This window comes from Symsagittifera roscoffensis, chromosome 10, assembly GCF_963678635.1.
Source record: "Symsagittifera roscoffensis chromosome 10, txSymRosc1.1, whole genome shotgun sequence".
Classification (NCBI taxonomy): Eukaryota; Metazoa; Xenacoelomorpha; order Acoela; family Convolutidae; genus Symsagittifera; species Symsagittifera roscoffensis.
This window is the reverse complement of record NC_087071.1, coordinates 17,642,117-17,786,295: the sequence shown is the minus strand read 5'-3', so window position 1 is coordinate 17,786,295 and position 144,179 is coordinate 17,642,117. Positions and strand designations below refer to the sequence as shown.

Genomic DNA, 144,179 nt, shown 5'->3' with positions numbered 1-144,179 from the left:
GCCATATGGTAATTTGAAACCAATGTTTTTGTGGAAAATTGTAATTTACTTTTGTACATTGCTGTTTAAAGAATAGTTTATTGTAAAAACCCTTACAATGCACAGATATGCGAAACTTTTGAAACTTAAGTTTTTCACTTATCGCTTTAATTAGATTGATTTTGGTTGCAAAAACATTATCTAAAGCATCTAGATTTGAAGCGGCAATTTAGTCTCGCCGAGGTTGCTTAGACAACAAATTGTGATATTTAGCATTTGAAAAAGGAGCAGTTTTGTTCTCCAAAACCGCAAGCTTCATCCTCACTTAAATTTTCTTTTCATATTTTCATCATGGAGCTTAGTGCTTTTTATCGTTTTTGTGTCATCATCCCGGATGGCACAACCGAATCTTCCGGAACACGTTCGAATTGACATTGAGCGTCTTAGTGTGAAAAAAAAACACAAAAAGAAAGGCTAGTGTATTCTATAATTGAATTGTTAAAAATTTCGATTACCCGTAAATTTTCTCAAAAATACGATTGATCTATTTGAACTATTTTAAAGAGAACCACAACATCCGGATACAACACACACAGTGACAGTTGAGTGATAGAAGATCATTGGTATATTGGAAACGAGAAGAACCCTCCGGACGCGACACGTGTGCACGACAAGACACTTGATCAATAAATTAATTGGAACCGGTGGGTGAGCGGGGCAGTCGGGACAAAACCGAACCCTCCTGAAAAAGAAAAATTAATGACCGTATTCATTGTGGGGGTTGATGCCTGATGACTGTTTATGAACAATTGACATTTGAACTGCTGCAATGCACTGAATGATTAATTTTAATTGCTGAAAAACTGCACACTTCAGAGCAGAAGTAGCTAAGTGCAAGGAAAGTTTTAATCCATCTCTAATGATATGTTACTGTAGTACTGTCAATGAAAATGTCTATAATTACCGAAACCGCCCTGTTTTTGGAAGGAATCACGTTGACTGTGGATCCCCGCCCAGCTTTGTGGTTACTTTCACGTGTAATCCAAAGTAAATCAGGATTGGATTATGGCCTATAGGCTTTAGCACAAAAGTTGACTCTTAAACTCTAAGAAAATCAACTGGCTAGGTGACAATAGTGAAGAACGCGTCGGGTTAGGATATCTGAGGTCGATCAGTTGTCAATAGGACGTTTTTCTACTTTCCGTCCCTGTGTATTTTCTGGGCCAATGTTACGTATTCTCTATTCGAGATAATTCAGAAGTGGGCTTGAAACTTGAGTATGGAGTTTTGAAAGCAAAACAGAATTCTTTTTAAAAATTTTTGGTTATCATAGAACTCAATATTGCGGTTTGTTTGCATTCACTTCTTCTCGGTTGCTCTGAAAGACATGAGAGACGTTTAAGCAAATCAGCCCTTTTGTAACCTCTTGTGCCTTGTAGAAGAAGTTAATTATATTGTCCGACAGATCTTCAGCCAGGGGAAAAAGCGATTCTTTTGGTACTCTCTTGAGTTGAAATAATTGTAGTAATAGTAGTAGTTAAAGTAGTAAAAGCCATGATTTCACATTTAAGCAAGTATAAAACATACTATATTGGAATGTATAGATTTCGAAATAAAAAAACAATACAGAACAAAAAAAATGCAAATTAAAGCCGGCAAATTGCTCAAAAAACTTTCAAGGTAGAAGAAAATACCTGATTGGCTTGGGTCAAATGAAATTCGGTTGGTGAAACATGAATTTTTCGAAGTCTATCAAGAAATTGGATAGGGTGGATTCAATGCTTAGGAAATTTAGTTTCATAAGTTCATTTGCAGCACGGACCAGTCTAATGGAAATGTTGTAATCTGAATTTAATCGCTTAGTGTGAATGAAAACTGATCTCTACTAACGAGTAGAGTTTGTGGGTTTAATCAGTTCCAGTTCCCCGGTGATGACGACTTTTTATGCGCAATTTGCCATAACAAAACGAGATCAATTTGATTAATTTCTAAGCTGATGGGTCGTTCTTGAGCATCTTGGAACCTGATCTAAACTACATTTTATGATTGAATAAATTAGATATTTTACCACTGTAAAGTATTTAATATTAACCAATCATGATCCATCTAACTAACAACCCACTTATTTGTAAGTGCTGAAATTACTTGTAATTTCAGCACCAGAGAGATTTGAATTTAACTTAGAAATTAGTTGACTCTCCAAGAGAACTTCAGCAGCCGCAATAAACCAGTATACCCTAGATCTATTGAGCCTAGCAGAGACTAGTTAAACAACCTGAGACTAGATAGTATAAGAGTAAGATTAGGATCGGTATTAGACTAAGAAGTTGCACGAATCTATCCGGCCGAAAATAAGATAGCGTGACGAGCAGACGGTGTACCCTATCCGAAATTACTCTATGAGTTAACCACCTCGGTCCTAACTCATCTGGTGCGACCATAAGTCTCGAACAAGACCTTAATAGCTTAGAATTAACCAAAAATAGATTAGAATTTAGACAAAACATTTTTAAAATGTTATACGACAATAATTTAATCGAAATGTCTCTACGACTCAATAGATCAGAGCCAATATTCCGAACGATAACAGAACTACCCGGAATTGCAAGAAGACCTCGAACCAGAGACGACATACGACAAAGTAGAAACTTACCAAATAGTTATATGATAGTACGGCAAAAGCCAACACAAACTTTTGTATTTAGAATTTTATTAGCAATGAATTTAGATTTTCATTCGCAAACATAAAATTTTGAAGTCAATCTTCATAATCACTTCAGGCGCTAAAACAAAATTATTAATATACAATAACGATTGATAAAAAGATCTCAGATCGTTTTCCTAAAATTTTGCAGTATTATATAAAACATGTTTGGAAAAAATTTATTGAAAATCAAAACAAAAATTAGTAGCATGACAATAAACTGTTAGTAATCATAAATCATCCAATTGTCCCAGCTTCATCACCTAAAACATAACAGCAATCATAAACTCACTAATATCATTAAAACACTAAATCTTTTCCTTAAACAAATTTAAACCATTTTAAACTTAAATTCACTTAATTTTCAAATCAGATCATCAAGGCTTATCCTTGGATCTAAATTCATTTTCTATTTAATTAAAATTTAAAACTTGATCATCAAGGCCTCTCCTTGGATCAAAAAGAACAATTTTGTTCTCCCCCACCCACTTAGCTAGTGTCTAACGACCTCAAACGTCGATTCACTATCCAACCCTTTCAAAAAACCCAAGACTAATAGAAATTTTTGAACAAAACTAACCATTCAAATTAGGATAAACAGTGAAGAACTTCGGTTATTCATCCTTCACTTGAACCCTCCTCTTATCAAGACCCAGGATAAATCTTAGACTTAGTAAGTTTAAAATAGTATCTAACGAACTACTCGCGTTCTAATTATACCTGAACCTTGTGGATCGATTTACTATTCTCCAACCCTTGAACACAATCACTACCCCTAAGTAAGATTAAGTAAGTTAACACCTTAGCTTATAATAGCCACGAGAAAGTACAAAATCATTCTTCGGAATCGATATACTTTTCTCTCCAACCCTGAAAAAGTAGACCCAGGTTAAGCTAACCAAAAAATCGCAAGGACTAACAGGTTAAGAAAATAGACATCATCTAACAACTTTTTGCATCCGTCATCCTAAACCTTATGTCATTTAAAAATCTAGGAAAACAAACAAACAATCGTTTTACACAACTGTGAAATAGATAACAAGAAATACGACCTTGAAATCACACCTCATACACAAACAGTTGGATATATTAGAACAAAACGACAAACACTAAAAACAAAAATAATAAACAAACAAAGACAAATCACACGAAAAAGATTTTCAAAAAATAGAAACGCATTTTCAGAATCAGAAGCCAGCAATTTAGATGAACTTTATAAATTAAAAGAATCTATTGATAAAAATTGCCCCATTCACGATCAATTATATTTTTCCGACTCAGAAACAACTTCAAATTCATCAAAAAGAGGAAAAAAAAGAATAAAAAAGCAATATAAACACAAACCAGTACACTTATATAATTGGAATCAACCAATTAGACACATCGATAATTACCTATTAACAGTCATTAAACGAAAAAATGAGCCAAACACACACTCCAAGTGAAGATAGTCCAGATGATGACGATATCTTCCCCTTCCTCGTAGATGCAACCAATGATAGAGGACAGCATATATTTTGCAAGAACTTACTCCGAAATTTGTTTGAACCCAGAATCAGCCCATGTAAAACAGAGTTCCCAGATGTAAAAATCAAAAGACAAATTATTGATCACTATCTGAAAGATATATGTAATTTGACACAACACTGCGGAATCTACACCATAGAATTCACCTCACCAAACCCGAATCACCGCAAATATGTAATTCAAACAGACGACCTTGATTTAGAATTTTCAAAAGTATTCTCAGAATACATAAAAAGCATACAATATCATAACTCACAAAGAGCAAACTCCATATTTACTAATGAAGTTTTTGCAATAATATATAGTTATATCTCAATATTAGAAAACGAAATCCCAATCCCAAACGTCTCACCAACAGAGACATCTAAACATATAAGGGTACGACATGAAATCACACTATTTTCAACTTTCCTACATATAATTAAAGAAAATTTTACTAAAGATGAAGTTTCACAACATACAAAACATGACTTACAAAAAATTTTGGCATGGTTTATAATAGATTATTTCACACATAATATAGATTTAATTTCACAAGCAAGAAAAAATTTTAGACCTCAAAATTCAAACGATGATACCGCCATCACAGAACAGTCACACTACATTTGGGACCCCGAATGGTCTCATTATGCATTCATAAATTTCCCACAATCAATTTCAAGTCAAGCAATAAGTACAATATCTTATACAAGAGATTATGTAAGAGTAGTACCATTAACCATTGACGCAACACCATTAAACTACAATACATTTTTACCTGATACTCGAAATAACAGTTTAAACTCGACCGTCATACACAATGAAAACCTTAATGGAACTAGGAATCTCACTCAACAAGATATTCAGACACCATCACACTTCATAAATGAAGAAATCGTCCAAACAACAACAACTACACAACAAAGTATTTCGTCGATACGTCCAAATTTAACAACACCAAGAAATACAAACACTTCACTAACACAGGTAACCTTACAATCAACCGTTAAACCTTCGGTTGCTCCAAAATATTCACAAATGGATTACCAAACATATAGACCCATGACAATACCGTCAAAAACACGCAGAACGTTCACAAGAAACACTTTTGCGGATCACAATTATAATTACACACATTCATCAAAAACAAACTATCCTCCACGAAAAAATAATAATAACCAAATCAGATCTCGATATTGGGATAATCCAATGGCAACAACCAATTCAGTAAATTTTCAAAGTAATTCACATCCTCCACAGGATCGTAGTGAAAATTACCCATTCTTTCAACAGAATAAAAATAAAAAACAAGCACCTCATCAAACGGATTACCTATCCTCTGATGATGATTATTTACAACCAGATATATTTGCACCATATACCCAAGAATATCGCGGACAAGGAGTACAAAAACCACATACATATCAAAGAATTTTTTCTCCACATCCAACAGATACACAAAATCAACAACCAATACAAATGCAAAACCCAATTAATACACAGTCTTTTCAACCAATTCAGCCACAAAACCCAATGATTACACACTCATATCAACCAACACAAATGCAAAATGAAATACCACTACCATATTATCTTCAACAACACGAAATAACAAAAAATCAACTTTCAAATTTTTCACAAATGCCAAATGCAGCAGAATCATTACAAATGACAATGAATCCATACCTTATGGGTGGATCATCAATAACATCAAACAAACCATTAATGGTATTCACAGGAACAGACCATGAATATTCTGTAGAAGATTATTTAAATGCAGTAACAGCAAATTTAATTTTAAATATATGACCTGAACCAATTAATACGCCACTACATCAAAACTGGATACATCGACGCACAGCGTTGATACAGACAACCTTAGACGGCGCAGCCCAAAAATGGTTTTCAGTATTGCCTATAGAAATAAAATCAAATTGGAAGAGATTTACACAAGAATTTTCAAAAATGTTTGACTCCGAAAGAAACAAACAAGAGTTTTATGTAATGAAATTCGCAGATTACCAAATGAAACCATCAAACAATTAGCAGTACGTATCGAAACACTAGTTCGAAAAGCATATTCATTAAATACACACGACTATAAAAACACAAAAATGACAGAAATCTTAATGATGACCTTAACACCTCAATTAAGGAAAATAGCAATAAAAAAGAGAGCATCACATCCCTCCTCAATTCGAGAGCCCGGTTTAGATTTTCGAAAACTAGTAGACAAGCTAGAGCAAGCGGAAATCACAATGAAACTTGAAGAAACAGAAAATCAGAAATTACAATATGTTAACCGAATCGAAACAAATACCACAAATATCAACAATATACAGGAATCAGATACAGACCTTGTTGAAAAAATCACTGAAATACTCAATATTTATGAAAAACACCCAAACTTTAAAGGCAAACCATCTTTCAAAAAATGGTGTAATTATTTCCGACGATACGGACATAGTATTTCTGAATGTAGACAAAAACAACAAGATAATCAAAACAAACCTCAAAAATATAAAGAACCAAATAAATCATTCTATCAGTACATGAAAAAAGATCAAAATCTACCGAACAAAAACGTATACAGCATCAACAGTTCAGGAAAACCACTTCCGAACAATACCAATTACACGAGAAATCAATCACCATATAACTCAAGTTATAGAGGAAGATCACCAGAACGAAGAAATACACAAAATTCGTCACAAAATCATTACAATAGACCAAATAGTCGAAATAACTATTCCAGATCAAATTCAAATACAACACAATTTGTTTCTAGATCTAATTCCCAACCAAGGAATAGATACTATCCAAACAATCAGTCACGAAACTCATCATATAATAGGAATAGAAACTACTCCAATAATCGAAATAGAAGTTATTCAAACAACCGAAATCAGAATTACCCGAACAATCGATCAAGGAATAACTCATATAACAGATCAAACTATCACAGATCAAACAATAATTATCAAAATAGATCACAAAACAATTCACAAAATCGACATTCAAGTTATAATAATAGTTTTGGAAACTATTCCCAATCACCACACAGAAATAATAACCATTATAACAATTCCAACAATCGCCACAGAAGTAGTACACCTAAACATCAAAGACATATTAATCAAGTACAATCAAATCCGGAAACAACATCAGACCCCCCAGGTATTGATGACACAGTAAATGACGAACTACAACTAAATCAAATAAACTGTGGATCATCAGATTCAGAAAGTGAAACAGAAAACAATACCTCCATCAATATGATAACAGTCGAAAATGACTACGAACCTATTATATATGAACAACCTTTTTCATCACATATATATGAAAACCAATTAGAACTCCTTCACAATTATTATATTGAACCCATCCATTCCACACAAACAACACAAGAAACTAGCGAAATCAACACTACAAATAAATCCAATGAAAATGACAAAACAAAATGCTTGAATACAAATTACATCTATCAAAATATACAAAAAAAAACAACCCAAAGAAAAAATTTGGACAATACCATTTCTTTTAGAAAGTCCAAGAAACAAAGAATTTCAACCACCAGATCTTGAAATTGATTTTTTAATTGATTCAGGAGCAGAATCAAATATAATAAACATTCCCACATGGAATGAGATAAAAACATTACACCCAAAACTAACCTCTCTTGAAACCTCCAGTAAACTAGCAACAGCAAAAGGATCAACATTGGTAAACTATGGAAAAATTCAATTATTTCTTCTCCCCACAAGAACAATAGAGCAGAATAAAATTTTAAATAAACCATTTAAGCAAATATTTCATATCACTGATATTAAACACAATATCATTGGAATACCATTTATCTCTAAATATATACCAACAATCAACATCTTGAATAGTAAAATACTAATCAAAGATAAATACACAAAAACAAAAGACACATCACTAACATTTTTTCAAAGATTAAATAAACAACCACCATTCTTTTCAAAATTTTATCCAATATATAACCAACAAAGAAAACACCTGAAACCACTATCAGGAAACATATATAATTTTTCAATAAAACAAGTTCACCAATATGATAAAAAACAAAATAAACAACAACTCTATATGTCAGATTTTGAATTCAAACCTATCCATAAGTTTTTCAAAATCACAATCTCATCCATAAAATATTTGAAAAACTCGAATTCAGATATTATATCTCTACATTTATACAACAATACACCCTATCAAGTAACATTACCTTTAGGACTTTTAGGCTATTGCGAAAACAACGCTACGATATCACCAATACACGAAAAAGAATATCGCGTAAATAATATACTCCAATTATTAGATATTTGTCAATCCACAATTCTTAATGAAGAATTATCCATAAATAATATAATAAGTAATGAAAAAAGAAATACAGATTATTTCACATAAACCCCATATTTCAAACCAAGATTCAACATAAATAACTATACAGAGAATCAACAGAAATTTTTAACAATGTTTAACTTCCAACATTCACAAATAACACAAAACGAATTTGATAAATTAGCGAAACAGCTAATAAAATATTCATCAGTCTATGCAACATCCAAATTTGATGTTGGCAAAATCAGCTCATCACTACATCTCCCATTAAAACCTGACGCAGTTTTCAAAAAACAAAGAGCAAGTAAAGTACCAATTCACTTACACGATAAAGTAAACAGATTACTCGATATTTTTGAACAATACAAAATTATATCACCGGTAAACAAAGAAGAACAACCAAAAGGTAACACATTTATCAAATCAACCCTGTTATCATCCTAGCAAAAGGAGAATCATTAAAAATAGTTCTAGACGTTAGATACCTTAATTCACTAATAGACGAATCAAAATGCAATTGGCCTATTGAACCAATACAAGTTATTTTAACAAAAAAAAACGGAAAATACTTTACAACCGCAGATATGAATAGTGCATATAATCAAATGCCACTAGATGAACAATCGCGACGCTTAACACAATTTGTTATTGGAAATCAGCAATATGAATTCAACCGCCTATTCTATGGAATATCCATAGGACCAGCAGCATTTTCAGCTTTTATGAGCAAAATTTTTAGACCACTAATACTCAAGAAAAACGCAATCACTTATTTAGACGATGTTTTTATGCAATCACAGACAAAAGAAGAAATGTTCAATGTTTTAGAACACTATCACAAAATACTTCAGAACGAAAAAGAACGAAAATCTGAAGGCCGCCCCCGATAAATCACACTTCTTTTTAACACGAGTTAAATTCTTAGGACATAATATAGAAAGAAAAAAAATCACTCCATTAAAATCACGCATTGATGCTATTCAGAAGCTCCAACCACCAACAAACAAAAAGAAAATCCAAGAATTCCTTGGAATGTTAAACTTTTTAAGCAAATATGTCTATAAAATGCAATTATACCTAAGAATATCGCGTAAATAATATACTCCAATTATTAGATATTTGTCAATTTACAATTCTTAATGAAGAATTATCCACTAATATTATAATAAGTAATGAAAAAAGAAATACAGATTATTTCACAAAAACCCCATATTTCAAACCAAGATTCAACATAAATAACTATACAGAGAATCAACAGAAATTTTTAACAATATTTAACTTCCAACATTCACAAATAACACAAAACGAATTTGATAAATTAGCCAAACAGCTAATAAAATATTCATCAGTCTATGCAACATCCAAATTTGATGTTGGCAAAATCAGCTCATCACTACATCTCCCATTAAAACCTGACGCAGTTTTCAAAAAACAAAGAGCAAGTAAAGTACCAATTCACTTACACGATAAAGTAAACAGATTACTCGATATTTTAGAACAATACAAAATTATATCACCGGTAAACAAAGAAGAACAACCAAAAGGTAACACATTTATCAACCCTGTTATCATCCTAGCAAAAGGAGAATCATTAAAAATAGTTCTAGACGCTAGATACCTTAATTCACCAATAGACGAATCGAATCAAAATGCAATTGGCCTACTGAACCAATTCAAGTTATTTTAACAAAAATAAACGGAAAATACATTACAACCGCAGATATGAATAGTGCATATAATCAAATGCCACTAAATGAACAATCGCGACGCTTAACACAATTTGTTATTGGAAATCAGCAATATGAATTCAACCGCCTATTCTATGGAATATCCATAGGACCAGCAGCATTTTCAGCTTTTATGAGCAAAATTTTTAGACCACTAATACTCAAGAAAAACGCAATCACTTATTTAGACGATGTTTTTATGCAATCACAGACAAAAGAAGAAATGTTCAATGTTTTAGAACACTATCACAAAATACTTCAGAACGAAAATCTGAAGGCCGCCCCCGATAAATCACACTTCTTTTTAACACGAGTTAAATTCTTAGGACATAATATAGAAAGAAAAACAATCACTCCATTAAAATCACGCATTGATGCTATTCAGAAGCTCCAACCACCAACAAACAAAAAGAAAATCCAAGAATTCCTTGGAATGTTAAACTTTTTAAGCAAATATGTCTATAAAATGCAATTATACCTAAGACCTTTCTATAATATACTTAGACAACAAAATAATTTTGAATGGAACACAGAAAATCAAGCACGATTTGAAGAAATTAAAAAACTCTTAACTGAACAAATTTCGAATACAATTCCAGATCCAAATCAACCATTCTATGCAATGTGCGATGCTTCGAATTTTGGCATCGGCGCAGCATTATTACAATTACACAATGGTACAAACAAAATGAACCTTATATCTCGATTATTCACTCAAGCAGAGCTACGACTCTCAACTCTAATGAGAGAATGTACAGCCATAATATATACACTAACAGAATATGAATTTCTGATACTTGGATCAAAACATCCAACAGTTCTATTTACAGATCACAAACCAATCATTTTTCTCTTTACACAAAAATCCAATCCAAATCATCGAGTTTATAGATTTCAATTAATTCTAATGAAATTCCCAAACTTACATATAGTTTGGACAGCAGGAAAAAATCTTGCATTACCAGACACTTTAAGTCGAAATACACCACCTGAATTACTTACACGTAAAACTACAGTTGAAATACCCAAAAATATAAAATTCTACCTTGCAGAAAATGAAACATCACCCCGACTAGAATGCAAATATGCAGTAAAAACTGACGTTGAACAATCACAGATAAATAATCTACAACACTTTCCACTTTATTTAGATTGTCAAAATAACCACTACGAAGTTGATCTACTTGGAACATCAACTTTTAAACCAATTCCATATTCACAATGGATAAAAAATAACACGCAACAAAAAAGAGTAAAACAATACCCACATAAAATAGACCTTTTTCCATTAATTGAAAAAGAAATTCTAACTGATAAAATAAATTTATCAGGACCACAAACAAACGATTCAAAATAAACAATAAATCAAGTTTTTGACCTCCATGACCCACTTGATACAATTACAGATAAAATTACAATTAATACTTTGAAACAATATCAAAATCTTGACCCAGTAATTAGACAACTAAAATCATGGCACAAATATAAAACTAAACCCGTCAAGGCAGATAGAACTATTTTAGGAAATAAAACACTCCTCCGATACTTTCGAATATTTAATAATACAAAAATTAATGAAAACACAGACCTTCTAGAATACCAATTAAATGAATCTACAGTTCCCTGTCTCCCTCTAAGTATGATTCTTATAGCTTTTAATATTTCACATACACAAAACATTAAAGGACACTCTGGATCAGAGAAAACATATTCAAATTTCATACAAAACTTTTATTTTCCAAATGCACCAATTTGGATAAAAGTACTATGCAATGATTGTATAGTATGTCAGCTAAATAAACCTTATCCAAATCAAAAACAAATAGCTCAAAAACAAGATTTTAAAGGACAAAGTTTGTACTTTAACCACCGTATTTCATTTGATACAAAAGGACCAATTTCACCCTCATCCGAAGGAAACTCCTACATTATGGTAATTGTTGACGCATTTACACATTATGTAGCACTTAACCCAGTACCAAATTGTAACGCTTATTATGCTTACACAACACTTTATGAACACTGGATAGCTAAATTCGGACTACCAGAAATTTTAGTTACAGACAACGGTACGGAATTCATAAATAATGAAATCATCACACTATGTCATTTATATAACATCAAACACAAACCACGTACATCTCACGCACCTTGGACAAACGGCTTAGTCGAAGGTATGAACCGTTCACTACAAGAATATCTTAGATGTATCATCAATGGAAATGATACAAGATGCACCGAATGGTCAGCAGATGTAAAACTATTTCCCTTAGCATATAATTCACAAATCACGACAACTCAAGGAATGTCACCATATGAAATGGTTTTTAATCAAAAGCCACGCAAACCGATTATGTTTACAGCAAACTCTCATAAAAATGAACAAAGTTATTGTCAACCGAATAAAGACTCAATTTGTTATAACCTACCTCTACACACACACGATGAAGATCATTTTCATCACCCACAAATTCTTAAATTAGCCTCCGGTACACACACCGAATGGATTTTAAACAGAGATAAAAAAACACAATGAAATTTACCAAAAAGTAACAAAAAAGTTGTTACAAAGGCAAAACATTAATGAACAAATAAATTCACGCTTTACACCAGCCTCCGATTTAAAAATTGGAACATTTGTTTTAATACCCAATTTTAACACTCAAAAAGGAATTTCTAAAAAATTACAACCCCTTCGTAAAGGACCATACCAAATAATTGCCAAACCCACTGATGTCACATATAAAATCACCGACTCAGACCAAAAAGAAATTGTTCAACATCGAAACAACCTATTACCTTATTACCCAAAAGAATACGCACTACGCGAACTAACTCAATTATATTCTTTCACAGGTTTAAAAGTTATTCAAAATAACCCACATATGGAAAATAAAACAAAGGAACAACATGACATTCACCTCGAAAACCAAAATAAAAAATCAACTACAACGAAAAACAATACAAAAAAGCTAGATCAAAATACACCTCAAAAAGAAATAAAAAATAGAAAAATGACAGAAAAAATAATACCCCAAGAACAAATCGACAAATCAGAACATAGAGAGTCATCACGACTTAGAAATCAACCACGAAAAAACTATAAAACATTCATCCCACAATCTAAAATATTAAAGAAAGTCGAATTTCAAAAACAGCTTTAATTTTATATTTAATAATCTTTGCACCTCTGAAATATTTTGAACTTTCATTTTTCAAAATAACATGCTGACAAACACGCAGCGATTCTAGTTCATAATTAGCCAATAGGATTCATCCAATCCGTCACCTTCTCTAACTCTAACACAGATCAACTAGACGAACGATATCAAACTCCAGGCATATCTCTAACTATAACTTTGCGACCTCCAGGTCAAAAATAAGCAAACCACTCCAACTTGACAACTAAAATAAATATACCCATAATATCATAACCCTCCCTTATCTAATAACCCAAAGATAAACAATATTTCCCCAACTCAGACCTCAAATATCCCCAAAACAAATATGTTAAATTAGCCTAAAGTAACAGAACGACCATTTTAATTAGCCTAAAGTATAAAAATCTCAAAAATACCCCTGATCATTTGACAAATAAAAATAAAGACAAAGAAGACCTCCCGATCACCATAAAATTTGCCCCCAACAATTTTTCACAAAACTCAACCCACTTGTCAAAAAACCAATAAATAATTCGACCACACTTGAAAATTGCCTCAAACAACAAAAAATATTCGATCGAGAAGCCATTTCTTAAATGCTTTTCTCTCGACCAGTCAACATCATTCTTAACATTCTCATAAACTTTTTAACGATATTTAAACTTTTAATCATATTTCTTTTTGATACCTTTGAATCTTTTGTAATAATCTTAATCATTTTTTGCAATATTTTTTAAGTTTTCTACTCCATATTTGAACTATACCTCCAGCTTTCAAAAGCTATTGACTATATCCACAGGTACGATTCACAAAACTTATCTAAATGATACGAACCATTTTTAGTAGAACAGATATTTTTATACTATTTGTAATTTTTATAACATTTCTATCATCCCTCATCTTGACAATATGCAAATGTATAAAGAAAGCAATCATCACATTCGCCCTAGCAACAATCCTCCTAATTCTTTTTCTAGAAGAATACTATAATAAACATAAATTTTTTCACTAAAAAAATAGATCAAAACCTATCAAAAATTGCTAACCAACAGTCACACAGTCAGTCTTCACCGACATCATCCCAAGATAACCCAACACCACTTTCAACTACCCAAAACCCCCAAACATCTACACGAATTTCCTTTCAAGATAACCCATATACCTTTGAAGAACGACACGCTCGCTTATCAGAACCACTAGAACCAGTTCAACGACAAGCACCTCTAAGTGAACCAACATATAACTTATACCCAACATTACCACAAGAATTAAGTAGAATACGAAATCCTAGTCAAAACCAAAACACAGTCGAAATAAATAGACAAATTATACATCCTCGACGAAACAGAAATTTTCAAACTCCCCGAGTTCATTTTGATATATCCCAATCCCCATCACAAAGTACTCCAGAAAACCCCATCGGTATATTACCAGAAACCCCTACGCTTCTTTCACAACGTAGCACCTCAAGCCTACCATCAGATTACTTAGGTTCAACACCAACATTTGAACAAATACGTGAAAATCCCTTTAACCCTACAAACCAAACATCACGACTACCTTATTGGACAACACATTCATTCACACAAGGTGAACCAAATTTAATCAATGATCCAATAGATATTTCTACGGATACAACAACATCCTCATCACTACCAGAAACATTATCACTACCATCAACACCATCAATCAGCCAGATTTCACCAACACCTTTTAATTTCAATTTCCCAAATAACCTCGACGCTAGATACCGAGAACAATCATCAACAAATATTCCTTTAAGACTAGACTGGAATACATTTACAGCACCTCCACCATTATTTGGACAACACCCAGAAAGTAACTGACTCCACAACTGGGCACTAAATAGATTACAGTATAGACAAGACATCCACGAAGACATTCGTGCTCATAACATCCAAATACTCCAACAGAATAGTCTACAATTAAAATTTGAAATCACGGTTAAATTAAACAACATTACTCAACATCCCTATCCATTAAATCCACCAAATATAACAGCTCAATCCCTACCACCACCATTTATAACAACTGAAGTAATATACAAATACGACAGATATACCAAAAAGACAATTGGTTACATCACATTTTATAACCCATACTCAGGATTGTCATACACATGTATATTCTAAAAATATTAAATTTTCTCCAACTCTTTTTTCTAGTAACCTCCAATCAAAACATAAACCCTTCCCCCGCACAGGACCCCAAGATTTATTAGTAACACATTACGATTGTGAAGAAAACGAACAAAAAACACTACACAAATATGCAATAAATCAAGTATCACAATGCGAAACAGAACCACAAGCAATAGAAACAACAAATGTAATAGCGACACTCTATTCAAAAGCCCGAGCAACAACAGTTATAGGATACAAATTCACAGCAACATTTTCTGAAAAGAAAGTACATTGTTCACAAGTCTCAAATGGAAATAAAAACCGACTTGACCACGAATCATTCTACCAGAGTAATATAGAACGACTTTTACATCTCAATCCCGAAGATTGTAAAAACGAGTTACTCCGACTCAATATCACAAAAAATAAAAACACAGATAGAAAGTTAGTATATTTCCAAGTTTTTTCAGATTCTGTACATCAAGCAGAACTTGAAAGATATCAAGGACATGTAAAATTAGATGAAAAATACCCATACAACGGCGCACACGGAAGATTAACTTATGACATACACGATAAACACTGGATACCACATATTGGTATAAATAACCCATCAAACTGCAAAGCAGACACAAAAAATAAAGGATACCAAGAAATAATGTTTTTCGATTGGAAAATACAACTCGAAAAAATACAACTCACACGCGATTTATCAGTCAACACAATGATCTATCAAGGAATTAGATTACCTTGTAAAAATGATCAAGGCTATTGTGACCCTACAACACGAACACAAGCAACAATTGTTTGGTTCCCCGAAGACACATGTACAACATTTCAAGTAGCAAAAATACACGCTCGTATGATAAAATTTCACCAAAAATATTTTATACAATCAATTCCATACGAACAAGTAAACCCATCACGAAAACAAAGTTCTAATTTTAGGAACATACACAATATAGAAAATAAATTGACACGTTTTCAAATATACCAAGAAACAGAACTTGCATGTAAATACAGAAACCCACTTCACAAAACACAATACTCCGAAATATTAGTTGAATACGAACAAGGATTCGGCATGACCACTGGAAAAGTAAAAATCGACCCATACGCCACAAGTCATCCTATAAACGAAGGAACATCATATATACCAGTTAATTTTCAAAAAAGTAAAGGTCAACCTGGTGGACATCTAAAACCCCATGACACTAGAAGCACACGTTTACAAGAACTATCACTAATGAATAGTACATATTTCGGTAATATCCGCTATGATATTCACCTAGATATGAAATTAGACTACACAATTAGCCGCATTTTTCAAGAAATGTCACTCTCCGAATTAGAAACACTTCACCAACTATGCGAATTAGAAAGAACACAAATCCTACAATCACTTGCACTAGCAGTATTAAAAATACCCTACGCAGGATATTTACTATCAGGAAATAGATCAAATTTTTTAGACTATGAAGGAAACATTTTATGGTTTTATACCTGTACAAAAAAAGTATCACCACTATATGTTTTTGAAGATAAACGATGCTATAAAAGAATCCCTATCTTTTATAAGAATAAAGTACATTTCATTGACACACTTTCAAGACGAACCTATTTCTGGGATACCGCAGTCCCATGTGGATCAGAAAACAGCCACAATGTAGTACAAGTGAACCCTGATGAAGATAAATATTACCTTCTTACCCCATATCCCACATTAATGCAATCACTCAAAAAATTTTTACCTGAAAGCATTAGAGCTATTGTTCGAAACCCAAATATTGACTTACAATCAATTGGATTATATTCAAAATCCGATATACAACATCACATTAGAACACAACAATTCCAAGAATTATTAACACAAATGGACACTATACAAAGACAATCAATTGACCAAAACTTACGCAAACTTGCCGAAACCGCAGGATTTGCAGATATTTATACACAAGATTATAGCGGATATTTTAAAGACATTAAAGACTATATATATCTCAACGGTGAAAAATACCGACCACAAGATATCTCACCTATAAATATTTTTAGCTTTGTTACACTCAAAAATGAAATTCTTGATTTTCTAGGATGGCCCTATTACATCTTAGAAAAATTAACTATTTTATACGCAATGTTTAACTTTATAGGATTTCTTTTTTCACTCTTAAAAGGAATCTACAACACATGTGCTATACACACACAAGTAAATAGACAAGCAAGTGTAGCACGCATACTATTTGCAGGATTTTTTGGAATTTTTTCATCATCAATAAACAAAATTCTTTTAAACGCACAAATAAAAGAATACAACACAAAAATAGCAACAAGACAGAACACATATGACGAAGAACATAACAATGTAGACATTACGCCTACAGCACCACAGTTACCACCCCTACCACATAACCATCCATTATCACTAGTCCCACGAAATTTTCGAAATTTAGCAATAACACATAATACAAATTTCAGACCAACCATATCACAAAGCCCCATTCAACATATAGTAACACACAATTCACTAGATGAAAATACTTATGAACAAATTATAGAACAACCACATACCACCGCTTTTCAGTCTCAAAATAATAATTTTTTTAGCCCACGATGAGCCGACAACTTGGATCCCTACACCGCTCCAATTCCCACCCAACCAACCTCAACACTCCAATTACAATAATTCCACTTTTTGCTTTCCCGCCACCCGATTTCCCAACCAATAATATAACATCAGCATGAATTCAGACACTAATTCACATATCTCAGTTTTATACTCCATCTCACAACTTAATAACCCAGATATTGAAACCCCTGATGAATTTGCAGACTCTGAACCATCTCCATCCAATAATTTTCAAACCAATCCCTCAGTTTTTTCGAAATCCCCTTTTCAACCAATCCCACCAAATAACCCACTCCCATCCATTTCTACACCCTCCTATGATTCACAAGTTACCCCAACCTACTCTTCACTTCATTCAGACCGATCATCCAATTCTCCAGACACCCCCCAAATCTCCCAAGAACTAGATAATTTTATCACCGTACAACAACAACCCTTCCACCTTGACACCTCAACCATAAACCAGATTTCATCAACCATAGAATCATCAAACCCACCTACCCCTACACCCTCTTCAGCTTATACCGCATCATTAGCACCATCATCCACATCCACCGAATCATCAATTAGCACTAATAGAGCTTACCGCACCTTCAAAAGAAAATTCCCAAACCATCCATTTCCAACAAAACCAGGAACAGCCCGTGAATATATTAATCACCCAAATCACACTAACACGAGAGAATTTTTAGCAATCACCTTACCTTCATTTCCACAGTATACCTTGAACACCCCTAACGACACTAACAACACACGCAGTTTTGTAGATGAACACGTTTTCATGCCTACACTTCAATGGACATCATATTATCATTTTACTAACCCCCTTTGCCTACCTTTATCTAATACTCACATCGATATAGAAAGAAATCAAAATATGCTATATCGACTCACCACACCACTAACACATAGACAATTTACTTACATAGGATATAAAAAGTCACTAAAAACATACACTGCACCCCGAGCTAACGAATATACGCTAGAATATTACGATCACAACATCATCCGAGCTAACCAAGACCAATTTTTAGATGATGATCGCTTCGCTAACCCACAAATCACAGAAAAATTTTTCATCAAAACACCATATGTTTTTACACTCAATATATTTGATCGCAAATTCGACCACATCATTTCTGAAGCACTAACCGACACACAAGCTTACGAAAGTTTTAAAGAAAGATTTCAATTATTTTCAATAACCTTTCATTTCCTTGCACCACATGAACGAGATTTGCACTGCTCACACGACATTATGTTACGCACTAAACAAACCCACACATATACATATTACCGCTTCATACAAAATCACTTTGACCTACACACTCCATCAAGACAACCACACCACCGTTTTCAATTTATTAACTCTAAATACACATCACCATTTTTTCTTAACTTCACATATTGCATCAAAGATACTAACCTTCACGGTATTCTTCGCAATTATGATCCCATAACCCAATTGTATATTTTTTGTCCCATCACAAAGACCTTCAATGCAGAAGAATCCAGACCCTTCCTTATCCCACATGAATTTGTTCAACCTATAGAAATCCCCATATTAGAATTCATCCACAACACTAAATATAACCACAAATTAAATAATCTCATCCAAAACACACCTTATGAGTTTGCAGTTGGCACTGAAGAACTAAAAACCATTAAAGCACTTCAATTGCTTTGGCCACTGCTTCAAACTAAAAACATCATTCGCATACTAGCAAAATTACTAACAAATTCCGACATGATACACGACATCTTCCCCCACGGTTTTTTCCCCGACGACTAACAGGTAAGTATAATTTAAACATATTCTTAACTAATAAATTTAAAATAAAAAACTAAAAATTCTTTATCCATGTTTTATTTAGATTTTTAGTCTTCATCCCACGATCATCTGCAAAATACACAAAAGAAAAATAAAAAATAGAAAACTTCTTCAAATTGTTCAAAACTCTATTAATATTTTGCACCAGCTAAATTAAATAAAATTCATACCAATGTAGTAAATTAATTTATAAATTGTTTCCCCACAAGCAGTAAATCTAATAATGATGAAAATTTGTAACTTAATTTTGCCCAAAACTAGCAGTAAAATTGAAATTCTATGTAGTAAATTGATAAAACGAAAATGCAGTACTAACCTTTTGATATTTCATTCACTCGTACAAAAATTCTATCCAAACTCGCACAGCTCGCCCACGAAGACACATGTACAACATTTCAAGTAGCAAAAATACACGCTCGTATGATAAAATTTCACCAAAAATATTTTATACAATCAATTCCATACGAACAAGTAAACCCATCACGAAAACAAAGTTCTAATTTTAGGAACATACACAATATAGAAAATAAATTGACACGTTTTCAAATATACCAAGAAACAGAACTTGCATGTAAATACAGAAACCCACTTCACAAAACACAATACTCCGAAATATTAGTTGAATACGAACAAGGATTCGACATGACCACTGGAAAAGTAAAAATCGACCCATACGCCACAAGTCATCCTATAAACGAAGGAACATCATATATACCAGTTAATTTTCAAAAAAGTAAAGGTCAACCTGGTGGACATCTAAAACCCCATGACACTAGAAGCACACGTTTACAAGAACTATCACTAATGAATAGTACATATTTCGGTAATATCCGCTATGATATTCACCTAGATATGAAATTAGACTACACAATTAGCCGCATTTTTCAAGAAATGTCACTCTCCGAATTAGAAACACTTCACCAACTATGCGAATTAGAAAGAACACAAATCCTACAATCACTTGCACTAGCAGTATTAAAAATACCCTACGCAGGATATTTACTATCAGGAAATAGATCAAATTTTTTAGACTATGAAGGAAACATTTTATGGTTTTATACCTGTACAAAAAAAGTATCACCACTATATGTTTTTGAAGATAAACGATGCTATAAAAGAATCCCTATCTTTTATAAGAATAAAGTACATTTCATTGACACACTTTCAAGACGAACCTATTTCTGGGATACCGCAGTCCCATGTGGATCAGAAAACAGCCACAATGTAGTACAAGTGAACCCTGATGAAGATAAATATTACCTTCTTACCCCATATCCCACATTAATGCAATCACTCAAAAAATTTTTACCTGAAAGCATTAGAGCTATTGTTCGAAACCCAAATATTGACTTACAATCAATTGGATTATATTCAAAATCCGATATACAACATCACATTAGAACACAACAATTCCAAGAATTATTAACACAAATGGACACTATACAAAGACAATCAATTGACCAAAACTTACGCAAACTTGCCGAAACCGCAGGATTTGCAGATATTTATACACAAGATTATAGCGGATATTTTAAAGACATTAAAGACTATATATATCTCAACGGTGAAAAATACCGACCACAAGATATCTCACCTATAAATATTTTTAGCTTTGTTACACTCAAAAATGAAATTCTTGATTTTCTAGGATGGCCCTATTACATCTTAGAAAAATTAACTATTTTATACGCAATGTTTAACTTTATAGGATTTCTTTTTTCACTCTTAAAAGGAATCTACAACACATGTGCTATACACACACAAGTAAATAGACAAGCAAGTGTAGCACGCATACTATTTGCAGGATTTTTTGGAATTTTTTCATCATCAATAAACAAAATTCTTTTAAACGCACAAATAAAAGAATACAACACAAAAATAGCAACAAGACAGAACACATATGACGAAGAACATAACAATGTAGACATTACGCCTACAGCACCACAGTTACCACCCCTACCACATAACCATCCATTATCACTAGTCCCACGAAATTTTCGAAATTTAGCAATAACACATAATACAAATTTCAGACCAACCATATCACAAAGCCCCATTCAACATATAGTAACACACAATTCACTAGATGAAAATACTTATGAACAAATTATAGAACAACCACATACCACCGCTTTTCAGTCTCAAAATAATAATTTTTTTAGCCCACGATGAGCCGACAACTTGGATCCCTACACCGCTCCAATTCCCACCCAACCAACCTCAACACTCCAATTACAATAATTCCACTTTTTGCTTTCCCGCCACCCGATTTCCCAACCAATAATATAACATCAGCATGAATTCAGACACTAATTCACATATCTCAGTTTTATACTCCATCTCACAACTTAATAACCCAGATATTGAAACCCCTGATGAATTTGCAGACTCTGAACCATCTCCATCCAATAATTTTCAAACCAATCCCTCAGTTTTTTCGAAATCCCCTTTTCAACCAATCCCACCAAATAACCCACTCCCATCCATTTCTACACCCTCCTATGATTCACAAGTTACCCCAACCTACTCTTCACTTCATTCAGACCGATCATCCAATTCTCCAGACACCCCCCAAATCTCCCAAGAACTAGATAATTTTATCACCGTACAACAACAACCCTTCCACCTTGACACCTCAACCATAAACCAGATTTCATCAACCATAGAATCATCAAACCCACCTACCCCTACACCCTCTTCAGCTTATACCGCATCATTAGCACCATCATCCACATCCACCGAATCATCAATTAGCACTAATAGAGCTTACCGCACCTTCAAAAGAAAATTCCCAAACCATCCATTTCCAACAAAACCAGGAACAGCCCGTGAATATATTAATCACCCAAATCACACTAACACGAGAGAATTTTTAGCAATCACCTTACCTTCATTTCCACAGTATACCTTGAACACCCCTAACGACACTAACAACACACGCAGTTTTGTAGATGAACACGTTTTCATGCCTACACTTCAATGGACATCATATTATCATTTTACTAACCCCCTTTGCCTACCTTTATCTAATACTCACATCGATATAGAAAGAAATCAAAATATGCTATATCGACTCACCACACCACTAACACATAGACAATTTACTTACATAGGATATAAAAAGTCACTAAAAACATACACTGCACCCCGAGCTAACGAATATACGCTAGAATATTACGATCACAACATCATCCGAGCTAACCAAGACCAATTTTTAGATGATGATCGCTTCGCTAACCCACAAATCACAGAAAAATTTTTCATCAAAACACCATATGTTTTTACACTCAATATATTTGATCGCAAATTCGACCACATCATTTCTGAAGCACTAACCGACACACAAGCTTACGAAAGTTTTAAAGAAAGATTTCAATTATTTTCAATAACCTTTCATTTCCTTGCACCACATGAACGAGATTTGCACTGCTCACACGACATTATGTTACGCACTAAACAAACCCACACATATACATATTACCGCTTCATACAAAATCACTTTGACCTACACACTCCATCAAGACAACCACACCACCGTTTTCAAATTATTAACTCTAAATACACATCACCATTTTTTCTTAACTTCACATATTGCATCAAAGATACTAACCTTCACGGTATTCTTCGCAATTATGATCCCATAACCCAATTGTATATTTTTTGTCCCATCACAAAGACCTTCAATGCAGAAGAATCCAGACCCTTCCTTATCCCACATGAATTTGTTCAACCTATAGAAATCCCCATATTAGAATTCATCCACAACACTAAATATAACCACAAATTAAATAATCTCATCCAAAACACACCTTATGAGTTTGCAGTTGGCACTGAAGAACTAAAAACCATTAAAGCACTTCAATTGCTTTGGCCACTGCTTCAAACTAAAAACATCATTCGCATACTAGCAAAATTACTAACAAATTCCGACATGATACACGACATCTTCCCCCACGGTTTTTTCCCCGACGACTAACAGGTAAGTATAATTTAAACATATTCTTAACTAATAAATTTAAAATAAAAAACTAAAAATTCTTTATCCATGTTTTATTTAGATTTTTAGTCTTCATCCCACGATCATCTGCAAAATACACAAAAGAAAAATAAAAAATAGAAAACTTCTTCAAATTGTTCAAAACTCTATTAATATTTTGCACCAGCTAAATTAAATAAAATTCATACCAATGTAGTAAATTAATTTATAAATTGTTTCCCCACAAGCAGTAAATCTAATAATGATGAAAATTTGTAACTTAATTTTGCCCAAAACTAGCAGTAAAATTGAAATTCTATGTAGTAAATTGATAAAACGAAAATGCAGTACTAACCTTTTGATATTTCATTCACTCGTACAAAAATTCTATCCAAACTCGCACAGCTCGCCCACGAAGAATTGTTTAAAATATTGAATTTCAGTTTCAAGTTTTCACACTCAACAACTCTAACACACGATAACAAGTTTCAAACTTTCCTTTAACCCGGTTGGAAAAGAATTATATACTAAACAAAACTAACTAATGCAGCTTACTAAACACCACAGATCATAGAATAACAGCATGACTAAGAAAAGGAAACCAACGGTACCCAAACCGGATTAACCCAGTTTAAAACTGGATATTTTATTCTTTTGAAGACTATTATAAAGTCTAAGAAAGAAATAATAAAACACAAAAAAGTCGAAAGACAAACCCATACCAAAAACAATTTGATTTTTGAAAAAAGGACACAACCAACGAAACATAAGAAAAACCACAATAAACCCAACATAAAACGTTATCACATAACAGGACCTCTCAAAGAGACCGCACGAAATCATACTCCCACTCCTGGCCTAACCCACCAGAGAGGACGTCCTGAGCATGCTCTATAGCCGGCCTAACCCACCGCGCTACATCCACGCTTTGTGACCACACTCCTATTTTTAATAAGAGGTACTCAAGGGTGAGTAACTCTTCAAAATAACCAAACTAAAACAAAAAGCTTTTGTGAAAACAACTAACCAAAATCATAATTAAAACACCAAACTAATAAAAAATTTATAAAATGTAAATTATACCTTGCAGTATATAGATCAGCATACAACACCAAAGACGAACATCCAAAGACAAAATGACCCCACTATACTCGAAACAGAATGGCCAACCACAATCAATATGCCGCCCACAATCACAACTCAAAGGATTTAGAGTACGACTTGACTTCGCAGAAAAGGACTTCATTGAACTAGACCAATGACCACCTCGATGTTCAGGTATACGTACATATCCGAGTAACCAGGCATCCCCTCCACGCACAATCTCCACGCCATTCCCAGACAAGGTCAAACACAAAAGAAGTTCTCTACATGAAACGGAAAAACCTGTCATAGCCAACCATTCTGAAATCAGATTTGAGTTTGTTGCAAAAACCCAGTCGTTGTCATGAGAAGACACAACGATTGAACCTGGAACTTCTCTAACAAGAGAACCCAGAAGAAATATGATGTTCGCCAAATACCAACGTCCATCATCCATCCTTTGAATTGCAGAAAGACTATTCTAAAAAACTCTGTAAAACCCGGATGGGTGTAACCTGATCTAAACTACATTTTATGATTGGATAAATTAGATATTTTACCACTGTAAAGTATTTAATATTAACCAATCATGATCCATCTAACTAACAACCCACTTATTTGTAAGTGCTGAAATTACTTGTAATTTCAGCACCAGAGAGATTTGAATTTAACTTAGAAATTAGTTGACTCTCCAAGAGAACTTCAGCAGCCGCAATAAACCAGTATACCCTAGATCCATTGAGCCTAGCAGAGACTAGTTAAACAACCTGAGACTAGATAGTATAAGAGTAAGATTAGGATCGGTATTAGACTAAGAAGTTGCACGAATCTATCCGGCCGAAAATAAGATAGCGTGACGAGCAGACGGTGTACCCTATCCGAAATTACTCTATGAGTTAACCACCTCGGTCCTAACTCAATCTGGAGGCGTTTGTCAGTTAAGTTAGCCACCCATTTGAGAACAAGTTTTTCGAACCTTTCAAGTCTGCGTAGACTGTAGACCAAAATTGTTTGAAGGTTTGAAGGTTTTGTTGCTTTTGGCAAGTTAATGTCGATATGTGAATCAATCATAAGTCTCTAAGGTTCTCAAAAAAAACTGAAGAAACAATATAAAAATGCATTGGGGATAGCCGAAACTCAAATTTCATTTTTACACAGGCGACAGAGAATGGAAAGTCGTGAATGAAAAGATCATCAGTAAAGTTTTTAATATCAAACACAATTAAAACTCTGCCATTTTCGTTATAACGTCGGTCACATCTTGATACAAATTTGCAGGAACATTCTTGAGACACTTCTGATTAAAGATATTATTGGACAAACAAATCTTGGTACGAAAAGCAAAAGAGATAATGTTGATAGTTACTGACTGAATGAGAGTATGTCTTTTGTTGTGGCTGCGATTGATTGGAATTCCAGAAGTAACCTATTTACGTTTGCCTGTCAATGAGCGGATTCAATGTTGACGGCTGGAACTTCATAGAACAGCTGCAGTTGCTGGATACAATTTTTTTACTTCTTCTTCCCTTCCGAAGACGTAATCGGAGTAATTGGACTTTTGGGATGACTGATTTAACATGAAAGCCTAAAATCTTACTTCAACACATAAAAGACATTGAAACCATTAGTATTAAGAGAACAAAATAATTTTGTTATTGTTTCGTCTTGACATAGCGTAAGGGTAAAAAAGGGATTTTGATTGCTCTTTAGGGAAATGAACTAACCCAAAACAAGCTGATAGTGGTTTACAGAATCTGAAGAGTTTTTGGGGAAAAGTCAAAGCTAAAACTTGAACTTATTTGAGAATTTTCTTTTTCTCAGAACTGACATCAATAAAATACGATAATGACACCAAGACAAATTACTTGTCAGGCGGTAGCATATCGTTGTATACTTTTGTCGTCAAGATTATATGACAAGCATATCGAAACGAAGCTGAGATGTTCCATAATCTTGCTCAGCTATTTTTAGCGAGATACAAGAGGAAAACGGAAACCTCAGGACGATAAGAAAAAGACGTTAAATATCCCAAAACTAGTTAGCAATTACTCTAAAACAACCGAATCTAACCCTAAATGTTTCTTACTTCAAACCGATCTTCTGTACAATTACTGGAACTACTTGAAGGTGTATGATATAAGAAAGTATATAAGAATTTTGATTTGTTAATTCAAACGTTTTCGCACATTTTGTGCATCATCGGGATTAAAATTTATAACAAAATTCTCAGTACAATCAAAAATCTGGAAAAAGTCACAAACGTCTCAGAAAGCACTAAAAAGTTTTTACCAATCAAATCTAAACAACTGTAATTACCTAGTAAATTACCTACTCATTGATAATGTTTTCCTGTAAATTTGTCTGAGATTTCTTAGGAATTTGTTCTTCAATTGTGATAATATATCGTTTTGGAACTACTTTCGATTTTGATATGATAATTTTACAAAAATTAAAAAACATAGATTACACTTCTAGCGTTAGTTCTCGGCTCCAAAAATCATCGCGCTTGTTGATTTTTGGTTTTTCTTTTCAAAATGCAAAAATTCCAGAAAGAATAGCTTATGAATGTTGTTTTAATGGATTATATTCTCTGACTTCAGCTCAGCAATAATGCCTACCTCATTACTGCATTTTAGCAAATGCTGTACTACTCGGAGTCCTGTTCGCGGTGTTCATCATTACTCGTGGCTAAATGTCGCACTGTCTGGCCAACATACACGGATTTATATCCACTACATGTAAAGTTATACACCATTCTGGATCTCACTTTACGTGCAAAGGAGATTTTGAGTGCTGGCAAGCATGTTTATAAGTTCCTTGTTGTAACAGGCATTTGTGCCCCATATATTTGCCGCATTTCTGCAGCTAACAGCTGCGATGGATTGCCTCGATAAGGCATTGTGAAAACGGGGATTGAGTCTTTCAGGCATTTATCACTTCTCTGTTTTAATGCCGTAACCTCTAACTTTTCTTACAATCAATGATCTTGTCAAGTGTTGCAAACAATACCCTGTCCGATCAATTTTCCAGATATTGATTATCAATCCATTATTTCCGATTTTTCTCCAGTGCCCTGTCAAAGTTTACCCATGTTGAGGATCTTCTAAAAATCCCGATGGCCCGTTCATTCAAAAAGGTTTCTCTTGTACTGCAAAGGTGCACAGCTTCTAATATTAAGAATGGTACCGGTATCTGTGGGTTCTTAGGACCACCTCCATGTGACCTGTTTTCGTGAGTCCAAAAGGAAACTTAAATCTAAAAAGGCCAAAATACCGTAAGTATCAAGTTCTTCTATAGTAAACTGCAAGTTTGTATGCAACTTATTGGCAGCCTCGAGGACTACTCCAAGATCGCACCTCTTAAATCTAACCATAACATCCCCCAATCTTAGAAAAACTTTCACATCATTCCCATTCCGATCTGTTTCCTGCTGTTTTTGCAAGTCCTGCAATACCAGACTCTTTCAGCGATGTTTGCATTTTCGGATCCCAATTTGTTATCACACTTTTCTTGGGACAAGTCAAGCAGGCTTTGGAATCTACCCAGATTTTGGTACTTCTTCCTGTAATTCCGATTCGTAATTTTGGAGCCACACTTTGGCTACTGTTACTGATAGGGAGGCGTCCATTGGTAAACCGTTTTTTTTACATACCACAACTTAATACTTTTACAGTGTACCTTACTCATTGCCAAATTTAGTAGCTTTTTATAGTTTTTTGAGATAGTTACGAAGGATTGGTTGCTCACACAGCTTTATCATGGCTATTTCAACAGCTTCCCTTAAGGAAACATTAGTAAACAAACTTTTTCCAAAAAGGGTAAACTATAGTCTCATGAGAGTCCAATTGAGTTTTCTCTAAAATCTACTTGGCCATTTGAGTGTTCGTTTTTATGTTAGCCCCCTCAATTTTATGAAAAAGTTTTTCCAATAATTTATTCAGATGGTCAAGTGGGCTACTATGTAAAGAAAGGACAGGACGAAGTGGTGTGCCTTGTTTGTGCACTTTTGCTACACAATACAGCCTAGCCGGATGCGTCCCCGTTGATCATTAACTAGTGTACAGCGCCTTGCTGATCTCGTCTTTTTTTCATGGCAACTACATGTTTTTTTTAAATTGCAAAAATGTGCGAGTATATCTTTGTTTATCTTTTTTTTCCAACTATATCGACAACAAAGTCAGTCAGACTCTTCCTCTCACTATAATTCTGTTATTTCTTCTCATATATCTCCTTTTCTTATACAAAAACCCATACACTTATCAAACAAAAGTGCCAGAAGACCGTTGTTCTATACTTTCTGGCTTTTTACTCCTTTCAGAGTCTTCGCATATGTCTTTGCTGCTGCTTCAATTTTGCATAAATTCATTCCGGGTAATCTATTTATCTTCAGCTTAGACAAAAAACTTTCAATATCAGCAAGGAAAGCATTTCATTAAGCTTGTCTCGTATGTGTCCGTATGTTTTGGTCCAAAATGTAAGACTTGACGCACACATGCCGCAAAATTCCTTTTAAATGGAAATTTGACAGAACTGTCACCTTATGTCATTTATATCCTTATTTACTACTTTCCTTGCATTAGCTAGGTTACTTGATGCCTCAATACTATCGGTTTTCACCTGGCTTAACTCAGATTTCAGAAGCCCTAATTGAAAGCTGTGCACCACTTGATTTGAAATAACAGCGTTGTCAGGCACGCGATACCGTAGAAAATCTGGTCTATTGTCGTTATCGAGATTTTTTCTCAGAAAGTTAGTTCTCAGGAAACTGCTATAAAATATAGTAAAAAGTTAAAATTCACTTAACACAAGCATCCACGTGAATTTTCGTTTTCCGGGCCAATCTAAAAAGTGTTGGTGGCAGCAAAACTGCGTTCATCTAATTTTTGCAGGCCACGAGCACTGAAACTCATGTGGCACTCAGCAAAGAAAAACTAACCCCAATCTTTTCTTACCACTGACTGGTCGCTCGCCTTCTCCTGAAGTTCCACTGCCAACGCCTCCGTCCGCCGCACCTTTGACAGGCGACGTTCCCGCGGTGGCTTCATGGTCTGTGTCCGTTTTTTCGAGCATGTTTCTGTCATGTGGTCTCGATGGGACAGCACCACCCGTAGTGATCTCAATTCAATTTCGCTGAGGACCGCAGGATTCTGTCACTTGCTTCTAGAGATAAAGTTACCGGTTAACTTTAAGACGATTATCTCTGTCTTCTGCAGATCCGCAAAGACATCAGCAGTGCTCGTTCTGCTTCAGTAGGCAATTTTTTTTGTTGCCGCTTCGACTGTAGATCAAGCGGGCAGGGCGTTTAGTTGTTGGTACGATGGGATGATAATCGATTGCACAGCACATCGTGCCAGAGTATGATCTGCATACTGGCTATTGATTGCTGTTTCAACCAAAGTCCCAAATTCTTCCCCTTGTTCAAGGTATGGCATTGAAAGAAAGTCCTTTGACTGCGTAGATCTTTTGTTCTGTCTCTCTCCGTTCTTCTCGCTCAAGTTCTTTCAGCCTTCAAAAAGGGAGCTAGCAAATACAACAACCGCCATTTTACTTCAAATATAAAAGAAATTTTGACCGGAAAGATTTATTATATGATGATTTCTGTTAAAACAGCTTAAAAACTTTTAAAAAAATTCTCTAAAATGGTACCAATAAACCGAAATAATAACTGGTTTACTTCAAAAAATAAAATAGTTTGCTGAGAAATTTTCGCTAAATTGTGTTAGATATTAACAAACAAATCAATAGAAAATTAACAAGATAGTTCAATTGTTTTCATATATTTTGTTCATCATCAGGATCAAAATTTTTTTCAAAACTTACAGTACGATCAAAGATCGGGAAAAATGATGATCATGTCCCAAAATTAGTCAACTAATGTTACATAATTAGACAACTAATTTTACATAATAAATTACATTATCATTTTTAACAAATTTGTTTAAAAAAATTACTATGAATTTTGTATGCAATTTTGATCTTGATGGTGCACAAATGGGCGAAAACGTTTGAAAAAACTTTTTTAGTTTTCTATAACAGTCAAAATTGACGTCGCTAAGTAAAGATAACAGAGAGAATTGCCCTGGATATTAAAAAAATGACATATCTGAGATTCGTTCCTTTTGGAATGCTTGGTATCCGAATACTCAAACATCGCTGAAAATTTCTGGTTTTGAAGGACTTGCCAAAAACAGCAGAAAACAGATCGAGGAGATAATGGTTTGAAAAATCTTCTAAGATATGTGGATGTTAAAATTAGAACTGTGAGGGGCAGTCGTAGTGTAGTCCTGAGGCGGTCCAGGCAACATTTATAAGCTACTCACACTATGAGACTCGCATTTCGGAGAGAAATCCGAAAACCAACACGCGCGATGAATTAAGGAGCCGGGAATCAAGCTGAAAGTGTAGTTGAAGAAAAACGTGGTTGAAATTCAAAACACTGACATGTCAGAACTAAAAAAAAGTCCCAAAACGAAACGTTATAACAATCAAAGAACAAAAAATCTAAGAAATCTACAGTAAAATGTTATTAATGATTACGTAATTTAATGTAATAACAGTTGAATGAGTTTGATTGATCAAAAATTTTAAAGCAATTTTGCGACATGGGTGCCTTTTCCGAACTCTGATTTCTCTGTGAACATTGAAAAAACTATAATCATGATGAAGCTCAAAATGTGCGAAAACGTTTGAATTGACGTTTTATTACTCTTATTTGTTTTTAAATTCTTTTAAAACTTTTTTTATTAGAGAAATAAATTAAATGAAGTTTGATTTGGCCCACTTCCTTCTTAGCAGTTGCAGGGACACTTGCTGTGAGACCCGCGTTTCATTACAGTGGGAATTTTTTAGATCAACAAATAAAAATCAATATAACTAAAGTTTTAAAACACACTATAAAAATTAAAAAGAATGAACAATCTCAACCGATCTCAGCCGGTCGAGCAGTGCTTCGCCAGACTCTTCAAGCCAGTTCCATTTTCTTCTTCTCACCAGAAAGCCACTTGAAAAGCACTGTAAAACATTTTTAAGTTAAATAAAAGCTAAAATTGATCTTGCTAAATGAGAATAACAACCGTGTTTGCCCTAGATGTCAGAAAAAAGTGACATATTGAATGCAATGCATCTCTGAATTGGTTCCACTTAGAGTCTGGAATTGGTTCCACCTGGGATGTTTGGAATCCGAATATGCAAACATCGCTGAAACAATCTGGTTTTGCAGGACTTGCCAAAAACAGCAGGAAACAGATCAGAAGAGAATGGTATCAAAGATTTTCTAAGACATGGGGATGACATAGTTATAACTGTGAGGGGCGGTCCTGGAGTTGTCCTCGAAGCTGCTAGTAAGTTACATCCCAAGTTGCAGTTTACCACAAAAGAACTTGGTTGTTACAGCTGTTTGGCCTTTTTGGATTTAAATGTAAATGTGGTCTCTTAAAAACAGGTCACATATGAGTGGTTCCAAAAACTCGCAGACACCGACATTATACTTTGTTTCACCAGAACTTTGAGACAAAGAAAAACTTAGATGTTACTGCGTCAAAAACAAAGAATTGATAAATGGTTCAAAGACTCAACCCCCTTTTCGACAATTGAGTGTCGAGGTAATCCGTCGCAACTGTTAGCAGCAGAATTGCGCAATTATCCGGGGCACAAAAATTTTTCGCAACAAGAAATTCAAAATACATGCTTGCCATCCCCCAAAAACTTCCTTCAAACGTGAAATGAGATCGAAAGTGGTGTATAACCTTACATTTAGAGGATGCAACGCCACCCATGTCGGCCAGACATTGCGAAATTTAATCACGATGGCTGATGAACACCACAAAGGGGACTCCCTAGTAGGACAGCATTTGCTGGACTGCAATAAGGAGGTAGACGGTACCACTGAGCTGAAGATGGAGTTAATAGAACAAACAGGCATCACTCATAAGCTTCTCACACCAAAAATTTTGCATGTTTGCAGGGAAAGGCCGAAAACCTACACGCGCGATGAAATAAGGAGCCGAGAATTAAGCTAAAATTGTAGTACAAGTATAACATGGCTAAAACTCAAAAAACAACCTGTCAGAATCAAAAATTTTCCTAAAACGAAATATTATGACAATTAAAGAGCAAAAATCTAAAAAATTTAGAAGAATTTATTTTTAATGATTCTTTATTATAAAAAGTACTGACAGTTGCATAATAATTCGTGATTAAAAAATTTTAGAGCGTGTTTAAGATATGTATGCCACTTTTTCCAGATCTTAGAAATTTGCGAAGACATTTGAAATAATATTTTAATATTGTTGTATATTTTGTAATTCCTCTAAGTTTGTTGATTAGAGAAGTAAATAAATCTTGAAAATCGTTTTTGCTCATTTCCTTCTTAGCAGTCGCACGGACACTCACTGTGATACCCGCGTTTTACTACAGTTTTACTACAGTGATACAAATTAATTAGAACAATAAAATCACACTATAACAATCAAAAAGAAGAAACAATCTCACCCGAGCTCATCAGGTCCAGTGGGGCACCACCAGGCTCTTCAAGCCAGTTTCATTTTCTCACCAGAAAACCATTTGACAGGCACTGTAAATTAATTTATTTAACAAAAACAGCCAAAGTTGAAGTTGCTAAATGAGAATAACAGTAAAGTTTGTCTGGATGTCAGATAAAGGCGACATATCGAAATCATGGGGTAGAATGCAAAGACTCCTGAATGGTTTTACATAGGGTCTGGGTTTGGTTGCACTTAGGGGGTTTGGAATCCGAGTGAGCAAACATCGCTGAAACAGTCTGGTTTTGCAGGACTTGCCAAAAACAGCAGGACACAGATCGGAAAGAGAATTGTTTGAAAGATTTTTTAAGATGTGTGGATGACATAAACAGAACTTTGAGGGGCTGTCCTGAGGTAGTCCTGGGGCGGTCCAGGAATCACTCAGAAGCTACTCACACTATAACACTAGCACATTTGGAGAGAAATGCCAAAAAACAACAAGCGCGATAAATTAAGGAGCCGGGAACCAACGCTAAAAGTGTAGTCCAAGAGTAACATGTATGAAAAGTCAAAAACTGACATGTCAGAATCAAAATTAGCCCTAAAACGAAATATTATAACAAGTAAAGAGCCAAAATCTAAAACAAATTGCAAGAATATATTATTAATGACTTCATAATTCATTATGTAATTACAGTTGTAAGAATTTGAAGGGTCAGAGCATCTTTGAGTCCTGTATGTCACTCTTTCCAGATCTTTGATCTTGCTGTAAGTATTGAAAAAACTTTAATCCTGTTGCTGCACAAATTATGTGAAAACGTTTGATTTAACATTTTGAAACTCTTATCAAATGTAAAATTCCTTTAAAATTTGTTACTTAGAGAGTAATTTGAATCTAGAAATTTGATTTTGCTCATTTCCTTGTTAACAGTCGCACGGACACTCATTGTAATATCCGAGTTGAGCTACAGTTTTACTTAAGTAAGATAATTCAATTAAAACCCTAAAAGCACACAACTAAAATCAAAAAGAAGGAGCACTCTCAGCCGAACTCAGCAGGTCCAGCGGTGCACAACCAGACTCTTCAAGCCAGTTCTAGTTTCTCCTTCCCTCCAGAAAGCCATCTTGACACACACTGCAATTTTTAGCGCTCACATCAACTTGTTCAAATCGAGGCTGGGAAAACACTGGGAAAACGAGTTGTATGATACATCCGTTCTCGAATGACGAATTGGACTTCCACAGAAGGAGCTGATCGACAGAGGCTGAGGGGCCTAAAGATAAAAAATTACCTGTGTACCGGTCTCTCAAACTATTTAAAAAGCGCTCGAAAAACAGGCACAAATAAAAAACATAACACATGATAGAAAGAGAGAAAGACACTTCAAATGAGTTACAGACATCCACTTGACAAGCACTGTAAAACATTTTTAAGTTTAATAAAAGCCAAAATTGAACTTGCTAAATGAGAATTACAACCTTGTTTGCCCTAGATGTCGGAAAAAAGTGACATATCGAATGCAATGTATCTCTGAATTGGTTCCACTTAGAGTCTGGGATTGGTTCCACCTGGGATGTTTGGAATCCGAATATGCAAACATCGCTGAAACAATCTGGTTTTGCAGGACTTGCCAAAAACAGCAGGAAACAGATCAGAAGAGAATGGTATCAAAGATTTTCTAAGATATGTGGATGACATAGTTACAACTGTGAGGGGCGGTCCTGGAGTTGTCCTCGAAGCTGCTAGTAAGTTACATCCCAAATTGCAGTTTACCACAAAAGATCTTGGTTGTTACAGTTGTTTGGCCTTTTTGGATTTAAATGTAAATGTGGTCTCTTAAAAACAGGTCACATATGAGTGGTTCCAAAAACTCGCAGACACCGACATTATTCTTTGTTTCACCAGAACTTTGAGATACAGAAAAATTTAGATGTTAGTGAGTCAAAAACAAAGAATCGATAAATGGTTTAAAGACTCAACCCCCTTTTCGACAATTGAGTGTCGAGGTAATCCGTCGCAACTGTTAGCAGCAGAATTGCGCAATTATCCGGGGCACAAAAATTTTTCACAACAAGAAATTCAAAATACATGCTTGCCATCCCTCAAAAACTTCCTTCAAACGTGAAATGAGATCGAAAGTGGTGTATAACCTTACATGTAGAGGATCCAACGCCACCCATGTCAGCCAGACAGTGCGAAATTTAATCACGATGGTTGTTAAACACCACAAAGGGGACTCCCTAGTAGGACAGCATTTGCTAGACTGCAATAAGAAGGTAGTCGGTACCACTGAGCTGAAGATGGAGTTAATAGAACAAACAGGCATCACTCATAAGCTTCTCACACCAAAGGTTTTGCATGTTTGCAGGGAAAGGCCGAAAACCTACACGCGCGATGAAATAAGGAGCCGAGAATTAAACTAAAATTGTAGTTCAAGTATAACATGGCTAAAACTCAAAAAAACAACCTGTCAGAATCAAAAGTTTTCCTAAAACGAAATATTATGACAATTAAAGAGCAAAAATCTAAAAAAATTTAGAAGAATTTATTTTTAAGGATTATTTAATATGAAATGTACTGACAGTTGCATAATAATTCATGATTAAAAAATTTTAGAGCGTATTTGAGATATGTATGCCACTTTTTCCAGATCTTTGAAATTTGCAAGGACGTTTGAAATAACATTTTAAATTTGTTGTAGATTTTGTAATTCCTCTAAAATTTGTTAATTAGAGAAGTAAATAAATCTTGAAATTCGTTTTTGCTCATTTCCTTCTTAGCAGTCACACGGACACTCACTGTGATACCCGCGTTTTACTACAGTTTTACTACAGTGATACAAATTAATTAGAACAATAAAATCACACTATAACAATCAAAAAGAAGAAACAATCTCACCCGAGCTCATCAAGTCCAGTGGAGCACCACCAAGCTCTTCAAGCAATTTTTATCTTCTCACCAGAAAACCATTTGACAGGCACTGTAAATTAATTTTTTAAACAAAAACAGCCAAAGTTATCAAAAATAGCCCTAAAACGAAATATTATAACAAGTAAAGAGCAAAAATCTTAAAAAAATTGCAAGAATAAATTATTAATGAATACATAATTCATTATGTAATTACAGTTGTAAAAATTTGAATGGTCAGAGCATTTTTGAGACCTGTATGTCACTTTTTCCTGATCTTTGATCTTGCTGTAAGTATTGAAAAAACTTTAATCCTGTTGCTGCACAAAGTATGTGAAAACGTTTGATTTAACATTTTGAAACTCTTATCAAATTTAAAATTCCTTCAAAATTTGTTAATTAGAGAAGTAATTTAAATCTAGAAATTTGATTTTGCTCATTTCCTTGTTAACAGTCGCACGGACACTCACTGTAATATCCGAGTTGTGCTACAGTTTTACTTAAGTTAGATAATTCAATTAAAACCCTAAAAGCACACAATTAAAATCAAAAAGAAGGAGCAAACTCAGCCGAACTCAGCAGGTCCAGCGGTGCACAACCAGAATCTTCAAGCCAGTTCTAGTTTCTCCTTCCCTCCAGAAAGCCATTTGACACACACTGCAATTTTCAGCGCTCACATCAATTTGTTCAAATCGAGGCTGGAAAAACACTGGGAAAACGAGTTGTATGATACATCCGTTCTCGAATGACGAATTGGACTTCCACAGAAGGAGCTGATCGACAGAGGCTGAGGGGCCTATAGATAAGAAATTACCTGTGTACCGCTCTCTCAAACTATTTAAAAAGCGCTCGAAAAACAGGCACAAATAAAAAACATAACACATGATAGAAAGAGAGAAAGACACTTTAAATAAGTTACAGACAAAGCATAATGCTTAATATACAAAATAGTGTAAATTATAAAAATATACTCTGTGAAACGTAAAAGATTAATGATGCAGCGTTCAATTTGTGTAAACAATTGTGTTAAGGAGTTTAATCCTGTTGCTGCACAAAGTATGTGAAAACGTTTGATTTAACATTTTGAAACTCTTATCAAATTTAAAATTCCTTCAAAATTTGTTAATTAGAGAAGTAATTTAAATCTAGAAATTTGATTTTGCTCATTTCCTTGTTAACAGTCGCACGGACACTCACTGTAATATCCGAGTTGTGCTACAGTTTTACTTAAGTTAGATAATTCAATTAAAACCCTAAAAGCACACAATTAAAATCAAAAAGAAGGAGCAAACTCAGCCGAACTCAGCAGGTCCAGCGGTGCACAATCAGAATCTTCAAGCCAGTTCTAGTTTCTCCTTCCCTCCAGAAAGCCATTTGACACACACTGCAATTTTCAGCGCTCACATCAATTTGTTCAAATCGAGGCTGGAAAAACACTGGGAAAACGAGTTGTATGATACATCCGTTCTCGAATGACGAATTGGACTTCCACAGAAGGAGCTGATCGACAGAGGCTGAGGGGCCTATAGATAAGAAATTACCTGTGTACCGCTCTCTCAAACTATTTAAAAAGCGCTCGAAAAACAGGCACAAATAAAAAACATAACACATGATAGAAAGAGAGAAAGACACTTTAAATAAGTTACAGACAAAGCATAATGCTTAATATACAAAATAGTGTAAATTATAAAAATATACTCTGTGAAACGTAAAAGATTAATGATGCAGCGTTCAATTTGTGTAAACAATTGTGTTAAGGAGTTATCAAATAAACCAAAAATCACGCCGAATTTGAGCATTGTTTATTTCGACATTTGTTTTTAAATGAATCTAAAAAATTTTTTTTCAGTCAACATTTGGAAACATGTTGAATTAAAATAATATCCCGAATATGTGACGGTAGTGAGTTCCATTTTGCAGAAGTCATATAGATTTGAAGCAAATTGAATAGGGCTTTTAATTTACTCAAAAAGAATTCGTGGGAGATTGAATCGTACAATAGCATGAACTATTTTAATATCTGCAATTTCTTTCCTCAATGATTCAATAAAAGAGAGAACTGCATTAATTGCCGAGAGACTTTTTCTGAAACCAAATTGAGGAGGATTAAATAATTTGTTTGAATTCAGATGCGCAATTTTTTTCATGTAAAAGTGTCTCATAGATTTTTGAAAAGGCTGTTGTTTTTGATACAGGTCTATAAAATTAAGGATCCTGAATTTCATCTTTTTTAAATATGTGATTCACATTAGCACTTTTCATAGCATCAGGAAAAACCAAATTTGAGATAGATTGGTTCAAGAAAAGATTCAACTAAGGCTTAATGATTGATTTTCCTTCTTTTATGGCCTATGTGGAAACCTTTACCGCCCCTAATGGCTTATTTCCCTGCGGTTCTTTTATTATCGAAATTTTCTTTTTGAGATATTGAACGAAAGTAAAACTCTGGTATGCAGTTTGTAGATCGAAAATACATTTGCTAATCGTTTTTTGACTCTGGTTGTTTTTCATATAGCAATGTAGGTTTCCATCACGAATAACCACATTTGACTCCTTTTTATCATTATCTTTTCCTTATCTAGAAACTTCCGAAGATTTTGAGTGGATAAGGTGATGAACAAACTTCTGTCTGTAACCTCGGTTACTATGATACTTTCGTTCTTCTGGTTATAAGTTGCATAAGCGCCCTTTTTCTAACAACACTAGTGTCTTCAAGAAACAAATTGTATATGTCTCTTTCTTTCAGTTTTTAATTAGATTACATAATGGCTTGTTTTATCCTTCTTGCGACAAACCCTAATACTATTGGAGAATATGTATCATTCCTTCTTTTTGGTAGTCTATGGCATGCAGAAATCTCACTATTCTTCACATCCACACCCAGTTCGTTCCCACAGAGCTCAACTAACTTATGCTTCAGTTGTTCATTGGTCTCCTCTTCTTTGTATTCCAGTCCGTTGATCTTCAAAATTTCTCGGTTTTTTGTGATATCTGATTTTCTCTGACTTCACACTAGGAGCAATCTTGTCATTTTTTCGCAATCGTTTATTTCCAATTTCAGCTGTTCAACCTCATGACAAGCGCAGAAATCAAACAGGAAGTCTCTGTTAAAGAATTCCTTTGTGATTCGAGTTGGAACTTAAATCGGAATCCAAGCTGGGTATACTTTCCCGTTGTTGATTTTCCCAGTGCTGTTCTTTTTAGCCTAACTGTTGTGATAAACTCATTAAATAGATTTGTTATGTTTGATGTTTGTGCCTGTTTGTGGAGCGCCCTCTGGGGAATTTAAGAGACAGGTCTGTCAAGTGGCTTTCTGTGGGGAGTTAAGAAACTGGAACTGGCTTGAAGGGTCTGATGGTGCACCGCTGGACCTACTGAGCTCGGGTGAGATTGTTCCTTGTTTTTGATTTTTATAAATCGATTTTAAATATTAAATTAAATTTTTTGTCTTTTTTTTCTATGATTTGCTGAATTAAAAAATTCCCACTAACCGCTTATCAAGGGTTAGTTAAGTCCCCTAAAGTCCAGTCAAAACCCTTTTTTTACCTTTATGCTGCGCCAAGATGAAGAAAAACAACAAAGACATTACAAGCAAAGGTTGCTGAAAATCTTCAGAACTGATATATTGGATTAGATGTGATTATTGTTCTAGTTGGTATCATATCAGTTGTGTAAATATTTCTCTTAGCGACTCTGTGAAAAGCCAATGGTTTCAGTGTTTTTTATGCGTTGATGTAAAAAATGTTAATAAAGCAACAATAGGTAATGAATTAGTGCTAGACAATTATGTTAATACAGCCATCTCAAATGTCCGAGTACTCGAGAGAGTACTAAAAGACTCGTGTGTTCCCTTGGCGGAAAGTCTGTCGGACAAAATAAATTAGATCGTCTACGATGTAGAAGACGTTACAAAATGGCTAATTTTTTAACATCGTTCTTGTTTTTTTGGAGCAACCGAAAAGAAGTGGACGCAAATAGACCACAAGCATGAGCTCTTTATTAAATAAAAAAATTCGAGCAAATGACGTGTCACTTCCAAAACCCCATCCCCGAGTTTCAAGCTCGCCTCTGAGTGACCTCGAGCTGAGAAGAAAGATAATAAGTAGCAAGCTCGATGAAGGAAATGTAAAGGGAGGAATAAGGCTTGCTGCTTCGGATGACTAAATTGCTCCTTTTTCAACTGATAACTATCAAAAAATGTTGTCTAAGCACCCTCAGCGAGCCAAATTTGCAGCTCCAAATCCAGAAAATGTGGATAGTTTTTTTTTGGTAACCGATTTCGACCTATACAAAGCGATAATGTCCTTTCCGAACAGATCAGCAGCAGGTCCTGATAAAATAGTTCCTCAAATTTTTAAGATCTTGTTAGTAAGTCGAATGGCAGTGCAGCACTTAATTTTCTGAAATCGCTTACTAAGCTGATAAACCTCATTGATATGTCCTTCTAAGATATGTGGATGACATAGTTATAACTGTGAGGGGCTGTCCTGGAGTTGTCCTCGAAGCTGCTAGTAAGTTACATCCCAAATTGCAGTTTACCACAAAAGAACTTGGTTGTTACAGTTGTTTGGCCTTTTTGGATTTAAATGTAAATGTGGTCTCTTAAAAACAGGTCACATATGAGTGGTTCCAAAAACTCGCAGACACCGACATTATTCTTTGTTTCACCGGAACTTTGAGATAAAGAAAAATTTAGATGTTACTGCGTCAAAAACAAAGAATTGATAAATGGTTTAAAGACTCAACCCCCTTTTTGACAATTAAGTGTCGAGGTAATCCGTCGCAACTGTTAGCAGCAGAGATGCGCAATTATCCGGGAACAAAAATTTTTCAAAATACATGCTTGCCATCCCTCAAAATCTTCCTTCAAACGTGAAATGAGATCGAAAGTGGTGTAAAACCTTACATGTAGAGGATGCAACGCCACCCATGTCGGCCAGACAGTGCAAAATTTAGCCACGATGGTTGATAAACACCACAAAGAGGACTCCCTAGTAGGACAGCATTTGCTAGACTGCAATAAGGAGGTAGACGGTACCACTGAGCTGAAGATGGAGTTAATAGAACAAACAGGCATCACTCATAAGCTTCTCACACCAAAATTTTTGCATGTTTGCAGGGAAAGGCCGAAAACCTACACGCGCGATGAAATAAGGAGCCGAGAATTAAGCTAAAATTGTAGTACAAGTATAACATGGCTAAAACTCAAAAACTAACCTGTCAGAATCAAAAATATTCCTTAAACGAAATATTATGACAATTAAAGAGCAAAAATCTAAAAAATTAGAAGAATTTATTTTTAATGATTATTTGAATTAAAATGTACTGACAGTTGCATAATAATTCATGATTAAAAAATTTAAGAGCGTATTTGAGATATGTATGCCACTTTTTCCAGATCTTTGAAATTTGCAAAGACGTTTGAAATAACATTTTAATTTTGTTGTAGATTTTGTAATTCCTCTAAAATTTGTTAATTAGAGAAGTAAATAAATCTTGAAATTCGTTTTTGCTCATTTCCTTCTTAGCAGTCGCACGGACACTCACTGTGATACCCGCGTTTTACTACAGTTTTACTACAGTGATACAAATTAATTAGAACAAAAAAATCACACTATAAAATTCAAAAAGAAGAAACTATCTCACCCGAGCTCAGCAGGTCCAGTGGGACACCACCAGGCTCTTCAAGCCAGTTTCATCTTCTCACCAGAAAATCATTTGACAGGCACTGTAAATTAATTTTTTAAACAAAAACAGCCAAAGTTGACGTTGCTAAATGAGAATAACAGTAAAGTTTGCCTGGATGTCAGATAAAGGCGACATATCGAAATCATGGGGTAGAATGCAAAGACCCCTGAATGGTTTTACCTAGAGGGTCTTGGTTTGGTTGCACTTAGAGGTTTTGGAATCCGAGTGAGCAAACATCGCTGAAACAGTCTGGTTTTGCAGGACTTGCCAAAAACAGCAGGACACAGATCGGAAAGAGAATGGTTTGAAAGATTTTCTAAGATGTGTGGATGACATAAAAAGAACTTTGAGGGGCTGTCCTGGGGTAGTCCTGGGGTGGTCCAGACATCACTCAGAAGCTACTCACAACATTAGAATTGCACATTTGGAGAGAAATGCCAAAAATCAACAAGCGCGATAAATTAAGGAGCCGGGAACCAACGCTTAAAATGTAGTCCAAGAGTAACATGTATGAAAAGTCAAAAAACTGACAAGTCAGAATCAAAAATAGCCCTAAACGAAACATTCTAATAAGTAAAGAGCAAAAATCTAAGAAAATTGCAAGAATATATTATTAATGACTACATATTTCCTTATGTAATTACAGTTGTAAAAATTTGAATGGTCAGAGCATTTTTGAGACCTGTATGTCACTTTTTCCAGATCTTTGATCTTGCTGTAAGTATTGAAGAAATTTAATCATGTTGCTGCACAAAGTATGTGAAAACGTTTGATTTAACATTTTGAAACTCTTATCAAATTTAAAATTCCTTTAAAATTTGTTAATTAGAGAAGTAATTTAAATCTAGAAATTTGATTTTGCTCATTTCTTTGTTAACAGTCGCACGGAAACTCACTGTAATATCCGAGTTGTGCTACAATTTTACTTAAGTAAGATAAATCAATTAAAACCCTAAAAGCACACAATTAAAATCAAAAAGAAGGAGCAATCTCAGCCGAACTTAGCAGGTCCAGCGGTGCACAACCAGACTCTTCGAGCCAGTTCTAGTTTCTCCTTCCCCCCAGAAAGCCATTTGACACACACTGCAATTTTCAGCGCTCACATCAACTTCTTCAAATCGAGGCTGGAAAAACGAGTTGTATGATACATCGGTTCTCGAATGACGAATTGGACTTCCACAGAAGGAGCTGATCGACAGAGGCTGAGGGGCCTAAAGATAAGAAATTACCTGTGTACCGGTCTCTCAAACTCTTTGAAAAGCGCTCGAAAAACAGGCACAAATTAAAAACATAACACATGATAGAAAGAGAGAAAGACACTTTAAATAAGGTACAGACAAAGCATAATGCTTACTATACAAATTAGTGTAATTTATAAAAATATACTCTGTGAAACGTAAAAAATTAATGGTGCAGCGTTCACTTTGTGTAAACTATTGTGTTAAGGAGTTATCAAATAAACCAAAAATCACGCCGAATTTGAGCATTGTTTATTTCGACATTTGTTTTTAAATGAATCTAAAAAAATTTTTTTCAGTCAACATTTGGAAACATGTTGAATTAAAATAATATCCCGAATATGTGACGGTAGTGAGTTCCATTTTGCAGAAGTCATATAGATTTGAAGCAAAATGAATAGGGCTTTTAATTTACTCAAAACAAATTCGTGGGAGATTGAATTGTACAATAGCATGAACTATTTTAATATCTGCAATTTCTTTCCTCAATGATTCATTAAAAGAGAGAAATGCATTAATTGCCGAGAGATCTTTTCTGAAACCAAATTGAGGGGGATTAAATAATTTGTTGGTATTCAGATGAGCAATTTTTTCTCATAGATTTTTGAAAAGGCTGTTGTTTTTGATACAGGTCTATAAATTTAAGGATCCTGAATTTCATCTTTCTGAAATACGTGAGTCACATTAGCACTTTTCATAGCATCAGGAAAAACCAAACTTGAGATAGATTGGTTCAAGAAAAACTTCAAATAAGGCTTAATGATTGTTTTCCTTCTTTTATGGCCTATGTGGAAACCTTGACGGCCGCTAATGGCTTATTTCCCTTCGGCTCTTTTATTATCGAAACCTTCTTTTTGAGATACTGAACGAAAGTAAAACTCTGGTATGCAGTTTGTAGATCGAAAAAATATTTGATAATCATTTTTTGACTCTGGTTGTTTTTCATATAGCAATGTAGGTTTCCATCACGAATAACCACGTTTGACTCCTTTTTATCATTATTTTTTCCTTATCTAGAAAATTCCGAGGATTTTAAGTGTATAATGCGATAAAGAAACTTCTGTCTGTAACCTCGGTTACTATGACACTTTCGATCTTCTGGTTATAAGTTGCATAAGCGCCCTTTTTCTAACAACACTAGTGTCTTCAAGAAACAAATTGTATATGTCTCTTTCTTTCAGTTTTTAATTAGATTACATAATGGCTTGTTTTATCCTTCTTGCGACAAACCCTAATACTATTGGAGAATATGTATCATTCCTTCTTTTTGGTAGTCTATGGCATGAAGAAATGTCACTATTCTTCACATCCACACCCAGTTCGTTCCCACAGAGCTCAACTAACTTATGCTTCAGCTGTTCATTGACCTCCTCTTCTTTGTATTCCAGTCCGTTGATTTTAAAATTTTCTAGTTTTTTTTTGTAATATCTGATTTTCTCTGACTTCACACTAGGAGCAATCTTGTCATTTTTTCGTAAATCGTTTTTTTTCCAATATCAGCTGTTCAACCTCATGACAAGCGCAGAAATCAAACAGGAAGTCTCTGTTAAAGAATTCCTTTGTGATTCGAGTTGGAACTTAAATCGGAATCCAGGCTGGGCATACTTTCTCGTTGTTGATTTTCCCAGTGCTGTTCTTTTTAGCCTAATTGTTGTGATAAACTTATTAAATAGATTTGTTATCTTTGATGTTTGTGCTTGTTTGTGGAGCGCCCTCTGGGGAATTTAAGAGACAGGTCTGTCAAGTGGCTTTCTGTGGGGAGTTGAGAAACTGGAACTGGCTTGAAGGGTCTGGTGGTGCACCGCTGGACCTACTGAGCTCGGGTGAGATTGTTCCTTGTTTTTGATTTTTATTAATCGATTTTAAATTTTAAATTAATTTAATTGTCTTTTTTTTCTATGATTTGCTGAATTATAAAATTCCCACTAACCGCTTATCATGGGTTAGTTAAGCCCCCTAAAGTCCAGTCAAAACCCTTTTTTTACCTTTACGCTGCGCCAAGATGAAGAAAAACAACAAAGACTGTACAAGCAAAGGTTGCTGAAAACCTTCAGAACTGATAAATTGGATTAGATGTGATTATTGTTCTAGTTGGTATCATATCAGTTGTGCAAATATTTCTCTTAGCGACTCTGTGAAAAGCCAATGGTTTCAGTGTTCTTTATGCGTTGATGTAAAATCTGTTAATAAAGCAACAATAGGTAATGAATTAGTGCTAGACAATTATGTTAATACAGCCATCTCAAATGTCCGAGTACTCGAGAGAGTACCAAAAGACTCGCGGGTTCCCTTGGCGGAAAGTCTGTCGGACAAAATAGATGACATCGTCTACGATGTAGAAGAGGTTACAAAATGGCTAATTGGAACAACCGAAAAGAAGTGGACGCAAACAGACCACAAGCCTAAGCTCTTTGATAAATAAAAAAAAATCGAGCAAATGACATGTCACTTCCAAAACCCCATCCCCAAGTTCCAAGCCCGCCTCTGAGTGACCTCGAGCAGAGAAGAAAGATAGTAAGTAGTAAGCTCGATGAAGGAAATGTAAAGGGAGGAATAAGGCTTGCTGCTTCGGATGACAAAATTGCTCCTTTTTCAACTGATAACTATCAAAAATTTTTGTCTAAGCACCCTCAGCGAGCCAAATTTGCAGCTCCAAATCCAGAAAATGTGGATAGTTTTTTCGTAACCGATTACGACCTATACAAAGCAATAATGTCCTTTCCGAACAAATCAGCAGCAGGTCCTGATAAAATTGTTCCTCAAATTTTTTAAGATCTTGTTAGTAAGTCGAATGGCAGTGCAGCACTTAATTTTATGAAATCGCTTACTAAGCTGATAAACCTCATTGGAGATAGCAAAATACCCGAAGCCCTAAGACCTTTCTTTCTTGGCGCAAAGCTTATCGCCCTCATGAAGATAGACGGAGGGTTGAGACCGATTGCCATTGGCAACACGCTGAGACGTATCGCGTCTAAATGCGCTGGAAGCAAGGCCCTCTCCGAGAGATAAAATTTTTCGGAAACGAACAGGTAAGATACGGTACCAAACGAGGAGCAGAAATCGCTGCACACTCGTTCCGGAACCTAATTGAACGCGACGATAATCCAAAATGCTCTGTTCTTTTAAAACTAGATTTTAAGAATGTCTTTAACTCTCTAAATAGAGAAACAATGCTGAATCATGTTTATTCAAATCGCACCGAATTGTATAATTACACCCATTGCGCGTATAGTAAAATTAGTTACCTTTTTTACGGAAGCTCTGTCATAAGTTCAGAAGACGGAACTCAGCAAGGTGATCCTGAAGCCCTTCCCCTTTTTGCGGAAACCATTCAGACAATAGTCAAACAGTTGGAGTCGAAAATTAACATCTGGTATTAAGATGATAGAAATTTAGCCGACGACTATAAGGTAGTACTCCGGGACCTTAAAAATCTTCTGAAATTGGAACAAATTTACGGCCTGAGCTTGAGCACTGAGAAATGCGAAGTTTTTTTTGGCCCGACTACGAGTACACAGTAAAATTCAATTTTAACACAATTTCGAAAAAAAATAAGCCCAAAATAAATCCTAAAAACAAAAGAAGAACTCCTCATTTTAGGATCTCCAATCGACCAACTTTGCCGAAAAGAATTGCTCGACGAAAAAATTAAGGAGCTTGAAAAAGTCTCGGATGTCATTGACAAACTGGACGCCCATTATGGTTTTTACCTCCGGAAAAATTGTTTAGCATGCCAAAACTCCTATTTTTTTTGCTTACGAGCCCTTGTTTTTTACAAAATGATTTTTTGGAGCAATACGACAAATTACTAAGAATTTCGTTATGCAAAGTCATTAATGTGAAAAAGGATGATAACCAGTTTTTACAAGCAGTTCTCCCGGCAGCCAAAGGTGGCTTGGGCGTTTCTTCCGCTCGTCTACTCGCTTTACTCGCTTTCTTAGCCTCAGCAGTATGAGCTAAAGATGCCTTGAGCGAAATCTTTGGTTTGGAGCATGTGGATGGAACCTATGATGATGATGCGCTTACACGATGGTTTGAACTTGGAAAATTTGAAATGGCTCGGGAAAATAAAATCCAAAACAATTGGACGGAGCCAATTTTTGACAGCGAAATTGCAGAGTTGATTTTACGAATCGAACCAACGGACGTAAAAATATTCAAGATGTAACATTTGTAATATTCGCCTGGAAGTAAATGTTGACGGAGAAAAAAGCTAGGTTCTAAAACGACTGGCTAGCGTATAAACACAGCTTTACATGCTTTTCACCGTCTCTCCCAAAGCCAGTTCTTATGTTGGTTTTCCTAACATCGGGTCGACAAATTGTTACTGCTTTCCGGCATCGACCAGAACGCTGAAATGAACTTAATTATATGCAAAAATATTGAACTCATGGCTGGGTCTCCCCAGACCACGAGGTCACACCTAAAAACAGGGCTACTACTATTTTTTTTGTATTACTATTGTTTTTAATCATTAGATAAAAATCATCATCTCCATCGAAAAGGAGATCTTTCCCTCACTCCTAGCTTCTCATTCTCTGAAAATGAATCTGGATGTTAATTAAATTCAACTCAGGGCATCACCAGGAAGCTAGAAGTTTATATAAAACAGTTCGAGTTCTGAGCCCGAGACCCCTCCGGATTCTGGAATCCGGGGAATTAGCACTCCTATTTCTTTCCGGAAGGCTAGACACGCAGTCCCAACACATTTCCTTTTTCTCGGCTTCTACGTTGTAACGATTGTAGCAGAACAATCGTTACAACTCGGAATCGTTACAATTTCAATCTGTTGTCGTTTTTTTTGTCGTTGTTTCCGCTGCGACTGTTGCAGTGTGTGCGAAATAATGAAAGGTTACGTGTCGTTCATGTCCAAATCGAAATTTTAAAAATTAGCATGTCAGTTAAAACTACCCTTCCCGATTTGTCCAATCGTTCAAACAAAGTCGCCAATTCATTAAAACCATCAATCTTCCCGGTCAGATGTTCTTTTTTCTAATCGATAAAAACTGCATTTTCGTACATTCTGGCCGAATGTCACAATTTGGCTCCCAATGGTTGTGCCAGTCGGTCATATTTGGAAGTTTGACCTTAAGCAATACGAACAACTTGATTTTGTGGTGAAATGGAATATTTGAAAAATTTGAATTGAGCATGTCATGCTCAACTTTCTCGCGACAACTTAAAATCTCAGAAATATAAAATCAGAACATTCTAACTTTAATCGCGGGAAAGTGGTCAAAAAAGCAGCGGAAAGTTGCTAATCGCAATTTCCAGATATATTATCACACTAGAGTAGAGCTCTCTTATCCTGATTATCATTTTTCTCGTTTAAGTTTTTACGTTTCCGGTACCAAGTTTATCGGTTTTGAACGAACAGGTGATCACAAGATACCTGCGAACAAGTTGGGTTTCAACTTGCATTAGAATAAAAAAGGGAGAAAAATACAGGGGATTAGTAATTGAAACTTTTTGGCCAGTAAGGTTGAGTTTTGAGGAAATTTTTATACTAGAGCTCAAGTGGTGGTATCAGGGATAGTGGTTCAAGAGTCCCAACGACGAAGTCTTGGGACAGTACGGAAAAGTCTTGGGACAGTACGAAAAAGTCTTGGAACAGTACGTAAAGGTCTTGCCACAGTACGGAGAAGCCTTGAGACAGTTAGAAAAGGTCTTGGGACAGTGCGAAGTGTCCCAACACTAGAGCGAAAAGGGTCTTGGACAGTGCGAGTTAGCCCAACACTTGAGTGATAGGTCTTGAGACAGAGTGAAATATCCCAACACTTAAGTAAGAGCAGAAATGATCGGTCAGAACGATTAAATCACAAAAAATCCGCTCTATTAAGATCACGAATTGAAGATTTTTCTTACGAGAATTAGGAATACTTTTTAGAATTTTTATCCTTAGAAAAGATTTTGTAAATATAAATATTATAAATAGAGAAAATTGTAAATAAAAATCATGAGGCAAAGTAGGGTACCGATAGCAGAAAGAAGAGTTCTAGAGTCGAAAACAAGTCATAACTCGTCGCAGAGGAAAGAAACGCCCTCGGACCAAAAAGTAATGAGCGGGAACTTTTCAGTGAGCATGGTCAACACAAGAAGCGCAAAGGAGAGCAAGACGAAAGTAAGCGGCGTGGAGGGACGAAAGGTACCTGCTATAGAAATTGATCTTGAGACACCAGATCAGAGTGTTGATGAGGTGGCAAGGAAAACAACGGAGTCAACACCGATGCCGAATGCCGAAGAACAAGAAAAAAAGACGATAGAGTTCTCGCCAATTGACACTGTCGAGGACACAACAAGCAACACGCCGGAAACAATAAAAGATGATTCTCACACAAAAAGAACGTCCTTCACAGAGAGGATCGCAATGATGGTCGGAATGAAACCAAGAGATAAAGAGGAGGTAGAACCAACGTCCGAGAAAAGCAAAACGTTTGGAACACTTTCCACGATAACAACAGAAGCCATTCAAAACGATGAGCAAATCAAACATGGGGCAACAGCTAACCATGGGCCAACAGCTAATCGCGAAAAAACAAACTCTCTCGAGCTGGGCGATTTGATGGCGAAGTTGGATCAAATCGACAAAAAACTGAAATGCAATGAAGAAGATCGAAAAGTTCTAAAAAGGAAATAAGATACAACAAGAACGAGAACCTAGACAATTACTTCAACCTGGCGAGGGCGACAGAAGAAAAGCTACAGCAGATGTCAGACAAGGTAGAGGCTACCGATGAAGAGCGCAAGAAAAATATCAAAAAGGACATGCAAGAAATGATGCAACGATATGACACGGTGAACAACAAGTTATAGAGTCTGGAGACGAGAATAGACACAATGAGCACAGACCAGGCTGAAAGTTCATGTGCCATACAGTCTAAAATAGATGCTCTCTTGAGAAACTCTAAAGCACAAGACAAGCTGGCTACAGACAGAACGCAAGGCAACAGAGTCGATTTCGTAGAACCACAACGGAACAAGCGGGAGTCCACGCCGTTACCCAGGGGTGCAGCGAGCATAGGACCAGGGGGCCAAGACAATTGTGAAGAGTGGAACCTCAAATACGACAAATTGTTCAGGGGATTCCACAACGAGGAACAATGTAGGACCCGATGCCATGACGTGGGCAAACACCTTGGAAATGATGAATAGGACACTGGAAGCGGTCGCTACAAGGAACACTGACTCGAGTGAAAGAGGAGGTGGCAAATCCAGGAAAACCTTCAAGAAACCAAAGGGATTTAAAGACGACTGAGATGCATGCATCGACACATGGGTAGAAGTCATGAGAGTACATTTGGAACAAGACAACTTGAATGACGACAGCCGGGCCTGCACGGCTATACTGAGCAACTTAGAGGGCACAGCGTTAAAATGTGTAGTTGCAAAGAAGGAAGAGGAACGTGGTAATGCGGACAAGATCTTCGAGATATTGTTGAACCGATTCCGATCAGGAATGAAGGGCAACCAAGCTATGATGAGATTTGAAAAGAGAAGACAGAGGGACGATGAATCAATCGATCGGTTCCTGGATGATCTTGAGAGCTTGAGAAGAAGGAGTGATCCTGAAGAATCAACAAATAGAAAGAACTTGAGCATCGCCTCGAAGTTTATCGATGGGGTAAAAGTGACGAATTGAGAACAATGTTAGCAACATACTATACACTGTCGAAAGATAATGCACAGACTCCGGAAGAAATGAGACAAAAGTCAAGGAAGTAAATGTTGATGAAACCTAAGAAGTACTCGAACTCGGACAATAGGAACATACAAGGGGGGAGTCAGCCACAGAGGTCGTCATGGTACAAGCCTAGAGATGATATGGACAAACGTAGGTCATGCGCAAATTGCGGATCAGCGGATCATCACGTGACGGATTGCACGACGTACAAGCAATGCATGAAGAGTCTGGGATATGCGCCGGATGAGGAAGATATGAGCCAGACGGAGGAAAATGAGTTCTATAGTGGCTTGATCATCAAAATAGGTGCGAGGTGCTTCTTCTGCAATCAATAAGGCCACTTTAGGATGAATTGTCTGTTGTTTTGGGAAGCAGTGAAGAACCAAAGTCACTCCAAACACAAGCTAGCGCTCGCGGCAGTACAGAACACGAGGAACAGGCAAGCCGATTTTGACACAAAAACCTCGGAGGCACCGAGTGCGGAACTACCGACAAAAACGGTGAAGGCTGTAACACAAGTCAAAAAAGCCATAAAAGTGGAGGCCATGAATTCTCTGGAATTAAACTATGAGAGAGCAGCTGCGGATGCTATCAACAAAGTGAAATAAGACCTAGCGACGAAAGAGATCGAGAAACGACTGAAAAAGGAGATCGATAGGCAGAAGTTGAATGAGACATTATGTAGGTCGGTGCCAGTACCAGACGCCGAAGGGGGTGCGACAAGGAGTGGAAACTGCAACACTCTAAAAATGGTGACGGGAAAACCAGTCGGAATAACAAAAATTGGAGCCAGAATAATGTCGATAATCACTGTGGGCGGCCACGAAGTAACGAGAAACCTGAGTGAGCCAAGCTATCAGACGATAATGCACATTGATGTGTACGCAGATTACTTAAGTGCAATAAGTCCGCAGAAAACTTCTAGAGCCTTGAGGGCATTACTCACAAGAGGTGGTAGCAAGTCGGTCCGCATCGAAAATAGGTACACGGAAGCCTATGGCCCGCATGAGGTGATGTTACACATTGATGGGATAAACATCTACACGAAAACTATGATAACCTGTGACGAAGACCTAGCCGGACAGATCTACGTGGGCAGAGTAGAACTGAAAGTGAGATCGATTGGACACTGCGCCATGTTGGAGGAGGATGCAATGCATATCGGATCGGAAGCAGACGTATCGGCACACGTGCTTGACATAAGCGGCAAGAAGACTCAGTTGAGCGGGTTACTAGACACGAGAGCGGTTTTGAGCGTTATACCAATCGAAACTTGGGAGCAAATGGGCTTCGACAAAGACGATTTGATAGACTCGAGAATACGCCTGTCAGCTGCAAACAAAGGGGCGCTGCGGGTACTAGGCAGGACACCAATAAGAGACCTAAACTTGGGGGAACGCAACCTGCGGATGAGCTTTCTTGTGGTGGAAAACCTGGATGAGTCTGACCAATTCATTTTAGGCAGAGACTTCATTAGACATTTCGACGTAACAATTGATCTAAACAATGCCATCTTCAGGATTCGAAACCCGGAAAGGAAGTACGTAGTTAAACCGGTAAATTTATTAATGACGAATGAGAATAAAGCACCGGTATTCTTGAGTAGGAGGGTGAGGCTGAAAGCAAACGAAGCGGCAATTGTAAGCTTGCGGATGAAAAATACAAGGAACTAAGTGACAACAAGCAAATATGCACAGTCCGAAATCCAAATAGTCAAACTGCTGCTGTTTTAGGAAGATCCTTCTCGATAACCACGAGCGGCCTCTGCGTCAGTGTCTTGTTGAATACTCTTGATAAACCCATCACAATCCAGAGGGGAAGGAAGCTGGGATACGCTTTACCCCTGAAAACTCGATATGAAATGACTGAAAATGAAAAAAAGAATGAAGTTCTTGATTGTCCCAATCATAGGGACAAGATTTGTATCTTGAGAAGATTAAAGAAAATAAAAGAAACATCAGGTCTTGTGGAATCACTTAAGTCAGAGACAGACGATGGACTTTCGAGCTGTTCGAATTTCCCGGAAAGACCCACCCTAGAGGAAATAGAAATGGATAAAGCGGTTTTACCAGAAAAAGAGCATTTGAAGGGCAAGTTAACGGACAAACAGCTGGAAGCCATCAAGGACGTACTAGAGCGGAATGAGGACGTTTTTTCGAAACATTAGGTAGACATTGGATGTTGTAATTTTCTTGAACATGAAATAGAGCCTGAAGAGTCGGCGGTACCTCACAGGGAGGGGGTGAGGCGTATGACCCCACACAAATCGGATGCATGTAGAAAAGAAATAGAGACCTTACTAGAGTATGATATCATAGAATCATCCAAATCACCGTGGGCGTGTGGAGTAGTGATGGCAAAGAAGAAAGGCGACCAATTAAGGTTTTGTTGTGTTTCTCGGTATCTGAACTCCGTCACGGTGAAGGATGTCTATCCCATACCTGTGATTGATAAGAGCCTCTCGAAGTTAGGGGACGCAAAATTTTTTACGACTCTTGATTTAGGATCAGCTTTTTGGCAGGTTCCACTGAGGAAGCAAGACAGGGATAAAACAGGGTTTGCCTGCGAGCTGGGGCTGTTTCAATGGAGAAGGATGCCCTTTGGTCTTTGCAACGCCACGGCTACGTTTCAACGATTGATGGCACACGCATTGATAGGTGTAACGAAGAAATACGGCAACCTGGTAATGTGCTACGTGGACACGTGGTAATAGCGACACCAACACTAGAAGACCACATCGAGCGACTAGACGAGGTGTTCGCCTGCATGAAGAGATCGGAACTAAAGTGCAAACCATCAAAGTGTGAAATACTCAAGGACTCGATTAAATACCTGGGGAGAATGGTGGTTAGACATGGCATCAGACCAGACCCAGATGCAGTAGAAACAATTTTGACCTAGAAATTGCCAAAAATGGAACATCAACTGATGAGCTTCTTGGATTTTGCGAACTATTACAGGGAGTTCATTAAGGGCTATGCCGACAAAGTGTACCCGATGCAACAACTGATGAGGCACAAGGGCAAGAAATTCAAGTGGAACAATGCAGCAGAGGAGTCATTCCAGAGAATAAAGAAGGAGTTGTGTGAAGCACCGGTGCTAGGGATGCCAACGGAAAAAGGAATGTACGTGCTGGACACGGATGCGTCAGTAGTAGCGATTTCTGGCATTCTACAACAAGGTCAGGAATGGAATGGAAAGACAGTCTTGAGACCGATAGCATACGGGATTTGTCTTGAGTGATACGGAGATGAAGTACGGGGCGCCTAAAGCAGAAATGTTCGCGGTGGTCACCTTTGTCGAAAAATACAGGGTATACCTAGGTACCTAGTCGACAACAGGGCACACAGCTGGTTGAAAACGTACTCAATGGATCAGAGCTACATTGGGAGATGGATAGTTCGCCTGGATGGATACAACATGATAATTGAGCATAGGACGAGAGACAAACATCAAAATGCCTATAGCTTGAGTAAAAAGACGGAGTTCTACATGAGACAGGAACAGAGGGAGGCAGATAGGCCAGAAATCAAAGATGGCTTCTCCTTTATGGGTAAGGAAACGTATGATAGTCTTCCACTAACGAGATGGCTCGACAATTCTGGCAAACCTATAGAAGATCACCCCGAATTACCAAAGAAACGTCCAGAGAAAACAATCTTGAAAAGAACCCAAGGGATGCCAATGGAGATAATGCTCAAGTCGAAAATTGTGAGGGGACACTAAGGCAAAAGGCTATGAATCTCAATCAAGTGGAAACGGGAAGGACAGAGATAGGTGATGACTTGAACTGATTACTCGAGAAATTAGCAGACGATAAACCGGTGGTCGAAGAAAATGTGTCAGCTGCAAACAAAGGGGCGCTGCGGGTACTAGGCAGGACACCAATTATAGCCCCAAACTTGGGGGAACAAAACCTGTGGATGATCTTTCTTGTGGTGGAAAACCTGGATGAGTCTGACCAATTCATTTTAAGCAGAGACTTCATCAGGAATTTCGACGTAACGATTGATCTAAGCAATGCCATGTTCAGGATTCGGAACCCGGATAGGAAGTACGTAATTAAACCGGTAAATTTGATAATGGCAAATGAGAATAAAGCACCGGTATTCTTGAGTAGGAAGGTAAGGCTGAAAGCGAACGAAGCGGCAATTGTAGGCTTACGGATGAAAAATTATAATGAATTAAGTGATAACAAACAAGTATGCATAGTCCCAAATCCAAGTAGTCAAAGTGCTGCTGTTTTAGGAAGATCCTTCTCGATAACCAAGAACGACCTCTGCGTCAGTGTCTTGTTGAATACTCTTGATATACCCATCACGATCCAGAGGGGAAGGAAACTGGGATACGCTTTACCCGTGAAAACTCGATATGAAATGACTAAAAATGTAAAAGAAATCGAAGTTCCTGATTGTCCCAATCATAGGGACAAGATTAGTATCTTGAGAAGATTAAAGAAAATAAAAGAAACATCAAGTCTTGTGAAATCACTTAAGTCAGAGACAAATGATGGACTTTCGAGTTGTACAAATTTACCCGAAAGACCCACACTAGAGGAGATAGAAATGGATAAACCGGTTTTTACCAGAAACGAATCACTTGAGGGGCAAGTTAACGGACGAACAGCTCAAAGCCATCAAGGACGTACTAGAGCGGAATGAGGACGTTTTTTCGAAACATAAGGCAGACATTGGATGTTGTAGTTTTCTTGAACATGAAATAGAGCTTGAAGAGTCGGCGGTACCGCACAGGGAGGGGGTGAGGCGTATGACCCCACACCAATCGGATGCATGTAGAAAAGAAATAGAGACCTTACTAGAGTTTGATATCATAGAATCATCTAAATCACCGTGGGCGTGTGGAATAGTGATGGCTAAGAAGAAAGGCGACCAATTAAGGTTTTGTTGCGACTTTCGGTATCTGAACTCAGTCACGGTGAAGGATGTCTATCCCATACCTATGATTGATGAGAGCCTCTCGAAGTTAGGGGACGCAAAACTTTTTACGACTCTTGATTTATGATCAACTTTTTGGCAGGTCCCACTGAGGAAGCAAGACAGGGATAAAACAGGGTTTGCCTACGAGCTGGGGCTGTTTCAATTGAGAAGGATACCCTTTGGTCTTTGCAACGCCACGACTACGTTTCAACGATTGATGGCACACGCACTGATAGGTCTAACGAAGAAATACGGCAACCTGGTAGTGTGCTACGTGGACACGTGGTAATAGCAACACCAACACTAGAAGACCACATCGAGCGACTAGACGAGGTGTTCGCCTGCAAGAAGAGATCGGGACTAAAGTGCAAACCATCAAAGTGCGAAATACTCAAGGACTCGATTAAATACCTGGGGAGATGGTGGATAGACATGGCATCAGACCAGACCCAGATGCAGTAGAAGCAATTTTGACCTGGAAATCGCAAAAAAAGGAACATCAACTGATGAGCTTCTTGGGTTTTGCGAACAATTACAGGGAGTTAATAATGGGCTATGCGGACAAAGTGTACCCGATGCATCAACTGATGAGGCACAAAGGCAAGAAATTCACGTGGAACAATGCAGCAGAGGAGTCATTCCAGAGAATAAAGAAGGAGTTGTGGGAAGCACCGGAGCTAGGGATGCCAACGGAAAAACGAATGTACGTGCTGGACACGGATCCGTCAGCAGTAGCGATTTCTGGCATTGTACATCAAGAGCCGGAATGGAACGGGAAGACAGTCTTGAGACCGATAGCATACGGGAGTAAAGTCTTGAGTGATACGGAGATGAAGTACGGGGCGCCTAAAGCAGAAATGTTCGCGGTGGTCACCTTTGTCGAAAAATAAAGGGTATACCTAGGTAGCGAGTCGTTTAAGTTACGAGTCGACAACAGGGCACTCAGCTGGTTGAAAACGTACTCAATGGATCAGAGCTACATTGGGAGATGGATAGTTCGCTTGGATGGATACAACATGATAATTGAGCATAGGACGAGAGACAAACATCAAAATGCCTATAGCTTGAGTAAGAAGACGGAGTTCTACATGAGACAGGAACAGAGGGAGGCAGATAGGCCAGAAATCAAAGATGGCTTCTCCTTCATGGATAAGGAAACGTATGATAGTCTTCCACTCACGAGATGGCTCGACAAGTCTGGCAAACCTATAGAAGATCACCATGGCTTATTTCCCTTCTGCTCATTTATTATCGAAACTTTCTTTTTGAGATACTGAACGAAAGTAAAACTCTGGTATGCAGTTTGTAGATCGAAAAAACATTTGATAATCATTTTTTTTTCTGGTTGTTTTTCATATAGCAAAGTAGGTTTCCATCACGAATAACCACGTTTGACTCCTTTTTATCATTATCTTCTCCTTATCTGGAAAATTCCGAGGATTATGAGTGGATAATGTGATAAAGAAACTCTTTTCTGTAACCTCGGTTACTATGATACTTTCGATCTTCTGGTTATAAGTTGCATAAGCGCCCTTTTTCTAACAACACTAGTGTCTTCAAGAAACAAATTGTATATGTCTCTTTCTTTCAGTTTTTAATTAGAATACATAATGGCTTGTTTTTTCCTTCTTGCGACAAACCCTAATACCATTGGATAATGCGTATCATTCCTTCTTTTTGGTAGTCTATGTCATGAAGAAATGTCACTATTCTTCTTATCCACACCCAGTTTGTTCCCACAGAGCTCAACTAACTTATGCTTCAGCTGTTCATTGACCTCCTCTTCTTTGTATTCCAGTCCGTTGATCTTCAAAGTTTCTCGTTTTTTTTTGTAATATCTGATTTTCTCTGACTTCACACTAGGAGCAATCTTGTCATTTTTTCGTAAATTGTTTATTTCCAATTTCAGCTGTTCAAGCTCATGACAAGCGCAGAAATCAAACAGGAAGTCTCTGTTAAAGAATTCCTTTGTGATTCGAGTTGGAACTTAAATCGGAATCCAGGCTGGGCATACTTTCCTGTTGTTGATTTTCCCAGTGCTGTTCCTTTTAGCCTAATTGTTGTGATAAACTTTTTAAATAGATTTGTTATGTTTGATGTTTGTGCCTGTTTGTGGAGCGCCCTCTGGGGAATTTTAGAGAGAGGTCTGTCAAGTGGCTTTCTGTAGGGAGTTGAGAAACTGGAACTGGCTTGAAGGGTCTGGTGGTGCACCGCTGGACCTACTGAGCTCGGGTGAGATTGTTCCTTGTTTTTGATTTTTATAAATCGATTTTAAAATTTAAATTAATTTAATTGTCTTTTTTTTTCTATGATTTGCTGAATTATAAAATTCCCACTAACCGCTTATCATGGGTTAGTTAAGTCCCCTAAAGTCCAGTCAAAACCTTTTTTTACCTTTATGCTGCGCCAAGATGAAAAAAAAACAAAAGAGACTGTACAAGCAAAGGTTGCTGAAAACCTTCAGAACTGATAACTTGGATTAGATGTGATTATTGTTTTAGTGGGTTTCATATCAGTTGTGTAAATATTTCTCTTAGCGACTCTGTGAAAAGCCAATGGTTTCAGTGTTCTTTATGCGTTGATGTAAAATCTGTTAATAAAGCAACAATAGGTAATGAATTAGTGCTAGATAATTATGTTAATACAGCCATCTCAAATGTCCGAGTACTCGAGAGAGTACCAAAAGACTCGCGTGTTCCCTTGGCGGAGAGTCTGTCGGACAAAATAGATGACATCTTCTACGATGTAGAAGATGTTACAAAATGGCTAATTGGAACGACCGAAAAGAAGTGGACGCAAACAGACCACAAATATGAGCTCTTTGATAAATAAAAAAAATTCGAGCAAATGACATGTCACTTCCAAAACTCCATCTCCAAGTTTCAAGCCCGCCTCTGAGTGACCTCGAGCAGAGAAGAAAGATAGTAAGTAGTAAGCTCGATGAAGGAAATGTAAAGGGAGGAATAAGGCCTGCTGCTTCGGATGACAAAATTGCTCCTTTTCAACTGATAACTATCAAAAATTGTTGTCTAAGCACCCTCAGCGAGCCAAATTTGCAGCTCCAAATCCAGAAAATGTGGATAGTTTTTTCGTAACCGATTTCGACCTATACAAAGCAATAAGATACGGTACCAAACGAGGAGCAGAAATAGCTGCACACTCGTTCCGGAACCTAATTGAACGCGACAATAATCCAAAATGCTCTGTTCTTTTAAAACTAGATTTTAAGAATGTCTTTAACTCTCTAAATAGAGAAACAATGCTGAATCATGTTTATTCAAATCGCACCGAATTGTATAATTACACCCATTGCGCGTATAGTAAAATTAGTTACCTTTTTTACGGAAGCTCTGTCATAAGTTCAGAAGACGGAACTCAGCAAGGTGATCCTGAAGCCCTTCCCCTTTTTGCGGAAACCATTCAGACAATAGTCAAACAGTTGGAGCCGAAAATTAACATCTGGTATTGAGATGACAGAAATTTAGCCGACGACTATAAGGTAGTACTCCGGGACCTTAAAAACCTTCTGAAATTGGAACAAATTTACGGCCTGAGCGTGAGCACTGAGAAGTGCGAAGTTTTTTTTGGCTCGCCTACGAGTACGGAGTAAAATTCAATTTTAACACAATTTCGAATTCCTATTTTTTTTTGCGTACGAGCTCTTGTTTTTTACAAAATAATTTTTTGGAACAATACGATAAATTACCACGAAATTCGTTAAGCAAGGTCATTAATGTGAAAAAAGATGATAACCAGTTTTTACAAGCAGTTCTCCCGGCAGCCAAAGGTGGCTTGGGCGTTTCTTCCGCTCGTCTACTCGCTTTACTCGCTTTCTTAGCCTCAGCAATATCAGCAAAAGATGCTTTAAGCGAAATCTTTGGTTTGGAGCATGTGGATGGAACATATGATGATGATGCGCTTACACGATGGTTTGAACTTGGAAAATTTGAAATGGCTCGGGAAAATAAAATCCAAAACAATTGGACGGAGCCAATTTTTGACAGCGAAATTGCAGACTTGATTTTACGAATCGAACCAACGGACGTAAAAATATTCAAGATATAACATTTGTAATATTCGCCTGGAAGTAATTATTGACGGAAAATAAAGCTAGGTTCTAAAACGACTGGCTAGCGTATAAACACAGCTCTACATGCTTTTCATCGTCTCTGCCAAAGCCAGTTCTTATGCTGGTTTTCCTAACATCGGGTCGACAAATTGTTACTGCTTTCCGGCATCGACCAGAACGCTCAAATTAACCTAATTATATACAAAAATAGTGAACTCATGGCTGGGTCTCCCCAGACCACGAGGTCACTCCTAAAAACAGGGCTACTTCTATTTTTTTAATATTACGATTGTTTTTGTTCAGTAGATAAAAATCATCATCTCCATCGAAAATGGATCAACCCTTTCCCTAACTCCTAGCTTCTCATTCTCTGAAAATGAATCTGGATTTTAATTAAATTCAACTTAGGGCATCACCAGGAAGCTAGAAGTTTATATAAAACAGTTCGAGTTCTGAGCCCGAGACCCCTCCGGATTCTGGAATCCGGGGAGTTAGCACTCCTATTTCTTTCTGGAAGGTTAGACACGCAGTCCCAACACACTTTCTTTTTCTCGGCTTCTACGTTGTAACGATTGTAGCAGAATAATCGTTACAACTCGGAATGGTCCCTGACAATCTCCAATTACAATTTCAATCTGTTGTCGGTTTTTCGTTGTTGTTTCCGCTGCGACTGTTGTTGTGTGTTTTCGCCGTTTCAGTGTGTGCGAAATAATAAAAGGTTACGTGTCGTTCATGTCCAAATCGAATTTTTAAAAATTAGCATGTCAGTTAAAACTACCCTTCACGATCTGTCCAATCGTTCAAACAAAGTCGCCAATTCATTAAAACCATCAATCTTCCCGGTCAGATGTTCTTTTTTCTAATCGATAAAAATTCAATTGCGAAACTGCATTTTCGTACATTCTGGCCGAATGTCACAGTTTGGCTCCCAATGGTCGTGCCAGTCGGTCATATTTGGAAGTTTGACCTTGAGCAATACGAACAACGTGATTTTGGGGTGAAATGGAATATTTGAAAAATTTGAATTGAGCTTGTCATGCTCAACTTTCTCGCGACAACTGAAATTCTCATAAATATAAAATCAGAACAATCTAACTACAATCGCGGGAAAGTGGTCAAAAAAGCAGCGGGAAGTTGCTATTCGCAATTTCCAGATATAGTATCACACTAGAGTAGAGCTTTCTTATCCTGAAATTGGAGACAGAACGATCACGAAAGCAGAAGATATTCATTAGAAGTGGACCAGAATGGACCTTCGGTGGAAAGGTGGACAATCGGGGTCTCTCAATGATCCAGTCCCAAAAACTCAATTCCCAAGTTGAAACTCATTTCCTTTGCTGGAATTCATTGATTACAGACTTCTTGAATTAAAACTTAATTCACTTTAAGGCTAGAGTTGCTAGTTGATTTAGTTACTCCAAGTCTCGAGTGTGCTGGTATGTGAGTACCCAATTTAGTTTTCCTGAGTGTGTTTTTACTTGTTATGTTGAGGTGGGGAGAGTTTTAGGTTGATCCATCTGAAATGGATCAAAGTTCCACTGTCTAGTAAAAAACAACTAAAAAACGGAATGTTCCGACCCTGTTTTTAACGGCGTTCGCGTATTTTAGGTATTTTGAGACGTAAGTATGGGGACGTTTTTATTTTCTAGAGTGGGGGTGTTTTGGTAGTGGCCTTCAAGCTGTAACGAGGGGTTTTAGTCTCATGTCGCAAGTGAACCGAATTGGATCCGACCGTTCGAGGTAGAAAAACACAAGAGATAGTGTCCCTGACTCTTGAGCCAATGTTTATGGGGCCTATTTTTCTTTAACCTCATATGTGACTTAAGTAGGCGACTGTTACATAGTGTTTTTATGGCGCTCCTGGGTGTTTTTACGACATCATGACTACGGAGTCAAACCCACTTGACACAGCTCCGGGCTACATGCCCATTCTAGAGTACCGGTGGTACGGTTCAGCGGGAACGTGTAATCCTTCCGGCTGTACCGTGATAGCTTTTTAAGAAAACTCGAGAAAATTCCTGGTACGCTCTCCGAACGAGGCCTAGCTAACCGAATAAGGGGGTAACTAGGGGGACAAAAAACGAGCAAAAAGACAAAAAGCGAAACAAAAACTATATAAAATAAGAACGAGGCCTAGCTAACCGAGTAAGGGGGTAACCAGGGACAGGACAGTGACTTTGATACCAGATTAGTTGGATCAAACCTTTATATTAATTAAATAGTATACCCATACTGTTTTCATAAGACCGATCGTTTCGATCAATTCAGCAATTTAAAATGGTGCCCGAGTGTGGGGCGTTGTCAAGGGTTTTCAGATAGCTTGCAACTTAGCTGGACCACTAGGAGACTTGGCTGGAAAAGGTGCCCAGCCAAGTAGGAAAGTGGTTCAGAGGAAGGAAACCCGACAAGTGCTGGACACGACAAAGACACATCCAGCACCGACGGGACCGAACAGAGAAGACACACAGGGGTGTTCTGTTTGGTCAATTGACAGACCACTGGGAGACTTGACTGGAACAAGTGGCCAGCCAAGTGGGAAAGTGGTTCTGGTGAGAGGTGCTGGACAAGCCAAGGAGACAACTAGCACGGAATCAGAACAACCAGAGGAGGACACACAGGGGTGTTCTGGTTGGTCAATCGGGTATCGTTAGAATCCTTATTACATTATGGGAGATAAGTGTAAAATTGGATAAGCGGAACCCCACTGTTTTGAGGAACAGTTTTACTCGAGCAGAGCTTGGAAACAAGTTCTACGGTTTTCTCTCAAGAGATTTAGCACCCAGCGTTTAAGGTGATTTTCGGCTTAAGAGGGGGGCTAAATAGGGGGGAGGTTAGAAGGGGGCTGGTTAGGTTAGACGTTGGCGGTTGCAAATTGTAAAAAAGGGGGACACGTTACAGTAACTAATCAATCGATATCGTCGATTTAGTTACATTTTAATCTTACACGCGTGAATTATAAAGCAACGATATCCAAGTTTAAGATCAATTAAGGTAGGTACCCTGGTCGGATCGGGTGGGGGGAACGGAAATAGACAGTGTTTGTAACCCGGAAGGAAAATACCCGTAAGAACGTTAGTAGGGGGGAGGAAAACGCGTGACAATCAGGTACCAGACATTTTTCTTAACGAAAGGACGACATTGGTCACCTTTGAATTTTAGGTGGGTTCATCTGTCTGTTTTTATCATTTTTCTCGTTTAAGTTTTTACGTTTCCGGTACCAATTTTATCGGTTTTGAACGAACAGGTGATCACAAGATACCTGCGAACAAGTTGGGTTTCAACTTGCATTAGAATAAAAAAGGGAGAAAAATACAGGGGGTTAGTAATTGAAACTTTTTGGCCAGTAAGGTTGAGTTTTGGGGAAATTTTTATACTAGAGCTCAAGTGGTGGTATCAGGGATAGTGGTTCAAGCGTCCCAACGACGAAGTCTTGGGGCAGTACGGAAAAGTCTTGGGACAGTACGAAAAAGTCTTGGAACAGTACGTAAAGGTCTTGCCACAGTACGGAGAAACCTTGGGTCAGTTAGAAAAGGTCTTGGGACAGTGCGAAGTGTCCCAACACTTGAGTGATAGGTCTTAGGACAGAGTGAAATATCCCAACACTTAAGTAAAGCAAAAATGATCGGTCAGAACGATTAAATCACAAAAAAACCGCTCTATTAAGATCACGAATTGAAGATTTGTTTTAAGAGAACTAGGAATACTTTTTAGAATTTTTATCCTTAGAAAAGAATTTTGTAAATATTAATATTATAAATAGAGAAAACTGTAAATAAAAATCTTGAGGCGAAGTAGGGTACCGATAGCAGAAAAAAGAGTTCTTGAGTCAAAGACAAGTCATAACTCCCTCGGACCAAAAATTAATGAGCAGGAACTTTTCAGTGAGCATGGTCAACACAAGAAGCGCAAAGGAGAGCAAAACGAAAGTAAGCGGCGTGGAGGGACGAACGGTACCTGCTATAGAAATTGATCTTGAGACACCAGATCAGAGTGTTGATGAGGTGGCAAGGAAAACAACGGAGTCAACACCGATGCCGAATGCGGAAGAAGAAGAAAAGATGACGATAGAGTTCTCGCCAATTGACACTGTGGAGGACACAACAAGCAACACGCCGGAAACAATGAGCATTCAAAACGATGAGCAAATCAAACATTGGGCAACAGCTAACCATGGGCCAACAGCTAATCACGAAAAAACAACCTCTCTCGAGCTGGGCGATTTGATGGCGAACTTGGATCAAATTGACAAAAAAGTGAAATGCAATGAAGAAGATCGACAAGTACTAAAAAGGAAATAAGATACAACAAGAACGAGAACCTAGACAATTACTTCAACCTGGCGGGGGCGACGGAAGAAAAGCTACAGCAGATGTCAGACAAGGTAGAGGCTACCGATGAAGAGCGCAAGAAAAATATCAAAAAGGACATGCAAGAAATGATGCAACGATATGACACGGTGAACAACAAGTTATGGAGTCTGGAGACGAGAATAAACACAATGAGCACAGACCAGGCTGAAAGTTCATGTGCCATACAGTCCAAAATAGATGCTCTCTTGAGAAACTCTAAAGCACAAGACAAGCTGGCTACAGACAGAACGCAAGGCAACAGAGTCGATTTCGTAGAACCACAACGGAACAAGCGGGAGTCCACACCGTTACCCAGGGGTGCAGCGAGCATAGGACCAGGGGGCCAAGACAATTATGAAGAGTGGAACCTCAAATACGACAAATGGTTCAGGGGAATCCACAACGAGCAACAATGTAGGACCCGATGCCATGACGTGGGCAAACACCTGGGAAATGATGAATAGGACACTGGAAGCGGTCGCTACAAGGAACACTGACTCGAGAGAAAGAGGAGGTGGCAAATCCAGGAAAACCTTCAAGAAACCAAAGGAATTTAAAGACGACTCAGATGCATGCATCGACACATGGGTAGAAGTCATGAGAGTACATTTGGAACAAGACAACTTGAATGACGACAGCCAGGCCTGCACGGCTATACTGAGCAACTTAGAGGGTACAGCGTTAAAATGTGTAGTTGCAAAGAAGGAAGAGGAACGTGGTACTGCGGACAAGATCTTCGAGATATTGTTGAACCGATTCGGATCAGGAATGAAGGGCAACCAAGCTATGATGAGATTTGAAAAGAGAAGACAGAGGGACGATGAATCAATCGATCGATTCCTGGATGATCTTGAGAGCCTGAGAAGAAGGAGTGATCCTGAAGAATCAACAAATAGAAGGAACTTGAGCAACGCCTCGAAGTTTATCGATGGGGTAAAAAGTGACGACTTGAGAACAATGTTAGCAACATACTATACACTGTCGAAAGATAATGCACAGACTCCGGAAGAAATGAGACAAAAGTCAAGGAAGTACATGTTGATGAAACCTAAGAAGTACTCGAACTCGGACAATAGGAACATACAAGGGGGGAGTCAGCCACAGAGGTCGTCATGGTACAAGCCTAGAGATGATATGGACAAACGTAGGTCATGCGCAAATTGCGGATCAGCGGATCATCACGTGGCGGATTGCACCACGTACAAGCAAGGCATGAAGAGTCTGGGATATGCGCCGGATGAGGAAGATATGAGCCAGACGGAGGAACATGAGTTCTATAGTGGCTTGATCATCAAAATAGGTGCGAGGTGCTTCTTCTGCAATCAAGAAGGCCACTTCAGGATGAATTGTCCGCTGTTTTGGGAAGCAGTGAAGAACCAAAGTCACCCCAAACACAAGCTAGCGATCGCGGCAGTACAGAACACGAGGAACAGGCAAGCCAATTTTGACACAAAAACCTCGGAGGCACCGAGTGCGGAACTACCGACAAAAACGGTGAAGGGTGTAACACAAGTCAAAAAAGCCATAGAAGCCGAGGCCATGAATTCTCTGGAAATAAACTATGAGATAGCAGCTGCGGATGCTATCAACAAAGTGAAACAAGACCTAGCGACGAAAGAGATCGAGCAACGACTGAAAAAGGAGATCGATAGGCAGAAGTTGAATGAGACATTATGTAGGTCGGTGCCAGTACCAGACGCCGAAGGGGGCGCGACAAGGAGTGGAAAATGCAATACTCTAAAAATGATGACGGGAAAAGCAGTCGGAATAACAAAAATTGGAGCCAGAATAATGTCGATAATCACTGTGGGTGGCCACGAAGTAACGGGAAACCTGAGTGAGCCAAGCTATCAGATGATAATGCACATTGATGTGTACGCAGATTACTTAAGTGCAATAAGTCCGAAGACAACTTCTAGAGCTTTGAGGGCACTACTCACAAGAGGTGGTAGCAAGCGGTCCGCATCGAAAATAGGTACACGGAAGCCTATGGTCCGCATGAGGTGATGTTACACATTGATGGGATAAACATCTACACGAAAACTATGATAACATGTGACGAAGACCTAGCCGGACAGATCTACGTGGGCAGAGAAGAACTGAAAGTGAGATCGATTGGACACTGCGCCATGTTGGAAGAGGATGCAATGCATATCGGAACGGAAGCAGACGCATCAGCACACGTGCTTGACATAAGCGGCAAGAAGACTCAGTTGCGCGGGTTACTAGACACGGGAGCGGTTCTGAGCGTTATACCAATCGAAACTTGGGAGCGAATGGGCTTCTAAAAAGACGATTTGATAGACTCGAGAATACGGCTGTCAGCTGCAAACAAAGGGGCGCTGCGGATACTAGGCAGGACAACAATAATAGACCTAAACTTGGGGGAACGCAACCTGCGGATGAGCTTTCTTGTGGTGGAAAACCTGGATGAGGCTGACCAATTCGTTTTAGGCAGAGACTTCATAAGAAATTTCGACGTAACAATTGATCTATAAAATGCCATCTTCAGGATTCGAAACCCGGAAAGGAAGTACGTAATTATAACGGTAAATTTATTAATGACTAATGAGAATAAAGCACCGGTATTCTTGAGTAGGAGGGTGAGGCTGAAAGCAAACGAAGCGGCAATTGTAAGCTTGCGGATGAAAAATACAATGAACTAAGTGACAACAAGCAAATATGCATAGTCCGAAATCCAAATAGTCAAAGTGCTGCTGTTTAAGGAAACTGGGATAAGTTTTACCCCTGAAAACTCAATATGAAATGACTGAAAATGAAAAAGAGAATGAAGTTCTTGATTGTCCCAATCATAGGGACAAGATTTGTATCTTGAGAAGATTAAAGAAAATAAAAGAAACATCAGGTCTTGTGAAACCACTTAAGTCAGAGACAGATGATGGACTTTCGAGCTGTTCAAATTTCCCGGAAGGACCCACACTAGAGGAAATAGAAACGGATAAACCGGTTTTACCAGAAATAGAGCACTTGAGGGGCAAGTTAACGGACGAACAGCTCAAAGCCATCAAGGACGTACTAGAGCGGAATGAGGACGTTTTTTCGAAACATAAGGCAGACATTGGATGTTGTAGTTTTCTTGAGCATGAATTAGAGCTTGAAGAGTCGGCGGTACGGCACAGGGAGGGGTTGAGGCGTATGACCCCACACAAATCGGATGCATGTAGAAAAGAAATAGAGACCTTACTAGAGTTTGATATCATAGAATCATCCAAATCACCGTGGGCGTGTGGAGTAGTGATGGCTAAGAAGAAAGACGACCAATTAAGGTTTTGTTGCGACTTTCGGTATCTGAACTCAGTCACGGTGAAGGATGTCTATCCCATACCTATGATTGATGAGAGCCTCTCGAAGTTAGGGGACGCAAAACTTTTTACGACTCTTGATTTAGGATCAACTTTTTGGCAGGTCCCACTGAGGAAGCAAGACAGGGATAAAACAGGGTTTGCCTGCGAGCTGGGGCTGTTTCAATGGAGAAGGATGCCCTTTGGTCTTTGCAACGCCACGACTACGTTTCAACGATTGATGGCACACGCACTGATAGGTGTAACGAAGAAATACGGCAACCTGGTAATGTGCTACGTGGACACGTGGTAATATCGACACCAACACTAGAAGACCACATCGAGCGACTAGACGAGGTGTTCGCCTGCATGAACAGATCGGGACTAAAGTGCAAACCATCAAAGTGCGAAATACTCAAGGACTCGATTAAATACCTGGGGAGAATGGTGGATAGACATGGCATCAGACCAGACCCAAATGCAGTAGAAGCGATTTTGACCTGGAAATCGCAAAAAAAGGGACATCAACTGATGAGCTTCTTGGGTTTTGCGAACTATTATTGGGAGTTCATTATGGGCTATGCGGACAAAGTGTACCCGATGCAACAACTGATGAGGCACAAAGGCAAGAAATTCACGTGGAACAATGCAGCAGAGGAGTCATTTCAGAGAATAAAGAAGGAGTTGTGTGAAGCACCGGTGCTAGGGATGCCAACGGAAAAAGGAATGTACGTGCTGGACACGGATGCGTCAGTAGTAGCGATTTCTGGCATTCTAAATCAAGAGCAGGAATGGAACGGAAAGACAGTCTTGAGACCGATAGCATACGGGAGTAAAGTCTTGAGTGATACGGAGATGAAGTACGGAGCGCCTAAAGCAGAAATGTTCGCGGTGGTCACCTTTGTCGAAAAATACAGGGTATACCTAGGTAGCGAGCCGTTTAAGTTACGAGTCGACAACAGGGCACTCAGCTGGTTGAAAACGTACTCAATGGATCAGAGCTACATTGGGAGATGGATAGTTTGCCTGGATGGATACAACATGATAATTGAGCATAGGACGAGAGACAAACATCAAAATGCCATTAACTTGAGTAAGAAGACGGAGTTCTACATGAGACAAGAACAGAGGGAGGCAGATAGGCCAGAAATCAAAGATGGCTTCTCCTTCATGGATAAGGAAACGTATGATAGTCTTCCACTCACGAGATGGCTCGACAAGTCTGGCAAACCTATAGAAGATCACCCCGAATTACCAAAGGAGCGTCCAGAGAAAACAATCTTGAAAAGAACCCAAGGGATGCCAATGGAGATAATGCTCAAGTCGAAAATTGTGAGGGGACACTAAGGCAAAAGGCTATGATCTCAATCAAGTGGAAACGGGAAGGACAGAGACAGGTGATGACTTGAACTGATTACTCGAGAAACTAGCAGACGATAAACCCGTTGTCGAAGAAAATGTGTCAGCTGCAAACAAAGGGGCGCTGCGGGTACTAGGCAGGACACCAATTATAGCCCCAAACTTGGGGGAACGAAACCTGTGGATGATCTTTCTTGTGGTGGAAAACCTGGATGAGTCTGACCAATTCATTTTAAGCAGAGACTTCATCAGAAATTTCGACGTAACAATTGATCTAAACAATGCCATGTTCAGGATTCGAAACCCGGAAAGGAAGTACGTAATTAAACCTATGAATTTAATAATGACGAATGAGAATAAAGCACCGGTATTCTTGAGTAGGAGGGTGAGGCTGAAAGCAAACGAAGCGGCAATTGTAAGCTTGCGGATGAAAAATTACAATGAACTAAGTGACAACAATCAAATATGCATAGTCCCAAATCCAAATAGTCAAAGTGCTGCTGTTTTAGGAAGATCCTTCTTGATAACCAAGAACGACCTCTGCGTCAGTGTCTTGTTGAATACTCTTGATATACCCATCACGATCCAGAGGGGAAGGAAACTGGGATACGCTTTACCCGTGAAAACTCGATATGAAATGATTAAAAATGTAAAAGAGAATGAAGTTCCTGATAGTCCCAATCATAGGGACAAGATTTGTATCTTGAGAAGATTAAAGAAAATAAAAGAAACATCAGGTCTTGTGAAACCACTTAAGTCAGAGACAGATGATGGACTTTCGAGCTGTTCAAATTTCCCGGAAAAACCCACACTAGAGGAAATAGAAACGGATAAACCGGTTTTACCAGAAATAGAGCACTTGAGGGGCAAGTTAACGGACGAACAGCTCAAAGCCATCAAGGACGTACTAGAGCGGAATGAGGACGTTTTTTCGAAACATAAGGTAGACAATGGATGTTGTAGTTTTCTTGAACATGAAATAGAGCTTGAAGAGTCGGCGGTACGGCACAGGGAGGGGGTGAGGCGTATGGCCCCACACAAATCGGATGCATGTAGAAAAGAAATAGAGACCTTACTAGAGTTTGATATCATAGAATCATCCAAATCACCGTGGGCGTGTGGAGTAGTGATGGCTAAGAAGAAAGACGACCAATTAAGGTTTTGTTGCGACTTTCGGTATCTGAACTCAGTCACGGTGAAGGATGTCTATCCCATACCTATGATTGATGAGAGCCTCTCGAAGTTAGGGGACTCTTGATTTAGGATCAACTTTTGGCAGACAGGGATAAAACAGAGTTTGCCTGCGAGCTGGGGCTGTTTCAATGGAGAAGGATGCCCTTTGGTCTTTGCAACGCCACGACTACGTTTCAACGATTGATGGCACACGCACTGATAGGTGTAACGAAGAAATACGGCAACCTGGTAATGTGCTACGTGGACACGTGGTAATATCGACACCAACACTAGAAGACCACATCGAGCGACTAGACGAGGTGTTCGCCTGCATGAAGAGATCGGGACTAAAGTGCAAACCATCAAAGTTTGAAATACTCAAGGACTCGATTAAATACCTGGGGAGAATGGTAGATAGACATGGCATCAGACCAGTCTCAAATGCAGTCGATGCGATTTTGACCTGGAAATCGCAAAAAAAGGAACATCAACCGATGAGCTTCTTGGGTTTTGCGAACTGTTACAGGGAGTTTATTAAGGGCTATGCGGACAAAGTGTACCCGATGCAACAACTGATGAGGCACAAAGGCAAGAAATTCACGTGGAACAATGCAGCAGAGGAGTCATTCCAGAGAATAAAGAAGGAGTTGTGTGAAGCACCGGTGCTAGGGATGCCAACGAAAAAAATAATGTACGTGCTGGACACGGATGCGTCAGTAGTAGCGATTTCTGGCATTCTACATCAAGAACAGGAATGGAACGGAAAGACAGTCTTGAGACCGATAGCATACGGGAGTAAAGTCTCGAGTGATTCGGAGATGAAGTACGGGGCGTCTAAAGCAGAAATGTTCGCGGTGGTCACCTTTGCGAAAAATACAGGGTATACCTAAGTAGCGAGCCGTTTAAGTTACGAGTCGACAACAGGGCACTCAGCTGGTTGAAAACGTACTCAATGGATCAGAGCTACATTGGGAGACGGATAGTTTGCCTGGATGGATACAACATGATAATTGAGCATAGGACGAGAGACAAACATCAAAATGCCTATAGCTTGAGTAAGAAGACGGAGTTCTACATGAGACAAGAACAGAGGGAGGCAGATAGGCCAGAAATCAAAGATGGCTTCTCCTTCATGGATAAGGAAATGTATGATAGTCTTCCACTCGCGAGATGGCTTGACAAATCTGGCAAACCTATAGAAGATCACCCCGAATTACCAAAGGAGCGTCCAGAGAAAACAATCTTGAAAAGAACCCAAGGGATGCCAATGGAGATAATGCTCAAGTCGAAAATTGTGAGGGGACACTAAGGCAAAAGGCTATGATCTCAATCAAGTGGAAACGGGAAGGACAGAGATAGGTGATGACTTGAACTGATTACTCGAGAAACTAGCAGACGATAAACCCGTGGTCGAAGAAAATGTGTCAGCTGCAAACAAAGGGGCGCTGCGGGTACTAGGCAGGACACCAATTATAGCCCCAAACTTGGGGGAACGAAACCTGTGGATGATCTTTCTTGTGGTGGAAAACCTGGATAAGTCTGACCAATTCATTTTAAGCATGTTACGACTTCATCAGAAATTTCGACGTAACAATTGATCTAAACAATGCCATGTTCAGGATTCGAAACCCGGAAAGGAAGTATGTAATTAAACCTATGAATTTAATAATGACGAATGAGAATAAAGCACCGGTATTCTTGAGTAGGAGGGTGAGGCTGAAAGCAAACGAAGCGGCAATTGTAAGCTTGCGGATGAAAAATTACAATGAACTAAGTGACAACAATCAAATATGCATAGTCCCAAATCCAAATAGTCAAAGTGCTGCTGTTTTAGGAAGATCCTTCTCGATAACCAAGAACGACCTCTGCGTCAGTGTCTTGTTGAATATTCTTGATATACCCATCACGATCCAGAGGGGAAGGAAACTGGGATACGCTTTACCCGTGAAAACTCGATATGAAATGACTAAAAATGTAAAAGAGAATGAAGTTCCTGATTGTCCCAATCATAGGGACAAGATTTGTATCTTGAGAAGATTAAAGAAAATAAAAGAAACATCAGGTCTTGTGAAACCACTTAAGTCAGAGACAGATGATGGACTTTCGAGTTGTTCAAATTTCCCGGAAAGACCCACACTAGAGGAAATAGAAACGGATAAACCGGTTTTACTAGAAATAAAGCACTTGAGGGGCAAGTTAACGGACGAACAGCTCGGCGCCATCAAGGACGTACTAGAGCGGAATGAGGACATTTTTTCGAAACATAAGGCAGACATTGGATGTTGTATTTTTCTTGAACATGAAATAGAGCTTGAAGAGTCGGCGGAACCGCACAGGGAGGGGTGAGGCGTATGACCCCACACAAATCGGATGCATGTAGAAAAGAAATAGAGACCTTACTAGAGTATGATATGATAGAATCATCCAAATCACCGTGGGCGTGTGGAGTAGTGATGGCTAAGAAGAAAGGCGACCAATTAAGGTTTTGTTGCGACTTTCGGTATCTGAACTCCGTCACGGTGAAGGATGTCTATCCCATGCCTATCAATGATGAGAGCCTCTCGAAGTTAGGTCACGCAAAAATTTTTTACGACTCTTGATTTAGGATCAGCTTTTTGGCAGGTTCCACTGAGGAAGCAAGACAGGGATAAAACAGGGTTTGCCTGCGAGCTGGGGCTGTTTCAATGGAGAAGGATGCCATTTGGTCTTTGCAACGCCACGGCTACGTTTCAACGATTGATGGCACACGCACTGATAGGTGTAACGAAGAAATACGGCAACCTGGTAATGTGCTACGTGGACATGTGGTAATAGCGACACCAACACTAGAAGACCACATCGAGCGACTAGACGAGGTGTTCGCCTGCATGAAGAGATCGGGACTAAAGTGCAAACCATCAAAGTGCGAAATACTCAAGGACTCGATTAAATACCTGGGGAGAATGGTGGATAGACATGGCATCAGACCAGACCCAAATGCAGTAGAAGCGATTTTGACCTGGAAATCGCAAAAAAAGGATCATCAACTTATGAGCTTCTTGGGTTTTGCGAACTACTATTGGGAGTTCATTATGAGCTATGCGGACAAAGTGTACCCGATGCAACAACTGATGAGGCACAAAGGCAAGAAATTCACGTGGAACAATGCAGCAGAGGAGTCATTCCAGAGAATAAAGAAGTAGTTGTGTGAAGCAACGGTGCTAGGGATGCCAACGGAAAAAGGAATGTACGTGCTGGACACGGATGCGTCAGTAGTAGCGATTTCTGGCATTCTACATCAAGAGCAGGAATGGAACGGGAAGACAGTCTTGAGACCGATAGCATACGGGAGTAAAGTCTTGAGTGATACGGAGATGAAGTACGGGGCGCCTAAAGCAGAAATGCTCGCGGTGGTCACCTTTGTCGAAAATTACAGGGTATACCTATGTAGCGAGCCGTTTAAGTTACGGGTCGACAACAGGGCACTCAGCTGGTTGAAAACGTACTCAATAGATCAGAGCTACATTGGGAGATAGAAAGTTCGCCTGGATGGATACAACATGAGAATTGAGCATAGAACAAACAACAAAATACCTATAGCTTGAACAAGAAGACGGAGTTCTACGAGAGACAGGAACAGAGAGAGGCAGATAGGCCAGAAATCAAAGATCGCTTCTCCTTCATAGATAAGGAAACGTATGATAATCTTCCACTCACGAGATGGCTCGACAAGTCTGGCAAACCTATAGAAGATCACCCCGAATCACCAAAGGAGCGTCCAGAGAAAACAATCTTGAAAAGAACCTAAGGGATGCCAATGGAGATAATGCTCAAGTCGAAAATTGTGAGGGGACACTAAGGCAAAAGGCTATGATCTCATTCAAGTGGAAACGGGAAGGACAGAGATAGGTGATGACTTGAACTGATTACTCGAGAAACTAGCAGACGATAAACCCGTGGTCGAAGAAAAGGGTAAAAAGGAACCAGAAGTCACAATCTTGAGAAGGATTGATGCGGATGGTAGCGAGGACTCCTTGAAAGAAAAGAGACCTGATGAAAAAAAAAGTCGTGCAGTCATTGGTTGAGAGAATCCCTGAAGACATACTTAAGCGGACTATGGTTAGGAAGAAGAAGGTGGCATTCAAGGAGGAGGCTGAACACCTTGGATTGGGTCAAGAGTCCGGGGAGTGGCCCACTGCAGAAGAAGATGCTGAAGAGGAAAAATTGTCCTATGAATGTGAAGAATGGGATGAAGACTCAGAGAAGAGCAGCGATGACAAAGATAGTCTAAGCATGATATTGGCAGAAGAGAAGATGAGGCACCGCGACAGGGAGCTACAGACGGATCCTTCCTCAGGAACGTACAATTTGGATCAGCAGGAGGTGCTCGGAAGGGAAGAACTTGAGAAAATTGCAGTATCAAGGAAACCGTTCAGGGAGCTATCGTGCAACACAAATGTCAGAACAAATCTTGAAGGAAGGTCTTGAGGAGGATAGTTTCCGTCAAGCTGAAAGACGACATCCACAGTCCCGGAGAAATGAATGGTCAGATAATGGCACTGAAGGAACACGTCAAGACGAGATATAGGCTGTCGGCTCTAATTCGAGCCCAAAAGAATGACAAGATGACAAGCAACTGGATTCGGACGGGAGCTAAAGAGAAAGGGGATCTGGAAGAAGACAGCTACAAGATCTTGGGCCAGTTCTACAAGGAGCGAAAAGATTTACTCTATCACACAGCTGATGGGGTGGTAGCATGCAGGAGAAAGGATGAAGAGAAGATACTACATAAGCATAACCTCATCATACTACCACAAATATACCAGACTGAAGTTTTATTCAGATCGCATGATCAAATGGGGCATCAGGGGATAGACAAGGTGCGACAGAGAATACTACACAGGTTTGATTGGCCGGGTTTAAGGAAGGCTTGCGAAAGATGGGTGAACGCGTGTCTGGCATGCCTACAGCTGAAGGACCCACGGAAGATGACGTTCCCACTCAAATCCGTAGAGAGCTCGGAATTCAACGAGGTTGTACAGATAGACCACCAGAAGATCTGCATGACAGAGTCGGGATACAACCAAATACTTGTCATAATAGACCACTTTACGAAGTTGGCAGAAGCGGTGCCCTGTCAAACAGCGTCAGCGGAGGAGACTTGTGACCACCTGATAACACATTGGATATCACAATATGGTTGTCCGATGACATTTCAGTCGGACAACGGGAAAGCCTTCGTGGGTGACCTGACAAAAGAATTGATGAACAGGTCACACATTGCTCAAGCGCACTCAACGACTTACCATCCTCAGACTAACGGGTTAGTGGAGAGACAGAACAGAACGTTGGTGAACATGCTGAGGGTATATTGCTCAAGATACATGACAGACTGGGATACATATCTGCCGCAGGTGGTAGGGGCGTACAACAGCACGCAACACTCAACAACAGGAATAAGTCCCTTCATTATGTTAACGGGCAGGGAGGAAGCAATGCCCCTAACATTCTTTTACCCAGAATACGAAAGCAAAAAGACGTCGCCGCAAGCTTATGTGAAAGAAGCAGTCAAGAGACAACAGGAACTAAACGAGCTCTGCAGGAGGAACACGGCGCAAGCACAAATGAGGCAGCGGGAAAAATACGATGAGAGGATACTTCAAGCAAAACCGTATGCAGTGGGCCACTACGTCTGGGTGTTTCAGAACATCATACCTCCCAAGCCAAGGGGACGAAGAAACTACTTAAGAAATGGCGTGGACAGTTCAAGATAACGGAAGTACACCAGCAGGGACGGTTCTACCGCTTGAGTACGGGACGAGCAGCGCATTATGGAAATCTGAAACCTCATGTTCCATCTCCGGAAGACTGGCGCGTACCGCAGAATAAGGAGGGACTAGAGTACCTATTGGTAGAGCCAGCATGCGAAGTGAACGAAAAAGGCACCAGAGAAAAGAATGATGGCAACGAGGACGTGAGCATGGACGATAATGAAAAGATAAAAGCAACTCAGATGCGGAATCCTTTGCGAAAGAAGACTGGAATAATCCAGAGCAGAACGAGGTGCCATAGTGGACGGAACCACACTTGCGGATAACAGCTGGAACAAGGAGTGGCAATCGCAAACGGACGGGCATGAGGTACAATAGGTACGGGGATGACTTCTTGATTGACAAGATACAGCCTGACGAATTAAGCGAAGAGTTACTGAGTGTGGGCGAATTTGTAGCCGACGATGAATGGCAAATCATCAACGACAGCAAGCACTACCCGCAAGAAGACTATTCCACACCAGAACAAGAAACAGATCTGGAGCAGAGCGAGATATAAAGGAGGGAAAACACAAACTTGAGGATACTAGAATGGATGCGCGGTGTCAAGAGCAAAGGAGATGAAGAGCAAAGCATCCAGCAGGTCGACATGTCAGCAGAAAAACACGTGAAAACGAAAGATCCCCTTTTTGGTTGGACAGCAACCGACAGGCTGCTCGAGATACCGCCAGATAATTTAGACCCAGCATCATCGACGGCGACGTCGATAAATATTTTTGTGCGGGGATTGGGGGTAGGACTTACCCACGCCGAAAGATTGATGATAAAGAAACTTGGAGAAGTGAGAGAGACCAGCGGGCTGGAACTGTATGAGGAAGAGGCTGAGCCTACCACAGGACGGAATTTCAAAACAAAATTTGATATACCCAATGAATATTTAGAGAACATCCTGATCACGGACAGCGACTTCTTTTTTTCAGATAGGACAAGTGCGATCTGTATAACGGCAGACATGAGCTTCAAGAGGGAATATCAGAACGTGGTGTTTCTATTCATGCAGAGACCGGGGTTGGGAGGAATGGCTGCGCTTCCCCCATCAGTTTCACAAGTCCCGGGTAAATATCTGTGCTTTTTGGTAACGAGGATCAATGAAAGGAACACGATACATCCTGAGCACGTGATGTTGGCACTGACGAGGCTGAGAGACTTTATGGTCGAAAGAGGAATAATGGAGGTCTCCATGCCGGTCTATGAACCAAACAGGGGCAAATTGAACCCAAGGGAACTATAGGCTATCCTACACGTGGTCTTTGCAGAAACGGAGACAACGGTACACCTACACTAGAAGTACTACTTGAGTATCACCTGAGTTCGGACGAACGAGGAGGTCTCAAGCTAGGTACAAAGATGGTCTCTAGCTAGGTAAAAAGGGCCACAAAGGCATGACAATTAAATCTTAGAGAAATAATGGTGCTAAACCATATAATGGATCTGCATGCTCTTAAAAATCACTAATTGAATTATTTTAGTAAATAATTGGTGGGATAATGTTTTAAACACAATGATGGGGGGCTTAGATTAGGCACAGGACATCTCGGTCTAAAAACTGCATTTTATTTTCAGATTAATTTGCAAAATTGAGTTGACGACCTAGCCGTACTCATTTAAAAAGAAAAAGAAGGTATTGAACAAGTTCACGATCAGCAGCATTTGACGGGAGACATTCTCAAGTACCAAGTCGGTTGGTAAGGCAATTCTCGAGTTGGTTGGTAAGGTAATTCTCAAGTTGGGTGACACGCGAGATCATCTGGAGATTGTGACAATGGCGGATCGCTTTTGGAAATCTATGCCTGCAGCGCTCATGAGACCTACGCTCGATGAACTATACAAACGTTTGAAGGATCTAGACTACACCCAAGTCGATGAGAGGATTGCGGTGATGATGAACGCCATCCTGCAGTTAGAGGCGCAGGGTGAATGCAGGGAATCAGCGACAGAAGCTGTTTTGATGGTTGGCTACACGACGGAGGGATATCCAATCAGGAGCAGACCAGATGGTTGTACTGGAATGTGGATAGAGGCGTGAGGGGATTCGACTTGGTTCGAAATCCTGGCTTGAGCAATAACACGGAATATGGCGCGGGAGAATTTCAACTCCCCGCCAGACCGCCAGCGGGGTTCGCGGCCCAATCCACGAGCAGCCCGTCGTCTATGATACGGTCTCAACAGACGGAGGAAGCATACCCGGACCTCAGTAGCTTGAAGAGGGAACTAGAGAGGGCAGCGAGGGAAAAAGACAAAGCGAACCTTGACAGGGATGGCGTGAAACACGAGAGGGACCAGGCAAACCTGGAAAGAGATCAGGCGATCCACGAGAGGTATCAGGCGTGGCGTGATCTCAACATGATCAGGGCGGAGTACCAGCAGGAGCAGAGGGTCCGCGAGAACGAAGCGAACTGTGAGCAGCTGAAGTCGGAGATGGAGAAGCTTCAGAGAAGACAACGAGAGCTCGCGAGACAGAAAGAAAAGAGGACACGGACAACAGAGCCAGCCGCCACAGCATCGGGACCTGAATCGCGAATGGAGGTGGACGAGGTTCCTAGGCCCAGCGGCTGGTTCAACTTAGACCGGGCGGCCCAGGAGCACATGAATGAGGGGCTGGAGGTGTGGATACCACCCGAGCCGTTGTCCTCTGTGCACAGTCTTGATACGCAATCGATACGACCCTTGATGGAGGTCAAGCTCCCAGGGTATAACCCTAGTTCAAGCACAAGTAGTAGCCAAGCTGGGTCGATTTCATCACGTCTCAAGGTACTACAGGATAGGTTACAGTCGAAAGCCGGTGACGATTCGGTGAGGGTAGGGCGACCTCCTACTTGGAGGGACCATCCAGTTAGGAGTGTGACAATCGCGAGCTACAAGAAGAATACGGATGGCGCATATCACAAGGACAACCGAATGGTCTGGAAGGCAGCACAGCGGGCCAGGAGGGACTGTTTCCATGACGCGGCCTGGGCTGAATGCTTCACTCAACCCAAGATACCGGAGGGTACGGTTCACCTGATTATAGGGGACAGCTTGATACGTGTGCTGACGCGGATCCAGTCACACTGGCAGGTTGGAGTCTTGAGTTTTTCTGGAGCTGCGACGCCGCAGATGTTGGCGTCCCGGGAGATATTGGATATGGTGAAGATGTATACGGTCACTCTGATGATGGGGACCAATGACGTGTCTAGAGGAGAGTCAAGGAAGGTGATGAGGTTGCAGGAGAAGATAAGTTGTATCCTTCAGGAGCTGAGGATTTGTTTTAATTCCGCCATACTCACCATCTGTACGGTCCCATACAACATGAAATTTGAGCAACATGCGATAGAAATGAATGAGAAGGTGCGAAATATCAACGAAAAAATCAGGCAGATTCAACAACGAAGCGTGCTCCCCGTGAGGTTGCTAGATGTGGCCAACCTGATGGAACGCTCCCATCCGCACGATGCATCATCGGACGGCATCCACTTTGATACGCTCAAGGGAACGGAGCGGCTGAATGGTGTCTTCCAAAGGCACCTAAACCTGCTAGAGTCGGACCTGCTGAAAACGGCCCAGTTTACCTTTGGTCCACCCCAGATACCTCCTTTCTTTGCCCCTAGACCCCTATCCAGCCGTCTGGGAGCGAGGGTTGATTCGAGAGACAGTTCGAGGAGTTGCCGGACCAGACAGCCAGGATCCACACAGATGGAGGCCGAAGAGGCAGAGTCATCCACGCCCAGAGTTCGTTGGTGTCTTCGGTAGTGGTGGTGGACAACAAGAAGATGGAGAGACCGGTAGAGGCGAGTAGGACGCGATATTCGGAGAGAGTAAATGAGTTGGACCTGGATGATTTGGAGTGCAGACAGGAATTGGCGGAAGTCTTGGGGCTCAAGGATGTGTCACACGAGGACTTGAGTCAACACCACTGTGTCGATTGGTTGAAGGCCCACTAGGCACACTTCTCAAGAGCGAGGACAATGGAGTCAGCAGACTTAACTGGGATCACGCTGAAGTCGGTGATGGGACTAATCAACTACAGGCCACTCAAGCAGTTGGGAAGTCCGGTACTCATAGTGGAACCTCCCAAACATCGAAAAAGTATAGCCCGAATCAGGGTGGCAACTCCCGCACAGTTAAAAGTGGTGGAGAAGCTGCTTGAGCCGGGAGACATGGGGGTCCCGGATGCCGCGTACGAGGGTTCTAAGTTAGCCGATGATCCGAGATATGGTAAGCCCTGCGGGAGCTCGCAGTTGGCAAAAACATTGGCAATGTATGGTCGATCAGATCCGGGAGCGGCAAGAGTAATCATCGTGGCGGGCTCAGATTTTGAAGGGACGTCCCCGAAATTGTTTTGGCCGGAAACCTTAGTGTATATGCTGACCCTGGGGGTAGCGATCAAATCGGAGATGCGTTGCGAGCCGGAGATACTGCTTTTTGCAGGAATGAACGATGACTTGCATGCGGCAGGACTACTAGAGTACCTGAAAGGGGAGGCGGCAACGCCTAAGAAGATCTGGGAGGCGATCCAGACGTTGTTCGCTGCAATTAATGAGGTGCAGGAATCGGTGGTTTTTAGATTTGGACCTTGGACAAGAGTGGCATTCACGACGTCCCCGGGCTACGCGTGTATGCCACACGCTTTAAATTTCGTGTATGCCATGTTGATCTTGATAGCGGAAGGGAACGCGTGGCGGGTACTGATAGCTGCTCCTAATCGCGAGCTAGAGCCGACAAACTTGGAATTGGCGGCGGCATGGGCTGATGTGTCTCATGCCTTAAGGGGTTTCTATGAGCTGTTGGATATCCTCATAGTACTGGACGAGGTCCTCTTGCTTGAGATCTCGAACCTAGCTCGGCAGTTGAAATTCAATCCAGAAATCAGGGACGGTCATCCGACAATAAACCACTTGACAGCGAGTCTATGGTTTCGAGGCATGGATTTGACAATCACGAGCTCCACCAGCAAGGCGAGGGGACCGAACAACGAGAGAAAGAACGTGGCTGCGGCCGAGAAACAATTGGAAGCGATGGCATACCGTCTGACGCAAGAGAGAGGCAGGTAGCTCTTCCTGACACCAAGACTTGAGAATGCCACGGACAAGACGCGGGAGAGTGCACCACTCCTCATCAAGCAGATATGGGAGTTCTTGAGGGGCAACTGGAAGTGGCAGAGAGCAGGGACATGACAGTAGGAAGATTTGTCACAGCGGCGAATGAAGTCACCGTTGAGCGATTCTGGAGTGAACACGCGAAGGGTGATCTGAAGACGAGGAAGGAACACGAGATCTTGAAGTTCTTGAGCCCTTGTTGGGAGAAGAGATACATGGCTAGAGTGTTCTATGCGAAAGATACCATCTTCGACGCGTTCGTGCAGGAACTGCTGAACATGCCCATAAATCTTTTGTTGGCCCTATACTTGGTCTACCCCAGGTATCTGTTTAACATGGGTCTGGCCTACATGTTCATTAGAAGTGTGGAAACGCTACGAATTGACGGATATTTGACACTAGTACTCTTGACCCACTGAGAACTGACCGCATTTCATCGATTGATGAAATATGGAGAGCCTCTGTCGATGGGGAAGACTCATCCCAGCACGGAAACCTACTCGTACAAGTGTACGGCCGGACTGAAGACGCTGTTGGTGGAGTACCTCTTGATGCAGAATCGATACCTGACAGGTGAAGAGAAGAATCCTAAGACGAAGGAGGAATTGAAGGAGGCGAATGGAGGCATGCCTCTCTTGACGGATCTGTGTCTAGCCATGAGATCTGACCCACTAGGGATGATAAGGGGATGTGGTGAGGTAGTTACCTGCATCTATGGGACGGCAGTGACATACGCCTTTGCTGACCCGCTTGTGGCGGCGTACCGAAACTCAGTGGCACACGTGAGCTTAATAAGTGTGCTAGACGGAACAGCGCTGAACTGGTGCAGACAGGAGGAATTGAGGGCACGGATGAGCGACACGGTGCTCTTCGGGAAAGTGAAGGATCCCGAGCTGATGGCATTCAACTTCCGGGGCAGTTACAGTGCAGGAATGGGGGGAAACGTGAGGGTCCAATAGAGGTCTACCCCAAATTCTGGAATTTGAATCCCCTGGCAGCGGATAAGCAAGAGATCTTGAGAGCTAGGGATGGTACTTGAGCAACAGGTTCTGCCCACCACTGTCCCAGAGTTCCCGATAGTCAGAAGAATGACACTGAGGATGAATAGCCCGTTGGTGGTCCCATCCCTACACTCGAGAGCCACGGTGGAGAAGTAACAGAAGGAATTCACAGACGGTTGGGATCCCTTGTTCATTGGATACACAGCCGCAGTTTATTTTCACGCGTGCGACATCAAAATAAACTCGTGGACGACCCAAGCGAAGAGGATGAGAGGTTTGATGCCCCCAAAAGATCGAGGTTCAGGATATCTTGAGGACGCTTGAACAGGCTAGGCTGGAGAATATGCTGCCGGTTTTGGACGATGGAAGAATGATTGTGGAGGAAGGACACATAGCCTTGAAAGATGAAATGAAAATCTCCACGAGGAAATATCGAGCATCCTGCGGGCTGGAGCAATTGGAGATGAAGCAAGAGGAAAAGGAGCTAAAAGCGGCAGGCCCCTTATATGTAGCCCTCACGGAATACAAGAAGCAGGACCCAGCTACACCCTCGCCGCTATCAGTGGGCACCCCTGGAGACAAAAGAAGCGGTCCCGTGGAAAACAGGTTTAGAGACATACATGAGAGAAGGCGAGCTGAATCAGAAGAAGGGGAGAGCATGGATGACTCTCAGTGAAGCAGGAGAAGAAATGGAGGTGGGGAATTCGCCTGAGCAGAAACCAGTTGAGAGGGATTTCACCACACAGGAACTGCCGCAGGACTTGAGTGGAACGATTGGGCGAACACAGCCACACCACCCCTGACGTCATCCCCTCGCAAAGACCTGGATTTGCCATTGATGAGCGAGACTTCCAACAGGGGATGAAGCTTTTGAGCGCTGAGGAAAGCAAGAAGAACGCTTTTGAAGGCAACAAGTGGATATTTCTGGACACTCTGAATGAGAAGGCGTGGCGAGAATTCTTGAGCGAGTTCGATCAGAAAGTGAAGAGCGAGACTACGCTGGAAGACTTCAAAGAAGAGTTATGGGACACGGTGGTGAAGTTCGGGGAACCTGTCTTGATGGGTACCGGACTGGATGAGAAAGCAAGAGAAGAGCTATTGAGCAAGATGATCAAGCTGAGGGAAGAAAAGCGGAAGACCAAAGATGACGCATGTAAAGACAGCTCTACTCTGAAACAAAAAACTGACGATAAAATGATTAAGGTTGAAAGGGAGGATAAGGTTAAGACTAGTAATATGATTAAAGATATTAATATCCTAAAGGCTCGAGAAGGGGGAGGCAAGAGTCGGAAGGGCTGGACCGGGACAAAGAGGTTGAATCACTGATGGTAGTGACGACGCCCCCAAGCAAAGATGTGAAGTCTCGAAAGATGAAAAGGGAGTTAGAGGAGTTGAATAGCCCCTCGGCGGATGCGGTCTCTGAGAAGAATCTGAGGGAGACGGCTCCCATGGTTCTAGCGCGATGGAAGACAACGGCCTACAAGGGCAACTCTGAACCAAGGAGGCTGGTCGAGGCGGTGAAGAGATAGAGGTCTCGACGAGTCTGGCAACGGAAGAAGACTTCAGACCTCAGAAGGCGAGCTCAAAAAAAAGGGTTCGACGAATGGACAAACGTGGGAAGTGGATGCTGGCAAAGAATGGATCTCGAGCGAGCATCAGGCTATTGGCAAACAAGTGGCCAGCGACCCTCTTGAGAAGAATGCGACGAGGAATACGGCTCGACCTTGGTGGGTGGCTCTGGAGACACTGAAGGAAATGGAGGACTGTCTGAAGAAGCTCGATCGTGGAATGTCCCGCAAGCGTCGCAATTGGGCTACCCAACAAAAAGCCGAGATTAACAAGTTAGAATTGGGAAGTCAGCTGAAGCGAAACTGGCAGAACTTGCTGCGGGATTACTTCAAGAGGTGATGAGAACACCCTCGTCCGCGTTGCCATTGATGGCAAATCCCTTCGTTAGAACAGCGGGGCAGCTGACGTTCGCATGGAGCCTAGTGGAAATAGAATTAGAAGTGTTGACCTCGCACGATAAGTTGAAGCTGGGCAACAAGAGTCTAGAGGTTCATCATATGCTGGTACAGTATATCGCCAGAGATAATTCCGGTTTGAGTCTAGCGAGAAGAAAAGATGCCACTTGTTTCTTGAGGTGAATAATGTCAGTGATGACCAACAGTACCGTCCAAGTGTGTCATCAGAAGGCCATGGGGAGCAAAACTATGGAGAGGAGAGTCTCCACGGTCATACTGAACGTGTACCAGAGTACGGGGACCGAAAAGGAAGATGACTCCAGGCAATCTCTAGAGAATCATGGGAAAATTGACAAAATACGAAGATTCTACAACAAAGAGGGACATGACGTGCATCGTAACTTGGCTTCGGCGGAAAAATACTCGAAATCCAACAAAAAAGGGGAGAATACCAATATGTATCTGGAGTAATGGGGATAGCGTACAACCCTTTCTTGGATTTAGAGGCAGGTAGTGCTCACAGGAATCACGAAGTGACGGAGCTGTTAAAGTTTTGGACAAAGAAAATAATCGAGATTGATTCAGTGGAACGACAAAAACCGAGCCTAGGCCTGATACTTGAGAGGATGCCAAAAGTGATTAGCATACCGCGCTCGAACAAGAGAGTAGAATTGAAAATGGGGAATGGGAATGGCATTCTGATTACGAATTTAGGAACGGTTTGGAAGTTGCTGAGACCGTCCTGGTGCCCACATCCCCACGCAAGCTTGATTGAAGAGGTCACGGAGCGAGTGAGGCTGGCACCGACGAAGGATGAATACTTGGGAACTCTGAATGTAATACACAAGCTGATCCTGCCTCAGAGCAAAGAGTCGGGTGAGGCGATGAGTAAGCTGGGATCAGTGAAGAAGTTGGAACCCGGTAGTTGTCTTGACCTGACGTGTGGAGGTGGAGAGCACACTTGTGATGGACGATCATGTGTCAGAGTGCAGTCCTTCCAGAGAGAAGATCTAGTCGCTTGGTTTGGCGACGTAACAGAAAGAGAAAAAAGTGAAGTGCAGATAGTGGCTGAGTGTTACACGAAAACTATTGTGATTATAGCAACGGCGTTGAGATTCTTCTCGAGGATGTACAGCTTAGAGTCTCTGGAGATGCTGGAGTCTGAGCACCATTTGGTGACAGCGCTGAGCGTGGAACCATGGCCTGGAGTATTGCAAATAACTTAGAAGCACATCAGAAGGTGGAAGTTGGGGCTTGAGGCGGAAATGGGATTTTCCGTGAGCGAGGCCTATAGTCCGCTAGTAAATGCGAAGTCCTTGGTGGGATCAGTCATGGCCAACCTATGTGGAAGCCACTATCCATTACACATGGCGATAGTAGAGGTATCCAGCCAGAGCATACTAATAGACAAAGCCTTCTCGGTACCCAAGTGCATACGACTGGCTCGAATGTCGCACCATTCACACAGACTGTTGAGGAAGATCCTGGGAACTGTACCAAGGGAACAAAGAGATGACTTGAGTGAAATCTGGGAAGAACTCTTGAGTTTGGAAGGTGAAAACACGAGTGACTTTGAGAGGCAGAACGCAATCGGGAAGCCGATTAGCAGTGCCCCAGCCCAGGAGCCCAGGAGGAGAATGATATGACACATGAGAAGATGATGGAATTTGAACCTCTGCTGGAGGCCTCGGGAGTAGCAACCTCCGGAGCATCGATATCACGCATGGGGAATGCCCATATCATTGTCTGGCACAGATGGTGTGGTACCCGGAACACTCAATCCTCTGCTTGGTATGGGACGTGGAAGAAATTCGGTCAATCGGGTTACCCGATCATCGGCAGAAGGTGACCCTCCTGGTGGTGAGTACAATGTTGGCTTTGCGATGAATCGAAGAGAACGTGACGAAATTTTGGGAATCGAAGACACCGACAGCAGAGTCGACACACGCTATTGACTATAGCAGGAGACTTGAGTTGTTTGAGGCTGCATGCAAAGTGTTCGCCATACCAATGGAGAACAGCCACGTTTGGAGCCGCATGAGATTCTTCACGTGGTTTCGAGCGACATTGGCATTTTGGTAATATGCGGTGACGAAGGATCACATGAAGAAACATCAGAAAGAATATCGGCAGTTCCTAAGCTAGAGATAGGACCGGAAGCCTTCAAGAGACCTTTGCTGACCCACCGAAATGCGGTTACGACGGGTTGGAAGAGAGTTGGTAGGGTGTCTCGAGATAAAACCAAGGCGAGAGAGTCAATATTGGAAGATGACTTGGCGAACAACGTGAGCCTGAGTCTTCACAATTCCTTTTGCCGGAACAGGGAATCGAAAGTGAAGGGTTTGCCAAACCAGGCAAAGAGGTTGCAAGAGCAGAGGGAGTGGATGCGATCCAACAAACAACTAAAAGCGTGGGAGGAGATCGTGATCGGCTCCGATGATGAGGAAGCGCTGCTAAGGCAGATTACGGTGTCAAACGCATCAGGGCCTAGCACCTCAAAGGCAAGGAATACAAAATGAGGGTTTCTTGAGTCTTGAGAGGGAAGCAAAGGGGCTCGAGTGTGAACTCGGATGAAATCTGAGGTCACGAAAAAGAAATTTTAACGAAACGGAATATTGTTATTAATATGCTATATCTTTTATATAAACCAAATTGACATTTTTCTGATTGGATAAGACAAAAGAAACTTTTATCATTAGCTTGCAAAGCGGAAATTTATGGTACAGGTGTATGCAGATTTTGATTGCTGTTTAGCGATAGTGTGACAATTTTGCATGGTTGTGAATTTTGGGGCGTATATAAAATTAAATCTGCTGCGAACTTCTGTAAATGACCACTGGCACTGTATCTTGAGCAACACTCAACATTCTGGGGATTCACTGGCAGACGGCAACACGCGATGAGGACATCGATCTTGAGTCCGGGGAGTATGTGCCAGTCGGTCATATTTGGAAGTTTGACCTTGAGCAATAGGAACAACGTGATTTTGGGGTAAAATGGAAAATTTGAAAAACTCGAATTGAGCATGTCATGCTCAATTTTTTCGCGACAACTGAAAATCTCAGAAATACAAGATCAGGACAGTCAAACTACAATCGCGGGAAAGTGGTCAAAAAAGCAGCGGGAAATTGCTATTAGCAATTTCCAGATATAGTATCACACTAGAGTAGAGCTGTCTTATTCTGAAATAGGAGACAGAACGATCACGAAAGCAGATGAAATTCATATGAAGGGGACAAGAATTAACCTTCGTTGGAAAGGTGGACAACGGGATCTCCCAATGGTCCAGTCTCAAAAACTCAAATCCCAAGTTGAAACTCATTTCCTTTGCTGGAATTCATTAATTACAGACTTCTTGAGTTAAAACTTAATTCCCTTTAATGCTAGAGTTGCTAGTTGATTTAGTTACTCCAATTCTTGAGTTTGGAAGGTGAAAACACGAGTGACTTTGAGAGGCAGAACGCAATCGGGAAGCCGATTAGCAGTGCCCCAGCCCAGGAGCCCAGGAGGAGAATGATATGACACATGAGAAGATGATGGAATTGGAACCTCTGCTGGAGGCCTCGGGAGTAGCAACCTCCGGAGCATCGATATCACGCATGGGGAATGCCCATATCATTGTCTGGCACAGATCGTGTGGTACCCGGAACACTCAATCCTCTGCTTGGTATGGGACGTGGAAGAAATTCGGTCAATCGGGTTACCCGATCATCGGCAGAAGGTGACCCTCCTAGTGGTGAGTACAATGTTGGCTTTGCGATGAATCGAAGAGAACGTGACGAAATTTTGGGAATCGAAGACACCGACAGCAGAGTCGACACAAGCTATTGACTATAGCAGGAGACTTGAGTTGTTTGAGGCTGCATGCAAAGTGTTCGCTATACCGATGGAGAACAGCCACGTTTGGAGCCGCATGAGATTCTTCACGTGGTTTCGAGCGACATTGGCATTTTGGTAATATGCGGTGACGAAGGATCACATGAAGAAACATCAGAAAGAATATCGGCAGTTCCTAAGCTAGAGATAGGACCGGAAGCCTTCAAGAGACCTTTGCTGACCCACCGAAATGCGGTTACGACGGGTTGGAAGAGAGTTGGTAGGGTGTCTCGAGATAAAACCAAGGCGAGAGAGTCAATATTGGAAGATGACTTGGCGAACAACGTGAGCCTGAGTCTTCACAATTCCTTTTGCCGGAACAAGGAATCGAAAGTGAAGGGTTTGCCAAACCAGGCAAAGAGGTTGCAAGATCAGAGGGAGTGGATGCGATCCAACGAACAACTAAAAGCGTGGGAGGAGATCGTGATCGGCTCCGATGATGAGGAAGCGCTGCTAAGGCAGATTACGGTGTCAAACGCATCAGGGCCTAGCACCTCAAAGGCAAGGAACACAAAATGAGGGATTCTTGAGTCTTGAGAGGGAAGCAAAGGGGCTCGAGTGTGAACTCGGATGAAATCTGAGGTCACGAAAAAGAAATTTTAACGAAACGGAATATTGTTATTAATATGCTATATCTTTTATATAAACCAAATTGACATTTTTCTGATTGGATAAGACAAAAGAAACTTTTATCATTAGCTTGCCAAGCGGAAATTTAAGGTACAGGTGTATGCAGATTTTGATTGCTGTTTAGCGATAGTGTGACAATTTTGCATGGTTGTGAATTTTGGGGCGTATATAAAATTAAATCTGCTGCGAACTTCTGTAAATGACCACTGGCACTGTATCTTGAGCAACACTCAACATTCTGGGGATTCACTGGCAGACGGCAACACGCGATGAGGACATCGATCTTGAGTCCGGGGAGTATGTGCCAGTCGGTCATATTTGGAAGTTTGACCTTGAGCAATAGGAACAACGTGATTTTGGGGTGAAATGGAAAATTTGAAAAATTCGAATTGAGCATGTCATGCTCAATTTTTTCGCGACAACTGAAAATCTCAGAAATATAAGATCAGGACAATCAAACTACAATTGCGGGAAAGTGGTCAAAAAAGCAGCGGGAAATTGCTATTAGCAATTTCCAGATATAGTATCACACTAGAGTAGAGCTGTCTTATCCTGAAATAGGAGACAGAACGATCACGAAAGCAGATGAAATTCATATGAAGGGGACAAGAATTAACCTTCGTTGGAAAGGTGGAGAAACGGGATCTCCCAATGCTCCAGTCTCAAAAACTCAAATCCCAAGTTGAAACTCATTTCCTTTGCTGGAATTCATTAATTACAGACTTCTTGAGTTAAAACTTAATTCCCTTTAATGCTAGAGTTGCTAGTTGATTTAGTTACTCCAATTCTCGAGTGTGCTGGTATGTGAGTACCCAATTTAGTTTTCTTGAGTGCGTTTTATACTTGTTATGTTGATGTAGGGAGATTGTTAGGTTGATCCATCTGAAATGGATCAAAGTTCCACTGTCTAATAATAAGCAACTAAAACGGAATGTTCCGACCCTGTTTTTAACGGCGTTTGCGTTTTTTGGGTATTTTGAGACCTAAGTATGGGGACGTTCTTTTTTTCTAGAGTTGGGGGGGGGGTATTTTGGTAGTGGCCTTTAAGCTGTAGCGAGGGATTTTATTCTCATGTCGCAAGTGAATCGAATTGGTTCCGACCGTTCGAGGTAGAAAAACACAAGAGATAGTGTCCCTGACTCTTGAGCCAATGATTATAGGGCCGACTTTTCTTTAACCTCATATGTGACTTAAGTAGTCGACTGTTACAGGTTGAATGTCATCCCATGCAAAAACTTAAGGTTAAAACTTTCGAACCAACAACTTAGAATTTTGATAGGACTTAGAATAGGCTCAAAAATTTTGGAACGGCATAAATTCGTGTGCGGAAAAGACGTTACTGAGGATAGTTGGCATGGTCTTTATTGCCCCAAAAGTGCAGGGAGATTCTCTAGGCATTCAAACCTGAATGCCCTTGTACAGCAGAGTTTATCTTCTACTCATATTCAGTCTGTTTTACAACCACGACCCCTCTACACGACCGATCAGAAGCAGAGATTTCAATACAATATCAATATATTGAGCTCAATATCAATATCTTCCATTCAATATCAATATCAAATAGGATGAAATTTCAATATCAATATCAATATCAATATCTAAAAGCTCAATTTCTCAATATTATCACTATTTTAAGATACCAGAGACCAAATTGAATATTGAATTTCGAAATATATAATTAAATTTGTTTAGTTGTTTTTGCAATGTAATTGTTTTTTGTTTAATTTGTTTAATTTTAATGCTTGAGTGAGTTGAGTTGACTGTTTGACTGTTTGACTTAGTCAGTCCATTGAGTTAACTTGAATTTCTTTTGGTTTTTTTTACAGAAATGCCTGATGATGTTGTTGAATTTCGTGTGAACAAGAAGAGCGATTTGCCTATTAATAAACTATTTCTGATTAAGTTTGTGAACGGAAAAGAGACAGAATGGCGAAAGTGTCTAAAATGCGGTGATATTCGCAGAGCACCTAATTCTGGGACAAGCGGCTTACGTCTACATCTAACAAAATGTCCCGGTAATGATGCCTCTAAGGACAGCCGCGATGTCAACCAGGATGTTATTCCTTTTGCGAAAAAGCCTAAATTGGATGATATACCTGCACTGATGCACAAGATTTCGCGTTTAGTGTACGAAGACAACCTAACGATTAATACGGTTGTAAATTCTAGTACGTTGAAGTGGTTCTTCGAAGGACGTAATGTTGGAAAGGTAACATATCACAAATTGAATAAAGTGCTCGATGCAGACTATCAGTTCTTATTCGCTAAAGTAAAATCATTCATTGAGTCTCGTGACAAAAAGTAGGTGCTTTTCATTTCGTTTGATAAATGGACAGCTCAAGATGAAAAAAAATTGGACAATGCAACGCATTGGGATTCCGTGTTTGATATGCTTAAACGATTTCTGGAGCTGAAAGACATACTGCAGCTGGTGGTTCCAAACGACGAATTGAAGTTTTATGATTGGAACAAACTGCAAATTATATGCAACATCTTACAGCCACTTAAGGTATTTTAAAGTTCAAAGGTAATAGGTATGTTAATATTAATTACTGTGTGTGATTAAGATGTGGTTGAGTGTTGGTTTAGGAATGCACAAAGTCGCTGCAGGCAAAGAATCCAGGAATTGAGGGAGGCAAGAAAGTATTAAAGTTTCTCCACTTTTTGTCACAAAAAGAGTTATCGCTACATGGTCCAATTACTGCAGTCTTGAGCAAGTGGGTAACAAATAACAGCGTGGCGAGCGCTGTAGTGAATGGAACTGGGGCATTCGCCGATATTATCAAGGAGCAAGTCCTGCAACAGCGACCGGTAGAAGCAGGAACTCACGATGCCGATCATTCGTATGTGAACCAAAGCATTTCCTTTGAAGACTTTGAAAATGAGGAATTCGAGGCCGATTTCAACATTCAGCAGTTCATGAAAAATTTTAGACCCGCAAGTGCTGACGCGGAGCGGCTGTTTTCGTTTTGCCGTCTTTCCAAGACATATTTACAAAACAGGCTTAGCGTGGAACGGCATTGTCGCAATGTGTTTTTATATAAGAATAAGGCCTTCTTTGATTTATAATCAGTGTTCATGTAATACCTCTTTGAAAGAGGCTGTTTCACATTTCAGAAATTTTTTATCACCATTTGTTTTATGTGTATGTGTTAAAACGTCACGTTTCAAGCAATGATACAAAATCCGTTTTTCTCAATATCTACAAAAAATTCAATATCAATATCAATATCTAGCCTTCAATATCTCAATATTAAAAATTCAATATTGACATCGTCTCAATATTCAATATCTGATCATTCAATATATTGCAATCCCTGATCAGAAGCGACCAGACGGTTTGACGATCGTTCCATGGGCTGTTCCTAAGCAACTCTTGTGGGATGTAACGGTAGTAGACTCCTAAGCTCCTTGTAAGATTAATGCCGGGTCTGTTTGTAACCCTGGTACGGCTGGCGCTGAAGCGGAATAGCGAAAAAATGACAAGTATAAAGATCTTGTAGATGATGGATATCTTTTTCAACCGCTAGCTTTTGAGATTCAGGGCGCGGCCGGCCACAGCACAGAATTTTTTTGAGCAAGCTTTATAAGAACCTAAGCATATGCACTGAGGAACCCAGAGCAGGCAGCTTTTTAAAACAGAGAATCTCCCTGGCAATACAGATTGCGAACGCCGCTTGCGTACTCGGAACAATAAATGACAAATTAACTTCGACGAAGTTTTTTATTTGTACCACTTGTATATTATATTTTCTCGTGTCGAGTGGCGTGTTCTTATTGAAGAAATGTAACCCGTATCGATTTTTAATTGAAAAGCACTTAAAAATTTGTCATCTTCTTTTATCATTATCTCTTCCATATCTAGAAAATTCCAAGGATTTTGACTGGAATACGTGATGAAGGGACTTCTGACTGTAACCTCGGTTACTATGATACTTTTGACCTTCTGATTACTCTGTAAAAAAAGCTATTTCTTGTCTTGTGAAATCACGTTCATCTTTATCAGTAGCGGAAGTTTGAACTCTTTTGCGATCCCCCTTTGCCATCATAAAGTTAATCTGAAGTTGACTTATTAAATAGGGATTGCCTATTTAAAAAGTTTATCACAACAATTAGGCTCACTATGAAATAAGTTAAGGAAGTTGATAAGGCTAGGTAGTCAATTAATTAGGCTAATCAGTCAATTTGGTTGGCTTGAGTCGCAGCCATCTGACTCTCGTTACAAAACATTTTGACTTCATGAAAAGATAAAGTACTAGAATAGTATGGCTGCCATGATAATTTCTGACTTGATCTAATGGCCGGAAAAAATGATAAATTAAAAGACGAATTGTGAAGTTGTTATAAGGTATTCGTTCAGATCCATAATGGGACTTTTTGGAAACTTTGTCGCTGGAGGACTAGCAGGCTTGGCTGTCGATCTCTGTCTGTTCCCACTGGACACTATCAAGACCCGGCTGCAGAGTGAGCAAGGATTCTTCAAGGCGGGAGGATTTTCTGGAATCTACAAAGGGATTGGGTCTGTTTTGTCTGGATCTATTCCCTCGGCTGCGATATTCTTCATTGTATACGAAGGCTTCAAAGCTTACTACTCAATCTATCCGCCAGGATCAACGTCCGAGGCAGCGGTTCAAGCAATTGCATCTGCGCTTGGAGCTATCGCCGCTTGTATAGTCCGAGTACCTGTAGAGGTGGTCAAGCAGAGATCTCAGGTATCTTTGGACAGCACTAAATCAAGTCTCGATGTGTTCCGCGAGACTGTGGCGAAAGAGGGATACCATGGTTTATATCGCGGCTTCCGAATCACTGTGATAAGAGACAGCTTGTTTTCGCTTCTGGAATTCCCAATCTGGGAACAAATGAAGACTTTCTATGCGGTCTATTATGGTCTAGAAAAAACTGCACCCCTCGCTGGTGCCTGCCTGGGAGGTGTTGCCGGAGCGATATCTGGATTCCTGACCACTCCCATTGACGTAGCTAAAACCCAGATGATGTTGGCGGACTCAGATGCTTTGGCTACCAAGATGGGACTACTGCAATCTCTCGTTCGAATTGGCGGACAAGGAGGTCTGCCAGGATTGTTCAGAGGTGCAGTCCCTCGTGTATGCTGGATCTCAATTGGAGGATTTATCTTCCTGGGCGTTTATGATTCGGCATTGACATACATGAGCACAGTTGCGGTATAAAATGTGCCTTGAAACTTGGATCCAAAGCGAAAGGTGCAAGTGATTACATCATGAAGGTTAACAAAAACTAGAATTATAATCATCATCAGTTGCTGTCACGTATAGCTCTTATTCTCTTTACATATCGATTTTGTTTATTATGAAAATATGAAGCAGACTTGAAAAGTTATCTATTGATGAATATTGGCTCTATTGCGCTTGATTTTTTATTTCAGTCTGACTTTTTCTTTTGCTCGATGTAAGTATTTGTAATTAATCCAATATGTATTCTTAAACCACGATGGTGTCCACAAAATCTTATATTGTCAAATTTTTATTGTAAATAAGTAAAAATTTATGTTCTTTAACCCATGATCGGGTTATTTGTTGATTGCTTATCGTCCAATTCGTTTGTGAAATTATAGATTTTATCCATTTAGGTGCTTCAATGTAAAAACTTAATTGAACGTTTCCTGAATGGTCTTTCGTAAATACTTCTGTTTTAATATTTTGTTAACTCTGTTTTCTATTTAAACGTTACTTTTGCCAGCTCCGTCGCCGCTAAAACGCCCATATGAACACGTTCTGGTTGCTGAGTTACATGCTGGTTGGATGGTTGGAGTCACTTTTTAATGACCAGTACTTTTATTCAGTTGCACCAGAAATTTGTTTTAAAGTGTTAAAGATGAAATAGATTTTTACTTAAATATGTGAAGATTTTTGTTCGTTTTTTTTCGGAGAAAGTCTATTAAAAGGAAGGCAAGCTCCACTGTCCAACTGCCAAAAGCGTGAAGTTCACTAAAAAAGTGAATTACTTCTTTTCAAAAATTGGACCAGTGGAATAAAAAAAGTCTTAATTGGAACCAGTAAAGTACAACTGATTGGCAAATACATTTACAAATTGTAGTTTCTCAAGAACCTATCAGGGAAATGCCGCGTATATGTCATCAGATAATTGCCGACTGGGTTTCGCGCTCTCAATTTTGCTTCGCTATACTTTGATCGAGATGTATTTATACTTGAAAGGATATGGTTGTCATCTCTCGATATCTATCACCACACAAATAACCTACTAGTACAGTTTTCTCTAAATGGTAAATTATTCACTAAAAAGTTTCACTCGTAATTCTCAAATTTCGAAAACTTTGACACGATATGTTTTTTCTCCAAATTTTGAAAAATGAAAAACCTCAACTTATTCTTTTTCTTGATTTCTTTTTCACTTTTCCAAGCATCTATTGGCAATATTTTTTTTGTTTCATCTCGCGATGTGTGCTTGCACAAGGTTCGTTTACTGTACCTGCGTATTCACTAGTTTCCTCCGTCATCTTTTGTTTGTCTCAAGTGTTGATAAATCATTTTTCTGACCACTCTGGAATAGTGGGAAGTAGCTAATGGTTAGGGTTCTTCTATGTCCGAATTGTTTTTTTTTCAGGTAGTTTTTTTCTCAAAGAAAGCTCGTTGGGAATCAAGTGTGGTATCATAATAAGTGTTTTACTCTTGATTCAGATTCTAAAAGTGTCGAAAAAACATCGATGAGTGGCTGTGACCTTCTAAGTTTGTTTTGCAATGTCTGGGTTAATGCACCTAATAAGAACTGCGCCAGTTTTCCAAAATGAATCAAAACTCTCCAAGTATCAAATCTCATCTGAGAAAAATTCAAAAAGATCACCAATGTGAACATCACTGACAAAGACTGGAAGCAAATTAATCTCCCCCTGAAAGTGGCTGGATTTGATATACATTTCTCACTTGACGTTTCCAGACCTGCCTATATCTCGTCAGTTTCCAGACATGCCTATATCTCGTCAGTTTCCAGACATGCCTATATCTCGTCAGTTTCCAGACATGCCTATATCTTGTCAGTTTCCAGACATGCCTATATCTCGTCAGTTATATAAATGCCAGATCATACCAACGAATGATCTGGCATTTGCAATTGTCGGAGAATAACCTACCACGTTTCTGAATGAAGCAGCCGACTTCTGGCGGTCCAAGGTCTCTGAAAACAGCCCGATTCAGTTAGACCCCTCGAAGTAGAACGCCCTGCTTGTGCCGATTGCTACTTAAGTCCATGATGGTTACTCCTTGAATCCTCTGACTTCATAAGACGCGTCTTCTCGGAGCTTCCGCATCATCATCATAGGGCTTTCCAGGCAGCTACTGCCCATTGCCCGCCACATGAGCATCTCGAACCAAGGCTTTCCATTGAAGCTGGTTGACAGCTATTTCTTTTGTCCGGTCGAACCAGGATTCTTCCCATTTCTGAGAGATTTTTAGGGGTTTTGCGAAGGGATGGACATCTTTCTGCACGAGTTGTCTCCAAGTAAACTTACTGCCACCTCGTGGACGTTTCTAGTTTTCAGCTTTCTCAAACTCTAGGGCTGCGTTTCGAATTTCATCTTGGGGCATTCTCAGTACATGGCCAAGCCATTTCAGGCTCATGTGACCGCACCAGGCTCATGTGACCGATTGAACGCTCTAGCTTCATCCGATTTGGGGCTTGCTCTCACAGACTATCAGTTTCGCGTTTGATCTGCTCTTCGAATTGGTGCCGCTCTCTCTTATGCACATCGTGAGCTGATGAGCTAGGTAATCATGCTCTGGTCTGCAAGTCCCTTAAGTCGAGATTTTCAAGGCGCAGCCTGGGCAAGCAAATGATCCGCCAAACCCCCCGCACTGCCGAACTACCATCTACCTGTCGGCCTGCTACGAAATGATGGAGGAGGCCGGACGGCGTGACAACGTTGCCATGGTCTCGAGGGAGATCTGCAGGTTGGGACTTCACATGCGTTCACCGACTAGCAGCCTCTCATGTCGCTAAAGCTAAGCAACCAGGTGCCAGTCGCTACTGCCCAAGAAAATGTTCGACAAAACACTTCAGGGACTTACCTAACTGTTATAATCTTGAGCTAGTTGCTGTGGAAACCATTGGAGGTTTTAGCGAAAGCAGTTGAGTCTTACTGAAAAACTTATCCAAGAAAATGGAAGAGCAAACAGGAGAGAAAAGATGATTCCCCTATCTGAAACAATGACTTCGGCTTAGCCGCTCGTGGTAATGCCGCCTGTATTTTAGAAGCAGTCACTGGCAGCCATAACATCAATATCTCTATTTCAGTTTCGCGTCTTCTGAACTATAGTTTGACTGCTTCTTTGTTTCTCTTTCTGACTGTTAAACAGTTTTGTAAATATGTTCACAATATTCTATTTCTGACTGTTTTATTTGACCTTTTCTAAATCGTTCTAAAATATTTAACGCTACTTTTTTTAAAGTTATCACCCATGCGAGAAGCGAGGGTATCGCAATCAGGTACTCGACTTGTATTTCCCGTGAATATTTTGTTCACAGAATGGTCAAATTTAGAAATGGTAATTTTAAGTTCAGTTCACAAAGTTCATCAAATTTAGCGTTGCCGGCACACTTAGCCAGAGGTAACGAATACGCCTGGAACGACGAAAGTCTTGGGTTCAAATCTGACAGGACCTGTTTTTTTTTCAAAATAAAAAAAAAACATTCTCATTGCTTTGAGTGTTCTGATTTATTTCTGCTGTTAGTAATTTTACTAACCTTGACTTTGTTCATACTTTTTTGTTGCTTAGAAACTTTATTCTGCCCTAAACGGTTTCAGCTTATGTTTTATCGGCTTAGTGACCTGTGAACAAAATATAGTTTTGAGTGAGCAAAATATAGTTTTGAGTCGTTTGAAGGGAAACATAATTTTCATGCTCACCTGTGGATAGCACAAATTGCCAAATTTCTCATGACACAATTTTTTTGTCTCAGCTGTTTTATTGGCTTATTAGGTTTCGGCCTATGTTATAATGACTTAATGACCTCAAGTTGAGTTTTTCGACAAGCAAAAAAGTCTCAGTGTGCTTGTCTGTGTTTTGAGGGCGAGGGGACTTAATAACTTCTTATTAGTCTTATTTTAGACTTAATAAATTTTTGTTTATTTTTTTCCAATTTTTTTTCGGCTTTTTAGTCTCAATAGGTTTCGCCTTTTTGTATATTGGCTTCATGTTGTTTATAATTATAGACAATTATTATAATAGACAATTATATAAAGTTTTCTTCGTGTTTTTTAGGAGGAGGGGTTGGTGCTAGGTGAAGCTAGTTACCAGGGTTGGTGCTCTAGCTTTGTATCCGAATACCAAAAAATGCTTTTTTCATTTAGGACAAAAAAGTCGGTTTGTGTGCCTCAGTTTTATTGATTTTATTTTCAATCAGATTGTAATTTTTGAGCTTCGATATTGTAAATTTTCGCATTTTATATCCGTTGCAGAATCTGGTTCATGATTTCAGATCATTCAAGCTATTTTCAAGTGGTTATAAACATCTCTCAAGTACTTATTGAGCTCTCGCCCCCACACGCGAGGATGGGGAGGGGGTTGCTCAACTGATCCGTCAGGTCTAAAGAATGGTCTAATTTAGAAATGGTAAATTTAAGTTCAGTTTATAAATTTCGTCAAATTTAGGGCTGCCGGCACACTTAGCCAGGAGGTAACGAATACGCCTGGAACGGCAAAGGTCTTGAGTTCGAATTTGATAGGACCTTTTTTCAAAATAAAAAAAAACATTCTAGTTGCTTTGAGTGTTCTGATTTATTTCTGCTGTTTGTAATTTTACTAACCTTGAGTTTGTTTTTACTTTTTGTTGCTTAAAAACTTTATTCTGCCACAAATGGTTTCAGCTTGTGTTTTATCGGCTTAGTGACCTAGTTTTGAGTCGTTTCAAGAGAGCACAGTTTGCTAAATTTTTTATGACACAATTTTTTTGTCTCAGCTTTTTTATTGGCATATTAGGTTTCCGCCTATGTTATAACGACTTAATGACCCCCAGCTGAGTTTTTCGACGACCAAAAAAGTCTCAGTGTGCTTGGCTGTGTTTTGAGGGCGAGGGGACTTAATAAATTTTTTAAAAATTTTTCCTATTGTTTTCGGCTTTTTTGTCTCAATAGTTTTCGCCTTTTTGTATAGTGGCTTCATGTTGTTTCATATGACAACTAAATAAAGTTTTCTTCGTGTTTTTGAGGAGGGGTTGGTGCTAGGTGAAGCGATTTACCAAGGTTGGTGCTCTAGCTTTGTATCTGAATACCAAAAAATGCTTTTTTAATTTAGGATAAAAAATCGCCTTATGTGCCTCAGTTTTATTGATTCTTTTTTCACTCTGAATGTAATTTTTGAGATTTGATATTGTAAATTTTCGCATTCCTCCTTCGTTGCAGAATCTGGTACATGATTGCATATCATTCAAGATATTTTCAAGTGGTTATAAACATGTCTCAAGTACGCGAGGATGGGGGTGAGGGGTTGCTCAACTGATCCGTCGGGTCTCAAGAATGGTCAAGTTTAGAAATAGTTAATTTCAGTTCGGTTCACCAATTTCATCAAATTTAGGGTTGCCGGCACACCTAGCCAGGATGCAACGAATACGCCTGGAACGGCAAAGTCTTGGATTCGAATCTGACAGGACCTGTTCTTTTTTTCAAAATAGAAAAAAATGTTCCAAGTTTTCTGATTTATTTCTGCTGTTAGTAATTTTAATAACTTTGAGTTTGCTTACTTTTTTTAGCTTGAAAACTTTTTTCTGCCCCAAACAGTTTCAGCTTATGTTTTATCGGCTTAGTGACCTAGTTTTGAGTCGTTTGAAGGGATAGCACAAATCGCTAAATTTTTCATGACACATTTTTTTTTCTCAGCTTTTTTATTGGCTTATTAGTTTTCGGCGATTTGATGGCCTCAGATTGCGTTTCTCGAGGAGCAAAAAAGTCTGTGTGCTTGTCGGTGTTTTGAGGACGAGGGGGACTTAATAGATTTTTATTAGTCTCTTTATTAGATTTAATAAATTTTTATTAAATTTTTTTTTCCAATTGTTTTCTTTTCTTTTGTCGTCTCAATAGTTTTCGCGTTTTTTTTATATTGGCTTAGTGGCTCGTGTTTGTTCCATTTGACTACAAAATAAAGTTTTCGTGTGTTTTTGAGGAGGGGGTTTGGAACTCACTGCCCGATTTTGTAACTGATATTGACGAATTTGCTGCATTCAAACGAGTCTTGAAGACTTGTTTTTGTTGCTAGGCTTTGTGAGCCTTCTACCACTCTTGAGTTCCAGAAAGAGTGGCAAACCAATCGTCATCATCATCATCATCATCATAAGTTTCAAGGATGAAGGGGATTTTTTATGTCTTAAGTCTTATTGATTTTTTTTCGGCTTAAAGGGTTGCTGCTGAGGATTTTTCGGGTTTTTAACCGCTTGTTAAGTTTTCTTTTGGTGCTAATTTTGCATTTTTCAAAGCTAGCCCATTTTGATCAATCTAGTTTCACCGACACTTTCAATTTTTCCGACTTAGCAGCTTTCTTCATTTGTATCGCAAGTGGTGCGAAGCTCAGCTTCGCCTCTGTGTTTAAACTGAGTTACTGCTCCTTCTTGTTTTTTTTTCACCTTATCAGCATCAAATGAGCAATCTCCTCCAAATCCCGCATAGGGGATAGCTCAATAGGTACTTGAGGCATGTATCTAACCACGTGAAACTAACTTTACCAAAGTTCGCAAAATCATAACCCAAAAATTAGTTTTACAGTGAAAAATAATCTTTTAATTTGCATAATCAATCGTCTTTTTTCTGTTAGAAAATTTGAAAAATATGCAATCGCGTACCTTTTTAGGTTTCTGAAAGGTTCGATTTTGGGTATTTAGATACATAGTTATGGAAGCATCAGTCCTGGTAACTTACCTCCTCCGAGATAATGATCTGCCAAACAAAAAAGTTTCAGGTCAATATTTTTTTCAAAATTCTTCCCTGTCGCTCAAATTAAAAAAATTCAATCGACTTCCAATTGCATATGTCCCTGCTCGCGTTGGATTTGGTACCACCTTTGTTGTGTTTTGCTTAAGGGGAGTGTATTAGCTCAATTGGTCATTACGGGAGGGCGATTGCTCAATTGATCCCCTAATTTAATGGATTTTTCTATGAATTAAAAGTAACAGGAAATTTAGGCAACAAAAAGAACAATTGTTTCTGCAATTTTCATTTTTTAAAATTATATATTTTTTTCACAAATCATATTGGTCGGAACTTAGTGTACTCATTCTACAGCAAACGCGTTCCCTTGTTTTTTTTTATGTTGGTTATAAATTACTTACTCGGATCCACGCGCGGATCTAGGAATTACTCGCATCCAGGCGCGGATGTAGGAATTTCTCGGGGGGGAGGGGCGGATTTTCAAAAAAATTTAAAAGTTTTGTCGACCTTTTGCTTTTTTGGAAAATTTTGATTTATACTCAAAATTAGTATAGATTGGCGCCGAAGGCGCCCTTAGAACACTTTTAAGGTCAGTCGGCCAAAAATGGATATCTCAAAAAAGTACAAAGGGGGGACCCTTTGGGTCGGCAGGGGGTCGATGCCCTGAGGAGGGGGGGGGGGCGTCCGCTCCCTCTAAATCCGCTACTGCTCGGATTGGTTATAACAATAACTTGTCTAGCCGTCTTTCTAGTTATTCTTTTTCGCTTTCAACCTATTGCGCTTAAAAAATTTCGCCTTATTTTAAAACGGATTAATCGCTTTAGGAGGCGTCGTTTGAAGTGCTAAGATGTTTATCCCCTTGAGGCACGAATCCAACATAAATGTGTCAGCTTAACGCACAATGTTTTTTGGGGATCGTGTTTCCCTATTTTTGATTTGTTTGTCCGAAAAATGAAGCCTGTCAAATTTATAAGTGCATAAAGTTTCACTTATTTTTAAGTAAAATCAAGGAAAGCCAAATTTCAAACTCTGCTTTTATTCTCACCAGCAAAACTGGAACGAAGTTCCCCAGTTTGAGAGGGAAAACCATTAAGCTTCATTCCACTATTGATGATTTAATTAGTAACTAAACCCTGAATAGTAATATTATTAGTATCCATGTGTGTGTGTGTGCCTCGGAAAGAGAGGTACACTAAAAACTTTAGTTTTGTAGCTCCAAAAATTTTTGACTTTTTTTCTGCTTAACGGGTGTCTGTCCATGTATTGGTGTTATTTACAGCTAATGTGTATTTCAATGCGGTTTTTCAATATTGAAAAGTGTTTTGTTGGGGGAGGTGATGTTTTTAAGGCTAAGTTTGACTTCTCAACAAGTAATGCTCATCGAATTTTCGAGAAAGTCAGGTTGGATCAATTGAGCAATCTCCCCCATGTAATGAACGCTTGAGCTATCTCCCCTCCTAAACGAAAGAAAGCAAGAAAGAATTCATTTCTCATTGTTGTTGGTAAATATGCATATAACGAGAACTTAAACATGAAGCACCAGAGACAGTGACGGGACAGTTAACGAACCCAATTGGGTTACAGAGCACTGCCCGTTTTATCAAATAAATACGTAATTTGAGATCTTAAAAGAAAAGGAAAAATATATAAATCTGAAAACAAAAACGGTGAGACGCGTCAAAAAGACATCAATAAAAGCAAGTAGCTGGCTGATGTGTTCATAGCACGCAATCAAGTTACCGAGTATCGAGAAAAATTTTGAAAGAGAAAAAAATCGAAGTTTATATAAAAGAAAATTTTTGTTTGGGCGACCATTGCCTATCATCGGGGGGTCAGGATTGGTGCTAGGGGAAGCGAGTTATCAGGGTTGGTGCTCTAGCTTTGTATCTGAATACCAAAAAATGATTTTTTCATTTAGAACAAAAAAGTCGCGTTATGTGCCTCGGTTTTATTGATTCTTTTTTCACTCTGATTGAAATTTTTGAGCTTCGATATTGTAAATTTTTGCATTCTATGTTCGTTGGAGAATCTGGTTCATGATTTTTTATCATTCAAGCTATTTTCAAGTGGTTATAAACTTGTCTCAAAAACCTAGCTATCTACCCCACACGCGAGGTCTACAATAATTTTCAGCTAACATTGAAAAGTATCAACAAATTTAGGGGAGCGGTTGTGAAGTGGTTACGTCTCGGCCTCTCAATCGAAAGGTAGGATGTTCGAGGCCCACCATGATCCGTGCTCGTTGCTTGAGGGTGAAGCAACATTACCCAGCCCAGAAAAATAACCAAAAAATAATGCATGTAGTTCTTAAACAGGGGCACAACAGTGGTTCGCCGTGATGAGCTGTACAGCTCTTGTGTTGGTCCTTTCCCCCGTGGATAAAATGGTCTTAATCTTAATCTTAATCAAATTTTTTGCAGAGTTAGTAAATCGCATTTCATGGTTTAGCATTTTTAATGAAAATGCAAGTTTCTAAGATTTTTTTTGTCCGGGAACTTTTACTTTTTCCACAGACGCGGGTAAACGATCTATTTAAGTTCAATTCATAATAAGCCAGAAAATTCTTCCCTCAATATAAATTAAGTTCAGCCATATTGCAAACATGGTTTCTTCAGATCTAGTTATGCAATTCGATCTGAATGATTGATTGGTAAAAATGGATAATTACAACTTCAATGTGCCAATAGTGGATTTGAACGTGAACAATTTCAATGTGAAAAGTTACCGCTCATTACTTGAGGTTATCAACAATGCTTCATTCTGCTCTATTGATTTTGAACTTAGTGGATTGGGTTTGGGTCAAAGTTCAAGGTAGGTCAGGTCAGCTATAAATTAGCACAGTTTCTGTTTTGAGCAATCTCGATTGCTGGGTTAATTTCAATTTTTTCGCCAACTCTGGATCTTATTCCTGTGAACTCCCACTCACACAAACATCAATTTTATGATGCAATCAATTGTATACATACATGTAAGGTTGTGCATGCATATCAACTATGATGTAATCGGTATTTGAAATTATTGAATTATTAAGAAAAATCTGTTCACTCGAGTTAGTTTTGTCAGCATGCAAGTTTCATTAAAATAAGACAACTTCGAAATTGTTCTCAAAATTATGTTCAAATGTGGGGGAGGGGAAGGAGTGGAAAAGAGCCAAGATACAGAGTTTTATTTGGTTTAGAACTGCGACGGTGCAGGAGCGATACGAAGACGTGAGACATGCTGCCCAGACGAGATCTATTGTCAGTTTGGGCGTATCTTTCTTCCTCTACAACCCAAAACAACAGAAAGGTGGCCATGTTTTATAATTAGACGACATTTTCTTGAAGAAACGGATCTTTTCAGTTCAGCTCAGTTCTTTTTCTGATCTTTTAGGCGTTTTGTCGCCTCTATCGTTCAGGTCATGATGTACTCCTTTTCGATTAATTAGTCTCAAATTTAATAATTCCTTTATAATTCAAATTTTCCACCCCTTAATTTTCTTCTGATTTTCGAGTGTCGATTTGAAATATCTTTCATGGGTTAAGCTGCAAAACGTGTTTATAGAAAACTGGTGAATAGCGCCCGTTAATGTTAATTATTTCCTCAATGACCGTTTTCTAGCCCCATGCAGGTACATTTTTTTTGTAATTTTTAGCTGAAAAGTCTCTAAAACGGTTCATTAAACAGTCGAAAGTTGTCTGAATTAAAAAAAACTACCCCAAGCATAAATATTTTGTCACTTTCCTCCAAAGTGGGAGCAATAAGACTGCCTTCAGTCACGCAAAACTGCGGAGCTCACAAAATGAGAGTGAAACGTCGCACACTTCGAAAAATGGATTTTAATTTTCTCGCTGATGGAAAAACAAGCAGTTTTTTATTGGTTCAAAAATGTTGCCTCGAAAATGATAGCTGATATGGCACTTTTCACTATGCCCTCATTTAATAAACAGTTTCGGAAAACTAATTTAAGCATGGCCAAATGCTGATATACAATTTTGAAGACAAGAAAAATACTGAACGAAACTGTTTTTGTTCCAGCTTTCGAAGAAAGTGAGGAATATATATGCTCACGATGGTTTTTTATTCAAACCAATTCTTAAAAGATTTTTTCCTCGGGGGATCGATCCCTCGATCTTCTTTGGTCTTGCCGAATTCGCTCACCACTATATTAACTTGCCAAAAGTCTTGCCCAACTACTCGTTCTATAGTTTGATGCTGAGAGAGTAAGCACATTATTTATGCGTGGCGAGTTATCCCGCACTGCAAAATCATCGTACCAAATTTCATTAACCATCAGTTTTATTTCTGAGACATGTGATATAAAACTCAGCTAAGCCTCTTTAAAAATTATGAAGATTAGAGTTTTTATTTTTTAAAAAGTATCGTTGGCATGGGAAGCTTGTGTATATTACGACGTCTTTTCAACCGTCTCTTTGGTGGCACAGGTGTGTAGACAGTAGCCTATGAGCTTGGAGGTCGCGGTTTGATTCTCATGGAGAGAAGTTTTTTCTAAGTTCATTTGTATTTTCGTGCTTTTAACTCCCCTTTTCGGCGTTTTATCGGTCATGTTTGCTAAGTGCAGCTTCACAAAAAAAAACAGAAAACTCCTTAATTAAGTTCCTTTTGAACAATTTTGGTCTGAACAATCTGTGCAGCTTCCACATCAATTGGCTACTCTTCTGATGATTTTTCATTACAAAAATCTCTTTAAATTGCTTTGAATAATAATATATTTCTAAAATTAAAGAACTGGTTAATTTTATATATTTTTTTTGATTTCTAAGCAATACTAGAAAATTTTTTATCTTTTTTATTTCATCAAATGGACTTCTGATGTCAATAATTGTTGTTTACACTTGTTTAGAAAAATGTCTCCCGTTTGATGTCTACGTGTTTGACGCTAAAACACTCTGCAATGAAAACTTCATAATTGAGCCGAAAGCTGCCAAATTTCTCATTAAACATGGCTTTGACTTCAACCAATTATTCCAAATAGGATTGCCCTACAGTCTAGACGAAAGAGATGAGCTAAATGTAACTAAATACGTGAGCCAACTTAAACCAGAGAACTTGTCTATTCGCTTGGTAATTCTTCAGATTATTCGACACAAATTACCGATTGTATTTCACAATGGCTTTTGCGACTTGGTTTTTATGTACCATCATTTTTACCAAGATTTGCCCGAAAAAGCGGACGTGTTTCAGCAGGATGTGAATGATTTGTTTCGAGGAGGTGTTTACGATACAAAATATATATCTTTCGACGCTGAAGATTTATCTTGTAGTTATTTAAGTTATATTTTCAAGAAAATTCAGAGAAACGATGCAATAAACAAGGCAAATAAACTTAAAAATGTCGTGATATCCTTCCCTAAATTTGACAGCATAGAACCGACTATTAACGTGCCTTGCAAGTTGGGTAAAAAATTCCACAGTCTGTTAAACGGAGTTGACATTTCACTGCAACCTGGGTTTGCGATTTGTGAGAAATTTGCTCAGAGTGGCTATTGTTTGATTGGGAGTGAGTGTTCGTATAGTCATAATGTGGATGATATCCTAGACGCGGAATATTATTACACACATCAAAGAGCGCAAAAACGAATAAAACTTGACAAAAACTCGAGTTTCGGAGCGAGTGTTGAGAAAAGTTCGCAAGATGAAAAAACACAGAATGATACGAATTGTTCGTTTGGACATCGAGCTGGTTTTGATTCGTTTATTACCGGATATTGTTTTGCTTATTTTCTTCTAGCGCGTGAAAAACCGAGTTCGTCGCATGAGTTGTGTGATACACGTGAAGACTTTCTTCAGGCGAATTTTAATATTGAGCATATGAGAAATAGATTGGCTCTGGTCAAAAAGACACACCCTTTTTGCCTTATGAAGAGCAACTTCGTGAAAAAGTCGACGGAACATTTGAAAAAATCTGAAATTTTATTTGGGCCAATAAAATGAAGCTCAAACGAATAAACGTTAAGCATTCATTCGGTGCTTTTCATGATAAAAACTGATAAAATTTTTAGTTTGTTGCTTGTTCAACTGAAAGTTGTTGTTGTTACTTATTTAATATTTGCTGAAATAAATTTGGTACAATATGTTTGCTTTTTTCAGCTTATCTGGTCATTAATATCTTTCATAATGAACGAAAGCAAAGTTGTAAGCGGAGCTCACGAAAAGCCCATCAAGTGTTTTCAATAACACTAATTTTCAAAACTAAATTTTTTTAGTTCACAGGTGAATGAAAAAAAACAGTGTATTCGACTTTCAGGTTTAATTTTGAAAAAAGTAAAAAACCGAAAAGTGTTTATTAGCACTGTTCCAATGTCTTCAGGTTATAATTATATAATTTTTGCGAGGCACTAAGCATAGTGGTATTAAGGCTTTTAGTATAGTGGTAAGGCGTTGACTTCTTGATCCTCAGATCGTGTAATCGATCCCCTGCTATAAAACGTCCTTGAGTCGCAAAAAAGAGCTTGGCTCAACAAAAAAAAACAGTCTAGAATGTGGGGAAATAAGAGAACGGACTACTATGCTTAGACCTTTCATAGATCTTCTGCGAATTGCAGAAACGCAATTATTATTTTTATTATTTTGTCCGACTCTATTTTCATACTTCTCCAACCTCGATAATGCTCTAAGAAAAATTGAGTTCCTGTCTTGAAAAATAAAACGATTGCAAAGCGAGATAATTTAGTCTTCATTTTGATGTTTTGGACTTGAATAATTAAAATCAATTGAAGTTAGTGAGATGTTCTAGTTATTTTTGAGAAAATTTTCGTTTTGTTTCATTTCAGATCTTTGTTTTGGCATGCCTGAAGAACCCACCATTAAAAACAGCAATTGAAAATAAGAGTATCTGAAATAAAACTTAACAATAGCAAACCACACCTCCTTAACAATGAGTAATGGTAACAGATTGATGGTATTGTCTCTCTACAAAAACCTGCTGAAAGAGGCGAGGAAGTTTTCAGACTACAATTACAGAGAGTATTTCGTCAGGCGGATTCAAGACACGTTCAGAAACCACATGATTACAGTTGTGCGTATTGAAAAGCTAATTGCAGACGGAAATCGCAATTTAGAAATGCTGAAACGTCAAACTGCCATTGATAATATGTACCATTCTAAAGATATTAAACACTACATGGAAAAGCATGGGCCTAAGTCGTCAAAGAAGTGATGCATAACAAAAGTTGTTTGATGTTTTTCGTGTTATGACAAACTTCACTTCAGAAGGATCCAATAATGATTACACTTGCTAGTAGCAGGTGTCATATAAATTGAAAATGTTTCTGCTGCTAAGTTTGGCAAGATTTCTATTTTAGTATTGAATACACTTCGAAAAAAAAATCTTTGTTTTAACTTAATTCAGCTGTGCGTTTGCGAAAATTGAAAAAATGGATTACCATTATATGGTGTTTAAATCAAAACTCGTTATCAGCTTTTTTTTGAAAGTTTTCAGATTTCAGTTTGATGAAACTAAGAGCAAATTGGCCTTTAAATTAAATGGAAATTTTTTGGTATGGCCGGCCTTGAGCCCCGAGCTCAATGACATTTCGCATTGCAATCCTGTTGATTATACAGTTTTGAAATACCACTTAAAAAAGCGATACTTTTCTCTTTTTGAACGCAAAAAAACTGCAGAGAACTATCGTCCAGCACGTTTGCGATGATTTAGCAGAGATCTCGATGCGAGCAGAAAGATGTAACCTAATTGTAGACATTTTCATCAGCAAAATACTTTCACTGAATAAATGACCAAATTGCATGACAAAGCGAATTTGTTGTTGCAACGTTTAAGAATTTGTATGCATTAGAAATTCTACATTCGTTATTTGTGGTGGAGATGGTAAGTTCTTTTCAATATTGTCGTTTGAGAACGAACGTGATTAATATTGTTTAACTTGTCGTTGAATGATGGTTGTGTTGACGCTGATAATTTTATTGCATTTTTTATTAAAAGTTTTTTCATGCTTATTGCTTGATAATTCTGTCAAAATGGTTGTAATTCAAAGTATTGCCTTTTGAGTTTTGCCGATCGAAACTTTTTTTTTAAAGTTGATTATTTATTGATTCGGGTCGGTGGCGCAAGGTGGTTTTTCTACGCAAAATTAGGTACTACCTATAGTTTTACTATGGACTCGAAAGATTTTGATGAACGTTTGGTCGTAATTTGGAATCCAAAAAGAATTTTTGTTTTTCGGACTTATTCCTGACTAGGCATACAAATGAAAATATGACTTTACTATATTATGTGAGCTACGGTACACGTAATTTTGTAGGTTGATACCGTATCCAACGCCCATTTTTTCTAGGAAAATTACAGAAAGTTAAGCACAAAGTCGAAGAATCAAAAAAATCGACAAAAAGGATGTGGCCAGCAGAAGTTTTGGGATTTTTTGTGATTTTTGCACAGCTACTGGCTACGCTTGTTTGTTTCTTGAAATCATTCTTTTTGATTTGTTGAGAACTTTGTGTTTCATCTTTCTACAGCTAAGCTAATGCTTATGTAGAACAAGGATAGTCCGTTACTGTGCAAATAGAACATAATCTTCCGACCATAGTCCTAAAATTACAAACTTCTCTTTTTACACGAGCATAGCTTGTGATCAAATTTGTGTAGTTTTTTCTGTGTGGTGTGATGAAAAGATCTGTCGACAGTAAAAAACAAAAAGGCCATTTATAAATCAGTGTTTGTAGAAATATGACTAGAAAAACGAAAAAAGTCGTAAAAACTTTTAAAAAAATAACTTTTTTCTACATTTTTTTTTCGCAGAAATGAGTTAAAACTTCCCAAAATGGCGCTAAAAACTCCAAGTATTAACTTTATTTGAATAAAAGTAAGTTGTTACGGCCTAAATTAAGTCTAAATCAGCCAGCACGCTCATCTTAATAGCTAGAAATTAAACCAAAAATCAAAATTTTCGAACCTTTTTTTTCGGCAAACATTTTTTGTCAAATTTGTTTGAATGTTCTACTAAATCACGACTAAAAGGGCCCTAAAATGATATATGACTCAACCCATTTCGATGATTTTTTGTGGTACTTGTTTTACGTGGAAAACAAAAAGAAAAAACAACATACCCTTTTCCCTTTTTAAATCCTAATTTTGTATATGCAAATCCTATGTTTTTGAAAGGTTCTTCGTTTCATACTTTATGTTTAGGTAATTTTGTCGACCACCGAAGATGGCTGTCGTGAATTTTTATGCATTTTTGCATGATTAAAGCCCAAAATGAAATAACCCTTATGTATTCATTTTTTAAATGATTGAGTCAGTTCCAGCCATGTTTAAGCCAAGCGTACATGTTTAAGAACTAAACGCTATCCCTACATGTTTTAGCTACAGTCTACATTTGCATAGCTATGCTGTTCAAATAGGTTTAGGCGAAACTGCTAAGCTGCGTGTTTTCATCTAACCTCTGTTGTGTGCCTATTTGCGTTGTTTTGATTTGTATGTTTTGACTACATCAAGTTTTGCAATGCTTTGCTTCACCATTTTATATATCAATTTTTTAAACCCAAATCTGGGCTATTTAGTATTGATATCTTTTTTATCAAGGTTTGTTTGATCAGCTACTGCTGGTCCCATGATTTGTTGAGGACGCTTGTATAGGATGAAATAATGTAAGTTTTTTTTTTAAAAAAAAACCGTTATTCGATCACTCATGAGATCATTCAAAAAACAACCAAAAAATTTAATGTTATTTTCGCGTATTGATTGATTATCTTTTCTTGGCGTCATCTGTATCGCTGAATCAGCCTAACCTTTGGGTCATTTTTTAACCTATAGAAATAACTTTCCACCATTTATTAATTTTGGAGAAAAAGGTTTTCAATTTCGAAAAAAAACGTAATCCTTCTTGTGGTGCTCTGTGTTGTTGGGTGCGCCTATTGTCTACGCCAATTTTTAAACTGGTTTTTGTAACCTGTCTTAATCAAAAAGATGAACTTATAATTGTAACCTCTCTTAACATTTTTCTTGCTAATAATTAATGACTAGCGTTAAACAATTAGAATTCAGAAAATTATGCACTGGGTGGCTAGTTGTGTTTACACCTGCGAAAGCAAGTGCATGTAATTGGAAACTACATTTTTTCCTTGAACATTTTTCTTACACCTGAAATTGATTTTGAAGTTATATTATTAGTGAACCTTAGCAAATTCGAGACTGCTCCCAGTTGGTCTAGAGGTAACGCGGTTTGCTCTGTACCCTAAGGTCGGAAGGTTCCAGTCCCGACTGGAACTTGTTTTTTTTTCACTTTGCATGAAATTGTAAAAAAAAATTCAGGAAAAATTGAGTTGTCGGTTGGTTAACAGTTTTTCGAGCCATGGAGGAATCCACTGTGGACACTGGGGAGTTGACTTGTCGCGGAAACTTGTAGTGGCTTGTCCACTTTCTAAATTTTTACTGAGTCACCGGACAAGAGTTCTAGCATGCGGTGTGGCTTCAATTAAATCTACGCGCCTGCGATGGCACACCATGTGGGAGATGTTAAATAAATATGGGAGGATTAGAATCTTTAAAATTTCATTACAGGGCGAAGTATAGCGCAATGGGCTGATCCGATGTAGACAAACGAATATTTGTTGCAACGATTAATTGATGAAAAGTGGTTTCAGTTGACTTGCATTGGCCATCCAGACTGAGAGCATGAAAGGGTTTGCTATCTGCAATGGCTTGTTAAGTATGATTTCGGGGAAATTAGGGTGACATGTTAGTCGAAGTTTGGCTAATTGGAGTATCGTTGTTAGAAGTAGGTTGCCCGATGTACGATTCCTCGCATTGATGAAGTGCTTGTTAAAGGTTTTGGCTATATCTAGTGGGGATCTTCGCTCAGGAGTAGTTCAATGATAATGGGAAGGTGATCAAACCTCTGGGACTTACAAATCAGTTTATCTACATGAGTATGTTTTTTGTCGATTACGTTTTTACACTTCAGTTGGGATTAAATTTCAATTGTTGACGCCTTCCTTCTGTCCATTTCCCAACAAAACAAAAAATTTCAGAAAAATAATACATTTCATCTTGCGCAGTTGTTTGTCCTTGCATTCCAGCTACTTGCATAGCAACCGGATACTTTTTTCTATTTTTGTTTTTTTTTTTAAATTTCCCTGACATCAAACAGAGTGATGTCCATTTCAAACTACGCTTAGTCTTCGAACTTGAACGGCGAGGTAGTTCAAAAAAAAATTGAAAAATTTGCTTTCTCTAGTTGTTTTTAAAGGCAGGCGAAGAAAAAAGAAACAACATCAGTCACGAAAAAAGAAGCAACATCAGAAAATTTGCATGAAGTATAATGTAAAATGAGCTGAAATGGCAAATAGTTGAGCATTGTATCTTTATGCATATTTTTTCACCGCTTGGTAATATGCGTACCATACACTGTACTACTGTGTGTTACTTTACTGTTTAATGCAACGAATTTAACTGCACCATAGGAAATCGTGGCATTCTAAATGCATATGAAGAAAAACATTTGCCCGCTCCATCAAAATTCGACTGTTAGATGAAACATCTTATTTGAGTAAATTCTATTTCTCGCTGCTATGTCAATTCTTAAAGCACCTTAACGTGTTGCAAAAATTTCAAAGGTAAGTCGTTTTTAAAGATCTAGTATTATTGAAGTATTGTAAATTGAATATTTTGAATTATTTTTAGAAATTAAAAACTATTGAATATTAAAAATTAAGCCGCTCAAAAATTGCCTTGGTTTGCACAATGGAAAGGAGACAATATGTTGTCATTGTTGGGATAAGTTCAGTTTATAAGTCTACAATTCTTAGTCTCGTTATTTAAATGGTTCTTCAGAAGGCACCCAGAATTGCGCTTGCACTTAGAAACCAGATGATCAAAATGTGTTCCATCTAAAATTAGTTTTTCCACGTCAGTTTTTTAAGCTAATGGCATCGAAAATCAATCGAAAAGAATTTGCATGCAAAATTTTTTCTTTCCATGCAAATAAGATGAAATAATAGTTCTGATTTAAATTATACGAACATGAACAAAGTTTGAAACTTTAAACTAATTTTTCCTCAAGTTGGGTTGAGATTGAACAAAAATTGACGAAAACACAATTTGCTCCAATAGTTACCAGAAATATTATGGTGTATTTTTTTGTGAAATTTAGAACCGAAATTTTACCCCCAAACCGATCATTTTTGCCTTTTTTTAGTCAATCAAAAAATACGAAAGAACTACTGAATCAGTTGCTGACAAAACGATATCAAATTGAGCCTCTTATGAAGCCCAACAAAGTTTAAGAAAGGTAGATTCTCTAAAAATTTGAGCAAAACGTTTATAAATTGTTTTGAAATGAAAAATAGTTATTTTAAATGAAAATGACATTTTTTGGCTCATAAACAAAAATAAATTTATTTATTTTTTACTTAGAAGATTATACTCTTCTTTAATATTTATTGGGCTACAAAAGAGGACAACGTCGATTCAGTTTTGTCAGCAATTGTTTCTATATTGCATTGAATTGAATGCGTAATTTTTGATTGACTAAAAAAACGATCGGATTTGGGGAAAAATATTGGTTACGAAATTCGCAAAATAAATTGGAACATAATAATTTTAGTACAATTATACTTAGGTTTTGTCTTCATTATGTTTCGTCTTAAGTCCCCATTTTGAAAAATTTAACATGAGATTTATGAAGCAATCATTTGACATCAAAAAACAAGTACGCAGTTTTGAATGAAAGAGGAACCAGAAAAATACTGCAGGCTCTCTAATTGCTGAACGGTATTTTTTCTGCGCATACTTAGAAACTTATAAAAGGTGTTTGTTTTATCAGGCGCGGAGCAATGAATTTTTTTGTAAGGAGGGGATTTTCAATAAATTTTGAAGTTTTGTCAAGTGACCGGAAAATCGCTTTTTTCAGTGTGCTCCTCAAAATAATTATATATTTGCGCCAAAGGCGTATAGGGAAAGTTTAAAGGTTGGTCGGCTTGAAATGGAAGTTGTACATAGTACCAAAGGGAGATGGTGATAGGGTCAAATCCTGGAAGGCTAGCGCGTCCATCCTGTGTCTCCTAAATCCCACCCTGCGAGTGATCGTTGGTAAACGAGCATGCTGATTAAATGAATTGTGGTATAAGTAAAGATTAATTATTTATCTTCTCATCAGCTCCTTACCATTGTAATTGGTTCGTGTGATGCAACTTGATAGAGATTTCTCACGTCAGAAAAATGGAAGGGCTTTTTATGGCATCAATTTTTATATGTCATTCACATGTTGGAACAGAGGTAACGTGCGTGATTTCGGAGACATATATACATTGTTCGAATCACGATAGGGTTGTTGTTGTTATTGTTTTTTGTAGCTGCAAAAAGAGGGGTCGTCTAATTCGTGTCTTCATTGCCGTTTACTTTCAGTACTCCATAATTAAAGATAGTGGAGATTGATTGATTGTTTCGTCTCGTCCGTAAAACAGTAACTGTGGCTTTCTAAGGATTCGCTAAGAGCAGGAAGGGCCCCTTCCGACAGTACTGATTAAAACCCGTTCTACGGGGGGTAGTTTTTGGTACGGAGAACCGAGCAAAACTCCCGTGTCCGGTTTCAGCGGGCAGTTTTTAATTAATGCGGAGAACCGAGAAAAACTCTAAATGTGCCCCGTTATAATGGTATGTTGAGCAATTTTGCAACTGCAACGGGTTTGTTCCACAGGTCGTCAAGTTTAAGCGATGTTGGCTTCAATGGACAGTTAAAAAGGTGGTGTGTGTCGTGCGGACTAGAGTTACAGTATGGGCAGTTGTTTTTGATGTTTTTGTGTAATCTCGACAGATAGCTATGTAGTTATGTGCTATATATCCACTACGGAGTTGAGCAAGAGTGCGTCGTGGACTTTTTGGAAGGCTGTTTTCTTCCGAAGCAATTTCAGGAGACTGAGAGCCTGTCGGTTTGGAGGGATGTTTGGTAACGTAGTTTTTCACCCCATTTGAATGAATTGTTTTCAGAGCGACTTTGTATTGATCTGGTGTTAGGCGATCATTTTCATCAAGATGTTTTTTGATGTTGCCATAGTATTTTTCGGCAAGGGTTGGTTTTTTTAGTCTCGACATCGGGTTGTGTTTGGTTGTTTGGTGGTCACATCAGTCTTGTTGATGGCATCCAGTTAGAAATTGATTGCTTAACATTTGATTGTGTACTTTTGCTGGTAGTATCTGAATTTCACAATGAAGGTGTTCAATTGGGTTCATTTTTGTGCAGCCAGTTTTAAATCTAAGTGCTGTGTTTTGTCGAGGAGCTGCGTAATTCAGAACACTACGCCCAATGGCCTTTTATGTGATTCTTTGCTGCTTCCCAAGCTTGTTATTCAGCAAGTAACTTACTGAAAAAGCCAGAGCTTTTTCAGTAAGTTATTGCGTGTTTGGAGTTTGTTCATCTCTGTGGTAATGTGTTTAGTGAAAGTAAACATGTTACCTAAGTTGAGTCCTTTAATTTTAGGTTCTTGATTGGTGGGTAGTGAGTTGCTTTCAATGATCACATTAGTTTGATTCTTCATTTCTTTGCTCCAGGTTGTTATGATAGTCGCTATTCTGAAATGTTTCAGTGTATGCGTTTTGGCTTAATTCTTTTGGATTGTGTTTCTGGTTTTTTCTTCTGATTATTCAAACGGTTGTATACGCATCGAGGATGTTTTGAAATTGGGATACTTTTTTCGAGAGTTTTTTCTCTTTTTTCTTATTTTGATTGAATTCACAAGACTTGGTCTATTTTGCTTCAACTAATAAAGTTTTAGCACGGAGCAGTTCTCAAACAGCGCCTATAGCATAGAGACATATGCAGCGCGCATCATTGTTAATGTTGTCTTAATTCTTTCCCTTTAGCATTCTTTTTCGCTCTGCGTATATTTGGAAGTAAAAGTTGAGTTCAGAAGTAGCAAAAACGGTTGTTTTTTGATATTTTATGTTTCTGCTAATGTCAATTACCAGTTTGGACCTGGTGTATATATTGCTAAGCTGTTTTGTTACTAAGAGCATAGTTATATAAACCAATTATATACATAAGGATCCATTGTAACTAACGAAGTGATGTCACTTATGTACGTCGTGATGATTGTTTTTTTTTTTCGTTTTTAGGAAATTTGTTTTTCGATTTCTTTTAAAGTTTAGATCATTTATTTCTTTTGTTAAAAGGAAGGCATACTCCAATATTGAACAGTAAAAGTATAATTGTCATGAAAAACATGATGGACTTCTAGTTTAAATATTGGATTTTAGTTTTCTGATTTCCCACTGTAAATTTGACTATTTTTTCTTTCAAATATGAGCTGAAAAGTTTCAATCAATTTTTTTTTTCAGTTTCCTTGTTCTTTTATATTTTTCCAACATATGTTGACTGTTTTGTTTAGTTTTGATTGCTTTCATGATTTCATTAAACAAAGCTAAAAGCTACTGAATTTAGTTTTAATAATTTCGGCTTGCTAGTGCCTCGCACTAATGCTGTTCATATGCAGTTAATGTTATTTCTATCCAAGCGAGTAAGTCAAAACTATCGCGTGAAGATTTTGTGCAAGATCTGCGCTAAAAATTGTTTTTATTGGATTGTTTTTGTATTTCGTGTTTAACTGAATCTAATAAAAACAATTGTCTTGGGCTTTTGCTCGACTTTCTGTCGATCTAGTTGCCGATTTATGTGTTCACAGAACCAAGTATAACTTTTTCAATGGCTGATGAGCCAATCTTTGCAAAGATTGGCAATCTTTGCCAATCTTTGAATATCTTTTAAATACTTTTTCTCGAATTAGTAGGCAAAGAAGTCATCGGTCTATCAATTTAGTTGCCAACTTTGTTTTTCACAGATAAAAACCTGAATCATTAAAGTCGTTTTAGGAAGTTTTTACGGTAAAACTTTGCGTGAGATATGGACCTGGTGTATACGGTGAATTTCAGGAGTCTGAGAGCCTGTCAGTTTAGAGGGATGTTTGGTAACGTAGTTTTTCACCTCATTTGAATGAATTGTTTTCAGAGCGACTTTGTATTGATCTGGTGTTAGGCTATCATTTTCATCAAGATGTTTTTTGATGTTGCCATAGTATTTTTCGGCAAGGGTTGGTTTTTTTTCAGAGCGACCACAAAATTAGTTGGCTTTTCCCTATCCGCATTTACCTGGCTTATCTCAGATCTCAAGAGTCTCAGTTGGAAGCTGTACACCGCTTGATTCGAAAAAACACCGTTATCAGGCACGCGAAACCGTACAAAATCTGGTATAATGTCGTTATCGAGACATTTTCTCAGAAATTTAATTCTCAGGAAACTGCTATTAAATCTATTAAAATGTTTTAAATAATCTAACACAAGTTTCCAAAAGAGTTCTTTTTTCAGGACCAATCTAAGGAGTGGTGGTGGCAGCCAAAGCCTGTTAACGTAATTACTCAACTCGCTTTTGATATCCTGGATAATTTTACCTAATGTGTTTTAAAAATTTTGAAGGTTCATTTGATTTTTTGAATTTTTTAAATATTTTTGTTACTGACTTGCCTCTGTGTTGTTTCGAGAATTTATTTCGGTTTGCTATTTAATGAAGTTTTTTCGGGCTTTTTGCGATCTGTTTTTGTTGCGGCAACTTCACACGAAGTGAATTGAACAAACTATGGCGCAGGGTGGGTTTTGTTATTTTATTCAAGCTTGTTTAGCGGTGACAAGTGTTTCTAAAAAGTTTCAAAATGGTTCTTCAGTGTCGAGAATAACTGGTCTCAATTTTTGCGTTTTCAAATCAATTTTTTCGTTGTTCTGGGGGTATTTGACCTATTTTAATTTGTCCTCTGGCTCATTAAGCAGTTCGAAATAAACAACCAACTGAACAATAAACAAAAAACCTCCAGAAGTTTGCTTTTTTTTGAATTTGTTTAGACTTCGCTATGAAAATTTACTTGCTCGGAATTCTGTGCTGTTTGCACTGCAACCGGTTGTCCTGGTTTTCTCGAATATTTATTTCACATGAGTTCAGAAGGAGTCTCTGTCATTGTCATTTCTTATACGCTCTCGAATGTTGGTGATTCAATTTTATATTGTGACCAGTTCATGAAACTGAAATTGCTAAACTCTTCCTAGTAATAGTTAGCTCTTTTTACTTTTCACCAGTCCACAAGAAACTTACACAGGCAATTTGCCTCACTTTATGGTGTAATGAACTGTTTTACAAGGTTAAATATAAAAATCAAGTGTTTTTGTCATCGTATAATTAGTTCGCCAAAAAACCAAGTATTTTTGTCATCGTATAATTAGTTCGCATTCCAATTTTTTAAAATCAAAAACGGACAGTTAACAAAAATTGTACCGCTAAAAATTCACAGATGGGGAAAAGAAAAAAGTCTAATGTTTTTGGTTTTTCATTCAAAGCTGCCTTTTCTGTTTTTCTTAAGTAAAGTTAGCTCTCACTTTTTGATTGCACTCCAGAAGACATCTATTTGTCAGAGATCGCACATTTCATGCTTGTTTTCCCCTTGGTTAGCTCTTGTTTCTTTTTGATTGCTTGTTTTCTTTTAGATGGGTCTTTCAAATTGTTTTCTCTAGTTTTGCTGAGTAAAATGTCAATTTTTTGTGCAGCCTATTGTGTTTTAGTTTTGTAATTCCATTGCTCTTGTTGTATGAAAAATTTACTGAAACTGTTTTTATAATCTTTTTTACTATGTTTCTTGCAACTAATCTGCCTTTAATACTTGTCAAGCGTCTAAAACATCAAAGATTTTCAAAATTTATATGAATTTTTGACATGAAGTATCACTTGTGAAAAACTGAAAAGCCAGCTGTTGTCATATGAGTTGAGCAATCGGACTACTAAAATACTTTCCGAATAAAGGTTGCCTTTTGACGCTCATGTCTTATGTTACATGTGAGAGGAAATCTGAATTGATAAACATGTAAATTTTTTTAATTATTAGCTCGGAAATGCCAGTTTTCAACGTGCTGAGAGCTCCTCAGTTTTTTCCAGCCTCATAGATGTAAAACATCATTCACGGCCAGCGCTTGAACATAGAGATTCTACAAGAGTTTTCGCGATATATAAAAAAACGATTTTTTTCGAAGCCTTCTTGCCAGCCAAGTCATAGTTTTCTATTGATTGCGGTTTTTGACTTTTAATTTCTAAGTTTAGTTAGTTAATTTCTTTGTTAAATGGAAGGCAAACTCCACTATCAAACAGCGAAAGTGTAAAGTTCACGAAAAACGTGATCGACTTCTAATCTCCAAAGATGCTTTTAATTTTCAAATTTACCAGCGGCATAAAATTTTCACCAATCGTTTCAGTTTTCGTAAATTGGGTTTTTTCATCAAAAAAGGGCCAATACTAATTTGTTTCTGAAAATCGAAGAGCTTTTTTGTACATGTCAAAAACATAAGACTAAATTCATGGCGAGACGATTACATAGTGCAGCCTTAAGCTAACCTTGATATACTGTTAAATAGAAGAAATTTCCTTAGCCTAAATAATTAGATTAAAAAAATAATAATTTTTATATTAAAAAAATTAATTTACTAAGATTATAAATACTTCATGATTTTAAATATAATCTTTACTTTCTAGGGTAGACTTTCAGTGGGTATTTATTTTGCCTTTCGTCTATCCTCGCCTTGATCATCTTGGTTCTTTATAATGTTTGACTACGTTGTGTAAAAACTTGATTTGGGAGAAATAAATTCTTTGTTTCTTTCTTTATACATTTTTGTCTTTGAAAATCGATTGAAGTTTTTCAAAACAAGGTGAATTTTTTGGTTCACACGTTAATTGGCTCTTTCCCAACTGTCTGTTGGAAATGTTTGAATTACCAGCCTTGTTACTTAGTAAAAATTGTTGTCTCTAAATGGCGGGGAACACGATTGAAGAGCGGCTACATGGTGTTTATGATGGGCTTAATTTTTTAGGGGACCGAAAATTGGAAAGAAGAATATGTGCTCATAGAATTTCATTGCAACTTGTTGCCATTTTTCAGTTGGATTTCTTTCCTAGTAAACTCAGATTTGAAAATCAAACAAAATTTTTTCATAGCTTGAAATTCGTATTTCAACCAATTCGCTAATGATGTAAGCATTTTCTGCTGTTTAGTTTTTTAGTGGCCATGTCACCTTTTTAACGGTATTATAAAAATAGGCTCTTTGTTGTTTCCTTCATGGATATTAACGTGACTCTGCAATGAAATCTATTACAGGAAATCTGAAAAATACATTGGGCACTATTTCTCGTGAAAATAATATATATTCAAGGTAAGAAAATTGAGAATGAGCCATAAATCGTTCAGATATTGTTGAGCAATATAATTGCCATCCAAGCCTCTTGATTGTGTCTAATTCATCTGTGCTCTATCAATTTTCACAATGCATTGAATACGTAAGTATAATACTAGAAAAAATAATCCCCAATTTCCTTCAATTTAACTTTCAACTTGAACACTCTTTACTAACATTTTCAGATCCTTGTTTATGCTTTAGTATTACAAATAACCCAAACTGTAATGAATTTAAACACCAGCAGACTAATCCGAAACGTCTCAAATTCTCAATCTCTGTTTAGAAGTCTAAAACGCCAAGTTAGTCCAAACAGTACAACTTTCCTGCAAACCCAAACTTCTCCATTTTGCTCCAAAACGAATGCACACATTATGAGTCTGGACAATTCGTGGTCGCACAAAACCCAACACAAATGGGCAGAGCAGTTTCCCCTTGCTAAAAAAGGAAAGAACCAATTGAATACAATATCAGATACCTTGTATTGTATGGGTTTTGTAGGGATTAAAATCCTAGGTCTGAACTAACTTAACAAAATGCAATTGATTAGAAACGTATTCAATGTTTCCATATGTCTATTCGAATTATGGGCAATTCGACTCCACATCAATTTTCATCCGTCGAGTAAACCGAAGTAATTATATTTGGCATTTTTTAAAAGTATTATCAGCCCCCGGTCCTGCTCAATGCAGGACCAACCGTTGGGGAGGGTGATGTCATCCATTTTGTACCACCTTGACACTGGGCCCCTCCAAATATGACTGAAGTGGGATTCGAATCCACGAATTTTCGCAATAGTCAGATAATCAGTCACGTAATTGATTTTTTTTCCAGAATTCAATTTTCGGTTATCTGCTTTCTTCTTCTTGGTCTCTTCTGCCTATCCCCTCAACACCTGGTATTTTTTAAATTCTAATTTTCAGTCACGTTGTCCAATTTTTCACCTTAAAATTGATGTCTTTGTCTAGTGATTGGCGGCGGAGGAGAGGGGGGGGTAGGGAAACCGTGCTTTGGAAGATTTTTAAAAATCTTTCTGGTCTACTATCAAAACTTTCATATGATTGTTATTCTATTATAATTGGATACAGTGCCTGATATTGTAATCGATTGTAATATTGAAATCTGTCAGGCAAGCGTCAATCTCCGATTGACATCAAAGAGAAACAAGCTGTCAAAAAGTGGCTCCCAATGTTCAACCTCGAACTAATCCAGGGCAACTTGTCTGAAGATTGGACCATAGCTAACAATGGCCATACAATTATGGTCTCCCCACCTGAGAGTGTGAAGTGGCAGTTGAGTGGGAGTATGTTAGAAGGAAAATATATATTGGATCATTTCCATATGCACTGGGGGCCACATAGAGGTAAGTCATTGAACCTGAATTTAATCAACGTTTTTAAAAAAAAATTTGAGGGCCCTTTGATTTTTTTCTAAAATTCAGCGTGCCAAATATCATATATAAACAATAACTTAGGTTTCACAGAAATCAAATATCCCCTAATCAATCGTAAAAGGTAGTTTGGAAAAAAGGTAGTTTGGAAAATTGTAAAAGGTAGTTTTCTAAAATGTACTCTCTGTATAATTATTTTCACATTTTTTGACAGTAGTAGAATGAAAAGACATGTAAGAGTAGAATCTTCATATTGCACGTTTTTTCCCTTTTATCACGACTCGATGTGACACAACACGATGCAATATAGAAAGAGCCACCGTACCGTACTCAGCGTGCCAAATATCATATGTAAACAATAACTTAGGTATCACAGAAATCAAAGATCCGCAAATTCAATTGTAAAAGGTAGTTGGGAAAAAAAAAGGCAACGGCGCAAAAACAAAATATTTTTTCTATACAATCTAAATTAATCTATTCAGACCAAACATTTTTCTGGAAAACCAATTTCCGTGATTAGTGATTGTTGCTCCGACCATTGAAAGTGAGAGGCACTTTCTTTTCGGGTGTGTTTTAGTTTTTTCTTTTTTTGTTTTCTATGCAAAATCAGTTACCGTAAATAATGATGGGGTCGAGTCCAGCGATTTATCACACAAAAGCCCCTCAGCCGTGATTCGAACGACGTTAAAAAATTCAAAGACGTCAAAAGATGTCTCAGTTGCAAGATGTATCATTTTAAAACCTTTTTAGTCGTTATTCAAATGACATAAAATAATTTCCAAAGTGTTCTCAGTGTAGACAAAAACCGGTTTGAAATATTTGGCTTTTATTCTAATTTCGAGAGTACAAATCCTGCAGCAAGCTGATAATAGAATATTGGGCTTTCATTTGAGCTTTGAAAACTTACTTTCATTCCAGTAAAAATAGGTTTGAAGCTTTTTTAGCGCTTTCTTGGAATAAAAATTTCCAAAAAGTTTGGTTTAATTTTGTTTTCTGTTCATTTTTCGAAGCAAACTGTTGCTGAATGTGTCCGATTTACTTTTGATTGCCTTGAAACTTGATAAATGTTGAAATTTATTTTTGTTTGCCTTTCTTATTACTTATCACATTTGCCCATGATTTTGAAATTCTAGGCTTTCTTTCAAATCCTCTTCATACACCACGAACAAAAAACGGCGCAATTTGAAAATAGAAGCTGTTTTTTTGTAGTGCTTGTAATTTTTTGTGTTATTTATACAGCAATCGGCTATTTAAAATTTTGCGTTGATGTGAGTTAAATGAATATTTGTTAAAAATGATATTTTCAGAATTCGATCTGGCTGTTCAGCTCATATTATGAAAAGGTATTTCTAGATCGCCCGTCTAAAATTTGTAGATTGAGAAAAATCCTCGGCGCTCTTTCCTTGTAGTTGAGTTTGATCACGACTACTGGGCTCTTTTCCATGTTCCTCCCACATTTCAAATTTTCATGTTCGTCTTACGGCTAAATGTACTATTTTTTGACGTGGAGTATGCAGAACACATTTGTTCACAACAGTTAATTTATGCACCGTGCAATTGTTCTCTACATTTTGACACAACTTTAAGTTAGTTTTTTTCCAAAAAAGAAGTTCAAATGTGGACGGAGGTGGAAAATAACCAACAACTGGCGCAGAAACATGATTTTTTTCTGACACTCACAAATTTCACCCCATACTTGATTCACCGGTAGATAATGCCCCTCACGTTTCTCCTTTTCAAATTATGCATATTTTAGGAAAACTTTTTAACAGTGGCATTTAACTTCAAAAACTGAGTTATTGTATATTTAGCTGACTTATTGTAATATCTTTTTTTAAACCTTTCAACATATTCACTGCTACTTGAAGAATGAAGAATATAATGTTAGTAAGAAAGAAAGGCACGAAAAATTGATTTCTCAAAAATTAAGTAACATTAAGTAATATTACCAGAGAATTTTATTTTTAATACAATGACTTAGGGCTGTATAAATTAAGGGCTCAATCAATACCCACAAATAGTATACCCTTAAGTCAAAATATTTTTCATACATTATTGGCATTAAATTTTTTATTACACTTCGTTTTTAGGTAATTGTGGTTGTGAGCATTTGCTAGATGGAAAGAAACACGATGGCGAAATCCACTTCGTATACAAATGGGCTTCGAACCAGGAAACCGAAACAGTCGATGTTCTCGCTGTTTGGGGAGTAATGATGAAAATATCGAAGGAGACCGATCCCAAATTCCAATTCCTAGTCGATCAGCTAATTGGGAATAATTTGTACAAAATATCAAACCCACGAGCGGATCCAGTAAAAATTCCAGTGATCGATTTCTCAAGTTTAGTACCGCAAGGATTGTCAGAGTATTTCATATACCAAGGGTCACTGACAACGCCACCCTTCAGTGAAACAGTGATGCATATTGTGTACAAAGAGCCGGTAGAAATTTCTTCTGTATTTTTTGACCAGTTGAGAAGTTTGGCAGATTTGGATGGTGATAAAATAACGAGTAATTTCAGACAAGTTCAGCCTCTGAATGGTCGAACGGTTTATTTGTCGTCGTAAATTATTATCTCTGCATTATTCAGACACGGAAAACAAATACTCTGGTGCATAAATTTTGAAAATACATTTAGTGCACACATATTTTAGAAACGAAAATTACCCAATTGCTCGGCATGATTTATTATAATATGATGCAGTATAAGGATTTCGTTTGCTGCAATTTTATACGATCGAGAGTTACGAGAAAGCTGAGACTGAGCTAGGCTTTGACTCACTGCAATTTTGTAAAAATATTATTTTCGCAGCAAACGTGCATTAAAAATAATATCTGGAATTTGAAAACAATGACCTTGTACCTGCCTTGCAAAGAAGAAAAAAATGTTCACTACTGTATGAAATAGCAGTTGCGTTAATATAGTAAAAGTTTATAGTATTTAATAATTGCACAGACAAATTAGGCATTGAGATTTAATGCAGACATGACCAAAGTTATCAAATTAAATATAAACGATAATTACACGAAAAATTGACAATGATTAACTGAGCTCAACTTGGAAACATCAATAACATTAAAATCAATTGAACAATACTATTAAGAAACCCCAGACTCAGGTTAACCACTTGGCAATGACTTTGGGTAACTAATTTTCTACAAGAATCCAAAAAATCCCTGGTAGATATACCAGGGATTGATTGAGATCGAATTCCCTCCACGTTTTCTCAAAAATGTGCTGTAACTCACAGCAGCGTCAATTTTTTACCCTTGAACTCGTAACATTGTATCGCCACTCTTGTCGAAGGCTGCGTATCGGCTAGCATAAAGCTCGACTAGCATAAAAATTGAAACACAAAATTGAACTATTGAATAAAAATAAAATTGAATTAAAATAAAACTGATCAAAATTTATGCGATAAAAAATTTGGATCAAGTTAATACATCCTATAATACAATCCCCTCCCCTCCCCTCCCTGCGTCCCTGCCTCTTCCCCCCATAGACCTTTTTAAGATCCTCCAGTTCTCTCAAACTATTTCTACTCCCCTTTTGCAAAGAGGGGAGATTCGTCACTGACAAAACCGTCGTCTTTATTACGTTAATTCATTGTTAAAAACCGGCCAACCGTCATTAATAATCATTAACTTAACAACTGTTAAGGAACTCAACACATTGGATGGCAAAATGGCAGGTACTTGTCAATATGGCAAACAGACAGCTCCACGGGCGTCAATAAACAAAACTCAGATCAATTGTTCAAACCAAATGTGGTACTACCTATGCATATCTAGCATTTCCTTCCGCTTAATAAAGCTAAAATTTCGAGTTTGAGTTTAAGACCATGGTTCAACCCTCTCCTTCAGCGTTTTAGTTTTAGTGATCATCTGTCCGGCGAATCTACTCTTAGCATTTCCTCGGTTTTTGTCCATCACCCCTTTCCGTTTCTTTTTCCCTTCCTGAATATGAATCATGACTCCTCCGAACTTGTTCACGGCCGCATGTTTTCTCAAACCATTCCGTGATGCCGATTCGTCTGAATCTTGCTCATCCGAGTCTTGCTCCTTGGGCTTAGTCGGTGTTTTACCGGGTATATCTGCGGTCCTCGTTCCTGGCCCGCTCGCCTCGTATTCTCGCTCCGCTTCCCCCGTTCTGCTTGTGCCTTGTCCAGCTTCTATGGCCCTGTCCCTAGCCTTCCTCCGCGTGGTAAAAGCGTTGGTTTGTACTCCGACTCAGATTTGTTGCCCCAGTTTTGCGTCCATCCTCTGCTCTCGCTTCTCGTTGTGGGCTTTACTCTCTCGGGTTTCTCGCGCAATTCTTTCTCAATCTTGTATCGCAAGTCCGCCATAGTTGGCGGGGTTGGAAAATCGCTCGGATGCGCTTTTTTCGGAGAACTGATCCTCTGCTCTGCCTCACCGCTTTTTAAGCACAGAACCGTTATCAAGTGTAATGGTATGTTTGTGCTCTTTTATTTACAAATCTATACCTTTTTTTCTGTCATCGATCCTTTGGAACAGCAGTTTCATCCTTCTTGGCCTCATTGATGTGCCCTCAGTGCCTGCTTTGGCGCCCATGGTGCCTCCTCCCCTGTTCATGAGTGGGCCTCCGTCAGCTCCCTCGGGTGGTTGATGTGTTCCACATCGTATTCTACATCGGAACAATCATTCCAGTTGGTCAACGCGGGCGGCGGCATCCGGTCTGTACAAGGGTCTTCACTATCTAAACAGTCAGATTTATGCCTTAACACTATCCCTTTTAGGCTTTTTAGCAACGGATTTTGCGTAAAATTTCTTAGGACTGTGTTAGCTTCACGCCCGTAGTAATCCCGAAATGGCAATATTTTTAGCGTAGCATTAGGTGAAAACATAAGAGCGGTAAGTGCGCGTTCCAACGTTACCTTCAGGTTCCCATGCTCCGTTTCCGTAGCGTAAGTTGGAACAAAAGTTTTCAAGCTACCGATAGTACGTTCCACGCTACCTACCCCCACTCCACGGAGAAAAATTTATCGACGTCCCCGTCGATGGTGCCGCTGCCAGGTCATATATGCTTTCTAGAATCCTCAAGTTTGTATACGCCCTCTTTTCTGTTTCTTTTTGCTCTAGATCCATCTCCCGTTCTGGTACACTGTGATCCTCCTGCCAGTAATATTCATCATCATCGATGATCTGCTACTCCTTGTCTGGGACTAAGTCACCTATGCTCACCAAGTCTGCCCCTACCTCATGCGGCTTTATCTTGTCAATCCAGAAGTCATCAGCATATCTGTTGTATCGCATGCTGGTCTTTTTGCGTCCTCCTCTTCTTGTATCCGTGGTCAGGGGCTTGTCTGATTCTTTCCACTATGGCACATCCTTCTGATCTGGTTCATTCCAATCCTCTTCCGCAAAAGAACCTTCATCCGAGTGGGCTTCTATCTTTTCATCGTCACCCATGCTTGTATTCTCGTTACCATCTTTCTTCTCTCTGGTATCGTTCTCGTTCACCTCGCATGCCGGTTCAACTATCAGGTACCCTAACCCTTCTTTATTTTGAGGCACGCATCAATCCTCCGGTGACGGAACATGAGGCTTCAGATTTTTATAATGCGCGGCACATCCTGTGCTCAAGCAATAGAACCGACCTTGCTGGTTACCTCTGTCATCCTGAACGGTCCTCTCCATTTGTTCAATAACTTCTTTGTTCCTTTTGGAGGGATGATCTTCTGAAACACCCAAACATACTGTCTCACAGTGCACGGTTTTGCCTGTAGTGTTTTCTCACCATGTTTTTTGCGTTGTCTCATCTGTACCTGAGCTGTGTTACGTCTACACATCTCATTCAACTCTTCTCTTGTTGCCTTTTGATTGCCTCCCTCTCGTAATCCTGGGGTGAATGCTTTTGCCCCTCGTATTCTGGGTAAAAGTATATCAACGGCATTGCCCTTTCTCTGCCTGTCAGCATCATGAATGGACTGATCCCCGTTGTCTTGTGTTGTGTGATGTTGTGTGCTCGCGCCGCTTGCAGCAAGTACTTGTCCCAATCTGTCATGTACCTCGAGCAATATACGCTGAGCACGTTCACTAGTGTCATTTTTTTCCTTTCCACAAGTCCATTCGTCTGTGGGTGGCAGGTCGTCGAGTGCTTGAGCGATGTGAGATCTTTTCATCAACTCTCTCCTCAATTCTCCGACGAAGGCCTTCCCGTTGTCTGATTGAAAGGTCATGGGGCATCCATATCTCGAGATCCAGTGCGTGATTAAGTGATCACAAGCTGCTTCGGCTGAGGCCGTTTGACACGGTACTGCTTCCGCCAATTTCGTGAAGTGGTCTATGATCACCAGTATCTGATTATATCCCGTCGATTTTTTGGTGGTCTATTTGCACAATCTCATTGAATTCCCCGCTTTCCACTGATTTCAGTGGGAACTTCAATTTCCTCGGGTCCTTCACTTGCAGGCATGGCAAACATGCCTTGACCCATCTCTCGCATGCTTTCCTCATACCAGGCCAATCAAACAGATGCGGTATTCTTTGTTGCACTTTGTCTATTCCCTGATGCGACCTGAACAGCCCTTCTGTCTGATACAGCTGCGGTAGTATGATGAGTATATGTTTGTGAAGTTTTTTTTATTAGTTTGTGTTTGTGAAGTACTTTATCCATCCGCCATGTGATAAAGTAGCCCCTTCCGTTCCTTGTAGAACTGGCTCAAGATCTTATAGCCATCTTCTTCCAGATCCTCTTTCTCTTTTACTCCTGTTCTGATCCATCTGAAGAGATGGCTAGTCATTTTGTCATTTTTCTGTGCCCGAATTAGGTCTGACAGCCTGTACCTCGACTTCACGTTCTCCTTCAGTGCCATAATTCGCCCCGTCATTTTTCCCGGGTTGTGGATATCATCACAAAACTTGACACCCACTATCTTGCTCAAGTTTTCCCTGTTGATTTCGGGCTCTAGATTCGTCCTTATGTTTGAATTGCATGACATTTGCCTGAAGGGTTTCCTCCATACCGCTATCATCTCTAGTTCTTCTCCTCCACTTGCATCATCGGAACCCATGTTGTACGTTCCAGACGAGGGGTTCGTATGAACTTCTCTGTCCTGATTCATCCTCTTTGCTTCTTCTAGTATGGTGCGTAGATTTTCTTGCTCGTCGTCGCTTTCCGTGGAGTTTTCGTCCGTATCTTCCCGGACAATTTGTCTCCTTCGGTTTCCTCCACATTCATCATCCACTCCCCGTCTCTTGATCTGCTCCGAGCTCTTCAGCCTCCGCTTTGTAGGACACCTTCTTCCTCCTCAGTTTAGTCTGCGTGAGAATCTCATCGGGAATCTTTTCGACTAACGTCCGCACCACTTCTTTACTCTAGTTTGACATTCAAATTTTGCTTTCCGCTGTATTTTCCATTGAGGGCCGAAACTATGTTTCGAACAACTCGCTTTTGCTTAGAAACGATTGCAAGATCTGATCTGATCCAATAACCAGTTTCGGCTCCCAATGAGAAGATGATTCCAGAGGGTTGTTCGGCAAGTATATTAAATTTAATTCCTGCACTCGACTCAACATTGATGATTGAGTTTCTTTCAGAAAAATCTCTACACTTTGCATAGCACGCAAATGCAAATCTTGGATCAAAACACTTGGTGAATGAAAACTGTCGGTGTTTTCGACATTTAACAGTCTCGAAAACGCGTTCCGGGCCATCATTTACTTGCTGCTGAATGAGAGGATCCCGCCGGGTTGAAATCGTAAATCATATAATAGATAAACTTTCACTAAATCGTTAAGATGACTTTCATGATACGCAATTTCACGATTCAAAAGGTTCGCATAAATCAACGAAGCTATCAGTCTGGAGGAGAAAAATAAATCCAACTCTGTATGGAAATGACCAAATCTCAGCAGAAAACTCACAGGAAAATTAAGCGTATCACGGGGAGATACAAACCGATAAACAGTTTCGGGCAAAGTTTTGCAATCTGAACTTTCATCTATGTGCACCGATGAATCGCTGTGTAGCAAACACAAAACTATCTCAATACGAACTGGATCAATAAGACTAATAAAATGACTGAAGCTTTCCAAATACCTATTGAGTTCCGCAACAGCCAAACGTCTAATTCTTACGAGAGGACCATGGCAAGATATCGAAGGAGTCCACTCAGAAAGGTTGAATAATCTCACAAGTTCAGTGGGAGACTGTTTAAACTTTATCAAACTAAAACATCTATTGTAAACCTCTATATTTGAAACGCACAACAGTTTAGGCGGCTGCAAGCTAAACCCTGACATGAACTCAGCTGATCATCACTTTCAGTCGAAAGACGGGCTCCAACGCATCTGAGCTCAACAAAAACGTTTCGAATATGAATAAAACTCATCTTGGTAAAAACGTACGGTTTACCAAGCAGCCAAAAAACGCTTTCCGTAATTGATAGAAGTTGATAACTGGTATGCTCAACCTTACGGTCATTTTTCCGTTCATGATCGAGCAAACTTTTATTCTTTATTCCGTCGTCTCTAAGTCTGAAGGCCACATGAAATTTTACAATCGGCATGTTCCTCCGACTTGGCAGCGTATCGGGTCAAACAAATACGTGAAAATTGGTCCGTACACAAAAGATGAGTCAACGAAGACTCTGTGATGGCGAATAACTGTGCTGATGTTGGTAACAGATGCTCTTTTTTCGACGCGGCATACATCCATATATCGCAAACAAGTGCTGGAAACACCTTAAGACTTTTATATGTTTTCTCTGCTAGTCCTAATGAATGGAGGTACTCTAAGACATGAAATGGGTACTGTTGGTGAATATCGAGTTTCCAATGATGCTCCGACTGTGGGTATGGTGGTGTCCGACAAATTTTATTCCCCCCTAGATCCTTCCTTTTCAAACAACGAAAATGCTCTTTTCGCAAGAGTGAGTGTGAATTCGAATACGCTCATCGTACTTTGCACTCATTTCGTGGCAAGAAGCAAAAAAATTGAGCTTTGAGTCCAAAATATCTTTAAAACGATAGAAAATGGATTTTTCTGAGCACTCAACTAAATTTTCTGGTTCATTTGAATACGGTTCTACCCATAAAAGTACATGGTAGTGCGGAAGGTTATCTGCAGTTGTCTGGAACTCGGACTCCCCCAAATGTTTGTTTACTTTTCCTATCAAATTTTCTCTAGATCGAGTGATGAGTACTATAAAAATAAGTATTTATTGACTCTTTACTGATCTCATCGGAACAGTTCTTGTAAAAATTATCTACTGCTGTTAAAAGAGGCCCCACGCCAGGATGCTTAGGCTGATTACAGGTCAAAGTGAGGAAGAAATTACCATTTCGCGTCGTAACGCGGCAGACAATTGCCGCAAAGAATTGCCCTTGTCAGTTATTTGAAAATTTATTTGTTTGTTGAATAAGTTTGTTCACTCGCCATATAACTTTAAAGATTGAATACTTCGCCGAAAAAACTCATCAGTATGTTTATCTGTAAGGTTTAAATTTAACAAGCAGTCAGTTGCAAACTGTATGTAACGATGATTAGATGATCAGAAGATTATCATCTAATTAGAAGATGTCAGAAGATTATCATCTGACATCTTCTGACATGATTAGAAGATGTCAGAAGCGAAACGTCAGTTAACCGTGTTTTGAAGTGTTCAAGGAGCCAGGCGAAGCCGAATTGGTGACACTGTTTATTAGATGCATAGAGAAAATAAGGATCAACATGTTAGACTTTTATTTTGCTGGACAATTCAAGTTAATTTTCACCTTCCTCACTAGAGGTCGATGGCTTTTTTGTAACCTTCACACAATTTCTGTTCAACCGTCCAACTTGTCTTTATTTTCATTTTATGTCTCGCTCATTTTCGTGGTTAAAAGAGAGAAGCTAACTCTACAATCGAACTTCAAATATGCAAGGGACACAAATAAAATAATGGACCTCTAATTTTGAACATGGATTTAACTAAGCAATTTTTCCAGCAATTTTTTTTGTTGATGCAGTTTGTTGAATCTTATTAATTTTTGAAATCGAAGAAACCTTCTTTCTAGTTTTTGTTAAGTTTTAATTTCTGTGTTCATTGAAATTAAGTTGGATGAATGAGGAGATACTTTTAAGAATTGAAGAATCACATACGGTATTAATTGACTAAAACTAAAACTGACGGCACATAAATTTACGCATTTATAATACGAAGCAATTTTTCGTTTATATTTATTTAGGAGCAGATAAAATTTAATACTTTAAGGACTGCAACAAGTTTTCAACAGGTATACTTATTATCAATGATGTAATTCGTCCAGAACGTATCCCTATTGAGATTTAATCCACCTGCGGCTTTTTATAGTGCTAAAAAAGTGAAACTAATGAGTTTTGACTCAACAAAAAGTCAAAACTCGTTTCGTAGATAGCAACGACACTGTCAACTATAACTGTTAGTTTTTGTTTATATCTGTAAATCCACTCTTTTGAAGACTTAACATATTTGACAGAAAATTGAAACAATTAACTGAACGCAAATAAAGAAAAAATGTTTGAAATTTCAAATGAAAACTTTCTATGGCCGAAGATCTCTTAAATTGAGAAGAACACATTTGATTGCTCTTTTTGATAAGGCACAACAATTTTGACAATCTGGATCAACATGGGTCAAACTCTTAACTTTTTTGTTACTAATAAGGCAAAAGTTAATAAATAAAACAGTTGGATGAATGATTTGTTAAACGTATTTTTGGTACATATCAATCAAACTCTGTCAACTATAGCTGTTAGTTACTGTTTTTTTCTGTGAATGCACTTTTGTGAAGACTTAACATATTTAACAGCAACTTTAAACAATTTACTGAATGCACAAAAAAAAATAAACAAGAATATAAATGAACATCGCTAACACTGGAAATCAATTGCAATTTGTGTATTTAATGAACCTACTCTCTCAGGTACTCCATTCTGCTAACAGGGGGCACCTTAACAGATTTCATTGTTAATGTTTTCATTACAAAGCGATAATGGCAAAAATTAAACTGACAAAAAACCGCTTCACATCAAACTTTCTACTACAAAAAACTCATTTTCAATAATTCTTTTCCACGCATTAGATGGAAAACTAATTTTAAAAAACAGATCACTCAAATTTGTCAATGAATCAGATTAGGCGTTCTTTTATGTTTAAAAGCTTTGTAAACAGTAATCGTTAGACGCCGGTAGATAATTTCTGCACACCTGTTAAGTTAACAGGGCTATTAACGACGTACCAACTGATGTCTCTTCTCTGGAAATATTGTTTTTTAACTCATGAGTAACAATTCTTCGTTTAAAACTTAAATTATTATGGTGATGATGATGCTGATATGACATGATGATTTTCATTAAGAAATCATTGAAACTATGATAAGAAAAATGAAAATCATTAGCACAACTATGAAAATCGTTCATTTAAAAATCATAACCTAAGTAGAATTCAATTTTTGTTGAAGACAACATAACGCAACACTCTTTAAGCTGTATTTGTACGAATCCTGAAAATTTTACTAAAATTCAACCATTCCTGCAATCACTTAAAATATAGAAAAAAACTATGTTTTTATCATAAAATTGTTTACAGAAAGAAAAATCGAAAAAATGTGAAAAACCGTAATGTTTATGATAATAATCTGGAGCCAATTAAGCAAAATTTTCTAAAAAAAAACAAAATGTTTTTTTCCGACTTTAAAAACCAAACTTCAAAATTACGCCATTATTTTAAATCGTTATGGAAAATGGTTAATATCATATAATAACACAATCACAAAGATCCATAGAAACTTACAAATAAACATACATACATAATTACAAAACAAACATAGCTGCAAGCATAAAGCGTATCTCCGTTGATCAATAGGCTTGAAAAAAATATTTAATGTTCTAATTAAGATATTCAAAGTGAGCAATATCGTAAGGCGGTTTCATAAAATTTTGCGACACGCTTAGCAAAAGTTCAAATTTTGTGCTAAATCAGCTATTGAAGCTGCAACACCTTGAATATTTCCAGTTTTTTCAGGACACAAATCGCTCAGCAAAAATGTAATGTTTTCCTATGAAAGCTTTTCAAACAAAAAAAAATTCAATTTTCTCCTAGCCGGATAACCAAGCGAGTCAACTTGGAAATATCAAATTTTCTCTAGATCGAGTGATGAGTTTTATAAAATACTTGATGCTTCTGCTCCAGCATCTGACTAAGGTGCCCATAAAAGTATTTATTGACTCTTTACTGATCTCATCAGAACAGATCTTGTAAAAATTATCTACCGCTCTTAAAAGAGGCCCCACGCCAGGATGCTTATGCTGATTACAGGTCAAAGTGAGGAAAAAAATACCATTTCGCGTCGTAACGCGGCAGCCAATTGCCGCAAAGAATTGTCATTGTCAGTTATTTGAAAATTTATTTGTTTGTTGAATAAGTTTGTTCACTCGCCATATAACTTTAAAGATTGAATACCTCGCCGAAAAAACTCATCAGTATGTGTATCTGTAAGGTTTAAATTTAACAGGCAGTCAGTTGCAAACTGTATGTAACGATGATTAGATGATGTCATAAGCGAAACGTCAGTTAACCGTGTGTTGAAGTGTTCAAGGAGCCAGGCGAAGCCGAATTGGTGACACTGTTTGTTAGAGGTCGATGGCTTTTTTGTAACCCTCACACAGTTTCTGTTCAACCGTCCAACTTGTCTTTATTTTCATTTCATGTCTCGCTCATTTTCGTGGTTAGAAGAGAGAAGCTAACTCTACAATCGAACTTCAAATATGCAAAGGACACATAAAAAATAATAGACCTCTTATTTCGAACATGGATTTAAACAAGCAAATTTTCCAGCAGTTTGCTGAATCTTTTTAATATTTGAAATCGAAGAAACCTTCTTTCTAATTTTTGTGAAGTTTTAATTTCTTAAACGTAACAAAACTGTTCATTAAAATTAAAATAAAAAAATCAATTTTTTCTTACAAGATAGTTGTTGCTTTATGCTGCGGAACACTTTGATTGCTCTTTTTGATAAGGTACACCAATTTTGACAATCTGGATCAACATGGGTCAAACTCTCAACGTTTTTGTTACTAACAAGGCAAAAGTTAATAAATAAAACAGTTGGATGAATGAGGAGATATTTTTATGAATTGAAGAAATACATACGGTACTATAGGAACAAAACTAAAACCGACGGCACATAAATTTACGCATTTATAATACGAAGCAATTTTTTGTTTACATTCATTTAAGAGCACATAAAATTTTATACTTTGAGGACTGCAACAAGTTTTCAACAGGTATACTCATTATCAATGATGTAATTCATCCAGAACATATCTCATTTGAGGTTAGAACCACCTACGACTTTGTATGGAGCTTTAAAAAAATAAAATCAATTAGTTTTGACTTAACCAAAAACGTATTTTTTTTGTACATGTCAATGAAACTCTGTCAACTATAGCTGTTAGTTTCTGTTTTTTTTTTCTGTGAATGCACTTTTGTGAAGACTTAACATATTTAACAGCAACTTTAAACAATTTTTTGAATGCACAAAAAAGAAAATTTTAGATATTTCCAATGAAAACTTTCTATGGCCGAAGATTTCTTTAAACGAAAAGAACACATTTGGTTGCTCTTTTTAATAGGCTAAACAAATTTTGAGAATCTGGATCAACATGTTAGACTTTTATTTTGCTGGACAATTCAAGTTAATATTCATCTTCCTCTCTAGAAATCGATGGCTTTTTTGTAACTCTCACACAATTTCTGTTCAATCGTCCAACTTGCCTTTATTTTCATTTTATGTCTCGCTCATTTTCGTGGCTAGAAGAGAGAAGCTAACTCTACAATCGAACTTCAAATACGCAAAGGACACAAAAAAATAATGGACCTCCAGATAAGAGTTTTTCAGCTGATGGGTTTTTAAGCCGGAATGACCCATGAAGGTTGGTTTCATCGCCAACGTGATTTACATGAGAGTCACCAATAATTATCACTCTAAACAAGAATATAAATGAACATCGCTAACACTGGAAATCACTTGAAGCAAAACTGTGTTCATTGAAGTTAAAATAAAAAAAAATCAATTTCTCTTTAATTTTTCTTACAAGATAGTTGTTGCTTTATGCTGCGGAACACTTTGCAATTGGATTCTTCGTCTAAATGAACTCTCGCGGATTTTGAGTTTCCCGAAAATATCAATTTCTTCCTCAAACTCGAGCTTAGGCCAAAAAACAAAGTGCCCAGCTCATGGGTCAACTGCTTGTTAACTTTTTCAATTTCAGCCAGGCCCGATGGCCGCGTTAGTAACGCAGCAACTAGCACGGGAACCTGGCACTGAAGTAAAGTTTTGCGAAAGTACATTATATTTTTATACGTTTCGCTAGCACTCTTCAGTTTTAAATCAGGCTTTTTCTGGTGAAAGTAAACATCGTTTCCACCCAACATGACAATTACTACACTTGGTTGCCTTTCCAAAATAGCCTCCAGATAAGTGTTATTCAGCTGGTGGGCTTTCAAGCCGGAATGACCCATAAAATCTGGTTTCATCGCCAACGTGATTTACATGACAGTCACCAATTATTATCACTCTAAACAAGAATATAAATGAACATCGCTAACACTGGAAATCACTTGAAGCAAAACTGTGTTCATTGAAGTTGAAATTAAAAAAATCAATTTCTCTTTGATTTTTTTTACAAGATAGTTGTTGCTTTATGCTGCGGAACACTTTGAAATATGATTCTTCGTCTAAATGAACTCTCGCGGAATTTGAATTTCCCGAAAATGTCAATTTCTTCCTCAAACTCGAGCTTAGGCCAAAAAACAAAGTGCGCAGCTCATGGGTCAACTGCTTGTTAATTTTTTCAATTTCAGCCAGGCCCGATGGCCGCGTAATTATCGCAGGCGTAACCAGCACGAGTAAACAGCACGGGAACCTGGCACTGAAGTAAAGTTTTGCGAAAGTACATTATATTTTCATACGTTTCGCTAGCACTCTTCAGTTTTAAATCAGGCTTTTTCTGGTGAAAGTAAACATCGTTTCCACCCAACATGACAATTACTACACTTGGTTGCCTTTCCAAAATAGCCTCCAGATAAGTGTTATTCAGCTGGTGGGCGTTTAAGCCGGACTGACCCATGAAGGTTGGTTTCATCGCCAACGTGATTTACATGAGAGTCACCAATAATTATCACTCTAAACAAGAATATAAATGAACATCGCTAACACTGGAAATCAATTGCAATTTGTGTATTTAATGAACCTACTCCCTCAGGTACTCCATTCTGCTAAATGGGGGCACCTTAACAGATTTCATTGTTAATGTTTTCATTACAAAGCGATAATGGCAAAAATTAAACTGACAAAAAATCTCTTCACATCAAACTTCTACTACAAAAAACTCATTTTCAATAATTCTTTTCCACGCATTAGATGGAAAACTAATTTTAAAAAACTGATCACTTAAATTTGTCACTGAATCACATTAGGCGTTCTTTTATGTTTAAAAGCTTTGTAAACAGTAATCATTAGACGCCGGTAGAAAAATTCCGCACACCCGTTAAATTAACAGGGCTATTAACGACGTACCAACTGATGTTTCTTCTACGGACGTATTGTTTTTTAACTCATGAGTAACAATTCTTTGTTTAAAACTTAAATTATTATGGTGATGATGATGTTGATGTCATGATGATTTTCATTAAAAAATCATTGAAACAAAGATAAGAAAAATGAAAATCATTAGCACAACCATGGAAATCGTTCATTTAAAAATCATAATCTTAGTAAAATTCAATTTTTGTTGAAGACAACATAACGCAACACTCTTTAAGCTGTAATTGTACGAATCCTGATAATTTTACTAAAATTCAACCATTCCTGCAATCACTTAAAATGTAAAAAAAACAATGTCTTTATCATAAAATTGTTTACAGAAAGAAAAATTGAAAAATTTTGAAAAACCGTTATCTTTATGATAATAATCTGGAGCCAATCAATCAAAATTTTTTAATAAAAAACAAAATATTTTTTTTCCGACTTTAAAAACCAAACTTTAAAGTTACGCCATATTTTAAATCGTTATGGAAAATGGTTAATATCATATAATAACTTAATCACAAAGATCCATAGAAACTTACAAATAAACATACATACATAATTACAAAACAAACATAGCTGCAAGCATGCAAGCGTATCTCCGTTGATCAATAGGCTTGAAAAAAAATTATTTAATGTTCTAATTAAAATATTCAAAGTGAGCAATATCGTAAGGCGGTTTCATAAAATTTTGCGACACGCTTAGCAAAAGTTCAAATTTTGTGCTAAGTCAGCTACTGAAACTGCAACACCTTGAATATTTCCAGTTATTTCAGGACACAAATCGCTCAGCAAAAATGTAATGTTTTTCTATGAAAGCTTTTCAAACAAAAATTTTTTCAAGTTTCTCCTAGCCGGATAATCAAGCGAGTCAACTTGGAAATACTCAAATTGCTGCACAGACCTTAAAAGTTTCCAAAAAAACTTGATTTTTTATGCAAGATATTCATGCAATTCAATTTTGGAACTTTTTAAGTTATTTTATTTAGCGAATCGGATCTTGAAGTATTGAAATTTACTATTGAAACCCTTTACTATTTTTTGGTACATATCAATGAAACTCTGTCAGTTATAGCTGTTAGTTACAGTTTTCTTTCTGTGAATGCACTTTTGTGAAGACTTGACATATTTAACAAAAACCTTTAAACAATTTACTGAATGCACAAAAAAGAAAAAAATGTTAGATATTTCCAATAAAAACTTTCTATGGACGAAGATCTCTTTAAACGAAAAGAACACATTTGGTTGCTCTTTTTAATAGGCTATACATATTTTGAGAATCTGGATCAACTTGTTAGACTTTTATTTTGCCGGTTAATTCAAGTTAATGTTCACCTTCCTCACGAGAGGTCGATGGCTTTTTTGTAACCCTCACACAATTTCTGTTCAACAGTCCAACTTGTCTTTTTTTTCATTTTATGTCTCGCTCATTTTCGTGGTTAGAAGAGAGAAGCTATTTCTACAATCGAATTTCAAGTATGCAAAGGACACAAATAAAATCTTGGACCTCTAATATAGAACATGGATTTAACTAAGCAAATTTTCCAGCAGTTTTTTTTATGTTGAGGCAGTTTGCTGAATGTTATTAATTTTTGAAATCGAAGAAACCTTCTTTTTAGTTTTTGTTAAGTTTTGATTTCGTTGTTCATTGAAATTAAGTTGGATGAATGAGATACTTTTAAGAATTGAAGAATCACATACGGTAATAATGGAATAAAACTAAAACTGACGGCACATAAATTTACGCATTTATAATATGAAGCAATTTTTCGTTTATATTCAATTAGGAGCACATAAAATTTAATACTTAAAGGACTGCAACAAGTTTTCAACAGGTATACTCATTATCAATGCTGTAATTCATCAAGAACGTATCCCTATTGAGATTTGAACCACCTGCGGCTTTTTATAGAGCTAAAAAAGTGAAACTAATGAGTTTTGACTTAACAAAAACTGTTAGTTACTGTTTATTTCTGTAAATCCACTTTTTTGAAGACTTAACATAATTGACAGAAAATTGAAACAATTAACTGAACGCAAATAAAGAAAAAATGTTTGAAATTTCAAATGAAAGCTTTCAATGGCCGAAGATCTCTTAAATTGAGAAGAACACATTTGATTGCTCTTTTTGATAAGGTACACCAATTTTGACAATCTGGATCAACATGGGTCAAACTCTCAACTTTTTTGTTACTAATAAGCAAAGTTAATAAATAAAACAGTTGGATGAATGATGAGATATTTTTATGAATTGAAGAAATACATACGGTACTATAGGAACAAAACTAAAACCGACCGCATATAAATTTACGCATTTTTAATACGAAGCAATTTTTTGTTTAAATTCATTTAAGAGCACATAAAATTTTATACTTTGAGGACTGCAACAAGTTTTCAACAGGTATACTCATTAACAATGATGTAATTCATCCAGAACATATCTCATTTGAGGCTAGAACCACCTACGGCTTTGTATAGAGCTTTAAAAAAATAAAATCAATTAGTTTTGACCTAACCAAAAACGTATTTTTTGGTACATGTCAATGAAACTCTGTCAACTATAGCTGTTAGTTTCTGTTTTTTTTTCTGTGAATGCACTTTTGTGAAGACTTAACATATTTAACAGCAACTTTAAACAATTTACTGAATGCACAAAAAAGAAAAACAATGTTAGATATTTCCAATGAAAACTTTCTATGGCCGAAGTTTTCTTTAAACGAAAAGAACAAATTTGGTTGCTCTTTTTAATAGGCTAAACAAATTTTGAGAATCTGGATCAACATGTTAGACTTTTATTTTGCTGGACAATTCAAGTTAATATTCATCTTCCTCTCTAGAAATCGATGGCTTTTTTGTAACTCTCACACAATTTCTGTTCAATCGTCCAACTTGCCTTTATTTTCATTTTATGTCTCGCTCATTTTCGTGGCTAGAAGAGAGGAGCTAACTCTACAATCGAACTTCAAATACGCAAAGGACACAAAAAAAAATAATGGACCTCCAGATAAGTGTTATTCAGCTGGTGGGCTTTTAAGCCGGAATGACCCATGAAGGTTGGTTTCATCGCCAATGTGATTTACATGAGAGTCACCAATAATTATCACTCTAAACATGAATATAAATGAACATCGCTAACACTGGAAATCACTTGAAGCAAAACTGTGTTTTTTGAAGTTAAAATAAAAAAATCATTTTCTCTTTGATTTTTCTTTCAAGATAGTTTTTGCTTTATGCTGCGAAACACTTTGCAATAGGATTCTTCGTCTAAATGAACTCTCGCGGAATTTGAGTTTCCCGAAAATGTCAACTTCTTCCTCAAACTCGAGCTTAGGCCAAAAAACAAAGTGCCCAGCTCATGGGTAAACTGCTTGTTATCTTTTTCAATTTCAGCCAGGACCGATGGCCGCGTTATTAACGCAGCAACTAGCACGGGAACCTGGCACTGAAGTAAAGTTTTGCGAAAGTATATTATATTTTCATACGTTTCGCTAGCACTCTTCAGTTTTAAATCAGGCTTTTTCTGGTGAAAGTAAACATCGTTTCCACCCAACATGACAATTACTACACTTGGTTGCCTTTTCAAAATAGACTCCAGATAAGTGTTATTCAGCTGGTGGGCTTTCAAGCCGGAATGACCCATGAAATCTGGTTTCATCGCCAACGTGATTTACATGAGAGTCACCAATTATTATCACTCTAAACAAGAATATAAATGAACATCGCTAACACTGGAAATCAATTGCAATTTGTGTATTTAACGAACCTACCCCCTCAGGTACTCCATTCTGCTAACAGGGGGCACCTTAACAGATTTCATTGTTAATGTTTTCATTACAAAGCGGTAATGGCAAAAATTAAACTGACAAAAAACTCTTCACATCAAACTTTCTACTTAAAACTCATTTTCAGTAATTCTTTTCCACGCATTAGATGGAAAACTAATTTTAAAAAACTGATCACTCAAATTTGTCACTGAATCAGATTAGGCGTTCTTTTATGTTTAAAAGCTTTGTAAACAGTAATCATTAGACGCCGGTAGAAAAATTCTGCACACCCGTTAAATTAACAGGGCTATTAACGACGTACCAACTGATGTTTCTTCTACGGACGTATTGTTTTTTAACTCATGAGTAACAATTCTTTGTTTAAAACTTAAATTATTATGTTGATGATGTTGATATGTCATGATGATTTTCATTAAAAAATCATTGAAACTATGATAAGAAAAATGAAAATCATTAGCACAACCATGGAAATCGTTCATTTAAAAATCTTAACCTTAGTAAAATTCAATTTTTGTTGAAGACAACATAACGCAACACTCTTTAAGCTGTAATTGTACGAATCCTGATAATTTTACTGAAATTCAACCATTCCTGCAATCACTTAAAATGTAAAAAAAAAACTGTCTTTATCATAAAATTGTTTACAGAAAGAAAAATCGAAAGATTTTGAAAAACCGTAATTTTTATGATAATAATCTGGAGCCAATCAATCAAAATTTTCTAATAAAAAACAAAAAGTTTTTTTCCGACTTTAAAAACCAAATTTTAAAGTTACGCCATATTTTAAATCGTTATGGAAAATGGTTAATATCATATAATAACTTAATCACAAAGATCCATAGAAACTTACAAATAAACATACATACATACATAATTACAAAACAAACATAACTGCAAGCATGCAAGCGTATCTCCGTTGATCAATAGGCTTGAAAAAAATTATTTAATGTTCTAATTAAGATATTCAAAGTGAGCAATATCGTAAGGCGGTTTCATAAAATTTTGCGACACGCTTAGCAAAAGTTCAAATTTTGTGCTAAGTCAGCTACTGAAACTGCAACACCTTGAATATTTCCAGTTATTTCAGGACACAAATCGCTCAGCAAAAATGTAATGTTTTTCTATGAAAGCTTTTCAAACAAAATTTTTTTCAAGTTTCTCCTAGCCGGATAACCAAGCGAGTCAACTTGGAAATACTCAAATTGCTGCACAGACCTTAAAAGTTTCCAAAAACACTTGATTTTTTATGCAAGATATTCATGCAATTCAATTTTGGAACTTTTTAAATTATTTTATTTAGCGAATCGGATCTTGAAGTATTGAGGTTTACTATTGAAACCCTTTACTATTTTTTGGTACATATCAATGAAACTCTGTCAACTATAGCTGTTAGTTACAGTTTTCTTTCTGTGAATGCACTTTTGTGAAGACTTAACATATTTAACAGAAACTTTAAACAATTTACTGAATGCACAAAAAAAATGTTAGATATTTCCAATAAAAACTTTCTATGGCCGAAGATCTCTTTAAACGAAAAGAACTTATTTGGTTGCTCTTTTTAATAGGCTAAACATATTTTGAGAATCTGGATCAGCTTGCTAGACTTTTATTTTGCTGGACAATTCAAGTTAATATTCACCTTCCGCACTAGGGGTCGATGGCTTTTTTGTAACCCTCACACAATTTCTGTTCAACCGTCCAACTTGCCTTTATTTTCATTTTATGTCTCGCTCATTTTCGTGGTTAGAAGACAGAAGCTAATTCTACAATCGAACTTCAAATACGCAAAGGACACAAAAAAAATAATGGACCTCCAGATAAGTGTTATTCAGCTGGTGGGCTTTTAAGCCGGAATGACCCATGAAGGTTGGTTTCATCGCCAACGTGATTTACATGAGAGTAACCAATAATTATCACTCTAAACAAGAATATAAATGAACATCGCTAACACTGGAAATCACTTGAAGCAAAACTGTGTTCATTGAAGTTAAAATAAGAAAACCAATTTCTCTTTGGTTTTTCTTACAAGATAGTTGTTGCTTTATGCTGCGGAACACTTTGCAATAGGATTCTTCGTCTGAATGAACTCTCGCGGAATTTGAGTTTCCCGAAAAGGTCAATTTTTTCCTCAAACTCGAGCTTAGGCCAAAAAACAAAGTGCCCAGCTCATGGGTCAACTGCTTGTTAACTTTTTCAATTTCAGCCAGGCCCGATGGCCGCGTTATTAACGCAGCAACTAGCACGGGAACCTGGCACTGAAGTAAAGTTTTGCGAAAGTTCATTATATTTTCATACGTTTCGCTAGCACTCTTCAGTTTTAAGTCAGGCTTTTTCTGGTGAAAGTAAACATCGTTTCCACCCAACATTGACAATTACTAAACTTGGTTGCCTTTTCAAAATAGTCTCCAGATAAGTGTTATTCAGCTGGTGGGCTTTCAAGCCGGAATGACCCATGAAGTCTGGTTTCATCGCCATAGCGATCTACATGAGAGTCACCATTTATTATCACTCTAAACAAGAATATAAATGAACATCGCTAACACTGGAAATCACTTGAAGCAAAACTGTGTTCCTTGAAGTTAAAATAAGAAAACCAATTTCTCTTTGGTTTTTCTTACAAGATAGTTGTTGCTTTATGCTGCGGAACACTTTGCAATAGGATTCTTCGTCTAAATGAACTCTCGCGGAATTTGAATTTCCCGAAAATGTCAACTTCTTCCTCAAACTCGAGCTTAGGCCAAAAAACAAAGTGCGCAGCTCATGGGTCAACTGCTTGTTAACTTTTTCAATTTCAGCCAGGCCCGATGGCCGCGTAATTAACGCAGCAACCAGCACGGGAACCTGGCACTGAAGTAAAGTTTTGCGAAAGTTCATTATATTTTCATACGTTTCGCTAGCACTCTTCAGTTTTAAATCAGGCTTTTTCTGGTGAAAGTAAACATCGTTTTCACCCAACATTGACAATTACTAAACTTGGTTCTTTTCAAAATAGCCTCCAGATAAGTGTTATTCAGCTGGTGGGCTTTCAAGCCGGAATGACCCATGAAGTCTGGTTTCATCGCCAACGCGATCTACATGAGAGTCACCAATTATTATCACTCTAAACAAGAATATAAATGAACATCGCTAACACTGGAAATCGCTTGAAGCAAAACTGTGTTCATTGAAGTTAAAATAAGAAAACAAATTTCTCTTTGGTTTTTCTTACAAGATAGTTGTTGCTTTATGCTGCGGAACACTTTGCAATAGGATTCTTCGTCTGAATGAACTCTCGCGGAATTTGAGTTTCCCGAAAATGTCAACATTTTCCTCAAACTCGAGCTTAGGCCAAAAAACAAAGTGCCCAGCTCATGGGTCAACTGCTTGTTAACTTTTTCAATTTCAGCCAGGCCCGATGGCCGCGTTATTAACGCAGCAACTAGCACGGGAACCTGGCACTGAAGTAAAGTTTTGCGAAAGTTCATTATATTTTCATACGTTTCGCTAGCACTCTTCAGTTTTAAATCAGGCTTTTTTTGGTGAAAGTAAACATCGTTTCCACCCAACATTGACAATTACTAAACTTGGTTGCCTTTTCAAAATAGTCTCCAGATAAGTGTTTTTCAGCTGGTGGGCTTTCAAGCCGGAATGACCCATGAAGTCTGGTTTCATCACCAACGTGATCTACATGAGACT

At 38.2% G+C, this 144,179-nt stretch overlaps 3 protein-coding genes across 3 annotated transcripts; all 3 read left to right on the top strand.

Moving 5' to 3' along the window:
* Window positions 1-45,057: 45,057 nt before the first annotated feature.
* On the top strand, window positions 45,058-106,615 carry LOC134855491 (target of EGR1 protein 1-like). Its single transcript, XM_063872028.1, has 4 exons — window positions 45,058-45,085; window positions 103,159-103,352; window positions 103,720-103,829; window positions 105,385-106,615. The coding sequence occupies exons 2-4, from the start codon at window positions 103,198-103,200 to the stop codon at window positions 106,473-106,475; spliced, it is 1,356 nt and encodes a 451-aa protein (XP_063728098.1). The 5' UTR covers window positions 45,058-45,085; window positions 103,159-103,197; the 3' UTR covers window positions 106,476-106,615.
* LOC134855270 (mitochondrial S-adenosylmethionine carrier protein-like) lies at window positions 92,968-94,461 on the top strand. The gene has a single exon (XM_063871745.1). It carries the CDS (start codon window positions 93,004-93,006, stop codon window positions 93,820-93,822), a length of 819 nt encoding a protein of 272 aa, XP_063727815.1. The 5' UTR covers window positions 92,968-93,003; the 3' UTR covers window positions 93,823-94,461.
* Window positions 106,616-119,756: 13,141 nt separating the features above from the next.
* Window positions 119,757-124,049, top strand: LOC134855490 (carbonic anhydrase 1-like). Its single transcript, XM_063872027.1, has 3 exons — window positions 119,757-120,202; window positions 120,885-121,117; window positions 123,235-124,049. Exons 1-3 carry the CDS (start codon window positions 119,982-119,984, stop codon window positions 123,711-123,713), a joined length of 933 nt encoding a protein of 310 aa, XP_063728097.1. The 5' UTR covers window positions 119,757-119,981; the 3' UTR covers window positions 123,714-124,049.
* Window positions 124,050-144,179: the final 20,130 nt, after the last annotated feature.

What these genes read in the sequence shown, in the direction of transcription:
- LOC134855270 (XM_063871745.1), top strand. Translation starts at nt 93,004, where the DNA reads ATGGGACTTTTTGGAAACTTTGTCGCTGGAGGACTAGCAGGCTTGGCT.
- LOC134855490 (XM_063872027.1), top strand. Translation starts at nt 119,982, where the DNA reads ATGAATTTAAACACCAGCAGACTAATCCGAAACGTCTCAAATTCTCAA. An exon ending in TTTCCCCTTGCTAAAAAAGG is followed by an intron (nt 120,203 to 120,884) that starts AAAGAACCAATT and finishes AAATCTGTCAGG; the next exon opens with CAAGCGTCAATCTCCGATTG. An exon ending in GCACTGGGGGCCACATAGAG is followed by an intron (nt 121,118 to 123,234) that starts GTAAGTCATTGA and finishes CTTCGTTTTTAG; the next exon opens with GTAATTGTGGTTGTGAGCAT.
- LOC134855491 (XM_063872028.1), top strand. Translation starts at nt 103,198, where the DNA reads ATGGATAATTACAACTTCAATGTGCCAATAGTGGATTTGAACGTGAAC. An exon ending in GGTTTGGGTCAAAGTTCAAG is followed by an intron (nt 103,353 to 103,719) that starts GTAGGTCAGGTC and finishes TATTTGGTTTAG; the next exon opens with AACTGCGACGGTGCAGGAGC. An exon ending in CAACCCAAAACAACAGAAAG is followed by an intron (nt 103,830 to 105,384) that starts GTGGCCATGTTT and finishes ACACTTGTTTAG; the next exon opens with AAAAATGTCTCCCGTTTGAT.